At 42.5% G+C, this 144179-nt stretch overlaps 1 protein-coding gene across 5 annotated transcripts; it reads right to left on the bottom strand.

Moving 5' to 3' along the window:
- Positions 1-8368: 8368 nt before the first annotated feature.
- On the bottom strand, positions 8369-120425 carry CAMSAP1 (calmodulin regulated spectrin associated protein 1). Of its 5 annotated transcripts, none has more exons than XM_077148781.1 (20): positions 120339-120425; positions 119919-120081; positions 87608-87870; positions 86399-86560; positions 76573-76653; positions 75769-75801; positions 72804-72945; positions 57395-57534; positions 57211-57307; positions 49114-49288; positions 31698-31786; positions 31112-31196; positions 28019-30434; positions 27041-27177; positions 25817-26025; positions 25224-25326; positions 23567-23682; positions 22964-23082; positions 10046-10383; positions 8369-8973 (listed from the first exon to the last, which is right to left on the bottom strand). In XM_077148781.1, exons 2-19 carry the CDS (start codon positions 120079-120081, stop codon positions 10081-10083), a joined length of 4833 nt encoding a protein of 1610 aa, XP_077004896.1. In that variant the 5' UTR covers positions 120339-120425; the 3' UTR covers positions 8369-8973; positions 10046-10080. The 5 variants fall into 5 exon arrangements, with proteins under 5 accessions (XP_077004896.1, XP_077004894.1, XP_077004898.1 ...); XM_077148779.1 differs by lacking the exon at positions 8369-8973 and adding an exon at positions 9050-9565; XM_077148783.1 differs by lacking the exon at positions 8369-8973 and having other exon boundaries at positions 9050-10383; positions 49147-49288.
- Positions 120426-144179: the final 23754 nt, after the last annotated feature.

The raw sequence follows: 144179 nt of genomic DNA on the forward strand, positions 1-144179 counted from the left end.
TCATATCCAACAACACATTAAAAGAATTATACATCATGACCAAGTAGGATTCATCCCAGGTATGCAAGGATGGTTCAACATAAGAAAATCAATTAATGTAATACACCATATCAACAAATCAAAGCAGAAAAATCACATGATCATCTCAATTGATGCAGAGAAGGCATTTGACAAGATTCAACATCCTTTCCTGTTGAAAACACTTCAAAAGATAGGAATACAAGGGAACTTCCTTAAAATGAGATAGGAATACAAGGGAACTTCCTTAAAATGATAGAGGGAATATATGAAAAACCCACAGCTAATACCATCCTCAATGGGAAAAATTTGAAAACTTTCCCCCTAAGATCAGGAACAAGACAAGGATGTCCACTATCACCACTATTATTCAACACTGTGTTGGAGGTTCTAGCCAGAGCAATTAGACAAGAAAAAGAAATACAAGGCATCAAAATTGGAAAGGAAGAAGTAAAACTATCACTGTTTGCAGACGATATGATACTATACATCGAAAACCTGGAAAAATCCACAACAAAACTACTAGAGCTAATAAATGAGTACAGCAAAGTAGCAGGTTACAAGATCAACATTCAAAAATCTGTAGCATTTCTATACACTAGTAATGAACAAGCTGAGGGGGAAATCAAGAAACGAATCCCATTTACAATTCCAACTAAAAGAACGAAATACCTAGGAATAAATTTAACTAAAGAGACAAAAAACCTATATAAAGAAAACTACAAAAAACTGTTAAAAGAAATCACAGAAGACCTAAATAGATGGAAGGGCATACCGTGTTCATGGATTGGAAGACTAAATATAGTTAAGATGTCAATCATACCTAAACTGATTTACAGATTCAATGCAATACCAATCAAAATCCCAACAACTTATTTCTCAGAAATAGAAAAACCAATAAGCAAATTTATCTGGAAGGGCAGGGTGCCCCGAATTGCTAAAAACATCTTGAGGAAAAAAAACGAAGCTGGAGGTCTCGCGCTCCCTGACTTTAAGGCATATTATGAAGCCACAGTGGTCAAAACAGCATGGTGCTGGCATAAAGATAGATATATTGACCAATGGAATTGAACAGAGTGTTCAGATATAGACCCTCTCATCTATGGACAATAGATCTTTGATAAGGCAGTCAAGCCAACTCACCTGGGACAGAACAGTCTCTTCAATAAATGGTGCCTAGAGAACTGGATATCCATATGCAAAAGAATGAAAGAAGACCCATCTCTCACACCCTATACAAAAGTTAACTCAAAATGGATCAAAGATCTAAACATTAGGTCTAAGACCATAAAACAGTTAGAAGAAAATGTAGGGAGATATCTTATGAAACTTACAATTGGAGGCGGTTTTATGGACCTTAAACCTAAAGCAAGAGCACTGAAGAAGGAAATAAATAAATGGGAACTCCTCAAAATTAAACACTTTTGTGCATCAAAGAACTTCATCAAGAAAGTAGAAAGACAGCCTACACAATGGGAGACAATATTTGGAAATGACATATCAGATAAAGGGCTAGTATCCAGAATTTATAAAGAGATTGTTCAACTCAACAACAAAAAGACAGCCAACCCAATTACAAAATGGGAAAAAGACTTGAACAGACACCTCTCAGAAGAGAAAATACAAATGGCCAAAAGGCACATGAAGAGATGCTCAATGTCCCTGGCCATTAGAGAAATGCAAATCAAAACCACAATGAGATATCATCTCACACCCACCAGAATGGCCATTATCAACAAAACAGAAAATGACAAGTGCTGGAGAGGATGCGGAGAAAGAGGCACACTTATCCACTGTTGGTGGGAATGTCAAATGGTGCAACAACTGTGGAAGGCAGTTTGGCAGTTCCTCAAAAAGCTGAATATAGAATTGCCATATGACCCAGCAATACCATTGCTGGGTATCTACTCAAAGGACTTAAGGGCAAAGACACAAATGGACATTTGCACACCAATGTTTATAGCAGCGTTATTTACAATTGCAAAGAGATGGAAACAGCCAAAATGTCCATCAACAGACGAGTGGCTAAACAAACTGTGGTATATACATACGATGGAATATTATGCAGCTTTAAGACAGGATAAACTTATGAAGCATGTAATAACATGGATGGACCTAGAGAACATTATGCTGAGTGAGTCTAGCCAAAAACTAAAGGACAAATACTGTATGGTCCCACTGACGAACTGACATTCGAGAATAAACTTGGAATATGTCATTGGTAACAGAGTCCAGCAGGAGTTAGAAACAGGGTAAGATAATGGGTAATTGGAGCTGAAGGGATACAGACTGTGCAGCAGGACTAGATACAAAAACTCAAAAATGGACAGCACAATAATACCTAATTGTAAAGTAATCATGTTAAAACACTGAATGAAGCTGCATCTGAGCTATAGGGTTTTTTTTTACTATTATTATTACTTTTATTTTTTTTCTCTATATTAACATTCTATATCTTTTTCTGTTGTGTTGCTAGTTCTTCTAAACTGATGCAAATGTACTAAGAAACGATGATCATGCATCTACGTGATGATGTTAAGAATTACTGATTGCATATGTAGAATGGTATGATTTCTAAATGTTGGGTTAATTTCTTTTTTTCCGTTAATTAATAAAAAAAAAAAGAGAGAGGAGGGGCACAGATGACCCCTGCCGAAGCCTAGGCACAGTCGCTTTACCAGCATGGTTCGGGCAACGGCAGACACTGGGACAGACCGGCGCAGGTTGGACATCAAGCCGCGGCCCGCCTGCCAGCCTTGCATTTCAGATTCCCTGGTTCAGGACTCTTTCACCAGGAGCTCCAAGGCCATGCTCCCTAGTGTCTGACCTTCTTAATTCACTACTCTGAATTTCATTTTTATGGGGAGATGATTTCGATGTTGCTTCTTTTTGCAGAAGAGGAAACCCAAATTTTTCATTGAAAAGAATGTTTACTCTGAAACAAATCATTCAAAACTGACATGCCCAGGTTCAACTTTGAGGAGTTTGGACCATTACATTACATTTCTTTGTTCTATTATTTGCCACCTTTATAGGTGAATTTGATGAAAAATTTCCCTGGCTGTTGAGGAAATAATCCAGAAGAGATCATTGGCTTTTTCTGAAAGAGAGTAACAAGAGGTGTGGGCACAGAGCTTGGTTCTTGCCAGGTGGCACAGCGTGAGGGTCCAACCTTCCTTAGACTAAGCCTACTTTCTTAATTCATAACCCTGGAGCACAGCAAGACATTCTTCAGGGAAGCTGAGTTTGTTTTCAGGACACCGTCTGCCACCTGAAACCACTTCCACGGCCAGGCCTTAAGAGAGAGAGGTATAGGCACCTGGAGACCATGTGAAGGAGGAAACCTCTGAGAAGCTTGCTAGTGGCACCAGTTCACAGGAGGCACTGTCAGGAAGACAACAGCTTCAACTGCCCTTGAAAACAGCCTCAATTTAAACAACAGGCAAGGTCTTCAAACCCTACAGGGTCCCCACTAACAGCTGTGCTAGAGACACAGCCCTGGGTGGGCTCTGCTCTCCAGCTACCTGGACACAGTCAAGCACGACAAGAGGCAGGAAGCAGCATCCTGCCACAAAACAACACCAGGCAAGGGACTGCCACTCACACCACACACAAGCAACCCAAAAGGGATAGACAACCTCAATATAAAAGCTAAACCAGAAAGTATAAACCTCTCTTCTCATAGGAAAATATCTTCAGGACCTTGTATTAGGAAATAGATTCTTAGACTTCACACCAAAACACCAGCAACAAGAGAAAAAAAAATAGATAAACTAGACTTCATCAAAATTAAAAAACTTTTGGGCATCTATGGACATTATTGAGAAAGTATAAAGATAATCACCAGAATGGGAGAAAATATTTGGAAACATATGTCTGATAAGGGTTTAATATCCAGATTATATAAAGAACTGCAAGTCAACAATAACTAGAATATATAAAGAACTGTAACTCAACAATAAAAAGACAAATAACCCAATCAAAATTGGACAAAAGATTTGAATAGACATTTCTCCAAGAGGATATACAAATGGCCAACAAGCACCTGAAAAGTTGCTCTACATCATTAGGGAAATGCAAATCAAAACTATAATGAAATATTACTTCACATCCACTGGCTCAGCTATTATTTTAAAATATGAAAAACAGTAAGTGCTGCTGAGGATGTGGAAAAACAGGAACCCCTGAACACTGTAGGTGGGAAAGTAAAATGGCACAGCCGCTGTGGAAAATGGTCCAGAAAGTTAAACCTAAAACTACCACATGACCCTGCAATTGTACTTCTAGGTACGAGCCCAAGAGAAATGAATGCAGGGACTCAGACAGATATTTCCAATGTTCACAGCAGCATTATTCACAAGAGACAAAAGTAGAAACAACTCAAGGGTCCATCCACAGAGGAATGGAGAAGCAAATGTGGTCCATCCAAGCATGGACTATTAGCCTTGAAAAGAAATGAAGTCCCGATGCAGGACTAGATGGAGGAGAATCAACGACATCAGGCTGAGAGAGAGAAGCCAGGCATAAAGGGACATGCCCATGAAGCAGCAAGAAGATGCAAACACATAGACAAATAGGAGAGGACAAGTTACCAAGGGCAGGGAGTTAACGCATATGGGTGTAGAGTTTCTGTTTGAGATGGGAATGTTCTGGAGCTGGTGGTGGTGAGGGCACCAAACATTAGTCGATGTGACTAATCCCACTGAGTGGTGTGCTTGGGAGGGGTTGAGATGGGAAAGTTTATGGTGTATGTATGTTTCTATAACAAAGGGGAGAAAGCAACCAGAGCCAATGACAATTAAATGTACTACATAATCTTGGATTAGATTTAATAATGGAAAAGAAATAGCTCAAGGGACATTTTCAAGATGTAAGAAAACTTTATATCCATGCTAAATCTCTTAAAATTGATCCCTGGACTTAAGGTGGTTACAGAAATGAATAACCCTGCTATGAAATGTATATGGAAGTATTAAGTGTTAAAGGAGCATGATGCACACAACCTACAAGTGAATGTTCAGAAAACTGATAGGTGAATAGACAGAGGCAGAGAGATTCAGACAGAGAATGATACAGCTAATTAGCAAATGTTAAAATATGTTCGCCTGGGCATCTGGGTAAAGGGGTATACTAGAGTTCTCCGTATGGGTTTTGTATTATTCTTCCATCTGTCCTGCGAGTTTGAAATTATTTCAAAATAAAACATTTAAAGAAAAAAAGCATAAATAATAAAATGACCATGAAATGAAAGACTGAAGTGAGACTGCTTTAAGATACTCATTCCCATTTTTTGAAAGACGTTCAAAAAGTCAACCCACTGCCATATGATTCTGAAACCCTGTTGCTGAGTATATACCTGGAGGAACTGAGTGTGGAGACACATATGAATACTTAAAATACATACAATGGACTATTGAGCTGCGGCAAGAAGGAATGAAGTTGTGAGGCATGCAACTAGATCAACAAACCTTAAAAACTGTATGTTGAATGAAATGTCAGGGACAAAAAAACAAATATTATCATGCCTCAATTACATGGACTAACTATAACATAAAAACTCAGTGAACTGAAGTCAAGAGCACAGGTTATCAGGTTGGGGATTACTGTTAAGGATCTTGTAAGACCGTAAGCTCTTGCAGCAGTTACATATATTCAGGTGTGTAATTGTTAATTCTAAATCATGAGAATACTGAGCTGTTTGTATATAACCTGGTCTTTCCCAGAAACTTGGGGTATTTATGCGACCTGAAACTCAGAATCAGAGCTCTGAAGCTATGAAAATCACCTGCACCCTATAAAGGAACAGTTTAAAAGGTTGAAAAAGTGATCAGACATCGAGTGGAGATATGAATGAAGCTGATCTGGATTTGACTAAAATATATCAGAAGACTAGGTTAAGGGTGATAGTGTCCATATCTTAAAACTTCAATTTCTGTGCGAGACTAAAGGGAGTGATGTTTACTTAGTGCAAAATTTATATTTTGGGTAGTACATTTCCTAATTTAACTTGTATGGGCAGTTTAGTTGAACACCTTAAGTACAGGGAATCTCGAATAGGGCAATGAGATTTTGTTGGTTTGTCCAGGTTAGTGTGATGCCCCCAATAAATCCCTGAGTGATTTGGCCAGTAAATAAAGAAGTACCGCAGGGTCCCCTTAGGGGAACGGGGAGAAAGGGGGAAAGATTCAATTTCCCCATTTGGAAAATTTCTGATACTCTCACAAGCTGAGCCCCTGATCTTGGGGTTCGCCCCTATGAAACTTATTCCTGCAAAGGATAGGCTAAGCTTACTTAAAATTAGGCCTGAGTCACCCCAGAGAACCTCTTTTCTTGTTCAAATGTGGCTTCTCTCTAAGCAAACACAGCAAGGGAACCCGCTGCCTTTTTTTTTTTAACGTGGGCAGGCACCGGGAATCGAACCCGGGTCCTCTGGCATTGCAGGCGAGCATTCTTGCCTGCTGAGCCACTGTGGCCCCCCCGCTGCCTTTTCCTCTTATGTGGGACATGACTCCCAGGGGCATGAATCTCCCTGGCAACATGGGACAGAATTCCAGGATGAGCTGGGACCAAGCCTTAAGGGATTAAAAAACCTTCTTAACCAAAATGGGGGAGAGAGAAATGGGAAAAAATCAAGTGTCAGCGGCTGAGAGATTTCAAACCAAGTCGAGAGGTTCCTGGAAGTTATTCCTACCCATTATACAGATATCCCTTTTCAGTTTATGATGCATTTGAGTGGCTAAAGGGAAGTACCTGAAACTGTAGAGCATCGTTCCAGTAACCCTGTTTCTTAAAGATGACTGTATGAAGATATAACATTTACAATGTGACTGTGTGATTGTGAAAATGTTGTGTCTGATGTTCCCTTTATCTAGTACATGGACAGATAGATGTGTAAAAAATATGCATAAAAAATAAATAATAGGGGGAACAAAGGTTAAATACATTAGGTAGATGGAAATAGTCATGGTCAATGAGTGGGAGGGGTAAGGGGTATGGTATGTATGAGTTTCTTCTTTTCTCTTTTTATTTCTTTTTCTGGAGAGATGCAAATGTTCTAAGAAATGATCATGGTGATGATTACACAAGTATGTGATGATACTGTGAGGCACTGACTGTACACCAAGTATGGAATGTTCGTATGTTAAGAATGTTTGTGGTTGTATGCTGTTTTGTCAATAAAAGTATTTAAAAAAAAGGAGTGAAACCCCACTTCATGAATCAATAACAACTGTAAAAGTTTATCTGAGTTGATAAATTCTTAACCAAAAAAATTTTACTTCAGATAAATACTTTTCTCTTTCAAATAACCATCAGTTTCAAGGAATAAAAATTCAACTAAGAAGCGGCTTCAGCATCTCTCCATTTTTTCCTTGCAGCTGAGTGAAGAACACGAGCTTGAGTGTGAAAACCTGTGCCAAGACCCGCCACAGTGACATGCTCAGGAAGGCCTTCCAAAGGACTCAGCTAAAAATAGCCCCCACATGCACAAGGGCACTGATATAATGAAAACATATCTGTGTACATATTTTTAACATAATGGGACTCCCTGAGTCTCACTTATCTTATATACCACCCTGCTGGGTTTCCCCCTTTGTCCTTAGCGAGGACCTTCTCGTAAACATCACATCTGGCTGCAGTCAAACATCTGCTGACACTCCCCTCTTCACAGAGTCAAATCCTATGTGGGCAGATGAGAGTAGCTGGTCTGACGTGACACTGTCATAATTCTGAGAGGCAATGAGATAAACAACCTTGTATCATAAGAAATTTGAAACGTGATGCAAATAATGTAGATGCTTGGGAAGATGTGAAATGTTTTATAAAGAGGGCTCCTACTCAAGTACAATGAACTGAAATACAATAACTATTCTGCTGTCATACAAGCCAGAAAAGACTAAGATCTCTACTGCAAAATGAGTCCTCTGGTCTGAAAAGTCTCATCACCAATGGAAGCAGGTTCACACGCCACCACAGAAGAACTCAGGGCTATCTCCGAGCCCTTCTGGCAGATGCCAGCTGCAGGTACCCTGGAGGCAGCTGCTAGGCTAGCAGACATGGCCCAGCATGCAGAAGGCGGCTGCTCTGCAGGCTCACTGCTGACATCAAGATGCCCTGAACTCACTCAGAAGCTCTGTAGGAATATAACGCCCAGCTCTACGACAGAAGTACTCCACTTACTTCAATAGGTCTAGGCTATAAAATAGTATGTGAATTGTCAGAAAGCAGAGGTCCTCCTCACTGCTCAAGAAGACAGGAATGAGGTGTCTTTCCAATAAAATGAAACAGCTTTAAATCAAGTAGTTGGGCAACACACAATCCACAAATAAGCTGTAACAACTTCACACACATGTAATTAACATAAAGCAAATTTGTTGCTTATTTTATTAAATTTTAGTGCTTTCTTAAAATAAATATGGTCACATAACATCAAACATAATGAGAAATAAAGCACACGTGAAAAGCATGGTGACAGAAAAGCTCACTCCTGACGGTTCCATACCCACCACTTTGGAAGCCAGGCAGTCTTTAATTGGGTATGTACAGTACAGGGAGCAGCTGCATCTAGCACAGCATATACAAAAAAAGCCATAAACCATAACTTTTCCTGAAGGAAAGGAGGAAACTGAAGACCTACAGCCCATGCTTGCATTTCGTACCATATTTTATGTACACAACTCACTTACCGTCTTTATCTATCTAAAATTATTTAACAGACTTGTCTCTAACTTTTCTCTCCACTGATCTTTAGTTTCTTCGGAAGTTCAGATAGATTCAAGTAACACTTCTAAGAAAATATGTGCAAAACTAATATAAGTGACCCTGGAATCTTCTGGCAGTTGGGTCACATCAAGACAGCAAGGCAGCTGGTCATGTCCTGCGGAGGCAACTGGGCAGCCCGGGTGGGAGGCCGCCGAGGTCCAGTTGGAAGGCGGTGGCTCCTGGGGAGTGGCTGACCTGGAAAGGTAACACCGATTGTTAAGACCAACACGAAAAGAACCTGAAGCCAGGCCACATACTCAGAGTTCCGAAAGAGCTGTAAATAACCACTTTAATCATTTTTAAATATGCAACAAAACAAAATTATCATCGAAAATGAGAATGGCATACTCCTGTCGAGAGTACACTTCTCTTCCAGAATTGAGACTCAAGACAGGGCAGAGGTGGTGGGGCTACAAGTCATGACATAATAAAAACACTACGAGAACTGTCACCATAAGTGCATCGTTGTTGAAGAGGAACATGCTCAGAGTGAAAAATAGTCTACTTTACCAAAATCTGTCTTTATTAAAGGTAACAAATCATCAGAGCACTGTCCAAAACGTAATGACGGCTGCAGTGTGTCCAACTGCCTACTGTAAATTAGGCAGATGCCAGCAAATAGTGCCTTGTCACCATCCTCATGATTGCATTTCAGAAAGAATCACCTCAATATTTGTAAACGTTATTTTAGAAGAAGACAGACTGCAGATTTCAGTGCTTCTAGGGAAACGGTATTTTCAGTAAACATTTTCTGAGCAGCAAGGAACAAGAATTTTTTCCAGAAATCCTAGAATTGGATATAAAGGTTGGCAGTAGACAATCAATAAATATCATACAATTTCTCAGATGAAGATTTCCCCAACATTCCTTCTCTAAGGACATTCACGTCCCCGTCCTACCAACTCACTGGAGACCAGAGCTCACCAAGGTGAGGAGTGTCAGGTAATGTGCAAAAGGGCTGAGGTGAGAGGCAAGAAAAGCAAATCGAGTCAGGTTCAACTTATGCTGGAGGGGAACTTCAAGTAAAGGAGCCGCCGCCTGGACCTGGCTGCATGCATACCCCTCACCAGAGCCTCGGAGTCAGCAGTGACACAGCCACAGAGCCACAGGATGAAAGCCCTGGCAAGATTTACTCTGTCCCCCTCTTCGCCACGTATCCACCATGGGGGCTGGACACCAGGGAATGGGTGTTCTGTTGTCTAGAGGCCTCTGGAAAAGGTTTGTGACTTTGCACACTTCGTACCCAGATGACGAAAACAATAAATACCAGGCCGGTGCTCTGGGCCGGCACTCCCCGCCAGGTCACTTGCGTGTCTGTGTCTTCTTTGGCACTGCTGGCCGCCTGGGCTGCCACAGGTGGTTGTGGATGGTGAGGGCGTCCACGCTGACAGACATGGTCTTGGCCGGGATCAGGCTGAACTGCTTCCGATCAGAGCTGTATTTGTAGAGCTTGTCAATCATCTTCCTGGTGACACTCTTGGGCCCTGTGCCAGTCAGTTTGCAGATCTCCTCAGTGTCGGGGTAATAGCAGTAGAGGGCCCTAAACTGGCAGCCGGCGTCACGGAACAGGATGATGTAGTGGTTGGCGTCACATTTCTCCAGCTCCTGTATGGACAGGCAGAGGGGAAGGAAAGGGTGAGTTTTCAGGTATGCCACAGCCACAGCACTGGTCACCCTACCCATGCCAAGTTTACTTAAAATGTCTAGGTGTATTTGAAAACTCGATTAGTGCCAAGATGGCAGGTTAGTAAGTGTGGGATTTAGTTTGTCTTCCAGAACAGCTTCTAAATAACCAGGAACAGTACAGAACAGTTCCTGGGGCCATGTGAGTGACCAGACACACAGCATACCCCAGTCTGGACCAGCTGGACTGGCTGCAAGTCACCCAGGGTCATGAGTTCCCCAAGCTGTGGCGGCCGGAGCCCCTCCCCCATAGGCTGCTTCCCAGAGGGGAAAGGAAAGGGACTTTACTAGCAGTAGAGACTGAGCACAACTAAGTTCCAACTGTGGAATTAATTCACAAACTGACTAATAAAAATAAGCCCCCAGCTCAGTTGAACCTTGAGTCAAAGCAGAGGTTGCTGATTTTTACCCAGGCACAGAGGGGGCAGGGCTGATATAAAAAGAAAAAAGAAACAAGAGGGGTTTTTTGGATCTGACAGCATGTAATACTTAAAAGGGCCTGGGCCCTGAAGGAAAGGAGAGGGCACACAGGATCTGAGGGGACACAAAGCAACATAACAACTTAAGTTCCTGATTGGCAAACCCAAGGAATGAGGGTCCTGCTCTGAAAAGGATCTTTCTCTTTTTTGTGGCTGTGTTTCGACAGCTTAACTGCCTTTGGATACAGCTGCAAGGCTTCTTGGGTTCCACTGCCCCAGGCATAGGCAGAATTAAGCTTCTTTGACAGCTTGTCTGGAGCCTGTGGCTTCCCCAGGAGAGGGGTGGGGCCCAGCTCAGGTGGAATCCTTCCTCAAGGAATTCAGACCCCAGGGTGTGGAAAAGTGAAACAATTAAAGCCAGCCTACAATCTCTCCTCTGTCTCATACAGGCCCCCAGCAGGGAGAGTCAGCCGAAGTTAAAGACACCACATCACCTTATGTGGGTGGGACCTGCAGACAGAAAAGCGCCACACACAGGGCAGGAGAGGAAAAATGCAGAGTCCAGAGGCTTCACAGGAAAGACTTTCAATCCGCTGGGTCTCAACCTCAGGGAAAACTGATGCAGGCGACTATTTCCTCCTGAGAGGAGGCCAGTTTGGTCTGGGAAAATCTGGCTGGGGTCTATAATACCTAAGTAGACACTCCTGGGGGGTGAGGAGATGGCAACATACAGGCAGAGCAAGAAACAAGAAAATAAGAACTGAAAAATTCTCCTCTGTTAAAACCTAAACTAGAGGTCCAGAATAAGCTGAACTGAATGTCAAAGAACAGATAGACAACAAAGTGATCCACCAAGAAAATTCTAGGTAAAATAACTGAAAATAGTCTCCAGAATAAACTAATAAAGGTAATTAAATGCCTAGATGCCAGCAAAAAAATAATGAAACACACTAGGAAAACTGAAGATATGGCCCAATCAAAGGAACAAACTAACAATTCAAATGAGATAGATACAGGAGTTGAAACAATTAATTCAGAATGTTCAAACAGACATGGAAAACCTCATCAAAAACCAAATCAATGAACTGAGTGAGGATATAAATAAGGCAAGGAATGAACAAAAAGAAGAAATGGAAAGTCTGAAATAATGAATCACAGAACTTATGGGAATAAAAGGCACAGTAGAACAGCTGAAAAAAAAAACAATGGAAACCTACAATGTCAGATTTCAAGAGGCAGAAGATAGGATTAGTGAACTGGAGGATGGAATATCTGAAATCTGACAAGCAAAAGAAAATATAGGGAAAAGAATGAAAAAATATGAGCAGGGACTCAGGGAATTAAATGACAACATGAAGTGCACGAATATACATGTTGTGGGTGTCCCAGAAAGAGAAGAGAAGGGAAAAGGAGGAGAAAAACTAATGGAGGAAATTATCACTGAAAATTTTCCAACTCTTAAGACATAAAATTACAGATCTAAGAAGTGCAGCATACCCCAAACAGAAGAGATCCAAACAGACATACTCCAAGACACTTACTAATCAGAATGTCAGATTTCAAAGAGAAAAAGATAACCTTGAAAGCAGCAAGAGAAAAACAATCCATTACATACAAGGGAAGCCCAATAAGACTATGTGTAGATTTCTCAGCAGAAACCATGGAGGCAAGAAGACGGTGGGATGATATATTTAAGATACTAAAAGAGAAAAACTGCCAACCAAGAATTCTATATCCAGTAAAATTGTCCTTCAAAAATGAGGGAGAAATTTAAACACTTTCAGACAAAATATCACTGAGAGAATTTGTGACCAAGAGACCGGCTCTGCAAGAAATACTAAAGACACATATGAAAAGACAAGAGAAAAAGGTGTGGAGAAGAATGTAGAAATGAAGACTATTAGTAAACATAAAAAGAAGAAGAATTAGATATGACATATAAAATCCAAAAGGCAAAATGGTAAAGAGAGTATTGCCCGTACAGTAATAACACTAAATGTTAATGGATTAAACTCCACAATCAAAAGAAACTGGCAGAGGGACTGAAAAACAGGACCCATCTATATGCTGTCTATAGGGAACACATCTTAGACCCAAGGATAAACACAGGTTGAAAGTAAAAGGTTGGGAAAAGATATTTCATGCAAGCAACAATCAGAAAAGAGCAGGAATAGCTACACTAATAACCAACAAATTAGACTTTAAATGTGAAACAGTTAAAAGAGACAAAGGAGGACACTACATACTAAAAAAAGGAACAATTCAACAAGAAGACATAACAATCATAAATATTTATGCACCGAGCCAGAATGCTCCAAAACACGAGGCAAACACTGAAGACAGTGAAAAGAGAAATAGACACATCTACCATAATAGTTGGAGACTTCAATTCCACACTCTCATCAATGCAGAGAACGTCTAGACAGAGGATCAATAAAGAAACAGAATTTGAATAAGACAATAAACAAACTAAACTTAACAGACATTTATAGAACATTACACCCCACAACAGCAGGATACACCTTTTCTCAACTGCTCATGGATCATTCTCAAGGATAGACCATATGCTGGGTCACAAAGCAAGTCTCAATAAATTTGAAAAGATTGAAATCATACAAAACACTTTCTCAGATCACAAAGGAATGAAGTTGGAAATCAATAATAGGCAGAGGGCCAGAAAATTCACAAATATATGGAGGCTCAACAACATACTCTTAAACAACCAGTGGGTCAAGGAAGAAATTACAAGAGATATCAGTAAATATCTTGAGGCAAATGAAAATAAAAACACAACATATCAAAATTTATGGGATGCAGCAAAGGCAGTGCTAAAAGGGGAATTTATTGCTCTAAATGCCTATTTCAAAAAAGAAGAAAGAGCAAAAATCAAGGAATTAACTGTTCACTTGGAAGAACTAGAGAAAGAACAGCAAACTAACCCCAAAGCAAGCAAAAGGAAAGACATAATGAAGATTAGAGCGGAAATTAATGAAATTGAGAACATGAAAACATCAACAAAACCAGAAGTTGTTCCTATGAAAAAATCAGTAAGATTGCTGGACCCTTAATGAGGTTGACAAAAAGAAGAGAGAATGTAAATAAATAAAATCAGAAATGGAAGAGGAGACATAACCACTGACCCCACAGAAATAAAGAAAGTAATGACAGGATACTATGAACAACTTTATCCTAACTAGACAATGTAGATGTAATGGACAACTTCCTAGAAAAGCATGAACAATCAACACTGACTCAAGGAGAAATAGACAACTTCAACAAACCAATCACAAGTAAAGAAATTGAATCAGTCATTTAGAAGCTCCCCAAAAAGAAATGCTCACAACCAGATGGCTTCACATGTGAATTCTACCAAACATTCCAGAGAGAATTAGCACCAATCCTGCTCAAACTCTTCAAAAAAACTGATGAGGAGGGAAAGCTACCTAATTCATTCTATGAAGCCAACATCACCCTCAAACTAAAGTCAGACAAAGACATTACAAAAAAAAGAAACTACAGACCAATCTCTCTAATGAATACAGATGCAAAAATCTTCAACAAAATTCTTGCAAATCGAATCCAGCAGCACATTAAAGAATTATACACCATGACCAAGTAGGATTTATCACAGGTATGCAAGGATGGTTCAACATAAGAAAATCAATTAATGTAATACACCATATCAACAAATCAAAGCAGGAAAACCACATGATCATCTCGATTGATGCAGAAAAGGCATATGACAAAATTCAACATCCTTTCCTGCTGAAAACATGCCAAAGGATAGGAATAGAAGGGAACATCCTCAACATGAGAAAGGGAATATATGAAAACCCCACAGCTAACATCATCCTCAATGGGGAAAAACTGAAAACTTTCCCCCTAAGATCAGGAACAAGACAAGGATGTCCAATACCACCACTGTTATTCAACATTGTGTTGGAAGTTCTAGGCAGAGCAAATAGACTAGAAAAAGAAATACAAGGCATCAAAATTGGAAAGAAGTAAAACTCTTACCATTTGCAGATGATACGATACTATATGTTGAAAACCCCGAAAAATTCACAACAAAACTACTAGAGCTAATAAATGAGTACAGCAAAGTGGCAGGTTACAAGATCAACACTCAAAAATCTGTAGTGTTCATATGGTAAGGGTGTTTGTTTATTTGTTGTTATATATTTTTTAAAAATTAATAAAAGAAAAGAAACGCTAGGGAGAGGGTAGACTGTGGTAAAAAAAAAACTGCAGTGTTTCTATACACTAGTAATGAACACTCTGAGGGGAAAATCAAGAAAAAAATTCCATTTACAATTGCAACCATAACAATAAAATATTTAGGAATAAATTTAAAGAGACAAAAGATCTATACAGAGAAAACTACAAGAAATTGTTAAAAGAAATCACAGAAGACCTAAATAAATGGAAGGGCATACTACGTTCATGGATTGGAAGACTAAATATAGTTAAGATGTCAATTCTACCTATATGAATTTACAGATTCAATGCAATACCAATTAAAATCCCAAAAACTTATTTTTCAGAAACAGAAAAACCAATAACCTTATCTGGAAGGGCAGGGTGCCCCGAATAACTAAAAGTATCCTGAGAAAGAAAAATGAAGTCGGAGGTCTCACGCTACCTGACTTTAAGGCATATTATGAAGGTACAGTGGTCAAAACAGCATGGTACTGGCATAAAGATAGATATACTGACCAAAGGAATTGAAGAGAGTGTTCAGATATTGACCCTCTCATCTATGGACAATAGATCTTTGATAAGGTGGTCAAGCCAACTCACCTGGGACAGAACAGTCTCTTCAATAATGGTGCCTAGAGAACTGGATATCCACATGCAAAAGAATGAAAGAGGAACCATATCTCACACCCTATACAAAAGTTAACTCAAAATGGATCAAAGACCTAAACATTAGATCTAAGACCATAAAACTGTTAGAAGAAACTGTAGGGAAATATAACTCTTATAATAGGAGGTGCTTTCCTAGACCTTATACCCAAAGCATGAGCACTGAATAAAGAAATAAATAAATGGGGATTCCTCGAAATTAAACACTTTTGCCCATCAAAGAACTTCATCAAGAAAGTAAAAAGACAGCCTACACAATGGGAGATAATATTTGGAAACGATATATGAGATAAAGGTCTAGTATCCAGAATATATAAAGACATTGTTCAACTCAACAACAAAAAGACAAACAATTCAATTACAAAATGGGCAAAAGACTTGAACAGACACTTCTCAGAAGAGGAAATATAAATGCCCAAAACATACATGAAAAGATGCTCAACTTCCCTGGCTATTAGGGAAATGCAAATCAAAACCACAATGAGATATCATCTCACACCCACCAGACTGGCCATTATCAATAAAACAGAAAACGACAAGTGCCGGAGAGGATGTGGAGAAAGAGGCACACTTATCCACTGTTGGTGGGAACATCAAATGGTACAACCACTGTGGAAGGCAGTTTGGCGGTTCCTCAGGAAGCTAAGTATAGAACTGCCATATAATCCAGCAATACCATTGCTAGGTATCTACTCAGAGGACAGGAGGGTAAAGACAGAAATGGACATTTGCACACCAATGTTTGCAGCAGCATTATTTATAACTGCAAAGAAATGGAAACAGCTGAAATGTTCATCAACAGATGAGTGGCTAAAGAAGCTGTGGTATATACATGCAATGGAATATTATGCAGCTGTAAGACAGAATAAAGTTATAAAGTATGTAACAACATGGATGGACCTTAAGGACATTATGCTGAGTGAGATTAGCCAGAAACAAAAGGACAAATACTATATAGTCTCACTGATATGAACTAACATTAATGAATGAACTTGGAGAATTTCAATTAAGAACAGAGGTCATCAGGAGATAGAAATAGGGTAAATACTGGGTAACTGGAACTGAAGGGATACAGATTTTGCAACGGGACTGACTGTAAAAACTCAGAAATGGATAACACAATACTACCTAACTGCAATACAATAATGTTAGAACACTGAATGAAGCTGAATGTGAGAATGATAGAGGGAGAAGGCCTGGGGGCACAAATGAAATCAGAAGGAAAGATAGACAATAAAGACTGAGATGGCCTAATCTAGGAATGCCTAGAGTGTATAATGATAGTGACTAAATGTACAAATTTAAAAATGTTTGCATGAGGAAGAACAGAGGAAGGTCAATAATGCAGGGTGTTGAAAATAAGATGGTTAATTAATATTTTAAGACTTTAACTTATGCGTGAGTTTAAAGCAAAAAAATACTTATTTGGTACAAAATTCATATTTTGACTAGTGCATTTCCTAATATAACTTATGTGGACAGCTTAACTGAACACCATAAGTACATGGAACCTTAAGTAGGGCATGAGATTTTGTAGGTTTGTCCAGAGTGATGCCTCGATAAATCCCAGAAGGACTTTATTGCAAAGTTCCCTTGGGGGGATGGTGAGAAAGGGGGAAAATTCAAATTCCCCAAGTGGAGAATTCTTGCTCTCACAAGCAATGGGGACAACCAAAGCAATAGGCTAAGCCCACAATCTTGGGGTTTGTTCATATGAAACTTAACCCCACAAAAGATAGGCTAAACCTATTTAAAATTAGGGCTAAGAGTTACCCCTAAGAGAGCCTCTTTGGTTGCTCAGATGAGGCCTCTCTCTCTCAGCCAACACAAGCAAACTCACTGCCCTCTCCCTGTCTACGTGGACATGACTCCCAGGAGTGTGGACCTTCCTGGCAATGTGGGACAGAAATCCTAGAATGAGCTGAGACTCAGCATCAAGGGACTGAGAAAACCTTCTCAACCAAAAGGGGGAAGAAAGAAATGAGACAAAATAAAGTGTCAATGTCTGACAGATTCTAAACAGAGTCAAGAGGTTATCCTGGAAGTTATTCTGACACATTAAATAGATATCACTTTTTAGTAAAGGCATAACAGAGAGGCTGGATGGAACTGCCTGAAAATGTAGAGTTGTGTTCCAGTAGCCATGTTTCTTGAAGAGGATTGTACAATGATATAGCTTTCACAAAGCGACTGTGTGATTGTGAAAACTTTGTGTCTGATGCTTCTTTTATCTACCTATGGACAGATGAGTAAAACAGATGGATAAAAAAGAAATAAATAATAGGAGGAACAAATGTTAAAATAAATTTAGTAGATTGAAATGGTAGTGATAAATGAAAGGGAGGGGTAAGGGGTATGGTATGTATGAATTATTTTTCTATTTTCTTTTTCTGAATTGATGCAAATGTTCTAAGAAATGCTCATGATGATGAATATGCAACTATGTGAGGATATTGTGAATTACTGATTATATGGAGAATGGAATGATCATATATTAAGAATGTGTTTGTTGGTATATTTTTTTTTATTTAAAGATTAAAAAAAATTTCTAGGTATATAAGAGGTAAAAAGAGAAAAGGCTTTTAAGATTAAGTAGAAATCACATAACAAGATGTTCAACATCCTCACCCATAGGAGAATGCAAATCAAAACCACAATGAAGTTCCAACTCACCCACTAGGGTGGTGATAATCACAAAGACAGAAAATAACAAGAACACTTGGCAGGAAAGGAGCAGAGATTGGAGCCCTCCGACTCCACTTGTGGGAAAATAAAATGGTGCAGCCACTTGGAAAAGCCTGGCAGTTCCTCATAATGTTAAGCACAGACTTACCATATGAGCCAACAATTCCATACACAAGAAATGAAAACATGTTTCCACCATGGGCATGGCCACGCAATGGAAACCATGTGTTCTAGTTTGCTAGCTGCCAGAATGCAACACACCAGAGATGGACTGGCTTTTAATAAAAGGGGATTTATTTTGTTAGTTCTTCAGAGGAAAGGCAGCTAACTTTCATCTGAGGTTCTTTCTTACGTGGGAAGGCTCAGGGTAATCTCTGCTGGCCTTCTCTCCAGGCCTCTGGGTTCCAACAACTTTCCCCGGGGTGATTCCTTTCTGCATCTCCAAAGGCCTGGGCTGAGCTGCAAGTGGTGAGATGAGGTATGCCGAGCTGCTTGGGCTGTGCTACGTTGAGCTCTCTCATTTAAGCACCAGCCAATTAAGTCAAACATCATTCATTGCAACAGGCGCGCCTCCTAGCTGACTGCAGATGTAATTAGCAACAGATGAGGTTCACGTACCACGGGCTCATGTCCACAGCAACAGAACTAGGTGCCTTCATCTGGCCAAGCTGACAACTGAATCTAACTACCATACCATGCATCCACCGAAAAATATGCTCATCAGTGCTCCTAGCAGCACTATTCAGAGTGGCTGAAAGTGCCCATCAGTGAATGAAAGCCTGAGCAGAACGTGATCGTGACACACCCACACGATGGAATCTTATTTGGTCAAAAGGACAGAATGAAATCCTGATCCACGCCACATGGGGTGAACCTCGGAGACAAAGTTCTAAGAGAAAGGCGCTGCCATAGGAGGCCACATACTGACTTCTTTGACAGAGAATGTCCCAAAGGGGCAAATCTAGACACAGAAGGCAGATTAGTGGCTGCCAGGGCTGGGGGGATGGGGAGGCAGGGATGAGGAGTGACTGCTGATAGAGCTGTGTAAACGTTCTGGAATTACGAGTGGTAGCGATGGCTCAGTTCCATGAATATAGTGAAATTGTATATGCTAAATGGGTAAACTGTACCTTAATAAAGCTGTTACCAAAAAAAGCCTGAAATTGATAAGATAAACTATTGATATTTGTCATAGTGCTTGTAACATTGTGCTCTGACATTTAAACATGTTAAAATATTTTTCATAAATATGTATTATTTGTACATGTAATGGGTTTATTGTTTTATATAAATTAATAAGCAAATATTTTAAGGAAGATTAAGTGAACAAAGAGAACCCCACTCTGCAAATACAATCTGATCTGAACTACACACATGCTATGCTTAAACACTGTGGAGGCCTGGCACCCAGACTGCAGAAAGACACATTCCTAGACTTGGGTCATCACTGTGGGTGTGATCTGGTAAGTGGGATCTCTTAGTGAGATGACTCCAGCTAAGGTGTGCCCAGCTGAGTCAGGATGGGTCTTAATCCTGTTACTGAAGGCCTCACAGGGACAGCCCTAGAGACAAAGCCAGGGGTGAAGCCAGAACCTGAAGTCAAAGGAACCCAGAAAAGAAGGAAGAGGCCAGGAGAGGCCACCAAGGGCACGGACACGTGGTGGGAAATCCCAGGCTCAAGGACCCCCAGCAGTCGTCCCCAGAACGCCAATCTGGGGAGAAAGCATTGCCTTGATCACACCTCAGTTTTGGACTTCTCCTGGCCTCAAAACCATGAGCTATTAATTCTCGTTGTTTAGATCAACCCATTGCTTGGTATTTAAATATGAACAGAAATTAGATGCCGATAAATAAAAGAAGTCTGAATTGTGGGGAAAATGAGATTATGGGCAGGTTATTTCATCCTGAGTTAGAGGAGGACAGAACATGTGTTCTGAGGTTGGCACAGTCTTATTTCAGCCAGCAGCATGAGAGAGGTGCTCACGGCAGGCCTCGTGTCTGTCCCTGGAAGGCCTGCCAGCCAGACGCCCATGGGCACTGAACTCTCAGGTGGCCCCAGTGCACAGCCAGCAGAGGAGGGAGATCCACTGTGTGCACCAACAATGTGGTTTATGCTCCTCTTGGGAGCCTGGAATCTTGGTCTGTACCAGGTAGAGTTGCCTGGTTCTCGAATGGGCCTCCGGGTGGAGCGTCACCCACATGTTGCTGGGGGACAGTGCACTTTTCAAGCCCTGATGGGAGGGAGGGAGGGAGACCTACCTAGGGTTCTCTGCAGACCCCACCTGTGGCTGCTCCCCAGGTGACTGGCTTTGTGTCCTTTCGATGCCACTGCTCCTAAGTCCTACCAGCGAGCACAACCACATATGAGACCCATGAGTTCTTCCAGCACATCTCTAATGTGAGGTCTTAAGGACCACAGACACAAAAGGCAAATAGTCTTTTCTGTACAAAAATCTACCCAGGAACATTAGCAGATCAAGGGCTGACTCTGACCCAGTCAAGCTGAAAGATGTGTGACAGGAGGGAGGGATGTTCTTAACAATGCAGGTTTTCTACATTACAGAAGAGAAAAACACACCTGCTTTGAAGTAGGATGCAAGCAAAAACAACCAATGAGGAAAACGGCTTGGTCTTAGTTATTAGAAGGCAGAGTTTGGATGGAAGACAGACTGCCATGCAGTCATCATCCATTCGTCCTTCATGGAGCCCTACACTCAGCAGGGTGGTGCCCTGAGACCAGTCCCCAGCACCCTGAGCACTAAGGCAGGGCCTCTCCTCTCTGGAAACCTGCTCAACTAGTATAGAACTTGCTCCCAAATTTTGGATTCCTGTCCCCAAAGACTGACCTAGAATCCACACTTGGATGTTTTAAAGGCATTCCAAAATGCGCTTGCTCAAACGGAGTTGGATTCCCCTCCCACACCTGCTCCAGGCATAGGTGTCACTCAGCTGAGGCACTGCCACCTTCTCCACTGCTCAGCCCAGACCTGAGAGTCGATCCCTTCCCAACCTCTCACCCCTTATGAAATCAGGAAATCCAGGAAGCTCTACCCCTCAAAAGTTCTGAGACCCCCCTTCTTACCATAACTTTCTCCTGATTTCATGACTCACCTCCCCACCCCCTGCTTGGTCGTTGCCCACCACAGTGGCCACACACCCAGCATTGCCACACCACCCAAACTACAGCTGGAGTTCTTCCCAGGCCAGCAAGAGCCCTGGTCATCTCCCCAGTGGCCTCTGCCCCCTCCCCTCCACAGACACACTAGGTTTGTTCCCCTCTCTGGGTTTTGGCTCACTCCCTCCCCTTATCAATAAGACCTACCCTGAACCACCCATTTAACACCACAGCCCTGCTCTGCTTTCCCCTTTTTTCCAAATGGTCACTTTCTACCCTACTAAATCAGGAGTCAGCAAACTACAGCCCACAGGCCAAACGCAGTTGTTGCCTGCTTCTGTAAATGGGGTGTGGGGACACAGCCAGCCCCGTTCCTTTGTCCAGTTAAAGCAGCCACTCCAGAGTGGAGGCGCTGCCACGGAGACCACATGGTCTGCAGACAGATGTCAAAGACCCACCAGGTTGTCTCCCGTGCTGGCTCTGGGCTGCGCAGTCAGCTCCTGGTAATGAGTCAGAGGGCCCTGCCCTTGTCACCACGGAAACCACACCTCTGGCCTCTGGGCCCAAAGCTTCCAACTATTAAGGGTGCCCCAGGGCCCAACCTGAACCCTCTATTTCCAACTGCCTTCCGGATCTTTCCCCTTGGTGAGCCACCATCATCGCAGTTAAAATGACCCAAGCTTGACCCTGTCCTGCCAGCTGAGGCAGACACAGTGCCACCCTCAGGGAGCAGTCAAAAACAAACCAAAAAACTACTCTTTTTCGCCCAGGACAAACTTCCCGTCTCTCCAGTAATCCAGGTTCCAAACTGGAATCGCTTCCCCCCCATCCCCGCACCACCCCTCACTTCCAGTATTCTCCCACCCAACCCTATCCTGTGCATTCTCTCAGCTTCTCACCCTCCCACCCAGCCCCCGGCCTCCTCACCCTTCTGGAGTGCTGTACCATTTCCCCACTCTTGCAAGTTTCCCATCCCCACCCACTTTGGAGGAATTAAGCCCCCTGCCCACCCTCACCTACTCCCCTACCACTTCCCCCAGCCTCCGAGCCCTCTGACTTGAACAGATGAGCCTTCTCGCCAAGCCTGCAAGGCACCCCCCAAGCGATGTCTCGCCATGCCTGAGTGGAATGCTGCCCATGATGTCTGTCTGTCTGAGTCTGAACTTCTCATCACAGGCTACTCTTTCTGAAGCCGCCCAACCGCCCACCAGGCCCCGGTGCCATGCAGAGCAGCCTGATGCTGCTCCCTAGACGCACAGAGAAAAAGAGCCAGGCACCGACTAACAGCAGGAAAGTTTAAAATTACACATTGTGAGGAGCCCCATGTGCAAATAACTGGGGACATTTTCTCTTAAAAAGACCCTCCACTCACGAGCATCTTTCCTTCTATATAAAACTCAGCAGAGTTGTTACTTGCCTCTAATATGGAATTCTTGTGAGGCTCATTCACTTTTCCCGCCAAGCAGCAATGGGATATAGCATTGTGGATAATCGGTTTGTTCGATTTGCTACTGGGCTCCTTGAAGAGCTTGGGACCTATGAAAAACGGGTCAAGATTTACAAGGTTAACAGCTGAGGCATACACTTACAGAGAAAACCAACAAGTTCTCAGAACCAAGCAATGGGAAGGATGAATTAGGGATACTTGTGATATTTTTTAAATGGGAAGAAAGAGTATTAGAGTAACAACCACTTCAAATACATCCAAAAGAATTCTACCAGAAATCTTAAACAAAGAACAAACTAAAGTAATTAACAGTTTACCCCTTTCTAATTTTACTTTCTTTGATCTAAAAAGGCTCTCCAGGACACACAACCACTGACCACCACTCTGCTCAGACTGGTGGGAGGGGGCAGGCGGGTCTGGGGACTGCACGTTTCCCACACTCTATCACCATAAGAGTTAAAAGCAGCTTCCTTCACAATGAAAACATTTTATTAGAAAACACTTTTCAGATCAAAATAAAGAGGGGTGTCTGAAGGTGGTGAGAACCGTGTGGTGTGTGCAAAAGCCTGTCACCTGTGTACTCGGCCACAGACGCGAGGGAGGACGCGGCGGATGCCGTCTCCCAGTCCCTGTCGGTGCTCCTGCTCGGGTTCCGGCTCAGCGCAGACAGGGCTTCCAGGGACTCGACTCTGAAGGCACAGGAGGAGAGGATGAGAAGACTTGGAGGAGGCTGCCCTTCCTCTCATCCCCAACTAGCCTGGCTGGCTGTCCCGGCAGTCCCTTTAAGATGGCCAAATGCTGTCATCAGTATAAAGAGACGACCAGCGGGTCACAGGGTGCATGACATCATGGCCAACAGGCTGGCATTGCTCTAATGCTTCCGCAGAAATAAGCTTCGGGCAAAATTCACACATGAGGCACACCAGGTGCCCCACCTTCACGTAGGCTCTTGCCGCATGAGCACCGTGCTGCCCACAGCCTTGTTGCTGCCAAACCAGTAGGGAACCCAGAAGGGAGAGAGCCAGGCAGGTGGAATCCAAAAGCTGAGGTTCCAGAGTCCCTCGTACCACGCAGGCCCTGAGCTGCACAAGGATGGGGCAAACACCTGCAGCTCGCTGTCTGCACAGGCCAGTAGATGCTGCAGCTGTGGTCCCAGCCAGGGAGAAGGGGCTGGGGTCTGACTCCTACCAGGTCAACTGGCTGCCAGACAGAACAAAACTGACTCTTCAGAGGAGGGGCAGGCCCAGAACCTTTGCACGCACCTCCACCACAAGGCCCAGCAGAGCACAAAAGGCCCAACAGGAGAAGAGACAGGAAAAGGAGCCCAGGTGGACACACACGCATGAGCACACAGACTCATGGGACAGGGAAGCTCTGCGCTGCCACAGAGTACAAGACAGCAGAGGGTAGTGGTCACTGGGGGCGGGGCCCAAACCAGTGCGCAGAGGTCCAGTGATATTTATGTAGGTCCATGTATCTCCTCACATATTCCTTTGGGATTACAAAGGGAGAATTCTAACCACAAGGGAAAACCTGGCCAATGCTGCCTTAACAAATGACCCAGATCAACTTGACCAATATGGGTAAACTGGACAATGTGCACTAAGAAAGACACAATCCTGCTTCTGGGACATTCTGCCCAAAAATGTACAACCCAAATCTATTAAGAGAAACCCAAACTGAAAGACAGCCTGCAAAATAACTGGCCCATGCTTATCAAAACCTTCAAGGTCCAGAAAGACAAAAAAGGTGAGGAATTGTTCCAGATTAAAAAAAAAAGATGAAAACAAAACAACACTAAATGCAGTGTACAGCCTTGAGTTTGTCCCAGCTCTAAAAGACAGCACTGAGACAGATAAGCATTGTTGGAAATGGACTGCTGGCCAGATGAAAGTACTGGTCCGAGAGCTGCACTGTGGTTAAGAAACAAAGTCCCCTTCTTCAAAGAAAGGCACTCTAAAGTATTCAAGAAAAAAGACAAGATACCTTCAACTTACTATTAAATGGCTAAAAGACCTGCATGCACATGAGGGGAGGGGAGGGAGTAACAAAGCAAACATGGCAAAATATAACCAACTGGTGAGCCTGGGTAAGAGCATTTGGGTGTACCCTGTAAAATAACTACAACTCTTCTGTGAACTTACAAGTATTTCAAACTCAGTCTCTCTGACAGCTTCAATCAGGCAGCCCCAAGTACCCTCCCTGGACCCTCCGTGCCCAAGCCCCTTACCGCTGGGAAGGTATACTGCCTGAGTGCACGCTCTCCGGCTCTGTGGTCGCTGCTGACGCCAAGGACAGGCTGGAGCCAGACTGGGCCCGGCTTAGATTATCAGCTGCCAGGGACAAGAGACATGATGGCTCATGAAACACTTTCATAAAAAAAACACTCATTGCGCCCCTGACCAACACAAGAGGGCAAAGAGGGCAGAGCTCTTTACTGCCCTGGCACCAGATCCTTCACCATGGCAGTCTCCAATGTCCTGTAGCTGAGGTCCGCACCTCGGGGGAGGCTATGCATGTGAACCCACCCTAGGACGCCCCCAGGCATGTCACGGTACCCTTCCATCTCAGTACCTATATACCTCGTCTCAGCTTTATCATCTGTAAAATGGGCATAAGACTCTCTGTCCCACCTACCTACCTACAATGTTCCAGAGAAAATTAAAACAAGATAAAGGACGTACAAGAGATCTGGGTTCGATTCCTGGGGCCTGCCCATGTGAAAAATAAAAAAGAGCACTGGGAACAGAGTAAAGGAGGTCAGAAATGAGGGCAGAGGGCGGGGTGCGGCAGCAGTGAGGAGCCTGCGGTGGACTAGCTTACGGGTTGAGGAGCCTTTAGTTCCCGAATCACTGCAGGACTCTTCCCGGTGTACCGACTTCGGCCGTGGCTTTTTCGGCTTTGATTTAGGTTTGCCAAGTCCTTGTTCTTCTAGAATCTGCTGCTGCTTCCTTCGCAGGTACTCCTGCTTAATAAGTTCCCGCCGAGCCTTCTCTTCCTCTTTTCGGATCCTATCCTCTTCAGCTTTACGCCTGAAAGAAAAATATGTTGGAAATCGGCTTGGATTGGCAGGGGCTCTGGTGAAGCTGCCTCATGAGCAGAAACTGTACCACAAACCTTCCCCAGCTTCTGTGGAGAAGTCTCCGCATCAACGCAGGAACTCCTCTTTTCTTTTTGCATAGTTCAACATATTTTATTGAATCAGAAAAAATATTTATTTTGTGTAATGGATGAATTATAGCCTCCACTTTGCTTGAGAGATTAAATGAAGTAAGGGCTGAGAAAAGTGTGAGGTAGGTGTGGAACAGAGGTTAACCTTTTCGGCTTTTTGTCTCCCTGTGTCTCCCTCCACCAGTAAACTGGACCTGCAACCCTTAGCTCTGACCTAGGGCAGGACTTCCCTCCGGGCTCTCTTGTTGGATTCACATGAGCTCTGTGATGCTCCAAACAGCAAGAGAAAGGGTGGGCCACATGACCTCTGAGGAGGTCCCTGAAGGATGTGCTCCTCCCAAGCCACGGTAAGCATGGGTGGCACCAGCACAAGGCACACACAGGCATCTGTAGTGGAGGCTGAGGATGGCAGGCTCACCCAGCCCACATGGCAGTACAGGAAGGAACCTGGAGGGTACTCTGTGCTGACACCCAGTACCACTGCAGAGCCTTGTAACTGGGGCAGCTCACCCCCCACACTGCCCACCAGTGGCCTCAGCAGTGGAAAGGGGGTAACAAACATTGCACCTCATAGGGCATTGTGATCATGAAGGGAGACAATGCATGCAAAGGGCTCACGCCAGGGCTCAGCACCTAGCAGCCGTGCTGAGGTGGCTAGCCACATGGGACACAACGCGCTGGGGAAAATAGGACCTGAGGGACCTGAGCAGAACATTCACAGAAAACAGCAGTCAATGACCAGGGCTCGGGCCCGGTGCCACCTGCTCCTTGGCCCCTGCCCCAGGTGGGGACATGAAGCTAGCCCAGCCCATTCCCTGCCTACCCTCCAAAGCACACGGGGGCTCAGAGGTGGGTCATGGCAGGAAAGGGGCTTACCGGGCTTCATCTCTCTTGAGTTCGACTTCCGCTTCAAGCTGCTGCTTGCGTACACGAGCCTCTTCCGCTTTGCGCTGCTGTTTCAGAAGGAAGGCTGCCCGCTTCTTGGCGAGTTCATCTTCTGCTTTCTGTTCATCCTACAAAATACGCATCACATCTAACATTACAGCAAATGGCTCTTCACCCAAAAAAGACTTATTCTGACTCATCAGCAGAACTTTAATTTATGTCTGCTTGAAAAATTTCATTGCATAGTCTAAAGATTTTCTTTGTTCTTTTTTTAACTGATGAATAAGCCTGTCTTTACAGATTCTAACACCCGTATGGAAGAGACCACTCCATTCAAGGGAAGCCATAAGGTCAGCTTCCCAAACACCTCGTACTGAATCCACTTTGCTCTAAAACTCCACAAATTTCCACAGTACGCGCTAATACCCACAATGATTATTAACCTGCTTACATTTTAAATGTGCATACAGCAAATAAAGTATACATATTTTGATAAGAAATTCCGATTATGTCATTTACCTTCACAACTGCCAGGAGGAAAACCAGACACTATTAAAACAAAAAAGAAGTTTTGCAATTCATTTTTTTCGCTTCCCTAAGAAAAAAAGTACAGATAGAGAGGGGGAAAAATGCCTTTTAAAGTTTCTATATCTGTCCAGCCCATGGGCCAAGCCCAGCTCACTGCCTGTTTTTGTACATCCTATGAGCAGCAAATGACTTTCAAGTTTTCAGATGGCTGAAAAAACATCAAAAGAAACAGAACATTTTGCAACATGTGCAAAGTACATGGTATTCAAATTTCAGGATCCATATTAGAACAAAGCCATGCTCACCCATCTAAGTGCTTCCAAGCTGGCCTGTTGCCTCACTTACCCGGAGGCCTGTGCACCTGCTCTGAATCTGAGCTCTCTCACACCCTCAGTCAAGGTGGAGCAGCAACCCACCTGCACTAGGTGTGCTCCGGCTTACCTTGAAGAAGAACCCGACTCCCAGCTTCTGGTCACACTCGCTGACCAGGTCTGCCGAGTTGTCATGGGTTTCCACCTCCCCATCCCCCTTGGGGGCTCTCAGGTCTGAAAGGTCCACTTCGATGAGGCTGACCTTGCCCCTCAGGGGCCCCTCCATGGGAACGCTCTCTCTTCCCAACATGTCTGAAGAGCTCACACCTACTTCCTTCACGCTACTATCCAGAACCTCTTTGAAGCCCATTTGCTCCGAAATGATGTTTGTGTCTTTGGACGAGGACAAGACACAGGTCCGCTGGTTGCTTTCATCATGGAGCCTAAAACTGTCAAAGAAGAACTGGCTGTGAGCATCCTTCCCAGGGTCAGCAGTGCTTCCCGAGCACGGGTCTGAGGGGGTCCTGGGAGAGTGGGCGGGAGGGAGAGTTCGCGAGTGCGGGAGGGCCTCGACGCTTGGGGTTGGCGTTTTGCTCCTGGATGAACCCGGCTGTCTATCTTTTGGAACCTTCAGCTCAGCTGGTCTTCCTGAACGGGAATTCCGTGCCTGACCAAGACGAGGGGGTTTGCGGTGAGCAGTCATTCCCGTTGGAGAGAGCGGTTCAACAAAGTGGATGGAAGCCTTTACCTTTTGGTCCTGTGAGTTACTTTTAGAACCTGGTGTGGGCACCGTCGGGGATTTCATGAGGAGCTGCTCCTGCTGCTGCGAAATCTTCAGTATTGCTTGCTGCAGTGTACTAATGGTCTCATTGAGTTTTTCAATGGAAAGGTCACATTCATTCACATCTACAACCTCGCCAATGCCGTCTTCCAGGAGAGCAGCGGAAATCATTTTATTTTTCTCTAACTCATGTACAGAAGCAAGGTCCTTTGGTGTGTGTTGCTGAATAAAAGCCAGGTTATCTTTTTCCACCTCTTGAGACTCACTGAGGAGAGCGTCTCTCTCCTCTTTAACAAGAAATGCTTCTGTCTTAGAAATACCATCGTCAAAGTCTTCTCCGTTGTGCTGAGAATACTCTTTTTCGAAGTGTTCTGGTTTCAGCGGCTGAGGGCCATCTGCCTTGCCCTTCTTAACGACATGCAAGAACGCCGCCTTCCCTAACTTCAGCCGCTGCCGGGCAGACAGGGCCTCCATCTTCTTCTTCTGGGCCTCTATGGCCCTGCGCTTCTCCTCCAGCTGCATGTGCAGCTGCACCAGCTCAGACGCCAGGAGGTGGGCGTGCTCTTTGCTCTGCCTGCCTGGGCTCTGTTCTCTCTTTTGTTTCCACGTAGTCAGAGGGGCTGGGCAGCTTTCTGATGCATCAGGTGTGGTCTTCTGAGAACTGCTTGTGCTGGACTTGGTTTCATAGCTGTTCAGTCTCTGAAGTTTCCTTTCTGCAAAGCTTGTCATCTTAACACTCCCACTAGCCATCGAGACGCTGCTGATTTGAGAAATTGTGCTCAGACAGGGACTTGAGCGGCCACTGGCATCATCTTTGTCTTCGTGTTCCTTTACTTTCATATCCTCTTGCAGCTTTGCTGATTCTTCCTCACCAACATATTTGGTGGTAACTATAGGAGGGTCCTCGCCACTTAAATCCTGCTCTGCGTCCTCTAAATCTACAACATCGGAATCAGAATCTTGCCTCAGTATAGTCCAAGTGTCTAAATCGTGCGAGTTGGGGCTTTTCGAACTAACACTGGACCTTCCCTCTGTGTCCTCACTGGTTTTGGCCACATGAAGGAAGAAGCCATCAGCAGTCTGCACCTGAGGCACCCGGTGGAAACCACCACTGGCTAGAGACTTGCCGCACACTTCTCCCGAGGGCTCTGGGGTGGTGGCACCTACACCTGTAGAGAATTCCGGGCAAGAAATAGGGGTGAAAGTTCTGTTCAAGTCACGGTCACGGCTGGCATGAGCACTGGCCACTTTCCTGCGCGCCAGAGGCTGGTAGCCCTCACTGGGCCTCTTGGGTGCAAAGCTCCTTGGCTTTCCTTCCCCACGCTCGTCTTCCTTGGTAATAACCTGCTTTTCTTTTGTTGGCTTAAGCGTGGCTGGCATCAACGGCTCCAAGAAAAAACTCTCAGGCTTACTTTCCAAGGTGTCTGCCTGTCTTTGGGGAGGCCTGGCACCTGCTGTCAGACTTGAGGTCTGAGGCAAGGCCTGGGGAATCTCCAGGTCACTGTCGTGGGCAGATGCATCTGTTGTGATGATCGCCACCAGCTCCTCATCCTCATCCTCGATGTTGACGTTGCTCAGGAGGCCCTGCCCATTGGTCTTCACGGCTGTGGGGTGAGGCTGATTCTGCGGGGTCAGAGTGACGATATTGGAGGCCAAGCTGTCCTTGCTGATGGAGCGAGCCAGACTGACACTGTCACCAGAGCCAGGATCCAGGTCACAGCTTGCAGCATGGTGCAGGGCGAAGGGCGTCGGCTGGGACACGGGCCTAGGGCAGGGAGGAGAAAAAAGTCATGAGCGAGCCATTGCATGTGGAAAAGCTGCTCAAAACACTGAAGGAAAAGAATGGCATTTAAGGAAAGAGAACAGAGTTACAGGAGATTTAAATAAACCCTTCCCCAGAGCAAAAGAACATCAGAGAGCATTTCAGTGCAATAGTCCTCTGGCACATATTTTGAGCCCAGGACATTTTACACTCTTAAAAATTACTGAGAAGCCCAAAGAACTTTGTTTCCTACAGTACCCAGTATTTACCATATTAGAAATTAAAACAGAGAAATGTTTAAAACACTGACTTAAAAATTAAAACGAACCCATTACATGAAAAATGACTATATTTTCTAAATCAAAATGGTTTATACAACTAATTTACAACTCTGCAAATCTCTTTGAATTCTGATTGGGTTCTCTTTTCTAATTCTGCACTCAGTCCATAGCGCTAGCACATCCCGGAGCCTCTGGGAAGAAAGCCCTACTTGCCACATATGAGAGAACAGAACAGGTGGATAATAACTTAGCCATCATTACGAACACAGATGCGACCTCAGGGACTCCCAAAACGATCTTAGTGGCCCACAGGGGTCCCTGGAGCACACCTTGAGAACTGCTATTTCCATCTAATGAACACTCTAAATGTAGACTTAAGTGAATAAAAATGGTTTCCACCTGTTTCTTTTTTCTGGCCATGCTACGGCCGAACCACGTGGCTGACCGTCAACTCGGGTTAGAGAAGTGGATCTATGTCGTTGATCTGCAATTTGGAGGAAAAACTGTTTTCAGCATTAAGTTACACGTTTTATAGCATTTAAAAAAATTTTTAATATAATAAGCATTTTCCAGGAAATGCATCATAATTTAACACCAACAAAAAAAGCAGATTTAAAAAAACAATATAATTTCCAATAGTTTTAATGACAGTAATGTGCAATCCAATAGTAAAATCAACCCAAAACATGAAATAATCAGAACTGTAAGTGAACTTATATATATATTATATATATTTATGTAAGTTCTTATATGACAGCAATATTCTATATAGCTTATAAAATCTATTATATTTTAATGTTATTTTCATTATAAAGGCTATAAAATCTATGGTACATCAATCAAATACCCAAATTTATTCAGTCATTGTCTTCTCAACTAAAAATACTGTATCATCATAAGCACACTTAATTTTAAGAACTCTCGCTTGTCTAAACTGTAGCAAGAAGAAATGAATGAGAGGGAAGAGAGGAAGTGGCGCTCCTACCAGGGCTGTCCTCTCCCTGCGGCTTCTGCTGCTTCTGCCTCAAGGGCAGCAAAGGGTGGGATGGGCTAAAGGCAGAGGTTCCTTTCCCACTAGGAGAGAGAGGACAAGGGAGAAAAGAATCATTAACTTAACAAACCATCTTCAAGTTCAAAAGTGAATGCAAAGGAAAGCATAAAGACCATCATGAATTCACACAATCTGTGAGAAGTGTAGAATCTTCAAGAAAAATTAATTGCTATAGGAATTTTTGAGGAGAAGGGTCCAAGATTGCAGCTTAGTGGGGTGTGGGATTTAGTTCGTCCTCCAGAGCATCTAGTAAATAGCCAGGAACTGTACAGAATAACTGCTGGGGCCACATCAGTGACCGGACACACAGTGTACACCAGGCTGGACAAGCTGGACCAGCTGCGATCCCACCCAGAAGATCCCAACCAGAACCCTGAGCCCCCAAGCTGTGGAGGCCAGTGTCCTTCTCCCACAGGCTGGTTCCCAGAGGGAAAAGGAAAGAGACTTTACTAACAGCAAGGGGCTGAGCTCAGTTTGTGGAATTAATTAACAAATTCTGACTACTAAAAGTAGGCCCCCAGCTCAGTTGAACTACCAGTAAAAGCTGAGGTTGCAGGTTTTTGCCTCGGCGCCGGGGCGGGGGGCGGGGGGGCTGACGGAAAAAGAAAAAAAAAACTTACATTTTTTTAGGATCAGACAGCACAAAATACTTGAAAGGATCTGGTCCCTGAAGGAAAGGAGGGGCATACAGAATGTGGAGACATACAGAGCAACACACCAACTTAAGCTCTTGATAGGCAAACTCGAGGAACGGGTGGGTCCTGCTCTGAAAAGGATTTGTTTGTCTCTTCTTTTTTGTGGCTATGTTTCTATGGCTTGACTGCTCTTTGGATACAACTGCAAGACTTCTCAGGCTCCAACTGCCCCAGGCAAGGATGGAATTAAGTTTGTCTGAGAGTTTGTCTGGAGGCTATGCCTTCCTCAGGAGAGGGGAGGGGCCCAGCTCAGAGGGAATCTTTCCCTCAAGGAATTCAGACACCAGGGTCTGGAAAACTGAAGCAATTAAAGCCAGCCTACAACCTCTCCTCTGTCTCAACCACACCCCAAGCAGGGAGAGTTTGCTGAAGTTAGACACTTTATGCTAGTTGGACCCGCAGGCAGACAAGTGCCACATACTGGGCAGGATAAGAAAAACAGTGTCTAGAGACTTCATAGGAAAGTCTTTCAACCTATTGGGTCTCACCCTCAGGGAAAAGTGACGTAGGTGACTCTTTCCTCCTGAAAGGAGGCCAGTGTGGTCTGGGAAAATCTGACTGGAGTCTATAACACATTAAGTAGACGCTCCTAAGTGGGAAAAAAAAGGCACCATATAGGCAGGGCAAGAAACAAGAAAGCGGGGAGGGGGGCCAAGATGGCGGCTTAGTAAGGTACGTGCGTCTTAGTTCCTCCTCCAGAGCAACTACTAGGTGAACAGAAACAGTGCAGAACAGCTCCCGGGGCCACGGCAGGGAACGGACACACAGCGTACCCCAGTCTGGACTGGCTACTCTGACTGCGAGATTCTGCTGCGGTGAGATCCCCGAGCGGCGCGTGATTCCCCAAGCTGCGGCAGCTGTGGCGGCCGGAGCGCCTCCCTCCCTCCTTCCCGGGCCGGCTGAGAGTCTCGGAGAGGCAAGTTTCCCAAGCCGCGGTGGCCGGCGACCCTCTTTTGTGGGCGGCTTCCTGGACCGGCTACGAGTCTCGGATCAGAGGGCTACCCAAGCCGCGGTGGCCGGCGCCCCTCTTTTGCGGGCGGCTTCCTGGACCGAATACGAGTCTCGGATCAGAGGGCTACCCAAGCCGGGGTGGCCAGTGACCGGTGCCCCTCCCCCGCGGGCGGCTTCCGGGTCCGGTGGCGAAATTCCCCAGGCCGCGGCGGCCGGCGACTGACGCCCCTCCAGGGAGAGGAGGGAATTTCCGACAGTGGCAGGGACTGGGTCCAACCAAACACCAATAGGAGAATTAATAAAGGAGCCACAGGGTCCCATCAAGCCGCGGCGGCTGACGCCCCCACCACGTGCGGCCCCCCGGACCAACTGAGAGAATTGGATCGGAAATCCCCAGGCCGCGGAGAACGGTGACCGGGGGTATCCCTTCCAAACACGTGAGACAAATGTGTGGCACGAGCGCCACCTACTGGGCAGGATAAGAAAAATAGAACCCAGAGATTTCACAGAAAAATCTTACAATCTTGTTGGGTCTGACACCCAGGGAAATCTGACTAAATGCCCAGATGCCAGCAGAAGATAACGGTCCACGCTCAGAAGATTGAGAATATGGCCCAGTCAAAGGAACAAACCAAGAGTTCAAATGAGATACAGGAGCTGAGACAACTAATGTTGAATATACGAACAGAAATGGAAAACCTCTTCAAAAACGAAATCGATAAATTGAGGGAGGACATGAAGAAGACATGGGCTGAACATAAAGAAGAAATAGAAAAACTGAAAAACCAAATCACAGAACTTATGGAAGTGAAGGATAAAGTAGAAAAGATGGAAAAAACAATGGATACCTACAATGATAGATTTAAAGAGACAGAAGATAGAATTAGTGATTTGGAGGATGGAACATCTGAATTCCAAAAAGAAACAGAAACTATCGGGAAAAGAATGGAAAAATTTGAACAGGGTATCAGGGAACTCAAGGACAATATGAACCGCACAAATACACGTGTTGTGGGTGTCCCAGAAAGAGAAGAGAAGGGAAAAGGAGGAGAAAAACTAATGGAAGAAATTATCACTGAAAATTTCCCAACTCTTATGAAAGACCTAAAATTACAGATCCCAGAAGTGCAGCATGCCCCAAAGAGATTAGACCCAAATGGGCGTTCCCCAAGACACTCACTAGTTAGAAAGTCAGAGGTCAAAGAGAAAGAGAGGATCTTGAAAGCAGCAAGAGAAAAACAATCCATCACATACAAGGGAAACCCAATAAGACTATGTGTAGATTTCTCAGCAGAAACCATGGAAGCTAGAAGACAGTGGGATGATATATTTAAATTACTAAAAGAGAAAAACTGCCAACCAAGACTCCTATATCCAGCAAAATTGTCCTTCAAAAATGAGGGAGAAATTAAAACATTCTCAGACAAAAAGTCACTGAGAGAATTTGTGACCAAGAGACCAGCTCTGCAAGAAATACTAAAGGGAGCACTAGAGTCAGATACAAAAAGACAGAAGAGAGAGGTATGGAGAAGAGTGTAGAAAGAAGGAAAATCAGATATGATATATATAATACAAAAGGCAAAATGGTAGAGGAAAATATTATCCAAACAGTAATAACACTAAATGTTAATGGACTGAATTCCCCAATCAAAAGACATAGGTTGGCAGAATGGATTAAAAAACTGGATCCTTCTATATGCTGTCTACAGGAAACACATCTTAGACCCAAAGATAAACATAGGTTGAAAGTGAAAGGTTGGGAAAAGATATTTCATGCAAATAACAACCAGAAAAGAGCAGGAGTGGCTATACTAATATCCAACAAATAAGACTTCAAATGTAAAACAGTTAAAAGAGACAAAGAAGGACACTATATACTAATAAAAGGAACAATTAAACAAGAAGACATAACAATCATAAATATTTACGCACCGAACCAGAATGCCCCAAAACACGTGAGGAAAACACTGAAAAGGGAAATAGACTCATATACCATAATAGTTGGAGACTTCAATTCACCACTCTCATCAATGGACAGAACATCTAGACAGAGGATCAATAAAGAAATAGAGAATCTGAATATTACTATAAATGAGCTAGACTTAACAGACATTTATAGGACATTACATCCCACAACAGCAGGATACACCTTTTTCTCAAGTGCTCATGAATCATTCTCAAAGATAGACCATATGCTGGGTCACAAAGCAAGTCTTAACAAATTTAAAAAGATTGAAATCATACATAACACTTTCTCAGATCACAAAGGAATGAAGTTGGAAATCAATAATAGGCGGAGTGCCAGAAAATTCACAAATATGTGGAGGCTCAACAGCACACTCTTAAACAACAAATGGGTCAAAGAAGAAATTGCAAGAGAAATTAGCAAATACCTCGAGGCGAATGAAAATGAAAACACAACATATCAAAACTTATGGGACGCAGCAAAGGCAGTGCTAAGAGGGAAATTTATTGCCCTAAATGCCTATATCAGAAAAGAAGAAAAGGCAAAAATGCAGGAATTAACTGTCCACTTGGAAGAACTGGAGAAAGAACAGCAAACTAATCCCAAAGCAAGCAAAAGGAAAGAAATAACAAAGATTAGACCAGAAATAAATGAAATTGAAAACAACAGAGAAAATCAATAAGACCAGAAGTTGGTTCTATGAGAAAATCAATAAGATTGATGGGCCCTTATCAAGATTGACAAAAAGAAGAGAGAGGATGCAAATAAATAAGATCAGAAATGGAAGAGGAGACATAACTACTGACCTCACAGAAATAAAGGAGGTAATAACAGGATACTATGAACAACTTTACGCTAATAAATACAACAATTTAGATGAAATGGACGGGTTCCTGGAAAGACATGAACAACCAACTTTGACTCAAGAAGAAATAGATGACCTCAACAAACCAATCACAAGTAAAGAAATTGAATTAGTCATTCAAAAGCTTCCTAAAAAGAAAAGTCCAGGACCAGACGGCTTCACATGTGAATTCTATCAAACATTCCAGAAAGAATTAGTACCAACTCTCCTCAAACTCTTCAAAAAAATCGAAGCGGAGGGAAAACTACCTAATTCATTCTATGAAGCCAACATCACCCTCATGCCAAAACCAGGCAAAGATATTACAAAAAAAGAAAACTACAGGCCAATCTCTCTAATGAATATAGATGCAAAAATCCTCAATAAAATTCTAGCAAATCGTATCCAACAACACATTAAAAGAATTATACATCATGACCAAGTAGGATTCATCCCAGGTATGCAAGGATGGTTCAACATAAGAAAATCAATTAATGTAATACACCATATCAACAAATCAAAGCAGAAAAATCACATGATCATCTCAATTGATGCAGAGAAGGCATTTGACAAGATTCAACATCCTTTCCTGTTGAAAACACTTCAAAAGATAGGAATACAAGGGAACTTCCTTAAAATGATAGAGGGAATATATGAAAAACCCACAGCTAATATCATCCTCAATGGGGAAAAATTGAAAACTTTCCCCCTAAGATCAGGAACAAGACAAGGATGTCCACTATCACCACTATTATTCAACACTGTGTTGGAGGTTCTAGCCAGAGCAATTAGACAAGAAAAAGAAATACAAGGCATCAAAATTGGAAAGGAAGAAGTAAAACTATCACTGTTTGCAGACGATATGATACTATACGTCGAAAACCCGGAAAAATCCACAACAAAACTACTAGAGCTAATAAATGAGTACAGCAAAGTAGCAGGTTACAAGATCAACATTCAAAAATCTGTAGCATTTCTATACACTAGCAATGAACAAGCTGAGGGGGGAATCAAGAAACGAATCCCATTTACAATCGCAACTAAAAGAATAAAATACCTAGGAATAAATTTAACCAAAGAGACAAAAAACCTATATAAAGAAAACTACAAAAAACTGTTAAAAGAAATCACAGAAGACCTAAATAGATGGAAGGGCATACCGTGTTCATGGATTGGAAGCCTAAATATAGTTAAGATGTCAATCCTACCTAAATTGATTTACAGATTCAATGCAATACCAATCAAAATCCCAACAACTTATTTCTCAGAAATAGAAAAACCAATAAGCAAATTTATCTGGAAGGGCAGGGTGCCCCGAATTGCTAAAAACATCTTGAGGTAAAAAAACGAAGCTGGAGGTCTCACGCTGCATGACTTTAAGGCATATTATGAAGCCACAGTGGTCAAAACAGCATGGTATTGGCATAAAGATAGATATATCAACCAATGGAATCGAATAGAGTGCTCAGATATAGACCCTCTCATCTACGGACATTTGATCTTTGATAAGGCAGTCAAGCCAACTCACCTGGGACAGAACAGTCTCTTCAGTAAATGGTGCCTAGAGAACTGGATATCCATATGCAAAAGAATGAAAGAAGACCCACATCTCACACCCTATACAAAAGTTAACTCAAAATGGATCAAAGATCTAAACATTAGCTCTAAGACCATAAAACAGTTAGAAGAAAATGTAAGGAGATATCTTATGAATCTTACAATTGGAGGTGGTTTTATGGACCTTAAACCTAAAGCAAGAGCACTGAAGAAGGAAATAAATAAATGGGAACTCCTCAAAATTAAACACTTTTGTGCATCAAAGAACTTCATCAAGAAAGTAGAAAGACAGCCTACACAATGGGAGACAATATTTGGAAATGACATATCAGATAAAGGGCTAGTATCCAGAATTTATAAAGAGATTGTTCAACTCAACAACAAAAAGACAGCCAACCCAATTACAAAATGGGAAAAAGACTTGAACAGACACCTCTCAGAAGAGGAAATACAAATGGCCAAAAAGCACATGAAGAGATGCTCAATGTCCCTGGCCATTAGAGAAATGCAAATCAAAACCACAATGAGATATCATCTCACACCCACCAGAATGGCCATTATCAACAAAACAGAAAATGACAAGTGCTGGAGAGGATGCGGTGAAAGAGGCACACTTATCCACTGTTGGTGGGAATGTCAAATGGTGCAACCACTGTGGAAGGCAGTTTGGCGGTTCCTCAAAAAGCTGAATATACAATTGCCATATGACTCAGCAATACCATTGCTGGGAATCTACTCAAAGGAATTAAAGGCAAAAACTCAAACGGACATTTGCACACCAATGTTTATAGCACCGTTATTTACAATTGCAAAGAGATGGAAACAGCAAAAATGTCCATCAACAGACGAGTGGCTAAACAAACTGTGGTATATACATACGATGGAATATTATGCAGCTTTAAGACAGGATAAACTTATGAAGCATGTAATAACATGGATGGACCTAGAGAACATTATGCTGAGTGAGTCTAGCCAAAAACTAAAAGACAAATACTGTATGGTCCCACTGATGTGAACTGACATTCGAGAATAAACTTGGAATATGTCATTGGTAACAGAGTCCAGCAGGAGTTAGAAACAGGGTAAGATAATGGGTAATTGGAGCTGAAGGGATACAGACTGTGCAACAGGACTAGATACAAAAACTCAAAAATGGACAGCACAATAATACCTAATTGTAAAATAATCATGTTAAAACACTGAATGAAGCTGCATCCGAGCTAAAAAAAAGAAACAAGAAAGCAAGAACGGAAAAATTCTGATCTGTTAAACAAAACCTAAGCTAGGGATATAGAGTAAGCTGAAGTGAATGTCAAAGAACAGATATAAAACAAAGTCATCCACCAAGAAAATCCTAGGTGGAAAAAAAAGTGAAACTCTCCAGAATAAACTAATTAAATGTCTAGACGCCAACAAAAAATAACAAATCATACTAGGAAAATCGAAGATATGGGCCAGTCGAAGGAACAAACCAACAATTCAAATGAAATACAGGAACTGAAACAATCAATTCAGGATGTTTGAACAGACATGGAAAATCTCATCAAAAATCAGATCAATGAATTGAGGGAGGATATAAAGAAGGCAAGGGATGATCAAAAAGAAGAAATAAAAAGTCTGAAAATACAAATCACAGAACTTATGGGAATGAAAGGCACAGTAGAAGAGATGTAAAAAACAATGGAAACCTACAATGTTACATTTCAAAAGGCAGAAGATAAGATTAGTGAACTGGAGGACAGGACATCTGAAATCCGACAAGCAAAAGAAAATATAGGGAAAACAATGGAAGAATATGATAAGGGACTGAGGGAAATGAATATACATGTTGTGGGTGTCCCAGAAGGAGAAAAGAAGGGAACAGGAGGAGAAAAAATAATGGAGGAAATTATCACTGAAAATTTCCCAACTCTTATGAAAGACTTCAAATTACAGATCCAATAAAAAAGGATTGAAGCCCTCTAGCATACTATATTCTGGAGCAGCTAGAAGGAAAAACATGAGAGGATCATATGGTAGCCCATGACAAACTCTGGGATCTGTCCTATAACCATTTTTTGAAGACTGCTTTGAAAACTATTGCTTTTTCTTTCTTTTTCTTTGTATATATGCTATACTAAACGATTAAAAAGCTTAAAATGTGAAGAAAAAAAATTACTGATCCAAGAAGTTCAGCATACCCCAAACAGAATAGATCCAAATTGACACACTACAAAACACTTACTAATTAGAATGTCAGATGTCAAAGAGAAAGACAGAATTTTGAAGCAGCAAGAGAAGAGGAATTCATCACCCACAAGGGAAGCCCAACAGGACTATGCATAGATTTCTCAGCAGACCATGGAGGTGAGAAGACAGTGGTATGATATATTTAAGATACTAAATGAGAAAAACTCCAATCAAGAATTCTACATCCAGCAAAACTGTTCTTCAAAAATGAGGGAGAAATTAAAACATTTTCAGACAAAACATCACTGAGAGAATTTGTGACCAAGAGACCAGCTCTGCAAGAAATGCTAAAAACAGAAGCATGAGAGGCAGATAGGAAAAGACAGGAGAAAGAGGTGTGGAGAAGAGGATAGAAACGAAGACTATGAGTAAACTTAAAAAGAAGAAAAATTAGATATGACATATAAAACCCAAAAGGCAAAATGGTAGAAGAAAGTACTGCCCATATGGTAATAACACTAAATGCTAAGGAATTAAACTCCCCAATCAAACGACATAGACTGGCAGAATGGATTGAAAAACAGGACCCATCTATATGCTGTCTACAGGAAATCCATCTTAGACCCAAGGATAAACACAGGTTGAAAATGAAAGGTTGGGAAAAGATATTTCATGCAAATAGCTATCAGAAAAGAGCAGGAGTAGCTATACTAATATTCAACAAACTAGACTTCAAATGTAAAACAATTAAGAGACAAAGAAGGACATCATGTATTAATAAAAGGAACAATTCAACAAGAAAACATAACAATCATAAATATTTATGAACTGAGCCAGAGTGCTGCAAAATACATAAGACAAACACTGAAACAAGAAAGAGACACATCTACCATGAACAGTTGGAGACTTCAATTCCCCACTCTCACCAACAGACAGGACATCTAGACAGAGGATCTATAAACAAACAGAGAATTGGAATAATACAATAAACGAACTATACAGACATTAATACAACGTTACACCCCATAGCAGCAGGATATACCATTTTCTCAAGTGCTCATGGATCATTCTCAAGGATAGACCGTATGCTGGGTCACAAAGCAAGTCTCAATAAATTTAAAAAGATTGAAATCATACAAAACACCTTCTTAGATCATAAAGGAATGAAGTTGGAAATCAATAATAGGCAGAGTGCCGCAAAATTCAAAAATATATGAAGGCTCAACAACACACTCTTAAACAACCAGTGGATCAAGGAAGAATTACAAGAGAAATCAGTAAATTTCTCAAGGCAAATGAAAATGAAAACACAATATATCAAAATATATGGGATGCAGCAAAGGCTGTGCTAAGGGGAATTTATTGCCCTAAACACCTATTCCAAAAAAGTAGAAAGAGCAAAGATCAAGGAATTAACTGTCCACTTGCAAGAACTAGAGAAAGAACAGCAAACTAACCCCAAAGCAAGCAAGAAGAAAGATATAACGAAGATTAGAGCAGAAATAAATGAAATTGAGAACATGAAAACAATCAAGAACATCAGCAAAACCAGAAGTTGGTTCTATGAGGAAATCAATACGATTGATGGACCCTTAAGCAAGGTTAACAAAAAGAAGAAGAGAGAGGATGCAAATAAATAAAATCAGACATGGAAGAGGAGACATAACCACTGACGCCGCAGAAATAAAGGAGGTAATGACAGGATACTATGAACAACTTTAGGTTAATAAACTAGACAACATAGATGAAATGGACAATTTCCTAGAAAGGCATGAACAACCGACACTGACTTGAGAAGAAATAGACAACCTCAAAAAACCAATCACAAGTAAAGAAGTTGAATCAGTCATTATGAAGCTCCCCAAAAGGAAAAGTCCAGGACCAAATGGCTTCACATGTAAATTCTACCAAACATTCCAGAAAGAATTAGCACCAATCCTAGTCAAATTCTTCAAAAAACTTGAAGAGGACACAAGGATACCTAATTCATTCTATGAAGGCAACATTACCCTCATACCAAAGCCAGACAAAGACACAACAAGAAAAGAAAATTACAGATCAATCTCTCTAATGAATATAGATGCAAAAATCCTCAACAAAATTCTGGGAAATTGAATCCAGCAGTACAATAAAAGAATTATACACCATGACCAAGTAGGATTTATCACAGGTATGCAAGGATAGTTCAACATAAGAAAATCAATTAATGTAATACACCATATCAACAAATCAAAGCAGAAAAACCACATGGTCATCTAATTAGTGCAGAAAAGGCATCTGACAAAATTCAACATCCTTTCCTGTTGAAAACACTTCAAGGGATAGGAATAGAAGGGAACTTCCTCAACATGATAAAGGAATATATGAAAACCCCCCAACTAACATCATCCTCAATGGGGAAAAACTGAAAACTTTCCCCCTAAGATCAGGAACAAGACAAGGATATCCACTATCACTACTGTTATTCAACACTGTGTTGGAAGTTCTAGCCAGAGCAATTAGACAAGAAAAAGAAATACACAGCATCAAAATTGGAAAGGAAGAAGTAAAACTCTCACTGTTTGCAAATGATATGATACCGTATGTCGAAAATCCCGAAAAATTCACAACAAAACTACTGGAGCTAATAAATGAGTACAGTAAAGTGGCAGGTTACCAGATTAAAATGAAAAAATCTGTACAGTTTCTATACACTAGCAATGAGCAATCTGAGGAGGAATTCAAGAAAAAAATTCCATTTACAACTACAACCAAAAGAATAAAATACTTAGGAATAAATTTAACTAAGGATTCAAAAGACCTATACAAAGAAAACTACAAGAAATTGCTAAAAGAAATCACAGAAGATCTAAATAAATGGAAAGGCATACCGTGTTCATGGATTAGAAGACTAAATACAGTTAAGATGTCAATTCTACCTAAATTGATTTATAGATTCAATGCAATACCAATTAAAATTCTAAAAACTTACTTTGCAGAAATAGAAAAACCAATAACCAAATTTATCTGGAAGGGCAGGGTGCCCCAAATAGATAAAAATATCCTGAGAAAGAAAAATGAAGTCAGAGGTCTCACATTATCTGACTTTAAGGCGTATTACACAGCTACAGTGGTCAAAACAGCATGGTATGGGCATAGAAATAGATATACTCTCCAACGGAATTGAACAGATTCCATTCAGAAATAGACCCTCTCATCTACGGACAACTGATCTTTGATAAGGCAGTCAAGCCAACTCACCTGGGACAGAACAGTCTTCAATAAACGGTACTTAGAGAACTGGATATCCACATGCAAAAGAATGAAAGAGATTCCATATCTCACACCCTATACAAAAATTAACTCCAAATGGATCAAAGAACTAAACATTAGATCTAAGACCACAAAACTTTCAGAAGAAAATGTAAGGAAATAGCTTATAAGTCTATAATAGGAGGCAGTTTCCTAGATCTTACATCCAAAGCACAAGCACTGAGGAAAGAAACAGATAAATGGGAATGCTTCAAAATTAAATATTTTTGTGCATCAAAGAATTTTGTCAAGAAAGTAAAAAGCCTACACAATGGGAGACAACATTTGGAAATGACATATCAGATAAGGGTCTAGTATCCAGGATATATAAAAAAATCTCAAAAACAAAAAGACAACCTAATTACAAAATGGGCAAAAGACATGAGCAGACACTTCTCAGAAGAGGAAACACCAACGGCTAAAAGGCACATGAAAAGATGCTCAACTTCCCTGGCTATTAGGGAAATGCAAATCAAAACCAAAATGAGATATCATCTCACACCCACCATAATGGCCATTATCATAAAACAGAAAATGACAAGTGCTGGAGAGGATGTGGAGAAAGAGGCACACTTATCCACTGTTGGTGGGAATGTAAAATGGTACAAACACTGCAGAAGGCAGTTTGGCGGTTCCTCAGGAAGCTAAATACAGAATTGCCATATGATCTGGCAATACCATTGCTAGGTATCTATTCAGAGGACATGAGGGCAAGGACAGAAACAGACATTTGTACACCAATGTTTATAGCAGCATTATTTACAATTGCCAAGAGATGGAAATAGCCCAAATGTCCATCAAAAGACTAGTGGCTACACAAACTGTGGTATATATACATATGATGGAATAATATGCAGCTGTAAGAATAAAGTCACAAAGCATATAACAACATGGATGGACATTATGCTGAGTGAGATCAGCCAGAAACAAAAGGACAAATACTGTATGGTCTCACTGAAATGAACTAACATTAATGAATGAACTTGGAAAATTTCAGTTAAGAACAGAGGCCATCAGGAGATAGAAATAGGGTAGATTTGGGGTAACTGGAGCTGAAGGGATACAGACTGTGCAACAGAACTGATTGTAAAAATTCAGAAATGGATAGCACAATACTACCTAATTGTAGAACAATAATGTTAGAACACTCAATGAAGCTAAATGCGAGAATGATAGAGGAAGGAGGGCTAGGGCACAATTGAAACCAGAAAGAAAGATAGACGACTGATTTAAACAGTGAATAAAAAAGTATTTGCCAAGTACCCTTGGGGGAACAGTGAGAAAAGGGGAAAATTCAACTTCCCCATTTGGAGTATTTCTGATATACTCACAAGCAGTGGAGACAACCAAATTAATAGGCCGAGCCCTGAATCTTGGGGTTTGTTCATATGAAACTTACCCTGCAAAGGACAGACTAAACCTACTAAAAATTAGGCCTAGGAGCCACCCCCAGAGAACCTCTTTTGTTGCTCAGATGTGGCCTATCTATCTCTCAGACAACATGGCAAGCAAACTCATCACCCTCCCCCCTCTCTATGTAGGACAAGACTCCCAGGGGTGTAAACCTCCCTAGCAACGTGGGACAGAGACCCTAGAATGAGCTGGGACTCAGCATCAAGGGACTGAGAAAAGCTTCTCGACCGAAAGGGGGAAGAGAGAAATGAGACAAAGTGTCCATGGCTGACAGAGTCCAAATAGAATTGAGAGGTTGTCCTGGAGGTTATTCTTATGTAATTTATATATATCCCCTTTTTAGTTTAAGGTGTATTATAAAGTGCCTGAAACTGTACAGCTGTGTTCCAGTAGCCATGTTTCTTAAAGATAAAGGTATAATGATACAGTTTTCACAATGTGACTATGTGAGTGTGAAAACCTTGAGTCTGATGCTCCTTTTATCTACAATATTGACAGATAAATTAAAAAATATGGATTAAAAGTAAATAAATAATAGAGGAAACAAATGTTAAAATAAATTGAGCAGATTGAAATACTAGCGAACAATGAAAGGGAGTCGTAAGGGGCATAGAAAAAAAAATACGGGGAACAAAGGTTAAAATATATTGAGTAGAAGGGGGCAGGCCATGGTGGTTCAGCAGGCAGAGTTCTTGACTGCCATGCCAGAGACCCGGGTTTGATTCCTGGTGCCTACCCTGGTGCCTACCCATGCAAAATTTAATTAATTAATTAATTAAAAATATATATATTGAGTAGATGGAAATACTAGTGGTCAGTGAGAGGGAGGGGTAAGGGGTATGGTAAGTAAGAGTTTTTTCTTTTTCCCTTTTATCTCTTTAATATATGATGTAAATGTTCTAAAAATGGTTGTGGTGATGAATATACTACTATGTGATGATATTGTGAGCCACTGATTATACACCATGCACAGAATGTTTGTATGACAAGAATGTTCATGTTTGTATGTTGTTTTGGTTTGATAATAAAAATAAATTAAAAAGGAAAAGAAAAAAATTAATTGCTATAAAAATGAGCATGAAGATTATGAAGAACTTCAAATTTGGGATAAATATACAAATATTACAAAAAGGGGAAAAACTGATTTCACATTATAGTCTATAATATAACTAGTTTTCTTTTTTTTTTTAGGGTATAATCATTCTTTTTAAAAATATATTTTTGTTTATAAAACAACCAGCACACAAACATTCTTAACATACAAGCATCCCATACATGGTATACAATCAATGGCTCAGAATAGCATCACATAGTTGTATATTCATCACCATGATCATTATTTTTAATATCTGCATCACTCCAGAAAAAGAAATAAAAAGACAAAAGAAAAAACTCATGTTACATAACATACCCCTCACCCCTCCCTCTTATTAACCATTAGTATTTCCATCTACCCAATTTATTTTAAACTTTGTTCCCCCTACTGTATTCATCTGTATTTCTGACTCATCTGTCCATACCCTAGTTAAAAGGAGCATCAGACACAAGGTTTTCACAATTACAGTCACACTGCAAAAGCTATATCATTATACAATCATCTTCAAGAAACAAGGCCATTGGAACACAGTTCAGGTACTTCCTCTAGCTACTTCAATACACCATAAACTAAAAGGTGATATCTACATAATGCGTAAGAATAACCCCCAGGATAACCTCTCAATCGTTTGAAAATCTCAGTCATTTGATACTTTACTTTGTCTCATTTCTCTCTTCCCCCTTTTGGTCAAGAAGGTTTTTTCAATTCCTTGATGTCGGTCTCATCTCGTCCTGGGATTTCTGCCCCACATTGCCAGGGAATCATGTCTCACGTAGAGGGGGAGGGCAGTGAGTTCACTTGCCAAGTCAGCTTAGGGAGAGGGGCCACATCTGAGCAACAAAAGAGGTTCTCTGGGGGTGACTCTTAGGCCTACTTTTAAGTAGGCTTAGTCAATCTTTTGCAAGAATATTTCATAGGGGTAAACCCCAGGATAGAAGGCTCGGCCTATTGGTTTGTTTGTCCCCACTGCTTGCTAGAATATCAGAAATATTGCCCCCTTTCTCCCCAGTCCCCCAAGGGGACTTTGCAAATGCTTTTTTATTCACTGTGCAAATCTCTCTGGGATTTGAGGCATCACACTAACTGGGACAAACCAACAAAATTTCATGCCCTATTCAAGATTCTATGTACTTATGATGTTAACCAAAATTAAATTAGGAAATGCACTACCCAAAATACAAGTTTTGCACCAAATAAACATCTTTCCTTTTAGTCTCACACAGAAGTTGAAGTTTTAAAACATGGATATATCATCCTTTACTCAGTCTTCTGATATACCTTAGTTCCAGTTTCACTTTTTTTTTTAGCTTCACATTTTTAGCAGTAAAATTCATGTATGCAGTTAAAGTTGCCTTGTAAGATAAGAACAAGTAATAATTTTAAAAGTCTATTTTTCAAAAATGTACAGTACTGGTTCAATAAAAGCTCAGAGAATTTAAAAGATAAAACAGCCCACAGAGATATCCCTATCATACTAAACTGCAAAGAGCAGCTATCCCAGAGACACAGGAGCACTCACACTGATACACAGTGGCACTGAAAGGAGGGCAAGGAGGAGCACACATTTTAGAGAAGAAGTTGGCAGCACTGATGCCAAGCCCTGGAGCCATGCAGACATCTCACCCGAGCTCCCTGGAGAGGAGGTGTTCACTCTGGCAGACACAGCACACACAAAGGCAGGGCACCAAAGACATGTGTGCCAGCACCTGCAGCCCTGTGTCTCCCAGCCACCAGCTCCCCCACAGGAAGTTCTTGCACTTGCAGGCACTGTCTGTATCTCTTTGAGGAGAATCTGGAAATGGGATGATTCACAGGGTAAGGGCAGGGAACAGAGCATCTCCCTGGCAGGCAGGTGCCACCCCTAAGCCATGAGGAGCACAGAGAGGGCAAGGTACTGAGGGTCATAGGAGAGAGAGAGAGCGCCACAGAAGTGGAGAGAAAGAAGGAGAAGTTCTGAGCATAGCAAGGACAGAAGGCTACCAGATGGGAGCTAGGGCTGTTCTGAAGGGCAAAATTAAAAGCTTCTGCAGTCTAGGAGGCTGTAGACACGGACATAGCCATACAAGAAGCACCACACAGCGATCACACCTGCAGTAGAAGTGCACTCAATGTGCAGGGTGTGCTTACGGTGATCCCACTTTGTAAAAACAAAGCTCACTGCACATGCAGACCTGCCACTGGTGAGATTATCCTGAACACAAGGGAAATGCGGGGATAGGCCCAGGCATACCTGAGTGTGGCGCACCCAGCTCGCCCCTCCCAGCTGGCTCTTGGAGCTCACACCCACCCATGCCCCCCTGCTCAGGGTTCACACCCCAGTCCCCTGCTCGACAGCAGCACAGGCCTCAGAGCTGCTCAAGGGGAGCATGCCCACACCCCACCTCTCCAATGTCTAGATGTCCTCTCGTGGTCACACACCTAAGGGTTCTTTACCCTCCATGATGCCTTCCTCACTGAGACTGGCCTCCTACCCCCAACCCTTCAACAAGGGGTCAGTTTTATTTTTACCAAACAACATGGAATGCCTGAGTCCATTTTATACCAGGTCTCACTTACGAATTCTTTAAAATCACTCTTGAATAACTGTTTGCTTTTATCTTAAATCTCAACCCAAACTCGACATTTAACAAGTTTCCATTTTAAAAACACTTTCCCATGCACTGGGCATGCCGCTTGGCTCTGGGTGGGGACAAGCTGCAGGCTCTCTTGCCCTGTGAGCAGAGTTTACACTGACTCCAAGGCAAGGCTTCTCCATTCTTTCCCCAAATCCTGGAAGCAGCCAACCTGCCCCACATACAGCTAGCCAAAGTTAGGTCTTCAGGACAACAGCTGATTTTTTTTAAACATATTTTTTAAACAACTCAATTTTTACCCGTCTTCAAAGTGCTGTATTTACATTTTCAACCAGACCAGCAAAAAGGTTTACTGAAGTGAATGAGGCAAACTGAGATTATTCCTACACAATTATTTAAAGGAAATCACTGCTAATGACCAATTTCATTATTTATATTCTACCAGAACTATCATACAAAGTAAATTGAAGCTGTTAATTCTGTTTTTCTAATCTTCAAACCATTTTTTAAAAATAAATGGAGTACACTGCAGAAGAGAGGACAGAGGGATGTCTTTTCTATAGAGAACGTCTGAATTTGATACATTTCCCATAAAGAATACCAAGCTGGTGAACACCGAGAGAGAGCAATGCCTGAAGCTCTGTGCAGGGCCCAGAGGGCCTCTCACAGTGTGCTATTTTGTACTGTCTGTACAACCTATTCAATAAAGACAACTTCAATTAGAGTTGTAAACAGATCGACTAACACAACCAAGGGGCCAAGAAGGTGACTCTGAGAGCAGAAAGACAGACTTACAGACACTCGGACTCCTCAGGGTGCAGGTAGTACCTGTGGCAGCCCTCGGCTGGCAGCTGGGTAGGAGGCTGACCCGCTGGGCTCAGTACTGCGGGACTGGTCATGAAGCTGCGTCTGGTGGCGTTGGAAATTGGGACAGGAGGCCGACTGCTTTTTTGGTGTAACACTGTTTTAGCTGCATAAATGGAAATTTTACAGGGATATTCGTGTTATTTACAGATACTTATAACATTAGCAAAAAGCGTTTAAAAAATCTACAGCTTTTACAAGCACTAAGAGTAACTGCAACTTTTATTTGAAACAAACTCCTCCCTAACACCCCAAGAAGCCACAGGGCTGCCCATAGGGGTGGGTAGGAACCAGGGAGATGGCCCTGGGCTCTGAGGGGTCCAGGTTGAAGGAATCAGAACCTGAGGCTGGAGCAAAAGAGGGTTCACTGACTTGGGAGTACTCCCCAAGATCCAGAATTCAGCACAGACCCGACACAGGGTGCAAACTAAGGATGGCTCTGAGAAGCAGATGAAAAGTCCCCATCCCCAGAGAGGCAGAACCACAAGACCTGCCATGGCAGACAGGGAGGGTGAACTAAGGCCCTGGTAAGGGGGGGGGGGGGACTCGGCTAGACTACAGGACAGCACACTGAGCATATAGGGCAGGGCTGGCTGTGGCAGGGGGTGGCCATGATCACTGATAGCAATGGGGCCAGAGGGTCCCCAAGGAAGCCTAGATGCCTGGAGACCAGGTGGCTGCAGTCCCAGAACAGAGCAGCAAGGCTAGAGAGAGGCCGATGGCCCAGACAACTAAGGGTTTCCCAGGGCCAGGCAGAAAGACAGCAGACAGGGGTGTTGGCCTGCTTGTTCCATGAGTCAAAACCAGAAGGCTGGGGGTAGGCACCCCAACAGGACATCACTACTCTGTGCCCACTTTCTGGACCCCAGCCAGTTTTTGTACCTGGAGCAAACAGCTGTAGATGAGGTCCCAGGAGGTAGGACCATACACCATGAAGGCCAATGTCTGTGGCAATGAATCCCCTCCACCAAGCCTTTCCTGAAAGGCCACTGTGGCCACTGACACAGACCACTGCTCACAGGGGAAACAGGAATGCCCAAATATTCCAAAGACCTTTGGACCCAGCATCCAAGGTGATGCTGAGACCTGGAGACCCAAAGCATGCCGGCAGCCCTGTTAGAGGGCAGTCATGACAAATGGAACCCGGCCAAAGGCTGGCTCCCAGAGGTCCCCTGGGTTCACGGCCCCCCAGCCTCCAAATGTATACTTTGGGGCAAACCTGTTTGGTAGCTGGTGCCACACCTGCACTGGTCCTGGCCCTGGCTGAGATCTGTGGTTGGGAGGCCTCACAGAAGCCTCAGGAACTACCCCCTCTCCCAGCCAGGCCAGTAAATAAAACATAATAATCCCATCCTGGGGGGATGGCAAACATCCTATTTAACAACCCCCAGCCAGCACCTAAAAAACCAGATGGATCCTGGGGTAAACTTGCCCAGTGGCTGTGCTTGCTGGGGCATGTGGACGAACTCTGGGAGCTGAGTGAGAGCGGGTCCCAGCTGACTCCTTCAAGGAGACAGGACCTCAGGCCTATAACTGCTAGAAACTGAAGGTTGCCTGCAGAAACAAATTTGGAAGCACATTCTGCCCTGGAGACTCCAAACGAGAAAACAGCTCAGGCAACACAAGGTGTCACCTTTGAGACCCTTGGCATAGAACCCAGCCACACCTGGATGCCTGACTTACAGAACTGTAATCTACTGAGTGGGTGCTGTTTTAAGCCCCTGAGTCTGGGGTACTTTGTTACACAGCACAGAGAGCTGACAGAGGTGTGTCTGCTATAGCATGGTCTGGAACTCAGCCTCCAGGGCATGGTGTACAGCCCTCCGCTTCCTAGATGCGTTCTTTCCTATCCCTATTAAAAGAGGACCAGGAACAGTCCTATATTCACATGGTATTGGGGACTGAATCACATCCTCCATGAAGACAATGTTCAAGTCTTAAGCCTTTCCCTGTGGATGTGAGTTCATGTGAGAACAGGGCTTTCTATAAGCCTGTCGAGAAGAGGCTGGCTTGAATAAGGACAGTTTTAATCCAATATGACTGGAGTCCTTATAAGCAAAGGAAATGCAGAAATGGAACAGAAGTCACAGGAGGAGACAGAAAGACAGATTATCAGGTAACAGAGGCAGAGATTAACTGCCAGCAAACCACCAACAGAATGCTGCAGGCCTGCCAATACCTTGATTTTGGACTTCTAGCCTTTAAACCGTGAGCCAATAAATTTCCACCATGTAAGCCACCAGCTGATTGGGGTCTTCTGGACAAGAGTCAATATTCAGTTTTGCTCTGGGATGACCTGACTCTCCTGCTTGTCAAGGCTCATCCAGCCAGAAGGGCAACAAGGCAGCAGAGGGCAGCCCCGAAAGTGGGAGATGAGAGGCATGTGCTATGAAGACCCAGGGTTCTGCTGCATCAGCAAAGTTTCCAGAAGTCCTTTAGTGATGGGCATGTCAAGTCACCCTATGCAAAGTAAAACAAATGACTCCAGCCCTACTCCTCGCCAAGAAAGAGGAAAAAGCTGCAGGGCAGCCTCTCTGCGTTCTGTTCGGTGCCTGAATACTGCTAAACCCAAAGCCAAGAGAGGCTGGCAGTGCTTAAGGCCCAGGCAGGAAAGGACTCGGCAGCAGGCCCTGGCGCAGTGGAGGAGTCTGTGGCCTCAGCCCTACAGTCAGCAGACCCCACGGCCTTACAGGAGCCAGCGGTGGGACAGACACCTCACGGGTCAGGGCAAGACCCAGAGGGAGAAATACAACCCAGGACCCTAGGGCTCTGGAGAAAGGCTGTGCTATCCGCTGCAGGAACACAGAGCTTTAAAAACAGCCCCTACGGTGTATGGGTGGGTCAGTGGCAGAATGCTCACCTCCCATGTGGGAGAGACCCAGTTCGATTTCCGGACAATGCACCAAAAAAAAAAAATAAAGAAAAAGAAGAAATACAAAAGAACAACCCCTCACACCATGCAAAGTGTTAAAAAGGGGCTGGGTAGATAGGAACTCTAATTTCCACACGATCCTTCTGTAAACCTACAATTTCTCTAATAAAATATGTGCTCCTGAGCAGCAGGGACAGACGCCGTGAGCCTGGGCTACTGACCGTTATAAGCTGAATCCCATCAAATGCTCCCTGTCACAAGGTCAAGAATGCCTGTGGATGATCTGCCCTGAGATGGTTGCAGCACCTCGGGGCTGAGCACGCACAGCACTAGACAGCCCTGACCCCATATCATCTACAACTTTTGCATCGTTTTCCTTCTCAGTTCTGATCTCAGGCCCTGTCAGACCAGCTAACAGAAGAGGGAAAAGCCTGATGGATCGATTCAGAATGCCGACGATTGTATCTACTAGTTTGTCAGCCACCCTGTCAGCAGCCTCCGCCATGGCTACCAACTCTTAGTGTGAGGGGACTATTTAGGATCCCTTCCAGGTGGAAGGGCCAGCAATCTGTGCTGATAACAGATACGTAATTTGCCTGTGTCGCCTTCCCTACCTGCTGGGCCTTGGCCAGCACCACCATCCAGTGACTCTCAGAGCATGATTCACTGCACAGGACCCTGCCAAGCACATATCAAGCAAGGCGCACATTTCACAGCACACAGACGCAGGAGTGGGCCGTGAGCATGAGATCCACTGGCTGTGTAACAGCCCAGAGGGAGCTGTGAGCCAGAGCTGTGTCATGGGCACACCAGCACCAGGTCCCTTGGATCCGAGGCCCAGCAGGCAAGAGAAGCAATGGCCAGTGGCAGGAGTACCTGACCCTGACTGTCAGGATGAGGCTGCCACCAAGGGAGGCCAGGAAGGCTGGCATCCAGGCGATCCCCTGGGGCACTTCTTGGTGTGCTTGGGGCCGACTGTGACAATGAATAGTGAAGTTTAAAAGTTGTTAAGGAAGGGCTCCTGCAAGATGAGAGTCTGAATTACAGCCTGAGAACCCCAGCTCCTCCCACACCCCACAAAGCAGCACATCTACTCTTGCAGCACCACAGGCTGTGCATCTGCTATTCCGTGCACTGGAGATGCCCGCCTTCGAGTTCCCACCCTTCTTCACAGACACACTTGCCCCTGCCCTCCTGCCATGCCTCCCGCCAACATCAGCATGTACCAGCATGCTCTGGCTGACTGAGCACACATTCTATGACTGTTTCCTGTCCACACTTTCACTGCTAGCCTGACACGGGTCTTGGTCACAGCAGATGCTCAATAAATCCTGACTGAGTTAACTGACGTCAGAGAGGATGGCTGCAGCCCAAAGCAAGTGCAAATGGACGTGATGGCAGCTGGGCACAGGTGTGAAGGGCAGCATATCAGGTGGGAGGCTAGGGCGGGACAATTGTAAAAGGCCTTTTACACTGTGTAGGGGCAGTCTAAATGGTCTCTTCTGTGTGGGAAACGACTGCGGCCCTCATTCAAGAGAGCACCATGACACCGGTAATGCAGCAAGCATGCGGGGCCACGGTGCAGACAAGCTGCTGTGTGGATACATGCATAAAACAAGGAAAGTATGGCTCCCACAGAAGCAACCTTCTCGTCCAACAACAGGAAGAAGAAAGCAAAACATAAGTGGCAATGTTTTTGACTTAGAGCTAACCATAATTAAAATGAAGATAAAAGACATGATGGGACTACAGTATTTCTGGCTAGAAGATGGGGTGATGCCTGCAGCAAAAGAACTGGAAGGAAAGTAAGCGTGGAAAGGAAAACGACCCATGGGGAATTTCAGCTGGTTTGAGAACACTCAAACAGCATGGTAAGGCCTCAGTCTCCTAAACTTTGTGTCCTTTTTCTTTTATTTTTAATTATAAAATATAACACATATACAGGAAATGCATAAAGCACACACAGAGTTGAGTAAATTATTATAAAGTGAAATCCATGTGGCCACTACTCCAACAGCCCTCCAGAACACATTCTCCTCAATTTAACTTCTTCCACAAGGAACCACTCCCATCTTTCCTTCACGTTTTCAACACCCATTTACATGTACATCCCTTAAAGATCTAGTGTAGTTGTGCCCATTTTCCTGCTTTAAGTGAATTAAATCCCACTGCAGGCACTATTTTGCACTGGAATTTATCATAAGAGTCATTTCTACAGAGCATAGTGCACACGTCCTCTTTCTGCCCACGTGCTGCGGCACCAACGCTCCGTGGCTCAGCCGCTGGCCTACAGGTTCACAGACAGGCTTCCTTCTAACGACCATAAAACAGAACCACTACAGACACCCGCCTGTCTCCTGACACAGGAGTCCCAAGTTCCCCTGGGTACGCAAAAGGGAAAGGATTTGTAGGGTCATGGGGCATGCAAACACCTCCCAAGGTGACACCAAAAGTTCTCCCACAGACACCCTCACAGGAATCTAGGAGGGTTCCCAGCACGTTCACCACCCCCCACAGCACCTCTACTGCTAGAATTATTTTAGCTTTGCAAACCTGGTAAGTGTATATGTGCATAACATTTTGTTTTAATTTGCATATCCCTGATGGCCACTATGGAAGAACAACTTCAAGTAAGTCTATTGGGCATAGACTGGAGCTCCTCTTTCATAAAGGAGTCTTCAAGTTTTCTATTCATTTTCCACAGTTTTTCCCTTTTATTGATATGAATGAGTTCTTTATATATTCTGCATGCTAGTTATTTATCTGTTGTATGTATTATAAATATCTTCCCCCCCAACAAGGTTTTTTTCCCCTGTTTTTATATCATCTTCGATGAAAAGAAGATCTTAATTTTAATGTAGCTGAATTCATCAATCTTTTAATCATGGCTAATATTTTATACTCTATGTCATGGTTAGGGACATGTGTCAACTTGGCCAAACTGTGGTACCTGTTTCTCTGATTGGGCAAGTGCTGGCCTGTCTGTTGCAATGAGGACATTTCATAGGATTAGGTCATGATCACATCAGCTGCATCCACAGCTGATTCCATTTGTATTCAGCCAAAGGGGAGTGTCTTCTACCATTAGTGATGCTAAATCTAATCATGGGAAGCCTTTTAAGAAGGACTCAGAGGAGAGAGGTTCTATTCCTGCTTCGGCTGGTGAGCCTCTCCTGTGGAGTTCATCCAGACCATCCATCAGAGTCGTCAGCTTCACAGCCTGCCCTATGGATTTTGGACTCTGTGTTCCTGCGGTCACGTGAGACACTTTCATAAATTTTATATTTGCAAGTGTTTCCTGTTGATTCTGTTTCTCTAGAGAACTCTAACTAATACATCTTAGTACCAGGAGTGGGATGCTGCTGTGGTTTGCAAATGTCAGATATGTTTGAATGGTGTTTTGGATGGCTAAGGGGAAGATTTTGGAAGAACTGTGAAGAGAATAATGGAGAAGTCCTGGAGTGCATGAAGAGACTGTTGGTGTAAATGGAACCACTGCCAATCTTGACAAAGGAGGACACAAAAGGGAGACTGGAGTTTGCAGAGTGAGAACCATGGAAGCTCGGGTCTGAAGCCAAGAAACCTCGGCCAGGACAATGAACCCACCCATATACATGGAGAGGGTGAGTTTACCCTGAAGGGTGAGGATGAGCCTCTCATCTTGTTGCAGTGGAAGAGTTGTGTAGCCTCAGGCCTTGAAGAAGGTACAGCATGCTCCTTGGGGGACTGGGAGAGCCTGGCTGCCACCACATGGAGGGGCTGAGTGTGTGCCCCAGAAATGGCAGAGAGTCCAGGGGTGGCCCTGATGCCTGGAGAGAGTGGAGCCGAGAGGTGGTCTCCTCGATGTTCCCCGAGGTTGATTTGGAAAGAGGCAGGCCACTGCGTAGGCCCTCGGAAAGGGTGGGACTGCCACTTTCTACAACCGAAGGATGAATGACTTTCCGACTTTGAAATCCAATGGTGTTTGCCCTGCAGGTTTTACATCTGTGTTCTTCCAATTTCTCCCTATGGAAATGAAAACCTATATCCTGTGAATATCCTCCTTTGCATCTTGGCATCAGACAACTTGTTTTGAGATTCACAGGTCCACAGCAAGAAGATAATTTTTTGCACCTGTTTAAGGTGATGCCTGAAGTTGACAAGTTGACAAGGGGTGGACATGTGTTAGTTAGATTCAGTTGTCAACTTGGCCAGGTGGGCATACCTAGTTCTGTTGCTACGGACATAAGCCAACGGTACGTGAACCTCATCTGTTGCTAATTACATCTGCAGTCAGCTAGGAGGTGTGTCTGCTGCAATGAATGACGTTTGACTTAATTGGCTGGTGCTTAAATGAGAGAGCACAACGTAGCACAGCCTAAGCAGTTCAGTGTTCCTCATCTCAGCACTTGCAGCTCAGCCCAGGCCTTTGTAGATGCAGAAAGAAATCACCCCGGGGAAAGTTGTTGGAACCCAGGGACCTGGAGAGAAGACCAGCAGAGACCATCCTGTGCCTTCCACGTAAGAAAGAACCTTAGTGGAAAGTTAGCTGCCTTTCCTCTGAAGAACTAACAAAACAAATCCCCTTTTATTAAAAGCCAATCTGTCTCTGGTGTGTTGCACTCTGGCAGCTAGCAAACTAGAACACTCTATAAGAAATAACTTCCTAACTGGAGGTCTTGAAGACATTCTCCTCTATGATCCGCTTAAAGCTTTCAAGATTCTCAAAGCTGGCAAGCCCATTATTTCACTCTGCGGTAAACAGGGTTTATTTCACCTTGTTTTAAGGGGGAATGGTAATAATTTTGGAAGGTGAGGAAAAAATCATCACAGAAGAGAGTAGAGCTGTGCTTCCTGACCAAGGAAGGGCACCAGGCTCAGCTGGGAGCGTCTCTCCACACCACACCTGCTGTGTACCTGGATTCCTACTCAACAGGGCAGGGTGGACACAGCACCAGGAAATGAAAAGCCCAAGGAATTCTGATGGGGACCACAAATGAAAGGCACCAGACAAATCACTAAGGCAAAAATGCAAGTTTCTATATATTCAAAATAAACAATTTAAATATAAAAAGCATTACTGTGTGAAAAGTTAGAAGCCTGTTAAGGACACTTTGAATACTGCTAGAAATCTCTCAGAGGAAAGAGACACCAACTATGGAAAGTTTATCACTCACCATCTTTCAGCTCCTGAACGTCCCTGGGTTGAACAAAATCTGGTTTGACATTCTCGAACCACCAGAAGAGTTCAGCGATAAAAACCATAAGATTCGGCTAAAAGAAAAAGCAAAACATAAAAACAAGGACACAATAAGCAACTTACACATAAAAGTAAAACTGCAGTTTGGTGACTCTTCTCACCTTCAGCACTAGGGGAGCATACAGCATGTCCTCCAAGGTGAGGAAAAAGCACTTGTGAAGGTGTTCATTGGAGAATTCTCTCAGCAGCCGGATATTATACAGGCTGTCGGCCATCGACGTCACCTCCTTCAAGCATATATCTAATAGAGAAAGAGGAAATCACCACTGATTGTACAGATGCTCTGCCTCTCAAGCCTATGTAAATAATTCTGAACTGGAAGGTGGTGGCAATACTTAAAATGGTAACAACATTAAGAGATTTAAAAGTTACAGGAATCATTGCAAGTAATTAATATAGTAGGAAAACACTCCCAAAAAAGATTATTTGAGAAGTCTCTAGCATCTGAGTTTAACATCTGAAAAAGTAAAATAGATGGGCTTCCAAAGCAGACAGCAATAATCACCTTTCAATTTAAAAAGATTTTGTTACAAAAGTTAGAAAATGTTTAATTAAGTTTCCTTCACCAATCAGAAACCAATCAGGGTTTTCCTTCACAAACTCCTTTTCAAGAGGCTTTTTCCATGTTTGTAAAGGGGTAGGGGGAGGACACAAACATAAAATAGAAAATGCCACACTTATCCAAGTTCACTCAGTGATGGCAGGAGTTTTACTAAGGACAAAAATCAGGCAACTGTGTGTAGCAAAGGCCTCCTCTGTGAAAAGCTGTTAGCATCTGGGGCCGGACGATTTCCCATTTCACACTGACATGCAGGACATTCCCAAGCCTGAATCAATAAACACCAGCACAGGCAACAGGTTACTGAGAACTAACCGCACCAACCCCACCCCCTGCTTATTTTTAGTGCTCCTGGGGGGTGGGACTTCATTCAGACAAGAATCTGGAACCATAGAATCCACTTCAAGACTAAATTGGAAAGAGCCATATTTACAGCAAATATATGATGCCTCCTAAAATACAAATACTAAAGCAGAGGAATTTGCAGTATAAGTGATTTTAAAATAAATTTTATTTCTAAGGAAAAAAACAAGTCCAAGGTTTGAGATGTATGTACAAATTAGATTCACAGCATCCTGGATTCATTCATAAATTCTGTCCTCCACAGTTCCCTAAAGCACTATTAATTCTCAAGAGAAACCTGCTATCACAAAGGCTGAGTAGCTGGACACATTTATCTTGTAAACAATTTTATGAAATATTACAAATATAAATCAGACCCCCACGTACCCTCTACCCAGACGGAACAATATTACATCTTATCTGTTCCAAGGATCTTTTCTTTAATAAACTATCACAAATCTCCCTCCCCAAAGGTCACTCCAAAAGCCTGAGTATGTTCTTCCCATGCGCACACCTTTCCTATTAGTGTCTGAGTGTGCCTACTGAATACAGTACGTGTCCATACACAACACAGTGCTGCCTTGGCTCTGCTAAATGCCCGTAAATGTCATCCAGGTTGCAGCCCGTTTTTCCCAACGCTGCATTGTATTTCCGAGACAGTGCTATGCTGATAGAGGCAAATCTCCGCCATCACTTCAACAGCTGCTGAACATTCCACTATTTCTCATTATACAAAAAGTGCTGCAAGAACAAACTCACAGGTGCTCTCCGCAGCTGCACAAACAAAAGTCTCCAGGGAGCTGGGCCACAAGCTCCCACGTCTTGTTAAGTGCTGCCACCACCCTCCAAAGAGGCCACACTCACCCACAGTCCCTCAAGTCCCTCCCCACCTCCACTATGGAGCCATCCAACCTTTCCGCTTCTGCCCATCCAATGGCTGAGCCCGATCCCTACGTGAAACAACTGTGGGCTGACCTCCTCACAGGTGCTGGCCATGTGAAATGCCTATTGCTACTCTGCCTCTGGGTTTCTATCTTCTCTTACTGATTTATAAGAATTCTTTATATATTATGCTTTAAAAAGGACTGTGTGACAATTCACTGGCAGTTTACATTTTATGCAAACACCTTTTCATGGATATAGTTTATTGCTTAGTGTTGCTTTTTTTTGTCAAATAAAAGTTTTAAATGTTAACAGGGTTGGATTCAGTCTTTTCTATTATCTGTGGGGTTTTGTTGTTGTTTTATTTAAGTGATACATTGCAGTACCAGTGTCATAAATATATTTTCTTCTCAAAGTTTTAACACATACGTTCCAGGTTTGGGTCTCTGACCACCTGGGAGGACATTTTTCCATGTCATAAGAGGTGGGGTCTTCACTGCCTCCTCACCCACAGAGACTAGCTGGGGTCCCTGTGCTCTGGACACCCTCCTTCCTGGCCCACAACTCTGGAGCGGCACCTTGAGAGCACCAGACCCCCACTAGATGTCCCTGCTCTCAGCTGGACAAGGCACCTGGCTCCATGCCACCATCCTGAGCTGCTGAGCCACACTGCTCAGGCCAAAAGGAAGTTAATGGAAGTTGGTATTTATAGAGCAAGTCTCCCAACTTCTTATATTTCAAAATTAATTTGGCTAAAATCTGTGTCAATTTAAGCAACAAAACAGTGACACTAATGGATTATGATCCATTAAATAAAATAAGAGTCCATAGAACAGACAGATAAAAACACATGAAAAAACAAATAAATGGGGAGAAGACAAAACCCTTCCATGCAGTGGGAAACAAGCATAAAAGGATAAAATAACAAAACAAGCACTGGATGCTAAAACCAGAGGGTGAAAGTTTGACAAGAAATAAAGGACTTACACAGCTTCGAAGTCTTTCCCCACAAATTACCAACAAATTACAGAGTGAAAAGAATGCTCTGTGGAGTAGGGGCAGATGCTGCCATTGCCAGGGCTGGGATGGACACACATATGGAGGAAGATCGTTCACTTCTGTGGCATTGCTGTTAAAATGCACAACCCAAATCTAATCAGGAGGAAACATCAGACAATCCCAAACTAAGGACATTCAACCTGTACTCTTCAAAAATGTCAAGTTTGAAACAGGCCAAGAAAGGCTGAGAAACTTCCAGATTAAAGGAAACCAGAGTGAGGCATGAGGATGAAATGTAATCAGGGACTCTTGACAGAACTGGGTTTGGGAAAATAGCCACAGGTGATACGCCTGGTACAGGTGAGCGAGGACACCACTCGGGTGCCTATCAATATCAGCATGCCTCACTTTGGCAGCAAGAGAAGGCCTGCGTGCTCATGAAACAAACACAAGTCACAGAGAACAAAGGAAAGAACAGAACCCAAACGTGGCTCATGCAGCAACTGGAAAATCTGGGTAGAAAGTATGGAGGAATTCCTTGTATATTCTTCCATAAATTTAAAATTATATCAGAGTAAAATATTACCAAAAAATAACTTTTGCTACTCTCCCATATGAATTTTGGCAATACCTTGTCAATTTTAGTCAAAACAAAATTATTTATTGAACCAACAATAAATTTACAGAACAATCTAGAGATTTTACCATTTTTACGAACTTGATTCTTGGCAACTAAGATTATGCTTTAAATATTCTTCCAAGGATCTTATATCTCTTTTGTTGAATTTGTTCTCAAGTCCTTTAGAGTCCCCTGTCCCCCCACCCCAGGGTTTCTGGGCTTTAATTTATAGGCAGGGAGGAGGATCTGAAGGTTTGAGAGCGAAGTGACTTGCTTTAAGCATGATTTGGGAAAAGATTAACCTTGTAACCCAGTGAGGTGCAGAGGAGTCTGGCATTGGAGGGCTGCTCCATGACCCAAGTGGAGAGAAACACCACACACAAGAGTGGCTGCAGTGGGAAGGGAAGGACGTATGTCCTGCATTACAAACGCACTTGGCTACTGACAGACAGAAGAGGCATAAGCCAAGACAATTGCTAGGTGTTTTACCCAAATGGTGGGGAGAGTCCCAATACAGTCAAGGTCCTTGAAAAGGTGGCTGGGGGCCCACTGGCAAGCAGGTTTCTCTGATGAATTAAAAAACTAAAATGTTTTCCTAGTTCTGGTCTAACCCAACTGGTCTAACTCAGTTCAAACAGAGCACTGGAAAGAATAATGAAAAATAGAGGGTATTAAATAATATTGAGGGGCAGAAGATCAGATAAACACAGACAGCTGCTGGTTATCTTCTTTAAGCTTGTTTTTTGGTGCTTTGGTCAGTAAGCGATCGAGATGGAGAGAGACACTGTTCCAAAGAAGAGTCTGTGTGAACCTGAGCAGCTAAACCTAACTACTCGTGATACATTTAGACTTGCACAGGACCACAGCACACGAGGACTCTCCCAGGGAAATCAGCCAAGCAAGCCAAATGCACTGCGCAGAAGGGGTGATAGTGCTCTAGCATATACTAAGGGGCCCAGGGGCCCAAGGCTTTGATAGGAGATACCTGAGGACAGAAGACAGCCCTGTCCCAGAGCCATGACCAGCGAGGGCAAGGGTTCAGCAGTAAAGAAGTAGGTAGCAGTAGCCCGGCCAGTCCCCTACTTCACCACCACCATTTTGAAAGATCTGGAGACTGAGTCACCCCCACTGTCAACCCATGTAGGGAAAGTCTGGCTAACAGGTTCAGATCAAAGGCCTGGGCAGAAAAGTCCCTTTACGATTTTTGTGGCAATACAAACAGGGCTCTGTCCAAGACAACTTCCAACAAGCTGCTACTGATGGGCAGGGCCCCTTTGGCTCCTTAATTGGACCTGTGGCTTGGGCTCTCGTGGCAACACCCAGGACATGGACAAAAATGCTGCTTCTGGGAGGACACAGTTCCTAGCTCCACCAGCTAAGAATGTTACTAGTAGGCGAGTGTTTTGGTTTGATGAAGCTGACAAAATGTAATGTACCAGAAATGGGTTAGCTTTTAACAATGGGGATTTATTAGCTTACAAGTCATTAGTCTAAAGCTGTCAAAATGTTCCAATTAAGGCATCAACAAGACGACACCATCTCTGTAGACTGGTTACTGGCAAGTTCAGGCTCCTCTGTCAGACAAAAAGGCACATGGCAACATCTGCTGGTCCTTCTCTCTTGAGTTTCATTCCTTCCAATTTCTGGCTTGAGTGGCTTCCTCTCAGCTTCTCTGGGGCTTTTTCTGTGCACTTTCCTTAATTTCATCTCTTAGCTTCTCTGGGTTTTCTGGATGTCTTTTGTCCTCTTACAAAGGACTCCAGGGAGAAGATTAAGACCACCTTGACTGAGGTGGGTCATGTCAATTGAAATAACCTAATCCAAAGGTCCCACCACCCTGGCTAACATCTCTCGAGGGAATATCAGACCATGGCAGCCAAAGCTGCAGCCTAATCAATCAAGTCCCTTCTCAGCCTCATCATTCCTGCACTCCTTAACTTAGCCCAGGCACCCTCTCATTCCCCAGTAAAGCAGGAACGAACCTCCTAGCTAGAATTCATGAGACATAAAGGACAGTCACTCCCTTTCCTTTTCCCCAGTATCTCTTAACTAATCCCTCTTCTAAGCCCACTCATTTCTATCCTCCCCTTGCTATTTATCAGCCCTTGCATTTTTATACTTCTCATCAAGTTTATTTCTCCCAGACTTGAAGCCTTTCAACAAAATCAATTCTGATGTGAGGATTTTTTAGCCATCCCAACTACCCCTCCAGATTCCTCCCCTTTCAACCTAAACAAAATAGGCAGAAAGTTCTATGTGCCATCAGGCAAGGTCTACACTCCCCGACAGGTCAGAACCAGCCACAGAAGACAGAACCTCATCCCTCAGCATCCCTTAAGATTAAGAGGTAAGAACTCTCTGAGCGGGAATTTGAGGCAGGCTAGAAAAGGGAGTGGGGGAGAGGAAAAAAACCATGAAGGAGCCCTTGAACAGGATGGTTAATCAAGGTCAGGAGGGCCTGTGTCCGCACAGACACCATACCCAGGGACTACCCACTTAGGGGAAACACCTGGTGGCAGCCGACCCATCCAGAACCAAACAGCCCACCTGAGTGAGTCATCTGTAAAGGAAGGTGGAACCAAAAGACCCCCACCAGAGTAAGTTATCTACAGAGAAGGGTAGAACCAACTGACCCACCCAAATGCACTGTCTACCACCAGGGATCTAGATAGAGAGGGGACGGGAGGAGGAAGAATCTCAAATAAGGAAGGGAAGGGGAGGGAAGTGACGCAAAGCAATAAAAGCAGATGGTCCCAATGTCGGGGGCCTCTTGCAAGAGTGCCGGCATAATCCTTCTTTGCATTTGTACTCATTAAATTTTCTACCTCATTACTCTAAAAAAGCAAACAAAAAAAGTCCCACCTACAATAGTCCTCACACACGGGAATGGATTAAAAGAATATGACCTTTACAGGAACACATACAACTTCAAACTACAACAGTTGGTGTCTCTAATAGACTAATAATTTCCATGCCAAGAGGTAATGACTTTTAAGAAATTGTCTTTACCTACTGAGATAAATATAGAATACTGTGGAATTGTTAAATTCTTCATTTCTAACACTTTACAAAGGAATATTCATCTCTATTAATAAGAGAAGCAAGCCTATTATTTTCCTCTCTCGGAGTCTACTATTTTTTGGTGTCAAGGAATGACGGCCCTCTTAAGAAGAGCTGGGGAAGTATGTTGAGCAGATAATTTAAAAGTGTGGGCAAGTCCTTAATCTTGAGGCTTGCTCTTATGAAGATTATATATGTAGTGGAGAAGCTTAGCCTACCTATAGCTGTGCCTAAGAGTCACCTCTGGAGAACTTCTTTTGTTGCTCAGATGTGGTCTCTCTCTCTCTCTCTAAGTTAACTCTGCAAGGAAATCATTGCCCTCCCCACTACATGGAACATGATGTCCAGGAGTGACAGTCTCATTGGCCAATGGGATATGACTCCCAGGGACGAACCTGGCCCTGTCACTGTGGGATCAACAACAACTTCTGGACCAAAAGGGGGAAAAGAAATGTAACAAATAAGGTTTCAGTGGCTAAGAGAGTTCATATAGTGTTGAGAGGCTATTCTGAAGGCTACTCTTATACAAGCTTCAGCTAGATATGACTAATTACTATGGTATGCCGGTTTGAATCTGTGATGTACCCCAGAAAAGCCAGTCCTTTAATCCTCATTCAGTATTGCTGGGTGGGAGATTTTTTTTTTTCTTTTTTGTATGGGCAGGCTCCAGGAAGTGAACTTCAGGTGGGAGCTTTTTGATTATTCATGGAGATGTGACCCATCCAATTGTGGGTGGTAACTTCTGATTAGATGGTTTCCATGGAGATCTCTCTCCACCCATTCAAGGTTCAAGAAATGGAACGGAGTGTTCAAGGTTCCCTTTAAGAGGGAACCATTTTGGAAAAAGCTTTAGAGCCCATGCAGGCAGAGACCTTTGGAGATGAAGAAGGAAATGGCCCTGGGGGAGCTTCATGTAACAAAAAGCCTGGAGAGAAAGATACCAGATGTCATCATGTTCACCATGTGCCTTTCCAGTTGAGAGAGAAACCCTGAACATCATCGGCCTTCTTGAATCAAGGTATCTTTCCCTGGATGCCTTAGATTGGACGTTTCTCTACAGGCTTGCTTTATTTTGGACATTTTCACAGCCTTTGAACATATAAACTTCCAAATTAATAAATTCCCCCTTTTAAAAAGCCGTTCCATTTCTAGTATATTGCATTGCAACAGCTAGCAAACTAGAAAAATGGTTTGCCAAATCCCAACCAATATCTTTCCTGTTAACCCTAAGGAACACCTGGGGCTTTATCTGAAATTCTACAAAAGCTTCGTGTACTAAGATTACTTTCCAGAAACCTACAACCTCCATATTGTTCCTAGGCCAGATAAGTTCTGAAACCTAGAGGGGCCAGCCTCTCCAAGAACAGCAACTAGCTCCATCTCCCTATTCCTTAAAGTCAACAGCCTTTTCCAACATGAAAAGGTTAAAATGGGCATAGCTCAAATACCCCCAAAGATTGGGAGAAGGATCAAAGGAGAAGGATGTATAACAGAGAAGACAGGATTTAACAAATGAGTATGACTGCTGAATCACTATATTGATATTTTTTTTAGTCTCCAGTGTCTTGGACCAGCTAGAAGGAAATTATGGAACTGTAACCCATACCCAATTTTGAAATCTGTTCTATAACTACTTGTTAAAACATACTTGGAAATTTATTACTTTTTCTGTATATGTTATAGTTCACACACACACACCAAAAAAACATTTAGGGAAAAAAAAACAAAGGCCTGTGGGACATGACTCCCAGAGCTGTACATCTCCCTGGCAACATGGGGCAGAACTCCTGGGATTTGCTGGGACCCAGCATCATGGGATTGAGAAGGTCTTCTTAAAAAGGGGAAAGAGAAAAACAAGACAAAACAGAGTTTCAGTGCTGAGAGATTTCAAACAGAGTAGAGAAGTTATCCTGGAGATAGAGAAGTTATTCTTTTTTTTTTTTTTTTTAAACATAACAATATACAAGCACAAAAACTCTTACCATATGCTCACTCCATTCTTGGTATATAATAAATAATTCACAGTATCATCACGTAGTTGTATATTCATCACCATGATCATTTCTTAGAACATTTGCATCAATTCATAAAAAGAAAAAAACTCATACATACCATACCCATTACCCCTCCCTCTAACTGACTGCTAGTATTTCCACCTACCCAATATATTTTAGCCTGTTTCCCCTATTTTTTTTCTATACCCCTTATCACTTCCTTTCATTGATCACTAGCATTTCACTCTACTAAATTTATTTTAATATTTGTTCCCCCTATTATTTATTTATTGTTTTTTTACATGGGCAGGTATCAGGAATCAAACCTGGGTCTCTGGCATGGCAGGTGAGAACTCTGCCCGCTGAGCCACCGTGGCCCACCCTATTCATTTATTTTTAATCCATATGCTTTACTCATCTGTCCGTACCATAGATAAAAAGAGCATCAGCCACAGGCTTTCACAACCACACGGTCACATAGCGAAAGCTATATCATTATACAATCATCTTCAAGAAACATGGCTACTGCAACACAGCTCTACGTTTTCAGGCATTTCCTTCAGCCTCTCCAATATACCTTAACTAAAAGGTGATATCTACGGGCGGGCCGCGGTGGCTCAGCGGGCAAAGTGCTTGCCTGCTATGCCGGAGGACCTCGGTTCGATTCCCGGCCCCAGCCCATGTAACAAAAAACGGAAAAACAAAAATACAATAAAACAAGAAAATGTTTAAAGATGTTTCCCTTTCTTCCTTCCTTCCTTCCTTCTCTCTGTCTTTCCTTTAAAAAAAAAAAAAAAAAAAAAAAGGTGATATCTATATAATGTGTAAGAATAACCTCCAGGATAACCTCTCAACTCTGAAATCTCTCAGCCATTGACACCTTAGTTTGTCTTATTTCTCTCTTCCCCCTTCTGGTCTAGAAGGTTTTCTCATTTTCTTGATGCTGAGTCCCAGCTCATTCTAGGATTTCTGTCCCACATTGCCAGGAAGGTTTGCATCCCTGGGAGTCATTTCTCACACAGAGAGGGGGAGGGGAGTGAGTTTGCTTGTCGTGTTGACTGAGAGAGATAGGCCACATCTGAGCAACAAAAGAAGGTTCTCTGGGGGTGACTCTAAGGCCTAATTTTAAGTAGGCTTAGCCTATCCTTTGTGGGGATAAATTCCATCTGAACAAACCCCAAGATTGAGTGCTCGGCCTATTGCTTTGGTTGTCCCCACTGCTTGTGAGACTATCAGGAATTCTCCACATGGGGAAGCTGAATTTTTGCACTTTCTCATCATTCCCCCAGGGGACTTAGCAAATACTTTTTTATTCACAGTTCAAATCACTCTGGGATTTATCAGGGTATCACTCTGGACAAACCTACAAAATCTCATTCCGTACTCAAGGTTCCATGTACTTATGGTGGTCAATTAAACTCTCCTTATAAGTTATATTAGGAAATGCACTAGTCAAATTACAGATTTTTACCAAATAAACAATTTTCGCTTTAGTCTCACACATAATTTAAAGTTTTAAATATGAATTACCATCTATTTTCAACACCCTGCAATACTGACATTCCTTTGTTCTTCCTCATGCAAAAACACTTGTTAATTTGTACATTTAGTCACTATCATTGTACACTCTAGATATTCCTAGATTATACCATCTCAGTCTTTACCATCTATCTTTCTTTCTGATTTCATTTGTGCCCCCAGCCCTCCTTCCTCTATCATTCTCACATTCAGCTTCATTCAGTGAACTAACATTATTGTATTACAGTTAGGTAGTATTGTTTATCCATTTCTGAATCTTTACAAATAGTCCTGGAGCTTATTCTTAAGGAGAAAATAGATATCCTTTTATCATTTGTGATGTATTGCAGTGGCTGGAGGAAAGTACCTGAAACTGTTGAGCTGTGTTTCAGTAGCCTTGACTCTTGAAGACGATTATATAAAGACATAACTTTTATAATGTGACTGTGTAATTGTGAAAACCTTGTGTCTGATGTCCATTTTATCCAGGGTATGGACAGATGAGTAAAAAAATATGATAAAAAATAAATAAATAATAGTGGGATAAGGGGTAAAATAAATTGGGGAGATGGAAATACTAGTGGTCAATGAGATGGAGGGGTAAGGGGTAAAGGGTGTGGGATGTATGAGCTTTTTCTTTTTCTTTTACTGGAGTGATGCAAATGCTCTAAAAAATGATCATGCTGATAAATACACAACTATGTGATGATACTGTGAATCACTGACCGTACACCATGTATTATGGACTGTATGTGGGTGAAGATTTGTCAATAAAAATAGTTTAAAAAGAAAAGTCATGGAAGCAAGAAGCTAAAAGAAAAGAAACCTGGAAGAGAAGGGAGAGACCAGCAGATGCCGCCATGTACCTGGTCACATGACAGAGGAGTCTGGGATCACCGGCAGCTGGTGTTCAGGAAGAAAGCATCTCCTGATAATGCCTTGAATTGGACATTTTTCTCAGCCTCAAAACTGTGAGCTTGTAAGTTAATAAATTCCCACTATTAAAAGCCAGCCCACATCATGGTATACCAGCATTTCTATGACCTAGCAAACTAGTACATGAGTCTAGTTAGCTTTCCTGCCTTTTCTCTGTTCAATAGTAAATTATCCATTTCATCTAACATCTCAAATGTAAATGCCATACAAACATTCATAACATTTTTCTTATTCATTTTACTTGTTTACTACATCTCTATCATCTTACCTACTATAAATATTCATTATTTTTCCCTCCTTTCCAGAGGATTATCTACTGTATTAATCTTTTAAAAGAGTAAGCTTTTAGTTTTCCACATGCATGCTCTAAAAATTTTAAACCTTTTCTTTTCATTAACCTTTCCATTCATTAAGTACATTAAATCTATAAAAAGCCAAACATTGTGAAAAAAACACTTAAGAAAAAGAGCAGTTCTCTGCCCACCAATCCCATCCTTCCGCCTTTCTGCCTAAACCTTCCCTCGATAAGAGCATGTGCTTCTGTCCCTGACTCCTGGCTGGTCACAGGGGACAGCACCTATGACCTGCACTATCATGGCCGAGGGGACACTCCCCTGGCCCTCCTGGCTGGCCACTGGGGGATAGCACCTACAACATGCGCTACAGCAGCCGAGGGGGGCAGTCCCCAGGCCAGCCACTGGGGAACAGCACCTAAGACCTGCATTATGATGGGCAAGGGGGACATTTCCCTGGCCCTCGGCCCCATCTCTTGGCCAGCCATCGGGGGACAGCACCTATGACATATGCTATGGCACCAAGGGGGACACTCCCCTGACCCTTGGCCCCACCCCCTGGCTGGCCACTGGGGAACAGCACATACAACCCGTGCTACGATGGCCAAGGGGGACAATCCCTTGGCCCTTGGCCCCATCTACTGGCCAGCCACTGGGGGACAGCACCTATGACCTGTGCTATGGCAGCTGAGGGGCCACTCCCTGGCCCTTGGCCCCATCCCCAGCATCCCCTGCAGTCACACATGGGATGTCTCTGCATTACTGTAACTGTGGGACAATTGTTCACTCTGAGCTGCACAGAACATCTGCTTACATTTCTGGTATAACTTTTTGTTTTTACCTTTTATATCTGCCTTTTTTTTTTTTCATTTTCCTTGTTTCTTTGAATACCCCTTTGCCTCTGCCCTGAACCACCTGCCTCCTGGGCCCACCTCTCCTCTCTGATGGCCTCTGCCTCCATGTGGAGAGGGAAGAGCTGGGGTCAGTATATCCTCTGTGCTAAGAAAGGTTGTGTGATTGTGCATTTCTGAGACCTTGCACTTCCAGAAAAGTCTTTCTCCTACCCTCTCCATGGACTGATAGAGCATTTCAGTTGGAAAAAACAACCCTTCCTTGCAATTCCAGGACCACAGCTGAGAAGTCTGTTGTCCTAGATTCTAATCCTTTCATGGAAGCTGCTTCTGTCTCTATGGTAGTGATTTAGGATCTTTACTTTACCCTATGTTTTCTGAAATGCACTGTGATGTGCCCTGGTGTGCTACCCAGTAGGTACAAAGCATCTCTTCACTCCCCTATGCCCATTTTCTTTTTTGTTCTACTTTCTAGAAGACTCTAGAGAGTTTTTTAATTTCAGCTATCAAACTTTTCACCTCCAGTGGCTCTTACATGCTATCCCACACCCTCTCAGATGCTTTCCTATGGTGCCCTGCCCCCATTCTGCAGATCCATGTGCTCTCCTACCTTTGTGCCATATGTAAGGATAGCGTCCCCTGCCTGCCTGCCTGGTCTTTAGATCTGGAGATTTCAGGCTGGTGGCTTTCCTCGGAAATCTCTATCTATTTAGAGATTTAGAATGAAACTGTGTTTCATTCTTGGGAACTAGGAAGGACCCAGCTGGGTCACCAGCAGATGGCCCTGGGCTGAACCCTTGGGTTTCTTCCCTGAGGGTGGTTTGTACAAGGGAAGGGGACTTTGTGGGGCACGGAAAGGAGGTAGGAAGCCCTGATTTTGGGATGTGCCCTCACCCCTGCCCATCCCTGTGCCTAGACCGATCAGATTAGAGCAGAGGACGAACCCCACCTCCTGAGGGTATGTGGGGATGGGGTGCTTAGTGCCTGGCAAGAGCTGTGGGACCTGGGCACTTACTATCTACTCTCAGACAACTAGCAGATGCCAGTCCCCCACTGTCCCTGTATCTGGCATTTATACCCTCATGAGCCTCCAGGACTTTTCAGGGACAACCAGCAGGACCACACCTACGTCACTTTCCTACCACCTCAGGTCCCACCTTGCCATTCTCTGAGCCTGCCATCATATGCCATTGGTTGGCTTCTGCCCAGAAGCCAAACACATCCTAGTGTCAGCCAAGAAGGTATGTGCAATTCAGTTCCTTATTTTCTTTGTTTTGAAGGGTTATTTTGAGTAGTGATGGGAGTGGGAAACTATTCTTTTCTTCATTTTTCTTTACTTCAACTTTCTGAATGTACTTCGATGCTCTTTTTCTAATGCACTGAGACGAACCTAGTTAATTTCTGAAATCTTACTTTTTAGAATATACAGCTAAGGCTACAAGTTTTCCTTTGTAATCACATTTAGCTGCAAACCACAAGTTTTGACATGTACATTATTCATTCATTCAACAAATATTTACTGTACACCAAATTATCCAAAACATGATTTTAGATAGTTGGGTTTTATCAATGAACAAAATAAATAAAAACCCCTGCCATCATAGAGCTCACACAAGAAAATTCCACTACAACTTCTTCCTTCATCCATAAAAAATGTTAAAGTATCTCTTCTGGTTTCTGAGCACTAATAGACTCCAGACTTTGTGGAAATAGGCTGCATCATTTGTTACTGATTTCAAATGTTATTAGATTGTGGGGAATACACAATTCTTTTGTGGCTCTGATCAATCCATTTTTGTAAATGTTTCCCTGTCTACTTTTCAAAAAAACCCAACTCTGTCCCATAATGCTTGCGCACAGGACTGTGCCTGCTAACTGTGGGTTCAAATCTCCCGTGGCTTTACTGTATTTTAATGTTTCATCAGTCAGTTTCTGTGGTGTTCATTATGAGTGTGACTGTCAATTTCTCCCTATAACTGCCATTTTTTAAAAACTATATTTTAAGCTCTGCTATTATGTGCAGTGAGCTTCAACACTGGCAAATATTCTTTTGACTTGTGCATTTTACTGTAATGCCTCTATAGCCCTAGTAATTCTTTTCATCTTAAGATCCCCCCATGGGTAGGATAAAAGAAGCCAAGATGCAGCTGAAAAAAAAGCTGGGCTAGTGGGCTAATGGTAGAATGCTGCAGAGGCGAGACGGCAACAGCCTGAAGGGGTGCTCAGGAATCGCTCGTCGGCAGGGATGCTCCTGCACCTAGGGCCTCCTTACAGCGCCTACTTTTTCTCTTATGCCCCTAATCATCCACGTTCTTTCCCACCAGTTTCTCAGTATCCAACCTGCTCTGGCCGACTCCTTGCATAACTTCAGCAATTCTACTTTCACTCCTCCCTAGACCCAAGAGTATCACTGGTCCTAGATGAGTTTCTACACTAACTTTTCAACCAGGATTCCCATGCTGTACAGGGATGTAAATCTTAGCCTCCCTCTACCTGTAGCTCCACCTTGAAGCTTCACTCCCTCTTGAAAAATCTCCCCAGAACGCAGGAGGAGCCACAGGCATTTGGGGCACCCTTGGTTCTTTCCAGGCCAGACGGTGAAGCTTTTCTAGTCCTTTTTCAGAAAGGGGTTATAACCTCTGGGGGTCCCAGTTGTAGCTCCCAATGTCCGATGAACACAAGTCCTCAATACCATCAGGCCCTGGGCTGATGAGGTGTCAATGGAAGAGTTTTTCACACACAGTCAGAGACCCTCTTTCCTGGTACCCAAGAGTCTATCTTCTGTCTTTGAGGTTCAGCTACGTACCTTAAACACTATTATGCCTATGAAGACCACTGGCTAGCATTTTGGTCCTCAGAGCAGGAGCTGGGACCAACAGAGGCTTGCCTCCTAGGTCTGAGATCTGACTTAGTATCTCACAGACAGGATGTCAGCCTGGTTTTTGTGCCTTGTGTTTACTAACTTCAGACAGAAGGACGCAAAGCAGAACCTAAGGCAGCTGTGCCCACAGACACCCATTCACACAGTTACACCAACATCCCTGTCCCCACCATCAGGTTGTGACTCCTTAAAGGGGGACGCCTTAAAGGGGGACGCCTTGTCCTCACCAGATTACCAAGCAGGCAGAATTTGTTCTTAAATGGTTTGTAAACTAGCAGAAATTTTCCCATCCCCAAACTAAGTTTTAGATATTTTAAATCAACCATACTAGGATTTACAAAACTATAACCATTCTGGGACATATATAAAATCAAAAATACTTCAACACATTATCCAAATACTTTCAAAGTACAATTCCTACACCAGATAAAATGCAGCCTATGTATAAGCACACCAGCCCCAACTTTTCAATCCACATTAATATGCTGCTTTTCTTTCAAATATTTAGATCAATATACTCTGCAATTTCCTGCTCAGCCTTTAAAGTCTGTTCAAGGGGAAGCATTCTTCACTCACCATCCAGTTTCATTTGTTCTGGGCAGTAATAGTGTATCACAGCTAAGAGGGCAGCCCCGTCACTGCCGTCCCGCATCAAGTCTTCCAGCAACGGGAAGTGGGGTAACTGCCTACTGGAAAGGTGCTCTCGTCGATAGCGGACCTGCAGTTGACAAAAGGAAAACGGTCTCTGCATGTGAACCGTCTCGGCCACCACACGTGTCACGGGCACACCATGAAGCCAAGAATTAAGGCAATGCCTATCGGACCATGTTTAGCATAACTGCAACAGCCTAAAAAAAGCTCAAAATGCTTGGATTCCAAACTTTCTTCCTAGAACATCTAGGTCAAATCCAAGGGAGCTGGCTCCAGCAGAAGCAGCTCCGCAGCAGCCCTGAGTGCCAGTGATCCGGCACTAACTGCGTGACAGCCAGCCTACCTCCATGCTGCCCCTGGGGCACTGGGCGGCACTGCCACGGAGGCCACACACACACACACACACACAAATACGGGAAGGGGGTAGGCGCATGTCTAGACTGCCAGGAGCTAACACACTGTAAACCAGTGAGAAACAGGTTAAATGGTCAGCTTCCTAAAGCTTGGGAAGCCCCAGGGTCTGTCACCATTCTAAGCATTATCAGCATCAACCTCTGCTATTTAAAAAATACAAAACAGCATTAATAATACATGAATTTAGAAATTCCAGATAAACCAGTTCCCTAAGCAACAGGAAAACTAAATCGAGGCAAGGTGTTGCATAAAACAAATACTTTTCAAGGTTTCCACATTTCTGTATTTGGAGGAACCAGATGCTGAAGGTCCTAAGCTGGCTGGCCCTTGAGTCTGGCTCCACACTGAGAGCCACACTGGGATACGCAGACATGCACCACGTGGGGGTGTTGGCGCCGGCTCCCCCGGACAGCTCACCACAGCCTGTTGTGTGTATTAGTGCCCACACTACAGCTTTAAAACACAGTGCTTTCCCACCAGCCACATTTTCTCTGGACAGGAAAAATACAAAATATAATCTAGAGTAGGAAAAACAGCAGTTCACATTAAAAACTAAGGATTTCAACTCAAAAAACTAAGGATTTCAACTCAAATAAAAACTGCCTCTCAGCAATCTGGAATTTAAAGGTGTTATCTCAAATACAGAATGTAGACCAACAGTGACATTTAGCCCATTCTTTTAAAATGAGGTCTAAAGCTTATATGATTTCAACACGATCTGTTTCAACACAGACGTTAACTTGTTTCTCAGAGCTGGCAGTATACAGAGATAGCAGATGTGCCCCCACTGCCCAGGTATGCAGACCCCAGCACCGGCATGCAGGATGCGAGGGCAGGTGCCACAGACACAGGCAGGCAGGGTGAGAACATGCAGCAAAGCAGATGGTCTCCTGAGCAAAGATGGGTGGTATGGGTTCAAAATCAGGCAAGACAATCTCTGAACTACAGGGTCCAGTAGCTGGCAAATCAGTTTTCTTAAAACCTGTAGGCTGTAAAGTTTTAAGGCAAAACCTTTGAACTTGCCAACTTTTACAGGCCTTACCATATTTATCCCCATGAGCCCTCTTCCTGGGCATCGCAGTCAGGTGGTTACAAACCATCTAAATAAAGGAAGCTTTAAGGGACAGCACTCTTGATCTCATTTTTCACTGTTTATAAAACTCTCATCTGAAATCTTACTACTTCTAGGACAGCTGAATTTTGTGAGCCTTGACTCTCCTCACTAAAGCATGTGACTGCTTTAAGCTCTTTGGTTTTCAGGGTCCAAAAAGTTAAAAGATTATTAATTCATAAAAATGATTCCCTCTTTTTCCTAATGAATACATTTCAGAGAAAGACAAAAATATGTCTCAGCTAGGAAGCAGAACACATTACTGCACAAATGGATTCCACCTGCCAGCTTACAGCTTATCCTTTCAGATAGGACTCTAAGGACTAGCCCAAACAACTAACACAAAGGAGTACACATAAAACTGTCTACAAAATGATTTATGTTCCAAAAGTTCATTTTAAAATCCATTGTCTGGAAGACCAAGGATTTTTCCGTAGAACCTGTGAAACACAGTGGTTCTGCTTCCAAAATGGGTTATCACATGGAAAACAGCTAGAATTCTAGAACCAAATCGTTTCTTCACTTAAACTTTCTTCTTCTTCTTCTTTCTTCTTCTTTTTTTTTAACATGGGCAGGCACTGGGAATCGAACCTGGGTCTCCAGCATGGCAGGCAAGAACTCTGCCTGCTGAGCCACCATGGCCTGCCCTCAAATTTTCTTTTTATGTGAAAATTTATGCCTAACATTAACTTGGATTCCAGAAATCTCTTATGCAGGTTGGCCTAACTTAGACTCTCCCTGGAGCAGGAAGCCCTGTCCCTGTTTCTGGGCAGCCATGTAGCAGGAGCAGCTCAAGCCCCCAGGCTCAGGGGTGTTCATGCAGGCGGCAAGGGCGCCAGCAGATCACGCAACAGAGACAGAGAGAAAAATGCCTCCCTGCGGTCCCCAAGCATCCTTTTATAAGGCCTGTCATCTTTACGCTGGGAAATCCATGCCACAGTCACAGGGGACTTCCCACTTGGGAAGGGAACATCAGAAAGATCAAAGTATAAAGAGGAATCGAGGAAACTGGGTTACTTATCATTCCCTCTGCTCTCTGTTGGAAAAGAAAATGAATCCTGTCATTTAAATTTACACTGACCAAATAAATAACTAAAAGTGCCTTCAAGAAGAAACACAAAGTTTATATCTTCAAAATAACCTGAGATGTTGGGAAAACCCAAAATTCTGTGTGTTGTCTACAAAATATAACTTAGACTTCAGCCCAGAGCCAGGTCACCCACCGGTTACAGAGAGTGTGATCATGGCACAGAAGAAGACACCAACGAAAGCAACGGTTTCAGTGCGAGCAGTTTTGAATGAAAGCGAGTGATTATCTGGCACGAGGTGGCTTTCTGATGAGCTGGGGGGGAGCAATTCACTTACAGGCACTAACTTCCAGTACCACTTGGAGGGGGACTGCACGGCAGCGAGGGGAGAAAGGAGAGGAGGTCAGAAGAGCCGTCCGCAGGGAGGGCACCCTACGCCCCTGCACACGGCAGGGACAGCGCAGAGGCAGCTCGCCCTTGACGAATAAAACCCTGCACATGGTTTTATCAAGTTACTAAACTAGAGCCATGGTGGGTGGAGGAAAAGGGGAGAACACACCTTCACTTCCCAACAGGGTAACCAAATACACGGCTGGGTCGCCCTGCCCACGTCTGACTTACGTGGATTCAATCACACCCATGCTTGACAAAAGAGAAAACAGTGTCAAGGGAAGAACGGGACCAGTGCTGGGAACGCAGCAGTCCCATTTGCACCACTGCCTGAGATGCGCAGCACAGACCCATGGACTACAGCGCAGGCTTCACAGGTACGCTACCAGGTATGCACACCTCGTGGACACTGGACGGGACTGAAGGGTACCCCTGGAAAGGGCCATTTTCTCCTGATCTGCTGACTTGAGAGGACAACTCCCAGGAACCAGCTCACATCCCTACTCTGAAGCTCCCAGGATTTCTTGACCCTTCCCTCATCCTCACACGGTAATACACAAAAGTCCCCCTTCCAGGGAGCTAAGGGGTCGCTGAGGTCTCGCAGAAGAGCCTGCTTGGGGAGTCCCAGAGACACGCCTTGCTTGGTGAATGAAAGAAAAGAACAAGCAGGTAGCAGCTACTGATATAATTTTTTTAAATGGGAGCACCAATTCTCTTAACGCATTCCAGAAAAATTAAATTCACCCTTTACCTTTTGGTGAGCGGGACTTTCCAATAACTGCTGTTTTAGTTTGACTTCTTTTTCCGTTATCTCCCTCATTTTAAGATTTACCTAAAGTAGAAGAAAAATGCATTAAAAAGACATTGCTTTCAAACATGGGTATCAACACCTTTACTCTGCCCCCCAAGGTCCCCCACTCTACCCGCTTAGCTCTGACTTTCAAGTACAGGTATGTGTTGAGCCCTTTACATAGAAGCACATGTACTTATGGCCCCCAGTGAGATCTAGCTAATAAGGTCCACCTCTACTGTCAGGAAATAATCCGTGACTCCTGATGCCAGGGTGGTGCTTTTCACTTCATGATACAATCAATAAATCACATCCACCTCTCTGTGCACAAACAGCAGGAGTCACCCAACACCAGTGGCAAAATGCACACTCCTACAATGGACAGGCTGAGAACATGCGCTAATAAGCCTACTTCTTAAAAGGCCACATTCCCTGACCACATAAGAATAACATTAAATAAAAATTAATTATTAAAGTTTCACTGTACACCCCTTAAAAAGAATACAACTTCTTAGAAATTAAAGCATTGTCTCCTGTAATTATCAGGTCAAAAAGAAAACAAATTGCAAGTATAAACTAATAACATGGAGAAAAATACTGATCGATGCTTAACAAATGTGGACAAAGCAGTAACCTGACGGAAAGGCAGGGAAGTGCACAAGAATAAATGTGACTGAACTCATCATGTAAATGAAAAATGTAGAAAAATTATTTTTAAAACTAAGAAAAGATAAAGTAAGACTCAATGTAGATAAATGCAAAAGCTAGTATATTAATAAACAAGGAAAAAGACAAATGAATACAAAACCAAGATTTCTACACATGATTAAAACAGACAGCCATTTGGATAATCTCATCAAGAAAAGGAAAGAAAGTGCCTGTATACAACACAAAGCAAAAAAACATTCTTTCAGAAGGAAGTAGAAATCATTTTAACAATACCATGTAAAAGTATATCCCTCTAGAACAGCCTCTCCAAGATTATCAACTAATTGTATCCTTCTATCCTTTACTGTGGACACCCCTTCTGAACATGAAAAAGTCAGCACAGGGCATTGCCTAAAGATTCCTATAGAGTGGGAGAAGGATCAAAGGAGAAGAGGGAGTTACAACAGAGAAAACAGGATTTAACAAAGAGTATGACTGCTGAATTACTATACTGATATTCTAGCTTCCAGTGTTTTGGAGTAGCTAAAAGGAAAAATCTGAAATAATGGAATGGTATCCCATAACAAACTTTGAAATCTGTTCTGTAACTACTTGTTAAAGTGTACTTTGAAAATTACTGCTTTTTCTTTCTATACATATTTCACAACAAAAACCATTTTTCATGGCAGGCCACAGTGGCTCAGTAGGCAGAGTTCTTGCCTGCCATGCCAGAGACCCAGGTTTGATTCCCAATGCCTGCCCATGCAACACAAACAAACAAAAAAACATTTTTTAATAAGTATATTTAATGGGCGGGCAACAGGGGCTCAGTGGCAGAGTTCTTGCCTGCCAGAGACCTGGGTAGAATTCCTGGAGCCTGCCCATGTCAAAAAAAAGTATATCTAATTAAAATATAAATAAATTTTAGGTCCCTGACTAAATGAAAGTTATAAAGGAAAATATAATGATAAATTGACAAAAAGACATAGTGACATAAGACCAGACATAAAGATCAATGGAACAGAATGGAGTCCAAAAATAGACTTACATATATGTGCTCACTTAATTTTCAACGAAGCTTCCAAGGAAACTCAATGAGGAAAGGAAAATTGTTTCCACAAAGGTTTAAGAACAAATCTGTCTGAAAAGAAAAAGGTACCTCAACCCTTCCCTCATTCCCAAAAATGAACTCAAATGGATCATAGAGCTACACCTAAAAACAAAAACTAAAAGAGCTTCTAGAAGAAAACATAAGTGAAAACCTTTACAACCTTGGAGTAGGTCAATATTTCTTAGACAAGACACAAAAAGGACAAACTATAAAGGAAACTGTTGATAAACTATACTACAAAAAGCTTTAAATCCTTTGAATTTTTACAGGCACTGTTAAGAAAATGAAAAGTTGGCCACAGGACCAGGTGAAAATATTAGAATATACATATCAAGATTGATTCCTGTATATATATAAAATCTTACAATTGAATTAGTAGTAGCACAAACAACCCAATTAAAAACTGGGCAAAATGTTTGAATATTTCACAAAAACTATATATAGTATACATATAAATAGACAATAAGATACGAAAATGCTTAACATCTTTAATTATGAGTAAAACGAAATTTAAAACCACATTGACCACAGAACCATACAACACAAAGAAAGAATCCTAACATAAACTGTGGATACCAGTTAGTAGTATAATTATAATAATATTGCTACATCAATTGTAACAAAAGTACCACACTAATGCAAAGTGCTAATAACAGGGAAAACTGTAAGTGAGGCAGATATGTGGGAACCCTATACTTTCTGACATGATTTTACTGTAAACCTGCAACTGCTCTAATACAATCAATGAATCAATTATTAGAAACCATAAAATATGCTACACTCAGAGAGCTAAAACTAAAAGACTGACTATCCCAAGTAATAACAAGGATGCGGTGCAAGTAAATTCTCAATCTTGCTGGTAGGGATATAAAATGATAGAAGCTATTTAGAAAACTTTTTCGCAGTTTCTTCTAAAGTTAAATACATACTTATCATAAGGGCCAGCAACTCAACTCCTAAGAATTTACTCAAAGAAATTCAACTACATCTGCATGTGAAAACATGTACCCAAGTGTTCTCGGCAGCTTCATTCACACAAGGCAAACACTGGAAACAAGGCCAGTGCCCGCCCACAGGTGCGGGATAAACATACTGTGGTACACTCACGTATGGGATTCGACTGAGCCACAAAGAGAACCAAACCACCGATACGTGCAATGACGCAGCTCAGTCTCAAAAGCACTGCGTTCAGTAAAAGACCCAGATGCGTGAAGAGTGTATGTTGGAGCAATGGCAGAGTGAGATGTACTCCCCAGAACCTTCACACAACTAGCACAACCTGGAAGAAATGTAATTCTCAGAGTTTGGAAAAACAGTTAAAGTGCTACAATAAGTGGGTGAACACTCAATCAAGCAAAAGCCAACTTTAAAACGTAGGAAAACCTTGTGGCACTAGTGTTGGCCCTTCCCCTACTCCTCCCCAGCTAAGAGAAGCCAGGCTGCATTCTCAGTGCAGGTCCTGAGTCCTGGTTCCGGACAGAGCAGTGTAACCCCTGTGCGCACACTGGGGTACATAAATGTCTATACTCAGTTATCTGGTAGGAGCCTGAAGGAATCAACAAGTCACTCCTCTCTGGCTTGAGGTCCCAGAACTTGCCCTGCACACAGAAGCAGCTCATGCACAGCTAAATCAATGTAAGAAACAATCAAATTACAGTGGCCTGGGGCAAAGCATGACTAGCCTTTAGACCCACAACAGAGTACACAAGTACAGTGCAAGAAAAGATTACAAGTCATACAAAGAAACAAGAAACAATGGCCCATCCAAAGAAGTAAGATAAAACACCTGAAACTATCAATTAACACCAGACTTAGGATATCTAGGCAAAGACTTTTTAAAATGGTCTTAAATATACTCAAAGAGCTACAGGAAAACACAGAGAACTAAAGGATATTAGGAAAATAATATACGAACAAAGTAAGAATTTTAATGAAGAGATAAAAATTACAAAAAGGAACCAGACAGAAATATCGGAGCCAAAGATCAATAACTGAAATAAAAAATCATCTAAAGGGATAAAAGAGTAGATTGGAACTGGCAGAAGAATCAGAGAACCTGAAGATAGGACTACTGAAATTATTTAGACTGGAAGGAGCAGAAAGAAATCAGAAGGAAGAAAAGTGAACAAAGCTCAAGAGACCTGTGAGACATCATCAAGTACACTAATATGTGCATTATGGGGGCCCAGAACGAAGAGAAAGAGAGAAAACGGGCAGAAAGAATATTCAAAGAAATAATGACTGAAAACTTCCCAAACATAACAAAAGACATGACTATATATACATCCAAGAAGCTCAACAAACTCCACACAGAAGAAAGGCAAACAGATCCAACCCAGACACTCACAATCACACTGCAGAATGCCAAAGAAAGAGAATCCTGACAGCTACAAGAGACTAAATGTGTCAAGTACAAAGGAGCCTCAGTAAGGACAAGGGGTGATTTCTCGTCGGAAACCATGGAGTTAAGTAGGCAGTGGAACGGCATGTGCAAAGTACTAACCAAGAATTCCATATCCAGAAAAACTTCCGAAAATGAGGGAGAGACTAACATGTTCTCCCATAAATAAAAGCTGAGCGAGTCTGTCACCTCTAGACCCACCCAATGAGCAATGCTATGGGAAATTCTTCGGATTAAAAGGAAAGGAAACTAGGCAGTACAATAAAACCACATAAATAAATCAAGGTCTCCAGTAAAGGAAAAATGTACCTATTGCAAACCATGGACTATGATAACAGTAATAACTTAATATTCTTTCATCAACAGTAACAAATGTACCACCCCATATTTGGGGTCAACAAAAGGGGAGAAAAGGAATATGGGGTGTTGGGATTCCTTTTTTCTATTTTTTATTTTTCTTTTTGGAGTTATGAAAAAGTTCTAAAATTGATTCTGGTGATGACTGAACAACTGTGGGATGATACTGTGAGCCACTGACTGCATACTTCGGATGGATTACATGGTGTGTGAATGTATCGCAATAAAATTTGCCTTAAAAAAAAAAGATCTGTGGTTGCCATGGGTTCAGGAGGAGGAGGCAAGAGATGAATAGGTGGAGCCCAAGGATTTTTTAGGGCAATGAAATTATTTTGTATGATATTTTATTGGTGGATACATAACATTATACATTTGTCAAAATCCACAGAACTCTTTACAGAAACAGTGAACCCTAATATAAATTATAGACTTTAGTTACTAATAGTGTATCAGTATTGATTCATCAATTATAACAAATATACCACATTGATGGAAGATATTAATAATAGGGAAAACTATATGGGGTAGGAAGGATAGTACATGGAAACGTTATACCTTCTGTGCAGTTTTTCTGTAAAACCTAAAACTGCTCTAAAAATAAACTTTATTACTTAGAAAAAAAAAAATCTCCAGTAAAGATAACTACTCATATCAGGAGCAAGATAAGAATGCCCACTTTCACTAATGCTATTCAGCCATAAACAGGAAGTTCTACTCAGAGCAAATGGACAAGAAAAATAAATTTAAAACATCCAAATTGAAACTATAAAGAAGTAAAAATTGCAAATGACACAACTCTATATAGAGAAAATCTATAAGACAGCTGTTAGAGCTAATAAATTAAACAATGTGGCAGGGTACAAGAATAATACGCAAAAATCAGTGGTATTTTCATATACCTAGCAATGAACAATTCAAAAATGAAATCAAGAAAACTATTCCATTTACTATAGCCATTAAAAGAATCAAAGGACTAGGAATAAATTTAACCAGGGATATATATGAAAAACTAAAAGCATATTGCTGAAAGAAATTAAAAGGGGTAAATAAATGGAAAGACATTCATGTTCATGGATCAGAAGACTAAACATTGCTATGATGGCAACATTACCTACAGAGATTTACAGATTCAATGCAATCCCAATCAAAATGCCAACAGCCTTCTTTACAGAAATGGAGAAGCCAATCATCAAATTCATATGGAAGGACAAGGGACTCCAAATAGTCAAACCCATCTTGAAAAGGAATAAAGTTAGAGGACTCACACCTCCCAATTTCAAAACTTACTACAAAGCTACAGTAATCAAAACCACATGGTACTGGCACGAGAACAAACCAGTGGGATCAAATTGAGAGTTCAGAAATAAACCCTTACAAAACAGTTTTGACAAGGGTGCCCATGCCCACTCAATGGGTTAAGATGAGTCTCTTCAAACAAATGGTGCTGGGACAACTGGAAATCCACATGCAAAAGAATGAAAGTGGACCACTACCTCACACCATAGACAAAAATGAACTCAAAATGGATCAAAGACTTAAATATAAGAACTAAAGCTATGAAACTCCTAGAAAAAAGCATAGAGGAAAATCTTCAGGACCTAGCACTGGGCACTGGATTCTTAGACTTTATATCAACAGTACAAGCAACAGAAAAAAATAGATAAATTGGATATCATCAAAATTAAAGACTTATATGCAATCAAAAGATATTAACAAGAAAGTAAAAAGACAACCTAAAAAATGAAAGAAAATATCTGAAATCACATGTGTTAAGAGTTTAATATCCAAAATATATAAAGAAATCCTAAAACCCAACAACAAAAAGACAACTCAAAAAAAATGGGCCAAGGACTTGAATAGACATTTCTCCAAAGATACACAAATGACCAATAAGCAGATGAAAAGATACTCAACATCATTATCCACTAGGGAAATGTAAATCAAAACCACAATGAGATACTACTTCACACTTGCTAGAATGGCTATATAAAAAAAAAAAAAAAACTGAAAATAACAAATGTTGGTGAAGAAGTGGAGAAATAGGGATCCATACGATTTGTTGGTGGGAACGTAAAATGGTGAAGCCACTGTGGAAAACAATTTGGGAGTTCCTCAGTATGTTAAACATAGAATTAAATATGACCTAGCAATCCTACTTTTAGGTATATACCCAAAAGAACTGAAAGCAGAGACTTGGACAAGTATTTGAATACCAATGCTCACAGCACTGTTAACTGCAAGAGCCAATAGGTGGAAACAACCCAAGTGTCCAACAATGGATGAATGGATAAACAAGATGTGGCCTGTCCACAATGGAATAATATTTGGTCACAAAAAAGAATGAATTTCTGACACATACAACAACATGGAGGAAACATGAAGAAACTTCAAGAACTCTAGCTTGATGTAATAAGCGAGAGACAGGCAAATATTATATGATCTCGCTTATGTGAGTTAACTACTTTATACAAATTCATAGAGACAGAAAGAATATTACAGGGTACCTGGGACATGGGTGGAGGTTGGGAACAGGAAGTTATTGCCTAATGGGCACCAAGTTTCTATTTGGGGAGATGGAAAAGTTTTGGTAATGGATGGAAATGTGAATGTAATTAATTCTATGGAACTGTATACTTGAAAGTGGTTAAAATGGGAAACATTATGTTGTACATATACTAGTACAATAGGAAAAAAAAAGGATACATGCTATATGATTTCATTTTAACCAAAAAAATAAGAGGTTAAACTAATCTACAGTAACAGAAGCAGATCAGCAGTTGCCCCTGCCAGGACAGAGGGACAGGAGTCAGAGAGGGGAATACCAGAACATACGCAAAAAGAACTGAGTGACATGGCTGGAGGGTATGTAGATCATCGTCCACATAACAGCCAAGTTCCAAAGCAGGACCCAGGGCAGCAACGGCTTGGGTGCCACTTGTGAGCATCTGGCAATACCCTTAACACACGAAAACTCTGAAAGGAGAGGGGAAAGAACACCCCCCTCCCCAGGAAATCCAAAGACAATGAGCTAGCAATAGTTGATGAAAATGAAGAAATGCTCACTGTATTTAATGCGAAATTCAGCCTATAATAGAATATACATAAGATTCCAATTGTATTTTTAAGTCTATATATTACATAGCAATAAATAAAAAGTAAAAGGACTAATACCAAAATGTTAACCATGTTTACAGATGGAAAGATTATGCATAATTTACATTTTGTTCCTTTTTATTCATACATTTCAAACTTTTCCATAATAATCATATGACTTCTTCTATAAAAAAAGAAAACTCAATAAAAGTTGTAAAAGAATAATTTAAACTTGCATTTGATCACAGAAGTTGATGCTAAGGTTATGGAAATATTGCCCAGAGGTTTGATTGTTTTTCTACAGAAACATGCACAGATCTTGAAACAACATCCAATTCTTAAGGTGTGCTTCCCCATGTACAGTGTTGGGTGGGAGCTGGGGAATGAATAGACGTGGTGTCTACTCCCAAAGGAGCATCCAACGAAGAAGGCAGAAATGGGAGCCCACATGGGGTGGAGAGTTGGGGCTGGGACTAGCATTAGCCAGCTATGGAATCCAAAACAAAACCCCAGGGTTCCACAGCCAGTCCTAGCAAAGTGAAAGGCTTTCTACTCTCTCCCTCACTGCGAGTCACAGAATTTAAACAACCTGATTCCCTAAACCTAAATCTGAGTAAAGATCAGGGTGATTGTCTTAGAAAGAAATCAAGGGTGGGCTGCGGTGGCTCAGTGGCAGAGTTCTCACCTGCCATGCCGGAGAGCCGGGTTCGTTTCCCGGTGCCTGCCCATGCAAAAAAAATAAATAAATAAAAGAAATCATAACACCGACTTTTCCCAGTCCCTGAAATAAATAAATACGTACTTGTCACAGTAATAAAAGAGGCATTTCAAGGGCAGATCTCAAACAGAAGACTCTTTGGCCTGGCTTTGCCACTTTCTTCGATTAATCCCACAGTCCTGTTTTTTTATTTTACTTCCAAAGCCCTTACATTTCAAAGAATACATGTGCAAATTGTATAATAAAATAATTTACGTTTTCTTTCATAGGCTCTTATCTACTAACATAACTTCACACGGAGTTTCTCACTCTTCCATTTCTTCTGCTACCTTAATGTCCCTTGTTAAACACTTGCTTGCAAATAAGGAGGCTTAAGAACCAAAGGCTCTGGTTATGTACACTATAAATAATTATATGATACTAAAAAAAACCATCTTTAGTTTTATTAAACTACCATTTTATTAAAAACTACATAGTAGGGTGCATGGGTAAGATTCAGTGGTAGAAGGCTCACCTCCCATACAGGAGACCCAGGTTCAACTCCTGGACAATGCACCCAGAAACAAAACAAAAAAATAAACTACATAGTAATACTGAATCATTAAATTGATCTCTTTTAGTTTCCAGTATCTTAGAGCAGATAGAAGTAAAAACCTAAAATTGTCTAACTGTAACCCATGCCAAACTCTGAATATGTTCTACAACTAATTGTTGCACTGTGCTTTGAAATGCATTGCTTTTTTTGTATACATATTATTTTTCACACAAACAAAAAAAAGTCTATTGTGATGATAAATATTTCTGCTTCTAGCCTCCTATATTCTGGAGCAGCTAAAAGGAAAAATATGAGAGGATCGTATGGTAGCCCATGATAAACTCTGGGATCTGTCCTGTAACTACTTGTTGAAGAGTGCTTTGAAAACTATTGCTTTTTTCTTTCTTTGTTTTGTACATGTTATATTATACAATAAAAAGGTTAAAAAACAAAAGAGACAAACAAAAACACTATATAGTAAGCTTCTTTATGTAAAAGGAGAAAAGATACCATGTTTTTCTTTATAATCAAAATGCCTCCTAAAATTGAGAACTTCTGAATCGCATATAGGCGATTTTAGTTCTTTTAAGATAAAAATAATTTATTAATTTAAACCATAAACACATACTGCATTTCCAAATACAAGTCCATTCTATTCTATCCTAACTCTTTTCTTTTAATGTTTAGGGGTAACTCCTGTTTCATTTTTTTAACTAATGATACATGTTTCTGGGAGCATTATGCAGGACATTGCCGTGATGTGTGCAGGGATGCCCTGTTTCTGAGACACCCAGCGGAGAAGAGGGCCAGGGTCTCAAGGGGCACCCCCAGACGCTGGAAGCAGGGTTTCTTTGTGCGGCTTGTCAGAGGACGGCATGTCAGGCTGGCCCAGGAATGCCCACATGGGTCCCAGGCCACTCTCACCTTGTTGATCCAGAACACCATGGCATCCTCCAGGTCATAGGGGAGCTCCTTCGAGGCGCTGAAGGTGGAGAAGCGCTGGACGCTGGCCACCACCTTCTCGATGCTGATCATACCCACAGTGTAGGCCATCATCAGGGCGTCGATCATCGCCATGTGGGGGCCCTGGGGGCAAGAGGCACACAACCCTACAAGTGGGCCACCGGGGTGTGATTGGGGCCAAGGGCCAGCACACACCCAGACTGCCAGCCATGGCCCTTTGTGCTGAATATTCCCACCATGTAACGAGGTCTCGTGGCTGCATTTGTGCCCTGCTATTTCCAGCCTGGTGAATCTGGCCCAGCAGCTTGGCTGCAATTAGGGAATGGGAGAACCCCTTCTGCACCATGCAGTGAAGTGTTTCAAAAGTACTGATTCCTTTATCTTCACAATAACCCTTAGAGGTTCCCCAGGGGCAGAGGATAGCTCTCCTATTCAATAGCTACGGGAAAGGGCAAAGGAGAGGGTGAGAGCCTTGCCCAAGGCTATATGACCATGAACCAGTCTTCTGGTTTCCAGGCCAGAGCTCTGCCTACTAAAATTACACTACACAATAATGCTGTGTCTTTGCAAAGCAGGAGTAACATTTTCTGGAACCACACACGTCATCCACAAAGTCTGAGAGTGAAAAATGGCAGAATGCAGGATGCAAGTGAGCATCGCAATTGAAAGAAAAACCAGAGGCACCAAAACAGTTTAGACTTCAAATTGCCTAAAAAGTCGTATCAGTATGGCTTTCAGAAAAACACTGCTTATAGGGAAATTTTAGTTAGGGACAGAAACATAAGATACACATCAATCAATCTAGCAGAATGGGCTCAATAATTACACATAGAGAAACCACATCTGTAAAAAGTTTGCCTCAAAATGCTTTCAATGTACCTCAATTTAATCTTAGCCTCTCTACAACCCTCACTGTATGCAAAAGAGCTGAAAGTATGTTCTCTTCCCCATTTTCCAAAAGGCATTCAGACTTAAAGGAAAGTAACAATATGGCACACCCGTACTGTGGTTTGACCTTTACAGCACATTAGACAACCTTGCCCATGTACTCAGCTACAAGGAGCACTCAACTTACAAGGCGTATGTGTGCCTCCCCAAGCCAGCCCACTCCAACCCAACGCACACAGTGGGGCAGCAACACACCCATAGTGGGGCTGCGCAGACACTCACCATTTTTATGGGGGCGCGGCTGAGGTCAGGCTCTGTCACGGGGGTGTCATCACTCTCCATCACATAAATCCCTTTCCGCGACAGGGCCTGGATGACCGACTGGTGTCCCTGCAACGCAGCTGCCTGGTCCCCTTTCAGAATGAGGCTGCAGACTCGGCAGTACAGCTCACTGGACAGTAGAAGCTTGATAACAGGTGGTTTGATATGCTCCTGCTCATACTGGTCTATGTAGAAAGGGTCTTTGAGATCTTCAGGGATATTGTCTGAAATAAGGAAGAGATCACCATGAGTCCGTCTGGATGCTCGGCATATGGCACTGCCTGTCAGGGCTCACGGCCAGTTTCAACATGATCGCAGACAAGGCCAGGATCAGTCACAGCAACTGATGACAGTGAAGAGACCCTGGGTTTCTTCACAACCTGAATACCTTCTCTACCGGCAACAGCAAATCTTAGCGACACAGACTACACTGGGCACATGGGCAAACTTTCAATCACTGCCCTGATGCCCAACTCCCATGATTTCAGCATTCCCCAACATGAGCAGTGACAGCAGATGTGGGAGTCGGGGCGTGCTGATGGGGGCCTGGTAGGGTGAGGCCCACTGCAGGGACCCATCCCAGTCAGAGGAGATGGTGTGCTGGCATGTCTAACACTGACTCCCTGGGTGTGGGACCCAAGTGTGTCCTCTTCCCACTTCCAAACCCAAGGTAGAAACAGTGTGCAACCAGTCATGAGGAGAGGGTAAGGCCCAGCCCACTGCAGTAAGATAAGACGAAGACAGGATCTCTCCCTGCTCCAGGCTAGAACCAAGGACTATCTTTCCTAGTTCACAAATGAGAAGATCAAGGCACAAAGACCTTACATAATTTGCCCTAGATCACAGAGGCAGAAACCAACATTGAAGCCACTGTTCGTTTCCCAGCTGCTAAAGTAAATTCCATACAATGGTTGGCTTAACAACAGGCATTTGCTGGCTCCTGGTTTCAAAGATGAGACTGTTTGCTCCTACTGGCTGGCCACGATCTTTGGGGTTCCACGGTTTTTCATCACATGGTAATAATGCGCATGGCAGCACCTTCTTTCTCCACAGGGCTCTACTGACTTCCACTTCTAGCTTCACCCTCACGGCTTCTCTCTGTGGCCTCCTTTATAAGGCCTCCAGCAGTAGGATTAAGACCCACCCTGACTCAGGCCTTACAGCGGGTGCACCCCACGGGGATGGACTCAGGCTATGAACACCTGACTCAGGCCTTACAACGGGTGCACCCCACGGGGACGGACTCAGGCTATGAACATCTGACTCAGGCCTTACAACGGGTGCACCCCACGGGGACGGACTCAGGCTATGAACATCTGACTCAGGCCTTACAGCGGGTGCACCCCACAGGGACGGACTCAGGCTATGAGCATCTTTTCCGGGGCAGATAGCCCGAAGCCACCACCCCCATACACTCTGACCCACAGCCTGTGCTTTTAACTATTAGTGCATACTGCCTCCCAAGCAAAAAATACTAGAGAGCAAAGTGTGTGCATGCACATATGTTTAAACTTTTTAAAAAAACACACAAAAACAAAACAGCAGCCAGATGTGTTACAGTGTAAATTGGTTGCATCTACTTTTCTAAATGGGTCCAGCAGTCCACAGACCAGCATCTCCCCACCTGTGTTCCTCACACTTGTTGTGCAAGGTGTCAACAGGTTTCCCACACAAGAGCAGAGGAACACTGCAGTCAATAGATTTTGGAAACATTAAGTTAAACAGTTAAATTGATTTCTTCACGTGAGGACTCTCCAGAGACACTATGTACCCTGAGCCTCTGCCAGAGAGAGATGGAGCGAGCAGACCCCCAGTGACACTTTCAGGAACTATTACCACCTTCAGAAGAGCCTAAAAAAAGCCATTACTTCCAAGAACTGCTAGTGGAGAAGACCCACTGCAGCCCAGCATGGAAACCTTCGCTAACACGTGATCACGGCACAGCCCACCACGCCTCCTTCCCACTCCATGAATCCAGGTTCTCCTGTGCTTGACACAAGGGGAAGAGAGCGGACCTTCAGTTCCACATGGAAACACAGAACCAATTTTGTAAATGCTTTTCAACAAGCACCCCCTCCACCCCCATTTTTTTCTACTTTCTTCACAGGCACTATTTTCTGAGCCTGAGTCACTTTAATTGTAGGTCTTTGGATGCACATCCTTTCCCCACAGCGTTGCTGATGGTGCACTCACATCCACACAGCACTCATGTGCCTAAGCACTGTGCACACAGCTAGTGTGATCACCACAGCAGCACCATGGGGTGAGCTCTGGAAGACTGGAGGGGCACGTCTGCGGCTGTGCGGACAAAACCACACTCAAACCCAACTCTCTGACCACCACGTTGAGCTGCATCATACTCTGACATCATTTGGAGCTCTGAAACAAAACAGGAACCGGCCCTGAGGTAAAATACAGGGAGAAGATTTCCCTTTCATTTCTCAGCCAAGGAGAGCCACCTGCACGCACCGAAGCAAGAAGGTCATGCAGGGGTCGGTGGCCAGGGCCAAGGGAACATGCATGCATGGATGGGCATACATAAGGGCACAGGATTCGCCTTTGGGTGGGGTGTAGTGAGGGTACAGGCTGAGCAGAGTCCTGTGGTCTGACATCCATTTGTCCAAGATCGCTCTGGCCACTGGGGAAAGGGCTCACCGCCCCTCTCAGCCCTTACCCAACTCAACTAGGCAGCAGCAGCCCAGCAGGCCGGGCCTCCCAAGAGACCCCAGGAGCACTCTCCTCTCTGCTCTCCTTCTGCCTCATTGGTCTACCTCACTCTCCCAGGAGAACCATCCTTTGGGTTTCCAAATATTGGGAGGAACACCATCTGTCTCATTCCCTAAGAAACTTAGTCACAGGGCTCAAAAAGATCACGTAGGCTATGTGACACCCACAGGGACACCTCCAGGCCAGGGCGCTTCTCTGAACACTTGTGTCCAGCTGTCTGCCAAGAGCTCTGCTCGGCTGTCTAAGAGGAGCCCCAGCTTTTCCGCCCATGACAGGGTTCCCACCCCCACCTGTGCCTCCTGCAGGACTCCTCACAGGGTCAATCACTCCGACCACAACCCCCAGGCAGCCCGGACTCCTGCCGTCTCCTCTGTCCCACCTGGCATCCAGGAGCAGCTCCATGGGCTTTCCCTCTGAAGTACAGTCATGCCCACAGCTCCCCCACTCCCACCTTCACTCAAGTCTAAGCCCCTGAGCATCCTGCATCTGGACAATCGTCGGGGTCCTAGGAGAGCAAGTCCCCCTGACTCAGGAGAGAAGGGCGATCCTCTTCAGAGCCAAGGCTTTGGGTGGAGGAGAGGAGCAGACGCCGGCACAGTGGAGGTCTGTTCTAGAAACAGGGTCACTTCCTCCCCAGGGAAGAAGACAGAGTCTATAGGTGAAGGTGCAAAAAGGCATATACTATGTGAGTGTGGAAGCCTGGCCAGGATGAAAAGAGAGGCGCTAGGGCTCTAAATTAACTTCCTCTGAGAGTACACCAAGTAGAAATACGTTCCACAAGACAGCCCATTAGTGGAACTTTCAAAAATAATCAATACAAATAGTTTAGATTCAGAATAAGGAGAGTTAAGGGGAAATGATGCATTTTGCTAAAGATAAAAGCCATGGACTTAACAGGGCCTCCTAAAGGCACACCATTCCTCCCAGTTCCACCTCAGGACCCCAGCTGCGCGGCACACAGCTACTGGTGGAGCCCACCCCCTCCACTGCCCTCACGGCGCAGCAACTGCCCAAGATGCTGAGCGAGTCAATGATTTGCTTCAGATAAGTCCATCACTAACCCCATCTCTCCTAGGTACACAATTCTAAAGAGTCTAATTAGTTTTACCAAACACAGCGATTATTTTAAAAAAACACAAAACTTAATAAATGCTTTGAATCTATTCTAGTGGTTTATTTCTTCTACAAACCAGTACTAAGAAAGTTTGTTATAATTACTCATGTATTCAACAAGTATTTTCGAGCGCCTCCTACAAGGTAGGAAATGTATGACATGCTAGAAATTCAGAGGACTGAAAAGTCGACCGATAGCTTCCACACGGTATGGTCAGTGTCAGCACAGGCACATGCAGGGAGCTTTCAAGTGAGCCCGGCCCAGTACTATGCGGATGGGAAGAAGAGTCAGTAGGGTCAGGAGTAGCTTCCCAAAGAAGGTGGCAGCCAGACTCTCAGCCAATTGATAGAAAGGGCAGGGAAGATCAGACTGAGGGGAAATATGTGAAAATGACCCTCAGTGAAAGAACTTTAGGAAACCTCAAGAAGCTGAACAGTATACGGGAGAGACAAAGCAGACTTATCACTCCTTCAACTCTGCACGAAGGGCTCAGGTTGTCTGCACAATAAGGCATCCTGAGGGCAGATATGAGGGATGGTTACCCGCCTGGGTGGGGGTCAGTGTGGGGAACTGGGACCTCTACCTGGAGAGCCAAGAGCAACCATCTGCCAGGGCTTCCCTCTAACCCAACCAGAGAACCAGCCTCTAAGCCAGAAGGCTGAAAAGGTCATCTCAGCGAGACGATGGAGGTCTGATCCAGAAGGCAGCACTGGGAAGGGATAAGGAGAGAGAAGGGCCACCAAGGAGGGTGAAGCATCCAGGCCTGGTGAGTGACCACATGGATGGATGAAAAATGCCACCAGGTGTGTCTGGTTTTGTCCACTAGATACCATTTACTGACACAGGAAATTAGAAGCGTGGAAGAGGAGGAGGACAGATGGTGAAAGAGGAGATGAGCTCAGTTCTGGACAGGTATCTCTGAGGTGCTATGGGAAACTCAACAGGCAGGTGAATATGGAGATCTGACACAGGAGAGAGCCAGAAGCATAAGCGGAGAACTTTTACATAAAAAGAATAACTGATGCCCAGGCGAGCAGATGAAGTTGTCTAGTAAGAACTGGGTAAAGTGAGAACTGAAGCTGGTTAAAGATGAAAAAACCTTAAGGAACTCCAAGTGCATGGGACAGGCACAGGAAGAGAAGCCAGAGAAAGAGACCGAGGAATGACAGAACAGGGACAGGGAGGAACAGACAACTGAACAAGACGTCACTCAAATCAAAGACCATTTCAAAGACAGAGCCATCAGTGACTGTAGTTGAAAAGATATGAAGCACAAGAAAGACTGGAAAGCATCCACTAAATATAGCAACAGGGAGGCAGTTGGTGGCCTTGAAAAGAGTTTGAGAAGCAGTAAAAAGACGCAGTAACTGCAGAATGACCAGGAAGTGAAGAGATAAGAAAAGTCGCCATCTCTTTGTGTTGAAGGGACCACAGGGTCAAAGAGATGTGTCTGTGTGTTCTGAGGACTGGAGAAACATGAGTAGGTTAAGATGTGGATGGGAAGGAAACCTGCTAAATGGGAGGGGCTGAAAATGAAGAGAGGGGGCGGGCAGTGCTGCTGAAGGAGGTGGGTGCTAGCAGTTGGAACCCAGCTAGGAGAAGCAAGGAAGAAAGCATGGGTACAGACACAGAGAAATTTGTCAGTGGCCAGAGGCAAGGAGGACACTAGCATCAGCTACCTGTACTTTCGTTTTTCTGTAAGCAGAAGGCAGCATTTGCTGGGTGGGGGGTACCCTGGTGTGGAGGAAGTGGTGTGGAGGATGGAAAAATCAAACAAGAACTGCCAGGTCCAGGCAGGCTCCCACCGAGACTGGAGACTGAGCCTTAAATGGCCACCAGTCTGAGCTGCTGCATCACCTCCAAAACTCAGGAGCCAAAAGCAGGCACAGGAACTAAGGCTAGTAGACTGAACTACAGTTTAGGAGCTGACAGAAAGGCAACATGGCAAGGGATCAGAAGGTTTTGACAAGTGTGTTGTTTAGACAGGTTTATGCTATTTTAAAAAAGAAATGAAAAGGAAGGCAGCTGAAGGGATGAACACAGCCATGTCAGAACACTAAAGGCTTCTTGAAGGCAGTACGGTGCTCACGGCTAAAGTGAGTGCCACCAAAGCAAGCCTATCCTGACTGCAATCCAGTTTGGCCTTTCACCTGACCTCCCTGAACCACACAATTCTCTATTTGCAAATTAAGGAAAACAAAAGTGTCCATCTCACAGAGGGGTTGGAAGAATCAAATCCATTAATATTTGTAATGCACTTAGAGCTGAGCCTGAAACCCAGTAAGCTGTACACACACACATTTTAGCTACTATTCTTATTACTGATGTCCTTGTTATAAGGTTTTTAAAAAGCCACATCAAGGAAGTAGCTATTTTCATCACCTTTCCTCACACCAGTAGCCCATCCTGCCGACCGAGACCTGGCCACTGCCACACTGCACCCCAAAAGGGCACACTGAAGGCGCTACTGTCAACATGACCTGCAGCTGCTTCTCTGGCAAAGGTTCCCTCAGTGAGGCAGCTCAATTTGTTGTAGCTAACTAACTTAAAGCCTTATCATGCGAATGAGCATTCAATCCAAGGAAAGCAGACTGCAGCTGTGATGTGAGGCGAGACCTGGAAAGACCCTGCAAGACAGTGTTTCTGGACCTCTGCCCGTCTGGGTCACCTGGGAGCCGCCAACAAGCTCAGTGCTGCCCAGACCCATCCAGAGCAGCTCAACCAGAGCCTTGTGGGGGTCCCAGGCACCAGGGTTTTTAAATACTAAATGAGAATCACCACTACAAAGTTCCAAAGACGGATATAACATTCTCTATACAGAAGACGCTTACCCTCTTTAAGTATGGGAAAAGAGACATTCACAGAAACAAGTATACAGGAAGGTAAAAACAAATAAAGGTCTTTTAATTCTGTGTCTTTCCCCAAACCCTCAACCCTATCCTGGAGATGCCAGAAAAAAGAAGAGTAAAGCTAATGCACAGCCGCACAGGGCAGTGCCCATCTGACCTTGTCCACCCCACACCTGGTGGGAACCCAACAGGGGACAGCCCCTTTGCAGAGGCAGGCAGTGAGCCATAGTGAGGGGAGGTGAAAGCCTCAGCTTTCCACCAGGAGACTAGGAAGGGTGTCTCAGAATCCAGAGCGAAGGAAGGCCAGCAGAGAAGAGGGAGTCTTCAGATCTGCATGGCCATGTACAAAAGCACCTGGAATCAGTCCAGCAAGCCTGCAAGAACTGTGCCTCAGCACAGGGCCCACCACATTTCCCACGGGCCCCTGCCCGGCACCCACACAGGTAGATGAGGACAGCGCTGTGATGGCCTGGCAAACTCAACCAACGCTGGAACCACAGTCCCCAGGAGGCAGGTCAGGACTTGTAATCTGACCCTAAGTGGACTGACTACCTGCTAAAAACAAACAAAAATTCTCTGATGTGAATAAGACCCAGAGTCTTAAAGCACAATGTTCAAAATGTTCAAGGTACAATCCAAAATTACTCAACAAAGAAGAAACAGGAAAACTACCCTTCTCAAGGGAAAAAAAGGCAATCAATCAACAACCCAATATGGCTGAGATTAGCAAAGACTTTGAAGTAGCTATCATATCCATGCTCTAAAAGATAAAGGCAACCCTTCTGAAATCAGTCAAATATTAATACTTAGTTTTATGCGAAAACCCTGGCGGAAGAGAAGCTCAGTCCCAGGAAGAAGGGCAACCAAGAGGCCAGGTCTGGAGAAGAGAAGACCAGCAGAGGGCCCTGCAGTGCTCCTTCTCTCTGCCCTGCTTCCCCACCTCACCATCAGGAAGCAGAAAAAGCAGCCGAGCCCAGCAATTACCAGGCCATGCTGACACATGGGTCTCTCTGGTTTGCTTCCTCCTTCCTCTCCTGGCTTACTCCTCAGGACTGCAATGGAACCCAAGTAGGATGGGAAGCAGAGAGATGACAACCTGCAAGGAGACCTCCCAGCCCTCAACATTCCCTCTAGCTCTGCCTCTTCCTCCTCCTCCTCACTTTAATTTAGGGCTATGGCTTATGTATATAGCAGAGAAACAGCCTACCTATAAGTACGCCTAACAGTTACTCCTGGAGGACCTCTTCTGTTGTTCAGAGGTGGCCTCTCTCTCTCTAAACCCAACTCTGCAAGTGAAACCACTGCCTTCCCCCCTACATGGGACATGACATCCAGGGGTGAAAGTCTCCCTGGCGGTGTGGGAGATGACAAGGGATCAACAATGCCATCCTGACCCAAAGCGGGAAAAGAAGTGTAAGAAATAAGGTATCAGAGGCTGAGAGAGTTCCAATAGAGTTAAGAGGCCACACTGGAAGTCATGCTTCAGTGAGATATTGCTGACTATCATAACTTGCCAAACCCCAACCAAATCCATTCCTGCTAATCCTGAAAAATACCTAGGGCATTATATAAGATTCTACAAAGGTTCCAGGCACTAGGGTAACTTTCCAGAAACCTACAACCTCCAGATGGGTTCCTGAACCAAGTAAGTCCTGAAATGCAGAGGGCCAGCCTCTCCAGAGCATCAGACAGTGCCATCCCCCGACCCCTGATGATCAAAAGCCCCTTCCAACATGAAAAACTTAGAATGGGAATAGTACAAATACTCCTAAAGAGTGGGAGAAAAATCAGAGGTGATGGTAGAGTTATACAGAGAAGGTTGAATTTAACAAACAAGTATGAGTGCTGACTCATTACACTGATATTTCTTTTAGCTTCCAGTACCTTAGAGCAGCTAGAAATAATAACCTAAAATTATGTAAGTGTAGCCCATACCAAACTCTGAAATCTGTTCTACAACTAATTGTTGCAATGCACTTTGAAATTTATTGCTTTTATATATACATGTTATTTAAAGAGAAGGAAGTACGGAAGCAAGACGGTGGCTTAGTGAAGTGTGGAATTTAGTTTTTCTCCCAGAGCAGTGTGTAAATAGCCAGGAACAGTCCAGAACAACTGCTAGAGCCATATCAGTGACCAGACACACAGCATATACCAGTCTGGACAAGCTGGACCAGCTGAGACCCCACACAGAACTGTAAGTGCCTCAAGCCACAGAGACAGGCGCCCTTTCCTTATAGGCACAGCAACCTGGCTCCCCAAGGGGAAAGGAAATAGACTTTACTAGTAGCAAGGGCTTAGCTCAACCAACTGCTACTTGCAAAATTAATTGACAAATTCTGACTACTGAAAATAGGCCCCCGGCTCAGAAAAAAATGGAATAAGCATTATAGGCACTAGGCGTTTTTGCCCTGTCAGAGAGGGGACGGGGATGCCAGGGTGGAGGGTGGAGAATAACAAAAAAAAAACCCGAGGCTTTCTGAGTCAGATAACACAAAATACCGCAAAAGGGCTAGACCCAGGGTTCCAAGAAGATGGCAGGATAGGATAGGTCAAGTTCACCCTGCTCCAAGGAACAGCTAGAGAAGGGATGAGAAGGTAACTGAGACAGCGATTCCAGGGAGTAAGAGACCCAGGAGGGTCTTCTATACCACAAAGGGAGGCCCTGATTAGGAAAGCTGAGTAACTGAGATGCAGAGAACCGGAGACAGTCCAGCTGGTGCAAGCAGCCTAATGCACCCCTTTTCAAACAGAAGCCTGGAGTCCTCAGGAGTGCACGGACGTGGAGACCGGGACTAGGAACACTACCCCTGTGTTCCTCACGTCGCACCCTGCTCCTGTACTCCAAGGTCTGATTGAGCTGCGCCACACACCCACGGCCCCCATACCACACCTCTACAACCCCGCAACATGTACCCGACGCTCAGAGGAACCAGGGCAGCACCCCAAACCTATGCCTATGCCTGCACTGCAACACATCACCACGCTGTTGTGTCCCACCCCACGCCCTGCTCCACATCCATCTCGCAAACACAAAGACTTAGACAACTGAAGGAAATCAACTTTCAAAGTAAACCAATCAAGATATTTACATGTCATGAAGACAAAGAAGATCACTAAGAATACCAAGATGCAGACAGATATAGCCCAGCCTAATGACAAAACGCAGAAGACACAGACTTTGGAAGAACTAATCAAAGATGTTCATATAACTCTATGAAATAAAATAAATGTGATGACTAATGACTTAAAGGAGATCAAGAAGACACTAAAAGAAAAAAAATTAAAGACATTAGAAGAGCATAAACTGGAATTTAAAAGAATAAACAGAAAAATAGCAGATATCACAGAGATTAAAGATGCTGTAGACCAAATAAAAAATATACTAGAGACATAAAACAACAGATTCGAAGAGGCAGAAGAAAGAATAAACAAACTAAAGGACAGGACAACTGATTTTGAACACTCAAAACTGCAGATGGCAAAAAAGATGGAAAAATTTAAATTGGATCTCAAGGAAATGATGGATAAAACAAAGTGCACAAATATAAGAATCATTGGTGTCCCAGAAGGAGAAAAGAAGAGTAAAGGACTAGGAAGATCAGTTGAAGATATAATGGGGGAAAACTTCCCAAACCTTATAAAGGACATAAATATGCAGATAAAAGAAGCCCAAAGAACTCCAAATAGAATAAATCCAAAGAGGCCTTCCCCAAGACACATACTAATCAGCTTGTCAAACGCTGATGAGAAGCAGAAAATTCTGAAAGTGGCAAGAGAAAAACAGTCTACAACATACAAGGGAAACCATGTAAGACTGAAACCATTCAGACTGCTCAACTGGCACTATGGAGGCGAGAAGGCAGTGGAATGATATATTTAAGATCCTGAAAGAAAAGACTTCCAGCCAAGAATTCTGTATCCAGCCAAACTGCCCTTCTAAACTGAGGAAGAGATTAAAATTTTCATAGACAAGCAAATCTTGATAGACAAATATTATTTGCCTATCAAATAATACAAAAAATATTAAAAGGAATTCTGCCATACCTGAGAGGGAGGTCTAGAGGAGGGCACGGAATTGAAGAGTACCAGTAAGGGTAACTTAAAGGATAAAAAGAGAAAGAGGGAAAAGAATATATAGATCTGACAAATAAAATTAAAAAGATGGTGAATTCAAGAAATGCCTTTTCAGTAATAACTCTGAATGTTAATGGACTAAACTTACCAATTAAAAGATACAGATTGGCAGAATGGATTAAGAAGTATAATCCAGATATATGTTGCTTACAAGAGACTCATTTTAGACATAAGGATACAAACAGACTTAAAGTGAAAGGATGGAAAAAGATGTTCCACACAAGTTGTAACCAAAAGAAAACAGGAGTAGCTAGACTGATATCAGGCAAAATAGACTTTAAATGTAAAGATATCATAAGAGACAAAGAAGGACACTATATATTAATAAAAGGGACAATTCACCAAGAAGAAATAACAATCACAAATGTTTATGCTTCCAATCATCATGCCCAAAGTACATGAGACAGACATTGGCAAAACTAAAGGGTGAAGTAGGAGATTTCAATACACCACTCTACTCCACAGATAGAACAACCAGACAGAGGATCAGCAAGGAAATATAGAAGTTAAACAACTTGATAAGTGAATTAGACCCAACAGACACATATAGGTCATTATACCCCAAAACACCAGGATATACATTCTTCTCCAGTGCTCATGGAACATTCTTCAGGATAAATCATATGCTGGGGCACAAAACAGGTCTTTATACATCTAAAAATATCAAAATTATTCAAAGCACCTTCTCTGATCACAGTGGAATGAAGCTGGATATCAATAACCAACAAAGAATGAGAACTTTCACAAATATATGAAGATTAAGGAGAAGGAAGAGTATAACAGAGAAGATACGATTTAACAAATGAGTATGACTGCTGAATCATTATACTGATATTTCTGTTGGTCTCCAGTGTCTTGGAGTAGCTAGAGGAAAAAACAAAAAGCCATGGAACAGCAACCCATACCAAACTTCAAAATCTGTTCTATAAATACTTGTTAAAATGTACTTGGAAATTTATTGCTTTCTTGTATATATATTTCACAATTTAAAAAAAAGTTAAAAATAATTTAGGGCTAGGTGATCACAACTCAGGGAAATGGCTATTTAAAAAGTATACAGTGCAGGTGGGCAATAGTGGCTCAGTGGCAGTATTCTCGCCTGCCATGCCGAAGACCCGGATTTGATTTGTTCCCAAGGAACGAGATCATTTAGTGGGAGGATAACAAATGGTAACAGTTGAGCATAAACTGCAATGCCAGAGTCTCTCCACCCAAGGCAGGGCCTTCCTCATTTACACCTCAAAAACTCACCAGAAAGGGCCCGGCCATAGCCCCTCTCTCCAGTCAAGCACTGCTACATGCAGCTAATACCCCAAGAACTCCAGTGCCAGCTCACGGAAAAGCAATGAGACAGCTGAGGAGCAACCCACTGCAAGGAAAGACAATCCAAATAACTACACCTGTTAGAGGAAAAGGAATAATCAAACAGATAATCAAACAAACACAGTAAGTATTCTCAAAGACCTAAGTAGGGAGGACTTCTGCTTAATTTGGATCAACCCTCCTGCTAAAGACAACCAGAAGGACACACAAATGGAGTGAAGATGGGCTGAAGGCTCTGATATCTAACAGAAGAGTAAAGAATTCCCAGGCAACATTCAGGGAGAAGGAAACTATAGCCCAGAGAGCTCAATATTCGGAGACCACTTTTGACCTGAGGGTCCCAGCCTTGCCTCTGAGGAGAATCTGTCCAATCCAAAAGAGATGATAAAGAAGTTAAGCTCCATTTCTGGCACCTCACAAGTTTATAAGGACAAAAGTTGGGCTCCAGGGCCCACCAAAGGGGAAGAGCTGACTGCTGGAAGCAAATGTAAGTTCTCCCTAAATGAAGATAACACCTTACACCTCAAATTATTCCTACAAACAACTTTTCAAATGCAACATTGAGCCCATAAAGAAAAAAATAAGCAAATGTGCAAATGACAAGACATCGCAAACAAAACCAGCAGAAGCCGTGGGCATAGAAGGCACTCAGACTTCTGGTGCCTATACAGATCAGTTAGGTCCAGTACAGTCTCTCTCTCTCCCACAGACTACAACTAACAACTGGACAAAACACAAAAAGCAACCACCTAAGAATTCTGAAAAGTTAAAAAAGCAGGTAAATTGGGGAGGACGGTCAAAACTTAAAAGAAGCAATATTGTCAAGGGTAAGTTTCTCAGTTTTGTTTCATCTCTCTCTCTCTCCTCCTAAGAAGTTCATTTCTCTAGCCCAAGCACCAGGAAGGGGGCCCCTGCAAGCTGAACAACGTCCCTTTTTCCTTCTTTTGGTACTGCCCAAAGTCTGCCCCATTTACATAAACTGTGTAGTTATAGAGGGGAAACCAAAACTCTAAGAGAAGGCCCTTCTTTGTGGCCAGAGGAACTTGGAAAAGGGACCTCCATGCTCTGAAGACTGGAAAGGTAGCCACGCAATTTTCTCCTTTCACTCCCCTCACCACTGTGCCCCTCAGGCGGCCCCAGTCATGCAACAATTCCTTGTGGTGGCATGGGCAGCTAAAACTCTGAGTGAGGTCCTGTCTTTCAATTAGAAAGTGAGGAGAAGGTCTCCTTGGAGCCAAAATGTATGGAGGATATCCAAGAAATGCAGACTGGAGAGAGGATCCCCACATTATGCATAGGAACCTGCATAGTCCCAGGTTTGCTCCTAAGCTGCGCACATGTGGCACAGCCCAAAGCAGCACTGCAAAAGTTTAGGAACCACCAAAGAATAAGAAGACAAAAAGTTTAGGAACTGAACTGACACTGGAACCATTGCCCAAAACTGCCAATCCAGTTGCAAAACAAACATTTTCCAAAAGATTTTAATAGGACCCAGAGAACGGAGTCTCACCACATAAGATGTAAAATATCTAAGACACAAACCATAACTGCCCACCATATAAAGAACCATAAAAATGCAACCAATTCTCAAGGCAAAAGACAATCAACAGATGCCAACCCCAAGATGACCCAGATATTGGAACTACCAAGGTCTTTAAAACAGCTATTTTAATTATGTTTCAATGAGTTAAAGGTAAACATTCTTGAAATAAATGTAAAAATAGAAGTACTCAGCAGAGAAATAAAACACATTAAGAACTAAAACTGTAGCTGAAAACTACAATATCAATTTAAAAATCCACAGGTTGGATTCAGTAGAATAGAGATGACAGAAGAGTCACTGAACTTGAAGATGGATCTACAGAACTTAGCCAATCTGAAGAGCAGAGATAAATTTAAAATAAAAAAAAGATGGAATGAAATGAAAAGGCTTTGGGTGGGCCACGTGGCTCAGCAGGTAAGAGTGCTTGCCTGCCATGCCTGAGGACCCGGGTTCGAGTCCCGTTGCCTGCCCATGTAAAAAAAAAGAAAGAAAAGAAAAGAAAAGGCTTTACCAATTGTGGGATAACATCAAAATGTCTAACATCTGAGTCACTGAAAGGAAAGGAGAAAGAAATTGGTACGTTGAATGGCCAAAAACTCCACAAATTTCAGGAGGATGGAGGGTGGGGGAGTTTCTTTGTAAAAAGAAATAAAGAAAATAGAACACTCAAAATTTAATGAAAGAGACATAACTACTGACCTCACAGAAATAAAGGAGGTAATAACAGGATACTACGAACAACTTTACGCTAATAAATACAACAATTTAGATGAAATGGACGGGTTCCTGGAAAGCATTGAACAACCAACTTTGACTCAAGAAGAAATAGATGACCTCAACAAACCAATCACAAGTAAAGAAATTGAATTAGTCATTCAAAAGCTTCCTAAAAAGAAAAGTCCAGGACCAGACGGCTTCACATGTGAATTCTATCAAACATTCCAGAAAGAATTAGTACCAACTCTCCTCAAACTCTTCAAAAAAATCGAAGCGGAGGGAAAACTACCTAATTCATTCTATGAAGCCAACATCACCCTCATGCCAAAACCAGGCAAAGATATTACAAAAAAAGAAAACTACAGGCCAATCTCTCTAATGAATATAGATGCAAAAATCCTCAATAAAATTCTAGCAAATCATATCCAACAACACATTAAAAGAATTATACATCATGACCAAGTAGGATTCATCCCAGGTATGCAAGGATGGTTCAACATAAGAAAATCAATTAATGTAATACACCATATCAACAAATCAAAGCAGAAAAATCACATGATCATCTCAATTGATGCAGAGAAGGCATTTGACAAGATTCAACATCCTTTCCTGTTGAAAACATTTCAAAAGATAGGAATACAAGGGAACTTCCTTAAAATGAGATAGGAATACAAGGGAACTTCCTTAAAATGATAGAGGGAATATATGAAAAACCCACAGCTAATACCATCCTCAATGGGAAAAATTTGAAAACTTTCCCCCTAAGATCAGGAACAAGACAAGGATGTCCACTATCACCACTATTATTCAACACTGTGTTGGAGGTTCTAGCCAGAGCAATTAGACAAGAAAAAGAAATACAAGGCATCAAAATTGGAAAGGAAGAAGTAAAACTATCACTGTTTGCAGACGATATGATACGATACGTCGAAAACCTGGAAAAATCCACAACAAAACTACTAGAGCTAATAAATGAGTACAGCAAAGTAGCAGGTTACAAGATCAACATTCAAAAATCTGTAGCATTTCTATACACTAGTAATGAACAAGCTGAGGGGGAAATCAAGAAACGAATCCCATTTACAATTCCAACTAAAAGAACGAAATACCTAGGAATAAATTTAACTAAAGAGACAAAAAACCTATATAAAGAAAACTACAAAAAACTGTTAAAAGAAATCACAGAAGACCTAAACAGATGGAAGGGCATACCGTGTTCATGGATTGGAAGACTAAATACAGTTAAGATGTCAATCATACCTAAACTGATTTACAGATTCAATGCAATACCAATCAAAATCCCAACAACTTATTTCTCAGAAATAGAAAAACCAATAAGCAAATTTATCTGGAAGGGCAGGGTGCCCCGAATTGCTAAAAACATCTTGAGGAAAAAAAACAAAGCTGGAGGTCTCGCGCTCCCTGACTTTAAGGCATATTATGAAGCCACAGTGGTCAAAACAGCATGGTGCTGGCATAAAGATAGATATATTGACCAATGGAATTGAACAGAGTGTTCAGATATAGACCCTCTCATCTACGGACAATTGATCTTTGATAAGGCAGTCAAGCCAACTCACCTGGGACAGAAGAGTCTCTTCAATAAATGGTGCCTACAGAACTGGATATCCATATGCAAAAGAATGAAAGAAGACCCACATCTCACACCCTATACAAAAGTTAACTCAAAATGGATCAAAGATCTAAACATTAGGTCTAAGACCATAAAACAGAGGAAAATGTTGGGAGATACCTTATGGATCTTACAACTGGAGGTGGTTTTATGGACCTTAAACCTAAAGCAAGAGCACTGAAGAAGGAAATAAATAAATGAGAGCTCCTCAAAATTAAACACTTTTGTGCATCAAAGAACTTCATCAAGAAAGTAGAAAGACAGCCTACACAATGGGAGACAATATTTGGAAATGACATATCAGATAAAGGGCTAGTATCCAGAATTTATAAAGAGATTGTTCAACTCAACAACAACAAAAAGACAGCCAACCCAATTACAAAATGGGAAAAAGACTTGAACAGACACCTATCAGAAGAGGAAATACAAATGGCCAAAAGGCACATGAAGAGATGCTCAATGTCCCTGGCCATTAGAGAAATGCAAATCAAAACCACAGTGAGATATCATCTCACACCCACCAGAATGGCCATTATCAACAAAACAGAAAATGACAAGTGCTGGAGAGGATGCGGAGAAAGAGGCACACTTATCCACTGTTGGTGGGAATGTCAAATGGTGCAACAACTGTGGAAGGCAGTTTGGCAGTTCCTCAAAAAGCTGAATATAGAATTGCCATATGACCCAGCAATACCATTGCTGGGTATCTACTCAAAGGACTTAAGGGCAAAGACACAAACGGACATTTGCACACCAATGTTTATAGCAGCGTTATTTACCATTGCAAAGAGATGGAAACAGCCAAAATGTCCATCAACAGACGAGTGGCTAAACAAACTGTGGTATATACATACGATGGAATATTATGCAGCTTTAAGACAGGATAAACTTATGAAGCATGTAATAACATGGATGGACCTAGAGAACATTATGCTGAGTGAGTCTAGCCAAAAACTAAAGGACAAATACTGTATGGTCCCACTGATGTGAATCGACATTCGAGAATAAACTTGGAATATGTCATTGGTAACAGAGTCCAGCAGGAGTTAGAAACAGGGTAAGATAATGGGTAATTGGAGCTGAAGGGATACAGACTGTGCAACAGGACTAGATACAAAAACTCAAAAATGGACAGCACAATAATACCTAATTGTAAAGTAATCATGTTAAAACACTGAATGAAGCTGCATCTGAGCTATAGGTTTTTTTTTTTACTATTATTATTACTTTTATTTTTTTTCTCTATATTAACATTCTATATCTTTTTCTGTTGCGTTGCTAGTTCTTCTAAACCGATGCAAATATACTAAGAAATGATGATCATGCATCTATGTGATGATGTTAAGAATTACTGATTGCATATGTAGAATGGTATGATTTCTAAATGTTGGGTTAATTTCTTTTTTTCCGTTAATTAATAAAAAAAAATTTTATAAAAAATAAATAAATAATAATACAGAGAACAAAAAAAAAGCCAATTATCAAATTTAATTGGAAGGGTAGGGGCCCCAAATATATAAAAACATCTTGAAAAAGAAGAATGAGGTTGGAGGACTCCACATCCTGACTTTAAAGCATATTACAGAGCTCTGACCACTATAGTGGTCAAAACAGCATGATACGGGCATAAAAACAGATATATTGACTAATAGAAACAAACTGAGAGTTCAGAAAAAGATCCTCACATCTATGGCCAACTGCTACTTGATAAGACTGCCAAGTTCACCCAAGTGGGATAAAACAGTGTCTTCAACAAATGGTGTTGGGAAAACCGAATATTCATATACAAAAGAATGAAAGAGGACCCCCACCTCACATCTTATACAAAAATCAACTCAAAATGGATCGAAGACCTAAATATAAGAACTGGCACAGTAAAAATCCTAAAAGAAAATGTAGAGATGCACCTTCAAGGTCTTGTGGTAGACAGTGTAGACTTTACACCCAACGCACAAGCAACAAAAGGAAAAAATATATAATAGCACCTCCCCAAAATTAAAAACTTCTGTGCTTCAAAGGACTTTGTCAAGAAAATGAAAAGGTGGCCTATGCAATGGAAAAAAATATTTGGAAACTACATATCCGATAAGGGTTTAACATCTAGAAAATATAAAGTCCTACAACTCAACAATAAAAAGACAAACAATCCAATTTTAAAATGGGCAAAAGATATGAACAGACATTTTTCCAAAGAGGAAATACAAATGGCCAAAAAGCACATGAAAAGATACTCTACAACACTAGCTATTAGGGAAACGCAAATCAAATACAAAATGAGACATCGTTTCACACCTACTAGAATGGCCAATATCTTAAAAAAGAGAAAGCTACAAAAGTGTTGAAGAGAATGTGGAGAAAGAGAAACACTCATTCAGTGCTAGTAAGAATGCTAAATGGTGCAGCCGCTGTGGAAGACAGTTCGGCAATTCCTCAGGAAGCTAAGTATAGAATTGCCATACGTGCTGGTTTGAAAGGATTGTGTACCATAGAAAAACCATGTTTTAATCCTGATCCAATCTTGTGTGAGCAAGCCTTTCTTTCTAATCCCTATTCAATAATGTGGGTTGGAATCTTCTGATTAGATTATCTCCATGGAGATGTGATTTGCCCAATTGTGGCTATTAACCTTTCATTAGAGGGAAATGTAACTCCACCCATCCTAGGTGGGTCTTGATTAGTTTACTGAAATCCTTTAAAAGAGGAAGCATTTTGGAGAGAGCAACAGAGCCACAAGACAAGAGAGCCAAGAGAACCAGGAGAGTGCTCACAGCTAGAGACCTTTGGAGATGAAGAAGGAAAACGTACCCAGGCTTCATGAAACAAGAAGCCTGGAGAGAAAGCTAACAGATGTCACCATGTTCACCATGTGCCTTTCCACTTGAGAGAGAAATCCTGAACTTCATCAGCCTTTCTTAAGTGAAGGTAACCTCTTGTTGGTGCCTTAATTTGGACATTTTTATAGACTTGCTTTAATTGGAACATTTTCACAACCTTACAACTATAAACTAGCAACTTAATAAATTTCCCTTTTTAAAAGCCATTCCGTTTCTGGTATACTGCATTCCAGCAGTTTGCAAACCTGAACATCATATGATCCGGCAATCCCACTACTAAGTGTATACCCAGAACTGAAAGCAGGCACACAAACAGACATTTTCATACCGATGTTTATAGCAACATTATTCACAACTGTCAAAAGACAGAAGTAACTCAAGTATCTATTGACTGATGAATGACTAAGCAAAATGTGGTATATAAATATGACAGAATATTATTCAGCAGTAAGAAGGTGTCATGGTCAGGGTCATGTGTCAACTTGGTCAGGTTATGGTGCCTGTTTGTCTGGTTGGGCAAGTGCTGGCCTGTGACTATGAGGACATTTCACAGAACTAAACCATGATCATGTTGGCTGCATCCACAGCTGATTCCATTTGTAATCAGCCAAGGGGAGTGTCTTCTGCAATGAGTGATGATTAATCTAATCACTGGAAGCCTTTTAAGGAGGATTCAGAAGAGACAGGCTCTCTTCCTGCTTCAGCTAGCAAGCCTCTTCTGTGGAGTTCATCCAGACCCTCCATTGAAGTTGTCAGCTTCACAGCCTGCCCTACAGATTTTGGACTCTAGTCCTTCAAAAGTTACGTGAGACACTTTTATAAACTTTGTATCTATGGCTACTTCCTGCTGATTCTGTTTCTCTAGAGAACCCTAGCTAGCACAGAAGGAATGAAGTCCTGCTGCACACAACAACATGGATGAACCCCGAAGACATTATGTTGAATGAAATACGCCAGACACAAAAGTATAAATATTGTATGATCTCACCAATATGAACTAAGTATAATAAGCAAACTCATAAAGTTAGAATCAAGAATACAGGTTACCAGGAGATAGAATGAAGGTAGAAAATGGAAAGCTGATACTTAATTTGTACAGAATTTCTATTAAGTTTAATTGTAAATGTTTGGAAATGGATAGAGGTGATGGCCGCACAATACTGTAAGTATAATTAGGAGTGCTGAACCAGGTGTGTGACTGTGGATGAAAGGGATAATTTTAGGTTATGTTACCAGAAGGAAATCTAGAGGATAAAGCATGGGATTGTATAACACAGTGAACCCCGTGGTGGGCCACGTCTGTGGTAAATAGTACAATTATAAATATGTTCTTTCATGAACTATAACAAATGTATGTCACTAGCACAAGGTATTAATAGGGTGGTATATGGGAAAAATCCACCTGATGCAAACTTTGGACTATAGTTTACAGTAATATTTTAATATTCTTTAAATATAAATAAACCTGTAGAGACAGAATTAGATTAGTGGTTATATAGAGCTGGGGAAGTATACATGGATTGAGAGGTGGCTGCTAAGGGGTATGGAGCTTTTCTTTTTTAGAGTAATGAAATTGTTCTAAAGTTGATTGTGATGATGAATGCACAACTCCATGATTACACTAAAAGTCACTTATTGTACATCTTGGACGGGCTGATGGTATGTGAATATATCTCAGCAAAACTGCTGAAATAAAATTGCACAGCACAGGTTCTGAATTAGACCGTGATTGGAACCAGGGTCCACAAAAGTAGGCCGGGAATAACCATTAAAGTAACTGAAAAGAGATCAGGCCTCAATTAGAGTTTAAAACGAAGCAAATCTGGCTGGGTCTAAGGTAAATTAGAATGCACGGTAAAAGATGATATACCTTCATCTATTGTATGAGACCAAAGGCAGTTTATTATGTCTAGAACCTAAATTTTCTGTAACACATAATCTAAATCAACCTCTCTCAATAGCTCATTTCAACAAACCAAACTCCTGGAGTTCAGAACGGGTACAAGGCCTTGTAATGCTGTATAGGTTAATATAATACCAGGATACATCTCAGACTATGGTGGGCTGATAATTAAAAAGTACTGGTACAGTTCCTTCAGGATCTGAAGGGGGGGGGAAACTATATATGGAACAATTAAACTCTCCCATTTGGGAAACCCCAGGTACCCTCTCAACCACCGGAGACTCCCAAGAAAACAGGCCAAACCCTTAAGTTTGAGTGAAACGTATTTCTTTTTTTTTTTAATTTTTTTAAAATTTATTTCTTATTTTTTTATTAATTAAAAAAATATTACAAGGAAGATATACATTCTTAACATATGCTCATTCTGTTCTACATATATTATCAGTAATTCACAATATCATCACATAGTTGCATATTCATCATCATGATCATTTCTTAGAACATTTGCATCAATTCAGAAAAAGAAATAAAAATACAACAGAAAAATAAAACAAAAACAGAAAAAAAAATTATACATCATACCCCTTACCCCTCCCTTTCATTAATCACTAGCATTTCAAACTAAATTTATTTTAACATTTGATGAAACTTATTTCTGTAGGGCAAAAGCTAAGATTATCCATAACGAGGCCTAAGAGTTGCTTCCAGGAAGTCTCCTTGTTGCTCAGACGTGACTTCTCTCTCTAAGCCGAACTCTGTAAGGAATATTGTCACCCTCCTCTATACATGGAACAAGCTATTCAGGGGTGAAAATCTCCCTGACAACGTGGGACATGACTCCTAGGGATGAGTCTAACCCTGGTGCCCTGGGATCCACAATGCATTCCTGACCAAAAAGGGGAAAAGAAGGGTAATAAAATAAGGCATCAGTGGCCAAGAGAGAGCAAATGGGGTAAAGAAGCTATTCCAGAGGATACTCTCTTATGCAAGCTTCAGTTAGATAGTGCTAATTGCCATGGTTTGCTAAACCCCAATCAACATCACTCTTGTTGACTCTTAAGAACCAAGAACCTAGTTGCACTGAGACTCTATAAAAGTTTCATGCACTAGGTTTGCCTTTCTGGAACCTATAATTCCCAGAGGGTTCCTAGGTCAGATAAATCCTGAAACTCAGAAGGACCAGCCTCTCCAGGATTAACATTAATTATATCCTCCTATTCTTTAGTGAGGACCCCCCTTTCCAACATGAAAAATTCAGAATGGGCATTGCCCAAAGATCCCGATAGACTGAGAGAAGGATTATAGGAGGAGCAGGTGTAACAGAGAAAACAGATTTAATAAATGAGTATGACTGCTGAATCACTATATTCATATTCCTTCTAGCCTCCAGTGTTTGGGAGCAGCTAGAAAGAAAAAATCTGAGATGGTGGAATGGTAGCACCAGGACACACTGTGGGATCTGTTCTATAACTACTTGCTGAAGTGTGCTTTGAAAATTGTTGCTTTTTTCTTTCCTTGCTTTGTATATATATTTCACAGTAAAAATAGTTTTTTACAATAAAAAAAAGTAGGCCAGGACATGAATGTCAAACCTAAAAATGGTTACTGCCTGCTAAAATGAAAAGCTTAAATAGGGCCCAAAATAATAACCAAAATGTCGAGGATCACAATAGCAAAAAGAAAATCAACTGATACCAACACTAAGATAAATTAGATGTTGGAATTATCTGACAAGGATTTGAAAAAATAATGGCTGAAAACTCCCCAAATTTGGTGATAGATATAAAACAACAGATTTCAAGAAACTGAGTGAACCCAAAAAAAGAGAAACCGAAGACACATCATAATCTGAAAACCAAATTAAAAGAAAACAATGCATTACCTATAAGGGAACACCAGTTTGAATGATAGCAGATCTGAAACCATGGAGATTAAGAAGTAGGAGTATAACATTTTTCAAGTGCTGAAAGAAAAGAACTGCTGACCATGAAGTTGTTATTCAGAAAAACTATCCTTAAGGAACGAAGAGGAAATAAAGACATTCTCAGATGGAAAAAAAAGCAGGTAAGACATGACCAGAAAAGGCAACAGAAGAGACCAGGAGATCCTTGTGGTGAGGCAGTGTTCCTGGACCGTCCCAATGTCAGTATCCAGTCTGGGATTTTAAACTGCAGCTTCTGCAAGATGTGATCAATGGGGAAACCGGGTAGAAGGTACCCAGGACCTCCCTTTATAATTTCTCACAACTGCATGTAAATCAACAGTTATCTCAAAATGAAAGCTCAGTTTTTAAAAATTGGCCAAAGATGTGAAAAGAGACAATAGAAAAAAAAAAAAAGAAACTCAAATGGACAATAAGCAGATTAAAAAATCTTCAAAATCATTGGTCCCCAGGGAAATGTATATTAAAATGACAATGAGATACCTCTACCCATAGACTAAAGTGGCTAAAGTTTTAAAGACTGACAATTCAATTGTTGGCAAGGATGTGGAGCAACTAGAACTTCCCACATTGCTAGTGGGGAATATAAAATGATACAACCACTATGGAAAACAATGGGGCAGTTTTTATAAAGTTAAACATACACTTGTCTTAAGACCTAATTCAGGTATTTACCCAAGAAAAATGAAAACATTTGCCCAACAAAGATCTGTACCTGAATGATAGTAGCAGCTTTATTCAAAATAGCCCAAAACTTGACAAAACCTAAACATCCATCAACAGACAAATGGATACGGAAAATGTAGGAGAGCTGCATAATGGGCTACTACTAGTATCAGCAAGAAAGGTATACAGGACGTGGATGAATCTCAAAATTATGCTAATGTGAAAGAAGCCAGACACAAGGAGTACTTCACACTACGAGACACACGAAACTTCAACACAGACAAATCTCAACTAGAGTGGCAGAAGGCAGGTCTGGGGAGTACTAGACTGAAACTGACTGGGAAAGGGCTCAAGGGAAAGTTTGGGGTGATGAAACTGTACTTTAATCTTGACTGTGAAAGTACTCACAAAAGTGTGGTAATTGTTTAAACTCATTAAACTATACCCTTCAAATATGTGCATTATTCTATTGCGTGTAAATTGTACCTCAATCAAGCTGCTTTTCTCAAAGATCCAAAATAAAGTCCTTCACTGCACTGGTCATTAATCTATACTGCCAGGGACTTCTCTAATCACGTCTCTTCCCTGCTCAGAAAGCCCCAGTGGCTCCTGTATTCACACAGAACAAACTCTAATTTATCAGTCAGTCACTGATAAATTAAAATCCAGCACTCCAGGATCCGGTCCCAAGCACTTTTTCTAGTCTGACTAGGCCTTGTAACTCTCCAGCAGCTAAATTTAAATTTCATCCAAACAAGAGCACAGCCTCTTTCCTCAGGATGAACCACACCACACTCCCCTCCTCCCCTTCGCCCTCCTCAGGCTCTCCGCTTCTCTATTTGCATCCTTCCCCCCACTTGGTTCTTGCACACCAAGACCATGAACTTGGTTTCTATGTTCTTTGATAGAACATTCCAGATTCCTTCAGCAGAGCTACTCCCTCCCTTGTCTGCTGTGCCATTGCCAACTGGCCCTCAGTGCACCAACCTGTGGACCTTTTCTTACAGAGCTTCCCACGTAGGGCCGCTCCCCTCACTAAATGACCTGACAAGCGCGCTGAGGACCCACTGCTCAGAGCATCATGCTAAACTGGACTGGTAGGAGGTCAGTTACAATGAACACGTCTGAAGTGACTGGAGGCAGTCACTGTGAGATGCCAAAGTAAAGCTGTTGCATGAGCGATAAGAAAACGAGCCCTAGGCTGGTGCTCAGGGAAGAAGCCACAAACAGAAATAACTCAAAGATCATGTCTCTGTATATGATAACAAAAACCATGAAAGGAGAAACATTCTATGAATTAAAAACCGTAAATAAAGAACAGAGGGCCGAGGATGAGCCCTACAGGTCGCCCAGTAAGGGAGGATGGACAGAAGCAAACTAGGACATTAAAAATAGAGATTTGTTCACAAGATAAACAGGGGAGAATTCAAGCCAAGAAGGTCACAAGAGGAGAGAATCTCAGAAAAGAACAGATGTCAAGGGCATCTGGCGTTGCAGCAAATAAAGGAAAACAGGAAGAGAAAAGCCAGAGGAGGCCACAGGCGAAGGCTGGAGGCAGTTCCAGCAGAGAGGTGAGGACAGGCGACAGGTCACTGGAGACCAAAGCAGAACCGCACAGTGAGGACGCCATGCTGCAGCACAGAGGCCATGGCAGTGAGCAGTGCAGTGGCTCAAATGGGAAGTGATGAGGATGGTCAGCTGTCGAAAGTACCGCCATGCACCAGTGCTCAGACTCTGCACTGCAGCCAAGTGCACTCTTCCCCACCCTGCTGCCAGCCTGCTCTTCTCTTCCCACCACAAACACACCAGGCAAATCCCTGGCACTTCAAAACGAAACAATTCCATCAGCTCCCATATATGCCACCTGACTAGAGCTGCTACATGCTCCATCCTGCTAAAAAAATCCTTCCCAGGCTTGCTCTCCTGTCATCCCTGGCCCAACAGTCACAGGCACGCATTATGACAGGAATCCCTAGCCCAGCTTTGAACACCTACAGACAATCCAGTCCCAGACTATTTTCCAAATTAATCACCTACTATTTCAGTACACAAATCCTCTGCCTCAGCAAAGCTGATCTACTCAGCACTCCTACCTCCCACTGTACTCTGGGGGCAGCGGCCCAAACCTGACCCACCCTCAAGGTCCATCGCCCCAGGGAGCCCCCAATGAGCACCTGTCCCACTCTGGGGCACCCAGGCTATTGGCCTCTATCTCTGCCTGTGACAGCTTCAAGACTCTGCCTCAAGCATATTGTAATTCTGTAACCCTCGCACTATTTAAGTTTTCTTTGCATAAAAAAATATTTCATGTAGATTTTAAGCAACTAAGGAGATTTCATCACAGATTTCCCCTTTGTAGCTCCTTATGCACAGGTGACTATTTAATTATTATTGGCTGAATGGTTGTAATATTGGTCCCACCTAGTCACCATGAGATTAGAGAAAAATGACCACATCTGAGCTTTGCAATAGTTCAACTAGCAAGTACAATAGGACATTGGTAGATACAATGTTGATACGCCAACAAAGAAAATCAAATAGAAGAAGCCAAGAGCTATCAGGAAGATAAATGCAACAATAAAGGAGATGAAGATTTGCAAAAATTTAACATCCTGAAGCACAACAGCAGCCGACACTTTTAGGATCACTTTAAATTTAAAGGATTAGAATAGTTGAGAATAAAGATGGATTTATGGTACCAATTAAAATTTATTTAATTTATGGTACCATGATAGAAAAAAGAACACGTACAAACTGATACATCTTTAGAAACACAAATTCAAACATGCATGGCCATGAGGACAGAACTAGAAAGCACATCTTTCCATGCCACCTGTTTTAAAGGTGTTTCTAACACTTTACTTTCAACAAAGTCTCTAAACATTGTGCTCTGGGCAGAACATTAACGGGACAACCACAATCCCTGACCTCAAGCACAGGTACAGATAACCAAACTGCAGAGGGTGTCTCAGGACCCCTGTGCAGGGGAAAGGTGGGCCACAGAGTACAACCCGCAGCCCCCAGGAGCTACCACCTATGGCAAGAGGTTGCTCTTTAACCTTCTACAACAGAAACACCCAAAGCTCTTGCCAAGAATAACAAAAGACAAATAATATAACCTCAACTCATAAACCACCGATCTAAACAGTCACGACAGAAAAAGACTTGGCATATACTCGTGATCCTGGAACCCTGCAGGACTGCAGTCATAAGCAGGTGTCTCTCCCCTAGTAAGACTCGGACCCCTGCTTTCCTCAAGCGAGTGGCAGCTCCATTTATTCCAACTTCCAGAGCCTGGAAGAGAATTCCTAGACCTGAATCATTTCAACCAATGTATGACAACAAAACAAGTGGGTGACCCCCTGGAATTGACTAGGAAGGGATTTTGCTGCTGATATCATTTAAGCAGGGATTTTTCTCACTATCTATATAATAAAACTGCTGCACAGGTTCTGTTACAGATATCCCTTAAAGAAAGTCTAAAACACAAGCTTCACAAAACATCCTCACATTGATTTCTTATTCCACAACACGGTTACCAAATCGGTAGTTTAAATTATTCTAAGAAAGAGGGAACAGGAGGGAAGGAGAGGGAAAGAGCAAACAGGAATGCAGAGCAGGTTAATTCCTCACTTATTAGGACAACTCAGACCCTGCCTCTCTCCACCCCATCTGAGTTTGCCGTCCACAAAATGAAAAAGTTAAACCCAGTGATCCCAAAGGTGCCCACTCTAAAATTCAGAGCTGCTTCAAGTTTGCTTAGTCTTATGTTGGGCAAACGCCCATTTCCAGGGCTCTTCAGAAACATCAACACACCACCACTAAGCTTAGCATAGCAACATCCTTGCAAATAGTTGAGTACCTTCTAGTATTTCCCCTGGCTGGTTATTTATGTATTTATTTAAACACTGTCCTTAAAAGGCAGTAAAAGCTATCAGTACCTTCATGATCCCCAGAAACCAAGGCCTAGATAGCATCAAGATTCCTGAAGCCACAAGGAGAATGAACAATGGTACCAAAATCAAAACCCAGAACTGGACAGCCCCAGTTCACAGTTCTAGTGTGTAAATAAACAGCACTTTATGTCACCTTTTTAAAATTTTTTTTACCAGTTTAACAACTTTCATCCAAAACATATCTCCACAAAACCTTTCAGCTAAGCAGGTATCTTATAGACACTTATAAATGAAAAGCTTTCTCCACGTCTAATTTATTATTTCTAAAAGATAAATACTGTCAGTAAAAGGAAAAAATTACCATAAAAGAGATGGAGGAGGAGATCTAAAAATAAAAGCTCAAGACAACCTGTGATTCTTGGCTGTGGCACCAGGGACGAATAAAACTGAAGGATATGTTTCTGCATAACCATATGCCACTAAAAGGCCTGACCCAGGGGGAGCAGTCCTAGAACCCACAAATGGCAGAATCGTGGACACAGGGACTCCAAGAATCCCAAAAGGTGAACACAGAATTTACAACACAGGCTTAAAGCACCCACCCATCCCTAGAATGCCCACATGCTGTCAATTCCTACCCAAATGGAAAAGACTGCTTAAAGGTTTAATTTCTCTACTTGATAAACAATTTTATAACCCGGAAAATATTTAAGCCACTTTCACCATAGTCATACAAAGTCATACTCTCCAAAAACTGATTTACAATTAAAACATTCACGTTTAGTTAACTGAAAACTAAGCTGGAAAGGCACATGGAGATAGTAAAAGGAAGAGAAAAGGAATATGCATGTACCCTCGGGTGAAAAAAAAAAAAGTTTGGGAGGGAAAAAAATCTACATTATCCACCTGGAACCCCTCACCTGTGTTGTCCCTAAAGAGCCAACAGCCAGCTTGGCAGCATGCCCCCCACATGCCAGACCGCGATGCCCACAAGCCGCAGAAATGACTTCACTCCACCAAGCTTTTTGGTCATTGGAACTGGGAGCTCCCATATTTGTAAATTTCAAGAGAGATTCTCAATGGAGAAGAGAGACTATATGCGCTCTGCAACCTGATGCAGAGGATGCAAGCTGCAAAATACTTAGGAAATATGATGAGAAAACAGCATCTGAAGTGCTTACTGCGGAGTGGAGAGAGGCTCCCTTACTGGTGGAGATCCCGAGACACAGCTCTTCTTCCACTTTTGCTCACATTTCTGTCCTTTAACGGCCCATCTTTTAATCACCTCCCACTTAAAAACCTTAAAGCCCCCATCAACTTTCAAACTGATGAATTAACAAGTAACAGCTATGTGGTACTGGAAATGAAACTAGACGAACTAACCCAACACTGACACTAAGAGAGACACATTTATTACCTGATCGCTGACCAAATACCAGGCTGACTGACAAAGCTAAGGGCAACAAAATAAAAACCCACTGCCTTTGCTCTTTTAAAGAAAGGAAAGGAAATAATGAGTCCATATAACACTTATCATCAGAGTCCTTAGCCACTAAAATCCGAAAACTACACATCTGCAGGAAGCTACACCTTCGGCCCAGGAGAGGAGCACATAATGCTCAGAGCAAACTGTGCCAGAGCAAACCTGGAGGCCGCCCACATGGTGGACAAACTGACCCACCCCTGGACAGGCATCCAGCGAAATCCTCCAGGGGGTGACAGAATGGAGGAAAAGTGGCACCCAGCAACATGGCCGGCTCTCAGAAAATACCAGGCATGAAATAAAGCAAGGCTCAAAACACATCCCTGGGAAAGGTGCAGAAACATGGCAAACCACACAACTAGTCTAGCAATATAAACACACGCGCGGTGTAGTGTAAACAAAAGGAAAACCATGGTCAACACAAAATTCAGGGTGAGGTGGGAGTGGGGGCAGTCACTGGGTCGGGGAGACACACAGTGCTGCAAAGGTTCCCGGAGAGCTTGTCCCTAAGCCCACTGCTGAGGTGCTGGGTTTGCTCTAGTGCCCTTCCTGATGCCCTACAATCACACTTTGGAAATGCTTTCTCAGTGACTTCATATATTTTTTAAATGGTGTGAATCCACATTTATAACAAACAGTGTTATCTGTTCACTACTACAGAGAAAGTGAATAAAGTTCAGTGGAGATAGAAAGCAAAATCTATAAGTTGGAAAATTGTAAAATAAAAGGACAGCTCCATTAACACCCTCTAATACCCATCTAAAATTAAGCAATGGTTTTTTTGCTAGAATCTAAATTTTCTGTAGCACATAATGTAACTCAACCTGTCTGGACAGATCATTTAAACAATCCAAACACAGGGAGCCCAGAATAATAATGAGACTTTAATCCTATATAGCTTAATGTAATGCCTGGATACATCCTAGAACATATTAAACAGACAACCAAAAAGGACTGGCAAAGTCTCTTGAGGGATGGGAGAAACAATATGGAACTATTAAACTTTACTACCAGGGAAAACCCAGACACTGTATCAAAAATTAGGGACACCCAAATCAATAGGCCAAACCCTTGATCTTGAGGCTTGCTCTTGTGAAGCTCATGTATGCAGCAAAGAAGCATAGCCTACCTATATGTATGCCTAAGTGCCACTTCCCCAAGGACCTCTTTTGTTGCTCAGATGTGACCTCTTTCGCTTGCTCTCTAAGCCCAATTCTGTAAGTGAAACCACTGCCTCCCCACTACATTGGACATGACATCCAGGGATGAAAGTCTCCCTAGCAGCATGGGAGATGACCCCCAGGGATGAGTCTGGCTCGGGTACCAAGGGATCAACAATGTCATCCTGACGAAAAGGGGGAAAAGAAGTGCAACAAACTCTCTCAGTGGCTGAGAGAGTTCAAATAGAGTCAAGAGGCTACTCTGGAGGTCACTCTTACACAAGCTGCAGTTAGACACTGCTGCTATCATAACTTGCCAAACCCCAACCAAAACCATTCCTGCCAATCCTAAAGAATACTTAGGGCATATACGAGAATCTACAAAGGTTCTATGCACTAGGGCAACATTCCAGAAACCTACAATCTCCAGATGGGTCCCTGGACCAGATAAGTCCTGAAATGCAGAGAGGCCAGCCTCTCCAGAACATCAACTAGTTCCATGCCCCTACCCTACATTATCAACAGCCCCTTCCAACATGAAAAAATTAGACTGGCCATAGCCCAAATACCCCTAAAGAGTGAGAGGAAGATCAAAGGTGATGTAGGAGTTATACAGAAAAGATAGGGTTTAAAAAATGAGTGTGAGTGCTGAATCAGCATACTGATATTTCTTTTAGTCTCCAGTACCTTAGAGCAGCTAGAAATAAAAACCTAAAATTGTGGAATTGTAACCCATATCAAATTCTGAAATCTGTTCTACAACTAATTGTTGCAATGTACTTTGAAATCTACTGCTTTGTGTTTATATGTTTTCTTTCACAAAAAGGAAAAAACAGAGAAAGAAAAGTATATTAAAGAAGATAGAATTTAAAAAATGAATATGACCGCTGAATCAGTATACTGATATTTCTTTTGATCTCCAGTGTCTTGGAGCAGCTAGAAGAAAAAAAGAAAAATCATGGAATTGTAACCCATACCAAACTTTAAAATCTGAGGTATAATTACTTGTGAAAATGTACCTGGAAATTTATTGCTTTTATGTATAAATATTTTTCACAATAAAAAAAAGTTTTAAAAAAAATACTAAAGCAATGGGTTTAATCCCTATAACCTACAAAACGTGTTTGTCCTTATGACTAATTCAAGTCTAGCTGTGACACAGGCTACCAGCTCCAACTGCTGAAACCCTGCCGCAAGGGAAATGCCTGTTCAGCAAGCTTTCAAAACTGGTCAACTAAACTCTTTTCTGAAAGGGTTCTCTCTCTTCTTTTAGGCTTTCATCAGAATAAAGGCAATGTTTTCTTAGAATGCAAACTTTAAATTAAACGCAGGATTACACAAATACCCTTAATTTTGTACCAAAAACAAAGCACCTGAAGTTATTCCATAAATTTGATTATAATTTAACTATGAGAAGCACTTGATTTGTAAAGCTCTGAGAGCATGAAATGACAGAGTCGTAATCCACTAAGAATATCAGGACCTTACAAACTGGACTCAATAACAAGGTCACCCAGTTCTCCAAAACTGGTATCAACCAAAGATGACCATTATGATTGCACACAATCCATTTAGAAAGTAATTTCCAGTTGGGGGATTCACAACTCATGTTTTCTAATTTAAGTACCAAATTCCGTCAGCGAATGGCTCCCGAATCAAGGGTTTGACGACTGATGCATGCCTTACCATCCTCTAGTGCCCCCCCCCCACCCGTGCAAGTCAGAGAAGCTTCTAGACCACAGCCCTGAGCACCCCCAACATCACCTGCCCTGCACTCCAGACGAAAGCCCCATGCCTTGCATGGCCGCTAAAGGTTCCAGGACATTCCTGAAACAGGAGCGCACCCAGGGAGTTGGAGAGCAGAGCTAGGGACCCCATGCTCTCCCCAGGCCACACCAAGGTGTACAGAGGACCAGGACATGGGAGGAGACACATTCGCACTGGCCCGCGCTAACCCGGCGCTGCCTCCAGAACCCGGTGTCGGCCTCGGAAGGTACCCATAGCCCAGGACGGTGCCCGTAGCGCGGGACGCTGTCCATCAGCCTCCGACGGTGCCTGTAGCCCGGGACGGTGAATGCCAGTCCCCGACGGTGCCACTCAGCCCCCATGCACGTAGCCCCGGATGGTGCCCATCAACCCTCTCCCCGCCAACTATGCCCGTCAGCACCGGACCGGGCCTGTCATTATTCCCCGACGGTGCCCGTCAGCCGAGGACCGGGCCTGTCATCCCTCGAGGAAGCCTGTCATCTCCAGACGGTGCCCGTCGCCACCGACGGCGCGGTCGGACTCGGCACAAAGGCCCGCCCCGCCCTTCCCGACCCCGGCCCGTCCCGGGCGCGGCCCACCTAGGCCATAGGCCTTGGCGCAGATCCACTGGAGGTTGGCGGCGATCTTGGCCCTGGCCGAGTCGTAGCGGTCCAGCGGCACGATGTCCACGGCACCGTCCGGCGGAGCCTCCATCTTCCTCCAGGCGCCCTCTCCCGCCGAGCAGCCCCCGGCGTCCACCATCTGCAGACAAAAAGGGCCGGGCTGCGGTGCGCGCGGCCTCCTCTCCCCCGACCCAGCCCGCGGCCGCAACAAAGGCCCGGCCGGCCGCGCCGCCCTCCCGGCGGGGCCCAGATGCAAGCGAGGAGGCCGCGCGCGCCGGTCCACCTGCCGGTCCGCACCGCCCTCCCAGCGGGGCCCAGGTGCAGGCGAGGAGGCCGCGCGCGCTGGTTCACCTGTCGGGCCCACCTGCCCGCCCGCCCGCGCCGCTCCGGCCTCACCTCAGAGCCGCCGCCGCCGCCGCCGCCGCCGCGGCTGCCTCATGCTGCAGGGCCGAGACCTGAGGCGCGGGCAGGGACAGGGCCCAGGCAGGCGGCGATGGCGGGCGGGCGCGCGGGCGGGCGGGGGCGCGGGCGCGGTCCCGGCGCTGCCAGGCGAGGACGGCGGCTCTGAAGGTTCGCGGACAACGGCGGGGAGCGCGCGCGACGCCGCGACGCCTGCGCAGGCGCAGTGGGCGCGGCTTCGACCCTCGCCCCGCCCCCTCCCGCCCCTTCCCGCAAGCGCTGAGGCTGCTAGCCGGGAGCCGGCTGGGGGTCGTGGCTGTGGACCGATTCCCGCGGAGCTCCCGGCGTTCCATTGTCTGCGCCCTGCCGCGCCCTCCCGGGAGTTGGGGATGTCCGGGCCAAGGCCGACCCCCAGCTGCCGCCGTCTGACGGGGCCGAGCCCGAGAGACCCCTGCGCTCCTGGAGGGCCTGGGCCGCCCCGGGGTACCGCGCGATCCCGGCCCCTTGCCGCGGGCCGACAGCAACCTCGGAATGCAGCGGCCCGGGTGGGCGGGAGCTCCTGGAGCCCGCTGTCCCCCACCCAGGAGCAGTCCCGAGACCCGCGCACCCTGGAGCAGAGCTTAAAACCCGAGAACCCTTCTCCCAAGAGCAGCGCTCCGAGCCCAGGCACCCACTACCCCGAAAGGCGGTCGGAGCTTGGGAATCCCTCTGAGCAGAGCTTGGAACCCAGGGACCCTACACACCGAGAGCAGCCCGAGACCCCTACATCCCCTGAGCACCCCTTGAAGCCAGGGACCCCCACCCCCCAAGTGCAGCGCTCGGAGCCCAGGCATCCTCCCACACCCGACGCAGCGCTTGGAACCTGACACCTCCCCTCCGGCGCAGCGCTTTGGACCCGAGGACCCCGCCCCGAGAGCGCTCTAGGCCCCTAGGTGCGCGGTCCAGAAGCGCCCTGAGCGGACCGGCCCACTGCCCACTCAGCCGGGCCATGGAGTGGGGAGCTTGGAACAAGGGACAAATATCGGCATCCTTCGAGGCCAGTGCAGAAGAGGCGCTGGCTGCGAACTAATAAAATCCGCACCCAAGGGCCCGTGTCAGGTTCCTAACTGTAATTACACTGACGCTGGGAGCCCTTGTATGCACATGGCCGTCTGCGTGGGCTCCAGAAACGCACACCTCAGTGTAAGGAGCCCTGACAGTGGGGCCGGCTTACCCTCAGCCTCCGGGTTGAGAATTCCACTAACCTCTCTTCACCACTTCTGAAGCATCTAAAGCTCAGAGGGCTCAGCCACTGTGCAAAAATACTACTCTTGTGCACAGGAGCATAGCAGTGAATGAAATCAATTCTCTGCCCTCCCTGTGGGGCTGGCATTCTAGTAAGGCGAGAAAACAGAATATATACTGCATTAAACAGTGGGAGCTATGGAGGGGAAATAAAAGGTGAAGGAGGAACGCGGAGGACAGGGTAGGGAAGGAAAACCTTAAGGGAGGCATCTCTGAGCAAAGAAGACCTGGAGTAAACGAGGGGCAGTGTGAGGATACCTGGGAAAGTGGAGCTTAGGCAAGGATGCAAAGCTCCTGAGTGGGAGTCTGCCTGGCATACGGAGGAGACCCCTGAAACTGGAACCCAACAGGGAGAAACCAGGAGGAAATGGGGTGGGGGTGGGGGGACTTGGTGGCGGCAGATCTCGCCCAGTGAGAACTTTGCCCTTTCCTTGGTGTTGGGGGATTAGGCAGGAGGGTTTCCGATGTGATGGACCCTTGACGAGGATCCTCTGGGTCCTGGGAGAAGAACATGTTGTAGGGAGGGCAAGAGTGAAGGCGAGGACCGGCTTGGGGGTGGGAGTTCAAATGCCTCAGGTCCAAGGTGGCCATACTGGGCCTGGGGTGGGCGCTGGATCTATGTTGGAGGGAGAGTTGTCGGGAGAGGTGGACAGCTTGGATGTGAGAAAAAGGTGTCCACAATGATTCCAAGGTTTTTTTTTATGTTGACTGTGTATCCTGCAAAATTGCTGAGCTCATTTATTAGTTCTAATGGTTTTTTCAGTGGATTAGGAGGAGTTTCTACATACAAGGGCAAGTCCTTTGCAAATAAAGATAGTTCACCTCTTCCTTTCCAATCTGGTTGCCTTTTTGTTTCATTTTCTTGCCTAATTGCTCTGGACAGAACCTCCAGGACAGTGCAGAATACAAGAAATGAAAGCACCTGTCTCTATCTTGGTTCTGAGCTCCGGAAAATCAGCTATTCCTTCACGATTAAGTATGATGTTAGCTTTGCATTATTCTTTTTTTTTTTTTTTGCAATGTATTTATTATTTTTTAAGTTACTTCATAAATATTTTAAATTTTTGTTTTTAATTCCTACTAGGATAAATATCAATAGATATAATCTACATAAACAAAAGCTCTCTGAGGGTCTCTATAATTGTATGTTTATTTCTTTGTGGGTTTAGGGGACATTACCTGATATAGGCTATCACAAGAGAAAAAGTTATTTGAAGTCGCCTTTCATATTTCTGCATTCTACCATGTTATTTTCCCATTAGTGTAAGTGCTAAAATAATTTTTTTTTTCATTTTATTTTAGGGAAGGAAAGAGGGAAGAAAAAGAAAGAGAGAAAAGAAGGGAGAGAGGAGGAGGAGAAGAAGGGGGAGGAGGGAGGGTCATGTGGTCAGGAGAGCACCACATTCCCCATATGTCCCCAAAATCTTTGTCCAGACCACACCAGAGCAAAATATCAGAGCAAGCTGCACCGACTTTCCACTTCTTGGCCTTGTTTTCAGAGGAACTCGTTCGGCTCACCTGGGCCCTGACATTGTCATCTTCACCTGAGTCACAATATCGAGATCAGACAGTATGTGTCCTTTTGTGTCTGGCTTATTTCACTCAGCATTATGTCCTCCAAGTCCATCCACGTTGTCATGGGCTTTGGGACCTCATTTGGTCTTACTGCTGCATAATATTCCATCATATGGAAATACTACATTTTGTTTATCCACTTTTCCGTTAATAGGCACTTGGATTGTTTCCATTTTTTGGCAATTGTGAACAGTGATGTTTGGCTATGAACATCAGTGTTCAAATGTCTGTTCATGTCACTGCCCTCAGCTCTTCTGGGTATATACCGACTATTGGTATTGCCGTGTCATAGGACAACTCAATATTTAGTTTTCTGAGGAATCACCAAACTGTCTTCCATAGTGGCTGCACCACTATACATTTGCAGCAGCAGTGAGTAAATGTTTCCATTTCTCCATATCCTCTCCAACATTTGTAGTTTCCTGTGTGTTCAATAGCAGGCATTTTTATAGGTGTGAGGTGGTATCTCGTAGTTTTAATTTGCATTTCCCTTGTAGCTAAGGAAGATGAGCATCTGTTCATGTGCTTTTTAGTCATCTGTATTTGCTCTTTGGAAAAATGCCTATTCGTATCTTTAGACCATTTTAGAATTGGTTATATTCTTTGGTTGTTAAGTTGTATGATCTCTTCATGTACGTGGGATATCAAACTTTTATCTGATGTATGGTTTCCAAATAATTTTTCCTATTGAGTTGGCTGCCTCTTCACCTTTTTGACAAAATCCTTTGAGTCCCAGAAGCTTTTGATTCTGAGGGGCTCCCATTTATCTATTTTATCTTTTGTTGCTTGTGCTTTGGGTGTGAAGTTCATGAAACTACCTCCTATTATTAGGATTTGAAGATGTTTCCCTATGTTTTCTCTTAACGTTTTATGGTACTGGCCCTTACATTTATGTCTTTGGTCCACTCAGAGTTAATTTTTATGTAAGGGTGTAAGACGTGCTGTACTGGTTTGAAAGGATTATGTACCCTAAAAAAGCCATGTTTTAATCCTGATCCATCTTGTGGAGGCAGCCATTTCTTTTAATCCCTATTCAGTACTTTAGATTGGAAGCTTGATTCGATTTATCTCCAGGGAGATGTGACACACCCAATTCTGCATATTAACCTTTGATGTAACTCCACCCATTCCAGGTGAGTCTTGATTAGTTTACTGGAATCCTTTAAAAGAGAAAAGATTTTGGGAAAAGCTTCAGAAACAACAGCCAAGAGCCCACACAACTCTTGAAAATAAAAAGGAATATGTCCCTGGGGGAGCTTCATGAAACAAGAAGCCAGGAAAGAACTCTAGCAGACATCACTATGTTTGCCATGTGCCTGTCCAGTTGAGAGAGGGAAACCCTGAACATCATCGGCCTTCTTGAACTAAGGTATCTTTCCTGATAACCTTAGATGGGACATTTTTATAGCCTTGCTTTAATTTGGACATTTCCGTGGGCTTAGAATTATAAACTAGCAATTTAATAAATTTCCCTTTTTAAAAGCCGTTCTGTTTCTGGTATTTCGCATTCCGGCAGTTGGCAAACTAGAACACATGGGTCCTCTTCTCATTCAAAACAATGCTTTGACCTATTGATATACAGTTTTCCCAAGCCCATTTTTTGAAGACTATTCTGTCTCAGTTCAGCAGGTTTGAGGTCCTTGTCGAAGATCAATTGACTGTAAATTTGTCGGTCAATCTCCACAGTCTTGATCTGGTTCCATTGGTCAATACTTTATCTTTGTGCCAATACCATACTGTTTTGACCATTGTAGCTTTGTAGACAGCTTTAAATTCAAGAAGAGTTAGTCCTCCCACTTCACTCTTCTTTTTCAGGGTATCTTTAGCTTCTTGAGGTTTCTTTCCCTTCCAAATGAACTTGATAACAAGCTTTTCCATATCTTCAAAATAGGTTGTTGGAATCTTAATTGGTATTGCATTGGATCTATAGATCATTTTAGGTAGGACTGACATCTTAACAACATTCAGCCTTCCTATCCATGAGCATGGAATGTCTTTCCTTCTGTTGAGATCTTCTTTTATTTGTATGCTGTATGGCGGGTCACATTTCATTGTTTTTCTCTGTGAGCATCCCATTATTGCAGGACTATTTGTTGAGTTTTTTTTGTTTGGTTGTTTTACTTGTTTGTTTTGGGGGAAGTGCATGGACCGGGAATTGAACCCAGGTCTCCCACATGGCAGGTGAGAATTTTACCACTGAACTACCCTCGCACCCCCTAGATCTTCTTTTATTAATGTGTTTTTATTGTAAAATATAGCATATGCACAAGGCAAAGAAAGAAAAAAGCAATGATTTTCAAAGCACACTTCAACAAGAAGCTACAGAACAGATCCCAGAGTTTATCATGGGCTACCCTTCCATCATCTCAGATTTTTTATTCTAGTTGCTCCAAAACACTAGCGGCTAGAAGGAATATTAATATAGTGATTCAGCAGTCATACTTGTTTGTTAAATCACATTTTCCCTGTTATTCCTCTTCCTTCTCCTTTAATCCCTCTCCCATACGATAGGGATCTTTGGGGAATGCCCACTCTGACCCCTTCATGCTGAGAAGGGGTGTCCACACTGACAGACAGGAGGGTGCAATCAGATCAGGTAAATCCTGAAACCCAGACGGATCAGCCTTTCCAGGGTTATCAATTGATTGCATGCCCCCTACCCTTCAATGTTAGATCCTCTTTAATTTCTTTTAACAATATTTTATAGTTTTCTGTGTACAGGTCCTTTACTTCCCTGGTTAAGCTTATTTCTAGAGACTTCATTATTTTAGTGGCTATTTTTAATATAATTTTTCCTTAATTGTCTCCATATTTAAGTCATTATTTGTATGTACAGAAACATTTCTGATTTCTGTACATTAATCTTGTATCCCACTACTATATTGAATTTGTTTATTAACTCAAGTAGCTTTGTCATGGATTTCTCAGGATTTTCCAAGTATAGGATTGTATTGTCTATGAATAATAAAAGTTTTACTTCTTCCTTACCTATTTGGATACCTTTTATTTATTTCTCCTGCTTAATCACTCTGGCTAGGACTTCTAGTACAATGTTGAATAAAGAATGTGACAATGAGCATCCTTGTCTTGTCGCTGAACTTAGAGGATGTTCTAGTTTGCTATCATCTGGAATGCAATATACCAGAAACAGAATGGCTTTTTTAAAAGGGGAATTCAGTAAGTTACAAGTTTACAGTTCTAAAGCCATGCAAATCTCCAAATAAAAGCAAGTCTATAAAATGTCCAAAGTGAGGCACCATCAAGAGGTTACCTTCACTCAAGAAAGGCTGACACATTCAGTGCTTCTCTCTCAACTGGGAATGCACGTGTCAAACATGGCGACAGTCTGCTAACTTTCTCTCCCGGCTTCTTGCTTCATGAAGCTCCCCAGTAGCATTCTCCTTCTTCATCTCCAAAGGTCACTAGCTGGTGTACGCTGTGGTTCCCTTGTTATTCTGTGGTGGTTCTGTGGTTCTCTCCTCATTCTCAAAAGTAGCCCTCTTTCAAAAATGTCTCCTCTTTTATAGGATGCCAGTAAATTAGTCAAGACCCATGTAGAATGGGTGGAGACACATCCCCATCTAATCAAGTTTAATACCCACAATTGATTGAGTCACATCTCTGAGGAGATAACCTAATCAAGTTTCCAACCTATAGTGCTGAATAGGGATTAGAAGAAACTGTTGTTCCCACAAGATTGATTAGGATTAAAACACGGCTTTTCTAGGGTACATAAATCCTTTCAAACCAGCGCAGAGCAAATGCTTTCAATCTCTCCCAGTTGAAAATTATGCTGGCTGTGGGTTTTTCATATACGCCCTTTATCTTGTTGAAGAAGTTTCCTACGAGTGCTGCCTTTTGTCCTGTTTTCACCAGAAAAAATGCTGAATTTTGTTGGATGCTTTTTTAGCACCAAGTGATGTGATTATATGTTTTTTCTGTTGAATTTATTAATATGCTGTATTACATTAATTGATTTTCTTATGTTGAACAAGCCTTGCATTCTGATATATCATGAGGTATAATTCTTTTAATGTTTCATTGGATTTTATTTCCTAGAATTTTGTTGAGTATGTTTGCATCTATGTTCATTAGGGAAATTGTCCTGTAGTTTTCCTTTCTTGTAACGTCTCTGTCCAGTTTTAGCATTAAAGTGATATTAGCTTCATAAAATGAGTTAGGTAAGGATCCTTTTTCCTCAATTATTGCAAGAGTTTAAGCAGAACTGGTGTTAGTTCTGTTTGGAATGTTTGATTAAATTTCCCTGTGAAGCCATCAGGCCCTGGACTTTTCTTCATAGGAAGATTTTTGATGACTGAATTTCTTCATTGTAATTGGTTTGTTACCATCTTCTATTTCTTTTCAAGACATTGTTGGTAATTCATGTTTCTAGAAATTTGCCATTTTCACCTAAGCTGTCTAACTTGTTGGCATATAGTTGTTCATAATATCCTCATGATTTTTTAAAATTTCTTCAGGATCCTAACTTCTGATTTTGTCTTTGTTTTTTCTTTGTCAGTCTAGCTAGGGGTCCATCAATTTTGTTGATTTTCTCAAAGACCCAACTTTTAGTTTTGTTGATTCACTCTACTGGTTTTTGTTGTTGTTGTTCTCCAGTTCACAATTATTTCTGCTTTAATCTTTGTTATTTCTCTTCTTCTATTTGCTTTGGGGTTAGGTTGCTGTTCTTTCTCTAGTTCCTTCAGGCAAGCAGTTAAATCCTCAATTTTTGCTCTTTCTTCCTCATCCTCCTTCCTTTTTATATGCTGTATGGTGGGGGTCACATTTCATTCTTTTTCCATGTGACTATCCTGTTATTGCAGAACCATTTGTTGGATTTTGGGGGGAGAGGGGGGAGAGCACGGGCAGGAAATCGAATCCGGGTCTCTACATGGCAGACAAGAACTCCACCACTGAACAACCCCTTCGTTCTTAATGTTGGCATTTAGGATGATAAGTTTCCCTCTCAGCACAGCCTTTGTCACGTTCCACAAGTTCTAATATGTTGTATTTTCATTTGTTTACAGACATTTAACAATTTCTCTTAATTTCTTCTTTGATCCACTGATTGTTTAAAAGTGTGTTGTTTAGGACTTCTGGTAAGATGGGTGTGGTAGTTAGATTCAGTTGTCAACTTGGCCAGGTGAAGGCACCTAGTTCTGTTACTGTGGACATGAGCCAATGGTACGTGACCTCACCTGTTACTGATTACATCTGCAGTTGGCTAGGAGGTGCCTGCTGCAGTGAATGACATTTGACTTAATAGGCTGGTGCTTAAATGAGAGAGTGCAACGTAGCACAGCCCAAGCAGCTCAGCATACCTTACCTCAGCACTCTAGCTTAGCTCAGGCCTTTGAAAGTGCAGAAAGGAATCACCCCAGGGAAAGTTGTTAGAACCCAGAGGCCTGGAGAGAAGGCCAGCAGAGATCACCCTGTGCCTTCCCACGTAAGAAAGAACCTCAGATGAAAGTTAGCTGCCTTTCCTCTGAAGAACTAATGAAATAAATCCACTTTTATGAAGAGCCAATCCGTCTCTGGTGTGTTGCATTCCAGCAGCTAGCAAACTAGAACAATGGCCAAGTAGAGTAGCTCGAGCTTATCCCTGCTCCACAGAAAAGTTAGAGAAGGGACAGTAGGGTGACTGAGGTGGCAATTCGGGAGTGCAGCTGACCTGGGAGAGCCTTCAGCGTCACATGCTGCAGCCCTGGTTGCAGAGGCCGGGGAACTGAGAGGCAGAAAGCCGGAGCCTGGGGTGGATCCATGGAGCCTGCAGGAGTCCACGGGTGGGAATCAGGAACTAGGAAGTAAGCCAGGCCGTGTTCCTTGGACACGCTACCCTCACCAGCACAGTCCCGTGACCGGCGACTCACCCCACACCCCATTTACTGGAACCCAGTCACCTGCTCTCATTTCCCTGCACGCTAGGCACCCCCAGCCCCCAGTGGACATACCTGCCCCCCACCCCCACCCCAAGTGCAGCCCAACGCACCTCTCTTACACCCCTCGTAAGTACTACCTCCCCCTCCCTGTTCCATGTAGGCTGTTGCCAGTGCATAAAGGCTACGGACAATAATCTCCATACCTAAGCTACCCTCGCCCCCCCCAAGAGTGTCACATGGCCTCACTCCACCCCACCTGAGCTCCATGCATCCCTTCATGGCACTCCCAAGCCCACGCATGCATGTGGGCTCCCAATCTCATATTCAGCTCTGGGAACCTCATTTTACTGCAGTCCTAGAACTGCACATACACGTGGCCCACAGCCACATGTCCCAGCTCTGAGAAAGTGCCGACCTGTGCAGCCATGTCACATCTGCCCCCAGTCCACAAAGGCACAACACCAACCTGCTGCCACAGCTCTATGCATGTGCACAAAGGAACCCGTGCCTTAGACTGGCGCACACCACAGTTACACCCCCCAGACCAGTGCACCCACACAGCTTCATCCTCCCTGGCCACTGGGCACCCAGGTTCACAAGCATCCCCAACCTGTGCCCACACCTGCCATGAAACAAATCACTGCACTGAGTGCCCCACCCCGTGCCCTGCTCCCTGCTGTACAACCATCCCATAAACACAAGGCCTTTGACCACTGAAAGAAATCAACTCCCAGAGTAAACCAATAAAGATATTTACATACCATGAAGACAGAGAAGATCACTAAGCGTATCACAATGCAGACAGATATAGCCCTGCCTAGTGACCATATTAAAACACCAGAGGAGACACAGACATTGGAACAACTAATCAAACATGCTCATACAACTCTACTTAATAAAATAAGCGGGATAGCAAAAGGCATAAAAGAGATTAAAAAAAAAGATAGTAGAAGAGCATAAAGAGGAATTCGAAAATAAATTTAAAAACAGCAGACATCACAGAGATTAAAGACTCTGTTGTCCAAATAAAAAACATACTAGAGGCACACAACACCAGATTTGAAGAGACAGAAGAAAGAATAAGTGATATAAAGGGTAGGATAATTGACTTCAAAGACTCAAAACAGCAATTGGCAAAAAAAAAAAAAAGATGGAAAAAAATTGAATGGGAACTCAGGGAAATGATAGACAAAACAAAACACACAAATATAAGAATCATTGGTGTCCCAGAAGGAGAAGAGAGGAGTAAAGGGCTAGGAATAGTAGTGAGGATATAAGGTTGGGGAAAACTTCCCAACCCTCATAAAGTACATAAATATATAAGTCAAGGAAGCTCAAAGAACTCCAAACAGAATGAATCCAAATAGGCCTTCCCCAAGACACATACTAGTCAGTCTGTCAAATGTTGAAGAGAAACAGAAAATCCTGAAAGCAGCAACAGAAAAACAATCTACTACATACAAGGGAAATCAAATAAGACCGAGTCCGGATTACTCAACTAGCACCCTGGAGGCAAGAAGGCAGTGGTATGATATATTCAAGATCCTGAAAGAGAAAGACTTCCAGCCAAGAATTCTATAACCAGTCAAATTGTCCTTCAAAATTCAGGGAGAGAGTAAAGCTTTCACAGACAAGGAAGTCCTAAAAGAATTTGTGAACAAGAGACTGGCCCTACAAGAAATACTGAAAGGAGTTCTGCCAGCTGGAGGAGGGCACAGAATTGAAGAGTATTACAAAGGGTAATCTGAAGAATACAAAGAGAAATAGGGGGGAAAATACATAGCTCTGACAAATAAAATTAAAAAGATGAGATGATGGAGTCAAGAAAAACATTTTCAGTAATAACTTTCAATGTTAATGGACTAAACTTACCAATTAAAACATACAGATTGGTAGAATGGATTAAGAAACATAATCCAGCTATATGCTGCTTACAAGAGACTCATCTTAGACACAAGGATACAACTAGATTGAAAATAAAAGGATGGGAAAAGGTTTTCCATGCAAGTTGTAACCAAAAGAAAGCTGGAGTGTATCAGACAAAATAGGCTTTAAATGTAAAGACATCATAAGAAGCAAAGAAGGACACTATATACTAAAGGGTCAGTTCACCAAGAAGATACAGCAATCATAAATGTTTATGCTTCCAATCAACAAGCTCCAAAGTACATGAGATAGATATTGGCAAAACTGAAGGGACCTATAGATGTTTCAAGAATATTAGTAGGAGACTTCAATACACCACTCTCCTCTATAGATAGAACAATAAGACAGAAGATCAATAAGGAAATAGAGAAATTAAAAAACTTGATAAATGAATGAAACCTAACAGACATATATAGGTCATTGCACCCCAAAGCACAAGGTTATACATTCTTCTTTAGTGCTCATGGAACATTCTCCATGATAGATCATATGCTGGGACATAAAACAGATCTTTATAAATTTTAAAATGTTGAAATTATTCAAAGCACTTTCTATGATCACAATGGGGTGAAGATAGATCTCAATAACCACCAAAGAACAAGAACATTCGCAAAAATATGGAGATTAAATAACACAATCTTGGGCGGGCCACAATGGCTCAGTGGCAGAGGTCTCTTCTGCCATGCCTGAGACCCAGGTCCGATTCCTGGTGGCTGCCCATGCAAAAAAACAAACAACAACAACAACAACAACAAAAAAAAAACCGAAAGAAACATTCTTAAACAACCAATAAGTCAAAGAAGAAATTGCCAGAGAAATCAGTAGCTCTCTGGAATGAATGAAAATGAGAATACAACTTATCAGAACTTATGGGGTATGGCAAAGGCTGTGCTGAGAGGGAAATTTATTGCCCTAAATGCATATATTAAAAAACAAGGGGCGGGCCGCGGTGGCTCAGCGGGCAAAGTGCTTGCCTGCCATGCCGGAGGACGTCGGTTCGATTCCCGGCCCCAGCCCATGTAAAAAAAAACAAACAAACAAACAAAATACAATAAAACAAGAAAATGTTTAAAGATGTTTCCCTTTCTTCCTTTCTTCCATCCTTCCTTCCTTCTCTCTGTCTTTCCTTCCCTTCCTCCCTCTTTAAAAAAAAATAAAAAAAAAATAAATAAATAAAAAAAAAACAAGGAAGAGCAAATATCAAAGACTTAACAGCAAACCTGGAGGAAGTTGAGAAAGAAAAGCAAACTAACCCCAATGCAAATAGGAGAAGAGAAATAACAAAGATTAAAGCAGAGATAAATTAATGAGAGAACAAAAGAACAATAGAAAGAATCAATAAAACCGAAAGCTGGTTCTTTGAAAAAATCAATAAAATTGATGGGCCACTAAAGAATGACAAAGAAAAAAAGAGAGAGGATGCAAATAAACAAAATCAGAAATGAGAAGGGATGCATTACCACACACCCTAAAGAAATAAAACAGATCATAAAAGGATACTATGGACTTCCGGAGAAGATGGCGGCTTAGTAAGACGCGCGGGTCTTAGTTCCTCCTCCAGAAAAGCAACTAAAGAAACAGAAACAATACGAAACAGCTCCCGGAGCCACGACAGAGACCAAAAAGACAGCGTACCCCATTCTGGAACAGCTGAACGGGCAGGGAGAATCCGCTGCAGTGAGATACCTGAGAGGCGCGCGTTTTCCCGGCTGGGGCGGCTGGCGACTGGGGTCCCCTCCACGCACGTGGCTCCCCGGTCTGACTGGGAATGTTGGATAGCGGGGCCCTCCCGCCACGCTTGGCGTCTCAGGCCAGCTGGGCAATTTGGACTCCCCAAAGCCGCAGCGGCCAGCGACCCCCCCTCCACGCGCAGTTTCCCGGGCCGACTCCGAGATTCGGATTGGCAAGTTAAAGGAGCCACAGCATCTTTTACTGGTGGGACCCGCAGACAGACGAGTGCCACGAGCGCCACCTACTGGGCAGGAAAAGAAAAACAGAGCCCAGAGATTTCACAGAAAAACCTTTCAACCAGCCGGGTCCCACACCCAGGGAAATCTGATCAAATGCCCAGACACCAGCAGAAAATAATGTATCAAGCTCGGAAAATTGAAGATATGGCCCAGTCAAAGGAACAAACCAATAGTTCAAATGAGATACAAGAGCTGAGACAACTAATGCTGAATATACAAACAGAAATGGAAAAACTCTTCAAAAACCAAATCAATAAATTGAGGGAGGACATGAAGAAGACATGGGCTGAACAAAAAGAAGAAATAGAAAATCTGAAAAAACAAATCATAGAACTTATGGGAGTGAAGGACAAAGAAGAAAAAATGGAAAAAACAATGGATACCTAAAATGGTAGATCTAAAGAGACAGAAGCTACAATTAGTGAACTGGAGGATGGAACATCTGAATTCCAAAAAGAAACAGAAACTATAGGGAAAAGAATGGAAAAACTTGAGCAGGGGATCAGGGAACTGAATGACAATATGAAGCACACAAATATATGTGTTGTGGGTGTCCCAGAAGAAGAGAAGGGAAAAGGAGGAGAAAAACTAATGGAAGAAATTATCACTGAAAATTTCCCAACTCTTATGAGAGACCTAAATTTACAGATCCAAGAAGTGCAGCGCACCCCAAAGAGAATAGACCCAAATAGGCGTTCTCCAAGACACTTACTAGTTAGAATGTCAGAGGTCAAAGAGAAAGAGAGGATCTTGAAAGCAGCAAGAGAAAAACAATCTGTCACATACAAGGGAAACCCAATAAGACTATGTGTAGATTTCTCAGCAGAAACCATGGAAGCTAGAAGACAGTGGGATGATATATTTAAATTACTAAAAGAGAAAAACTGCCAACCAAGACTTCTATATCCAGCAAAATTGTCCTTCAAAAATGAAGGAGAAATTAAAACATTTACAGACAAAAAGTCACTGAGAGAATTTGTGACCAAGAGACCAGCTCTGCAAGAAATATTAAAGGGAGCACTAGAGACAGATATGAAAACACAAAAGAAAGAGGTGTGGAGAAGAGTGTAGAAAGAAGGAAAATTAGATATGACATATAAAATCCAAAAGGCAAAATGGTAGAAGAAAGTACTACCTGTACAGTAATAACACTAAATGTTAATGGATTGAACTCCACAATCAAAAGACATAGATTGGCAGAATGGATTAAAAAACAGGATCCTTCTATATGCTGTCTACAGGAAACACATCTTAGACCCAAAGATAAACATAGGTTGAAAGTGAAAGGTTAGGAAAAGATATTTCATGCAAATAACAACCAGAAAAGAGTAAGAGTGGCTATACTAATATGCAAAAAATTAGACTTCAAATGTAAAACAGTTAAAAGAAACAAAGAAGGATACTATGTACTAATAAAAGGAAGAATTCAGCATGAAGACACAACTATCATAAATATTTATGCACCAAACCAGAATGCGCCAAAATACATGTGGCAAACACTGAAAACACTGAAAAGAGAAATAAACACATCCACCATAATAGTTGGGACTTCCATTCCCCACTCTCATCAATGGACAGAACATCTAGACAGAGGATCAATAAAGAAACAGAGAATTTGAATATTACAATAAATGAGCTAGACTTAACAGACATTTATAGAACATTACACCCCACAACAGCAGGATACACCTTTTTCTCAAGTGCTCATGGATCATTCTCAAAGATAGACCATATGCTGGGTCACAAAGCAAGTCTCAATAAATTTGAAAAGATTGAAATCATACAAAACACTTTCTCAGATCACAAAGGAATGAAGTTGGAAATCAATAATAGGGCAGAGCACCAGAAAATTCACAAATACGTGGAGGCTCAACAACACACTCTTAAACAACGAGTGCGTCAAGGAAGAAATTACAAGAGAAATCAGGAAATATCTCGAGGCAAATGAAAATGAAAACACAACATATCAAAACTTATGGGATGCGGCAAAGGCAGCGCTAAGAGGGAAATTTATTGCCCTAAATGCCTATATCAAAAAAGAAGAAAGGGCAAAAATTCAGGAATTAACTGTCCACTTCGAAGAACTGGAGAAAGAACAGCAAACTAACCCCAAAGCAAGCAAAAGGAAAGAAATAACTAAGACTAGAGCAGAAATAAATGAAATTGAGAACATGAAAACAATTGAGAAAATCAATAAAACCAGAAGCTGGTTCTATGAGAAAATCAATAAGATTGATGGGCCCTTAGCAAGATTGACAAAAAGAAGAGAGAGAATGCAAATAAATAAGATCAGAAATGGAAGAGGAGATATAACCACTGACCACACAGAAATAAAGGAGGTAATAACAGGATACTATGAACAACTTTATGCTAATAAATACAACAATGTAGATGAAATGGACAAGTTCCTAGAAAGGCATGAACAACCAACTTTGACTCAAGAAGAAATAGACGACCTCAACAAAGCAATCACAAGTAAAGAAACCAAATCAGCCATTAAAAAACTTCCCAAAAAGAAAAGTCCAGGACCAGATGGCTTCACATGTGAATTCTACCAAACATTCCAGAAAGAATTAGTACCAATCCTGCTCAAACTCTTCAAAATAATTGAAGAAGAGGGAAAGCTACCTAATTCAGTCTATGAAGCCAACATCACTCTCATACCAAAGCCAGACAATGATATTACAAAAAAGAAAACTACAGACCAATCTCTATAATGAATATAGATGCAAAAATCCTCAACAAAATTCTGGCAAATCGAATCCAGCAACACATTAAAAGAATTATACACCATGACCAAGTAGGATTCATCCCAGGTATGCAAGGATGGTTCAACATAAGAAAATCAATTAATGTAATACACCATATCAACAAATCAAAGCAGAAAAATCACATGATCATCTCAATTGATGCAGAGATGGCATTTGACAAAATTCAACATCCTTTCCTGTTGAAAACACTTCAACGGATAGGAATACAAGGGAACTTCCTTAAAATGATAAAGGGAATATATGAAAAACCCACAGCTAATATCATCCTCAATGGGGAAAAACTGAAAACTTTCCCCCTAAGATCAGGAACAAGACAAGGATGTCCACTATCACCACTATTATTCAACATTGTGTTGGAAGTTCTAGCCAGAGCAAATAGACAAGAAAAAGAAATAGAAGGCATCAAAATTGGAAAGAAAGTAGTAAAACTCTCACTGTTTGCAGATGATATGATACCATATGTCGAAAATCCTGAAAAATCCACAGCACAACACTAGAGCTAATAAATAAGTACAGCAAAGTGGCAGGTTACAAGATCAACATTTAAAAATCTGTAGTGTTTCTATACACTAGTAATGAACAATCTGAGGGAGAAATCAAGAAACGAATTCCATTTACAATTCCAACCAAAAGAATAAAATATTTAGGAATAAATTTAACTACAGAGACAAAAGACCTATACAAAGAAAACTACAAGAAATTGTTAAAAGAAATCACAGAAGATCTAAATAGATGAAAAGGCATACCGTATTCATGGATTGGAAGACTAAATATAGTTAAAATGTCAATTCTACCTAAATTGATTTACAGATTCAATGCAATACCAATCAAAATCCCAACAACTTACTTTTCATAAATAGAAAAAACAATAAGCAAATTTATCTGGAAGAGCAGGGTGTCCTGAATTGCTAAAAGTATCTTGAGGGAAAAAAACAAAGCTGGAGGTCTCACGCTGCTTGACTTTAAGGCATATTATGAAGCTACAGTGGTCAAAACAGCATGGTACTGGCATAAAGATAGATATATTGACCAATGGAATCAAATAGACTGTTCAGATATAGACCCTCTCATCTATGGACATTTGATCTGTGATAAGGCAGTCAAGCCAACTCACCTGGGACAGAACAGTCTCTTCAATAAATGCTGCCTAGAGAACTGGATATCCATATGCAAAAGAATGAAAGAAGACCCATATCTCACACCCTATACAAAAGTTAACTCAAAATCGATCAAAGATCTAAACATTAGGTCTAAGACCATAAAACAGTTAGAGGAAAATGTAGAGAAATATCTTATAAATCTTATAATTGGAGGCAGTTTTATAGACCTTACACCCAAAGCAAGAGCACTGAAGAAAGAAAGAAAGAAATGGGAACTCCTCAAAATTAAACACTTTTGTGCTTAAAGAACTTCATCAAGAAAGTAAAAAGACAGCCTACACAATGGGAGACAATATTTGGAAATGACATATCAGATAAAGGTCTAGTATCTAGAATTTATAAAGAGATTGTTCAACTCAACAACAAAAAGACAGCCAATCCAATTACAAAATGGGGAGAAGACTTGAACAGACACCTCTCAGAAGAGGAAATACAAATAGCCAAAAGGCACATGAAGAGATGCTCAATGTCCCTGGCCATTAGAGAAATGCAAATCAAAACCACAATGAGATATCATCTCACACCCACCAGAATGGCCATTATCAACAAAACAGAAAATGACAAGTGCTGGAGAGGATGCGGTGAAAGAGGCACACTTATCCACTGTTGGTGGGAATGTCAAATGGTGCAACAACTGTGGAAGGCAGTTTGGCGGTTCCTCAAAAAGCTGAATATACAAATGCCATATGACCCAGCAATACCATTGCTGGGTATCTACTCAAAGGACTTAAGGGCAAAGACACAAACGGACATTTGCACACCAATGTTTATAGCAGCATTATTTACAATTGCAAAGAGATGGAAACAGCCAAAATGTCCATCAACAGACGATTGGCTAAACAAACTGTGGTATATACATACGATGGAATATTATGCAGCTTTAAGACAGAATAAAGTTACGAAGTATGTAACAACATGGATGGACCTTGAGAACATTATTCTGAGTGAGACTAGCCAAAAACAAAAGGACAAATACTGTATGGTCTCACTGATATGAACTGACATTAGTGAATAAATTTGGAATATTTTGTTGGACAGAGACCATCAGGAGATAGAAATAGGGTAAGATATTGGGTAACCAGAGCTGAAGGGATACAGACTGTACAACAGGACTGAATACAAAAACTCAGAAATGGACAGCACAATACTACCAAAATGTAATACAATTATGTTACAACACTGAATGAAGCTGCATGTGAGAATGATAGAGGGAGGAGGGCTGGGGACATAAATGAAATCAAAAAGAAAGATAGATGTTAAAGATTGAGATGGTATAATCCAGGAATGCCTACAGTGTATAATAATAGTGACTAAATGTACAAATTTTAAAAATGCTTTTGCATGAGGAAAAACAAAGGAATGTCATTATTGAAGGGTGCTGAAAATAGATGGTAATTAATATTTTAAAATGTCACCTATGTGTGAGACTAAAGCAAAAAATGTTTATTTGGTACAAAATTTATATTTTGACTAGTGCATTTCCTAATATAACTTATGTAGATAGTTTGATTGAACACCATAAGTACTTGGAATCTCAAGTAGGACATGTGATTTTGTTGGTTTGTCCAGTGATGCCCCGATGAATCCCAGAGTGATTTGATCAGTGAGTGGGAAAGTATTTGCAAAGCCTCCTTTGGGGAATGATGAGAACGGGGAGAAATTCAACTTCCCCAAATTGAATTCTTTTTTTTTTTTTTTTTTTTTTTAAAGGAAAGACAGAGAGAAGGAAGGAAGGATAGAAGGAAGGAAGGAAGGAAGAAAGGGAAACATCTTTAAACATTTTCTTGTTTTATTGTATTCTGTTTCTCCGTTTTTGTTACATGGGCTGGGGCCGGGAATCGAACCGAGGTCCTCCGGCATAGCAGGCAAGCACTTTGCCCGCTGAGCCACCGCGGCCCGCCCCCAAGTTGAATTCTTGATATTCTCACAAGCAGCGTGGACAACCAAAGCTATAGGCTGAGCCCCAGTCTTGGGGTTTGTTCATATGAAACTTAACCCCACAAAGGATTGGTTAAGTCTATTTAAAATTTAGGCCTACGAATCACCCCCAAGAGAGCTTCTTTTGTTGCTCAGATGTGGTCTCTCTCTCCAGCCAACACAACAAGCAAACTCACCACCCTCCCCCTGTCTACATGGGACATGACTCCCAGGGGTGTGGACCTTCCTGGCAACGTGGGACAGAAATCCTAGAATGAGCTGAGACTCAGCATCAAGGGATTGAGAAAAACCCTACAATGAGTTGAGACTTAGCATCAAGGGATTGAGAAAACCTTCTCAACCAAAAGGGGGAAGAGTGAAATGAGACAAAGTGTCGATGGCTGAGAGATTCCAAACAGAGTCAAGAGGTTATCCTGGAGGTTATTCTTATGCATTGAGTAGATATCACTTTGTTATTCAAGATGTAATGGAGAGGCTGGAGGGAACTGCCTGAAAATGTAGAGCTGTGTTTCAGTAATCATATTTCTTGAGGATGATTGAATAATGATATAGCTTTCACAGTGTGACTGTGTGATTGTGAAAACCTTGTGTCTGATGCTCCTTTTATCTACCTTGTCAACAAACGAGTATAATATATGGAATAAAAATAAATAATAGGGGGAACAAATGCTAAAATAAATTTAGTTTGAAATGCTAGTGATCAATGAAAGCAAGGGGTAAGGGGTATGGTAGGTATAATCTTTTTTTGTTTGTTTTCTGTTTTCATTTTTTTCTTTTTCTAATGTCTTGTTTCTTTTTCTGAATTGATGCAAATGTTCTAAGAAATGATGAATATGCAACTATGTGATGATATTGTGAATTACTCATTATATATGTTAGTGTTTTATTTGGTTTGTTAATTTTTTTAAATTAATAAATAAATTTTTAAAATCCTCAATAAAATATTAGCAAATTGAATGCAACAGCACATTAGAAGAATTATATTCCATGACCAGATGTGGTTTATACCAGGAATGCAAGGATGGTTCAACACAAGAAAATCAATTAATGTAATACAGCACATTAACAAATCTAAAGGGAAAAATCAGTTGAGCATCTTGATTGATGCTGAAAAACCATTCAACAAAATTCAGCATTCTTTTCTGATAAAAACACTTTGCAAGATAGGAATCAAAGGCAACTACCTGAATGTGATAAAGGGAATATATGAAAAACCAATAGCCAGCATCATACTCATGGAGAGAGACTGAAAGCCTTCCCCCTAAGATCAGGTACAAGACAAGGATGCCCACTGTCACCACTATTATTCGACATTGTGCTAGAAGTTCTAGCTAGAGTAACCAGGCAGGACAAAGAAATGAAAGGCATCCAAATTGGAAAGGAAGAAGTAAACTTTTGCTATTTGCAGATGATATGATACTGTACTTGGAAGATCCTGAGAAATATACAGCAAAGTTACTTGAGCTAATAAACAGATTCAGCAAGGTGGCGGGATATAAAATTAATGTGCAAAAATCAGTAACATTTTTATACACACACAGTGACCTAGCTGAGGAGTCACTTAAGGAAAAGAAATCCATTCAAAATAGCAACTAAAAGAGTCAAATAATTAGGAATGAACTTAACTAGGGACGTAAAGGACGTGTACACAGAAAACTACGTAACATTGCTAAAAGAAATCAAAGGAGATCTAAATAGGTGGAAAGACATTCCCTGCTCATGGATAGGAAGGCTAAATATAGTTAAGATGTCAATTCTCCCCAAATTGATATACTGATCAACACAGTACCAATCAAAATTCAAACAACCTATTTTGAAGATTTGGAAAAGCTAAACTACCAAATTCATCTGGAAGGGAAAAAGACCCTGAATAGCTAAAAGCATCCTAAAAAAGAAGAATGAAGTGGGAGGATTAACACTCCCTGACTTTAAAACCTATTTTAAAGCCACAGTGGTCAAAACAGCATGGTACTGCCACAAAGACAGAAGCATTGACCAATGGAATTGAATTGAGAGTGCAGAAATAGACCACCAAATCTGTGGTCAACTGAATATTGACAAGGCCCCCAAATCCTCTGAACTGGGACAAAATAGTCTTTTCAATAAATAGGCACGGAAGAACTGGATATCAATAGTCAAGAGAATGAAAGAGGACCTCTGTCTTACATCCCACACAAAAATTAATTCAAAGTGGATCAAAAACACCTAAATGTAAGAACTAGCACCACAAAGCTTCTAGAAGAAAATGTAGGGAAACATCTTCAAGACCTAGGAATAGGAGGTAGCTGCCTAAACTTAACACCCAAAGCACAAGCAACAAAAGAAAAAATAGATAAATGGGAACTCCCCAAAATCAAATGCTTCTGCACCTCAAAAGACTTTGTCAAAAAGGTGAAGAGGCAGCCAACTCAATGGGAGAAAATATTTGGAAATCACATACCACACAAACATTTGATTTCCTGTTTATACAAAGAAATCATACAACTCAACAACAAAAGAACAAACAACCCAATTATAAAGTGGGCTAAAGATATGAATGGGCATTTTTCTGAAGAGTAAATGCAAATGGCTCAAAAGCACATGAAGAGATGATCATTTTCATTGGCTATAAGGGAAATGCAGATCAAGACTGCAGTGAGATACCACCTCACACCTATAAGAATGGCTGTGATTGAACAAACAGGAAACTAATGTTGGAGAGGATGTGGAGAAACTGGGACAATTATGCACTGCTGGTGGGAATGTATAATGGTGCAGCCACTGTGAAAGACTGTTTGATGGTTCCTTAGGAAACTAAATATTGAGTTGCCCTATGACCCAGTAATAGCACTACTTGGTATATACCCAGAAGAGCTGAAAGCAACGACGCAAACAGACATTTGCACACCAATGTTCATTGCAGCATTATTCACAATTGCCAAAAGACGGAAACAAACCAAATGCCCACCAACAGACAAGTGGGTCAACAAAACGTGGTCTATACATATGATGGAATACTATGCAGCAGTAAGACAAAATGACATCCTGAAACACATGACATGATGGATGAGCCTTGAGGACATAATGCTGAGTGAAGTTAACCAGACACAAAAGGATAGATACTGTATGATTCCACTTTTCTGGACCAGCATAAAGGTATAATCAGAGGCTTATAATACAAAATATAGGGGACTTTGAGATACATAGAAACTAGAGATGGGTGAACTGTTAGCTAATGAGGCTGAACTCCAAGATAAGGAAATAGGTAGGAGTGAAGGTGATTCTCTAATGGGTCTAGAACTATTACTATCATATTGAAGATGAAGAACATTGAAAGGGGTTGTATAGACCTATGTGTCCCACTGATTCACACTAGAAATATGAATTAGTTCTCATAAGAATTACTTCAAAGATATGGTTCTTGTATAAGGAGGGTTTTGGTCCAGGGTGCAGGGGGGAAACTGCTATTGCATGCTATGAGCTGTGTTCAAAAGGAAACCATCAGCACTACCACATGTTTCTGATGTATGTGGAAATGCTTTGTAAACAGAATAGCTGTCTACAGTTTTGAGGAATTTGCAGTGTATGTGTATAGCCAGGCGTGTGGGGTTTTTATAAACAGCAACAGCAGAGGTAGATAATGGGGTGAGGGACAAGAGTTAAGAGAAGGTTGGATTTTCTATTTGGTGAGGGTATGTTTGTTGGTTTTCTTTCTCTTGGGAACAATGAAATTGTCTGGAATTGTGGGTGTTGATGGACTGTAGACTTTGGACCCTCTACATGATGCCCGATGAATGCATGTGGCTGAAGGATGCACTGACGGAGTAGATTGGCAAACGATGGGGTATATTTATGAACAAATGTTGTGCTGCCACAAAAAAAGGAACAAAGTCATGAGGCATGCAATGATATGAATGAACACGTGGGACATTTGGTGAGACAAAATAAGCCAGAAACAAAAGAACAACAATGGTATGGTCACCTTTAGAAAATGCTTATAAGAAAACAGGGGCCTAGATTGTAAGCTTTTAGAACAGACACATTAAGTCCCCAGTGGTGATTATTATTTCTGGATTTTGGGAGACTGTTTTATATATATAACCTGATATTTAGAGATAAGAATGAAGCCGAACAGTTTGGGGGTAAAGTAATTCAGAACATACAGGTAAGGAAGACCATGTCTATATTTTAGAACCACACATACTCTTTGAGACCAATGAAAGAAAGGTTTATTTGGTCTGAAACTCTATTGACATCCTGTGGTATATAACTAGGAGCCCGTCTGTGTCTTTCTTTCTTTCTTCCTTTCTTTTTTTCTCATCATTCCTTAATATCCTTCGAGCTCCGTTTCAATAGGAAGCAACATGAAACTGAAATTTTCTGTAGCGCATAATCTAATTCAACCTATCTGTATAGCTCATTTGAACAATTGAAACACAGGAAGCACAGAATAAGGAAAAGGTACTTTAATCCTGTATAGATTATTGTAATGCCTGGAAACATCCTAGAGTATATTAACCAGATTGGCAAAGTCCCCTGAGGGAGAGGAGAAAGACTATGGAATTATTAAACCTTACCATCAGGGAATCCCCTGATACTATGTCAAACTTTCGGGAAACCTAATCAATAAGCCATGCCCTCAATCAGGAGGCTTACTCTTGTGAAGTTTATGTAGGTAGTGGAGAAGCTTAGACTACCTACAGGCATGCCTAAGAGTTACTTCTGGAGGACCTCTGTTGTTGCTCAGATGTGGCCTCAGTCTCCCTAAGCCCAACTCTGCAAGTGAAATCATTGCCCTCCCTACCACGTAGGACATGACACCCAAGGGTGAAAGTCTCCCTGGCAACATGGGAGAGGACTCCCAGGGATGAATCCAGACCTGGCACTGTGGGATCAACAATTCCATCCTGACCAAAAGGGGGAAAATAATTAATAAAGTATCAGTGGCAGAAAGAGTTCAAATAGAGTCAAGAGGTTACTCTGGAGGTTGCTGTTGTGTAAGCTTCAGGTAGACCTTGCTACCTGTCATAACCTGCAACCCCCAACCAGGGTCATTTGAGTCAATCCTAAAGAACACCTAGGATAATGTATTAGATTCCACAAGGGTTACATGCACTAGAGTAACTTTCCAGAAACTTACAACTTCTAGTGGGTCCCTGGCCCAGATAAGTCCTGAAACCTAGCTCAGCCTCTCCAGAACATCAGATAGTTCCATCCCCCCTACCCCATATTAATGGCAGACCCTTCCAATATGAAAAATTTAGAATTGCCATCGCCCAAATACCCCTAAAGAGAGGTATGGAAAGATAGGAGTTGACGGTGGAGTTATACATAGAAGATAGGATTTAACAAATGA

This window comes from Tamandua tetradactyla, chromosome 2 (assembly GCF_023851605.1).
Source record: "Tamandua tetradactyla isolate mTamTet1 chromosome 2, mTamTet1.pri, whole genome shotgun sequence".
Taxonomy (NCBI): domain Eukaryota; kingdom Metazoa; phylum Chordata; class Mammalia; order Pilosa; family Myrmecophagidae; genus Tamandua; species Tamandua tetradactyla.

Excerpts from the sequence above, each read along its gene's own strand:
- CAMSAP1 (XM_077148781.1), bottom strand. The coding sequence starts at position 120,081 with ATGGTGGACGCCGGGGGCTGCTCGGCGGGAGAGGGCGCCTGGAGGAAG. Across the intron at positions 31,787-49,113 it reads CCTGAGGAGTCCGAGTGTCT|TGGGAAAGGAACCTCTGCCT; the intron begins GTAAGTCTGTCT and ends TCTCTCTCCTAG. Across the intron at positions 30,435-31,111 it reads TGGCCAGAAAAAAGAAACAG|GCCCGTGTCCCAGCCGACGC; the intron begins GTGGAAACCATT and ends TCCCTGCCCTAG.